Here is a 144,179-nt window from a genome sequence, read left to right on the forward strand (position 1 = left end):
GAAATCGTGTTTTTTTTAATTTTTAATGTGGATCCCATAGTTAATGGAATGGTTTAAAAGAAAAAAATTGTTGGATGAACCACTTTTTCTACGAAAAAAAATAATTGAAAATTCCAAATTTTCAATACATTTCAATGCGAAAACTCCCTATTATAACCTTCATAAAGAGTAAATACAAGGTTATGCACAGTGTTGCCATACTCACCTGTGTAAAATCGACGAAAACGTTCTAATTTTATATTCATTTTTTTACATTTAGTACGCACTTTAAGAACACGAAAAATTAAAAATATAATAACGAGTAAAACAAAAACACTATAAAAATAAATTGACACAAAATCACAGTATTTAGCAATAAATTGTTTAAAAATATGTTTTCCCCTGATTTGTCTAGTAAGACCTGGAAATCGATGTGATTTGCGTACTTCCAAACACTCCCCCACCAACCTAACTCTAACCAATGCATTAACACCCCCAAATAACTAAGCTAACCAATGCATTAACACCTCCAAATAACCAGACTAACCAATGCATTACCACCCTCCAAATAACCAGAATATCTAATCCTTAACCTAACCAATGCATTAACACCCCCAAATAACCAGGCTAACCAATGCATTAACACCCTCCAAATCACCAGGCTAACCAATGCATTAACACCCTCCAAATAATCAGGCTAACCAATGCATTACCACCCTCCAAATAACCAGCCTATCTAACCTAACCTAACCAATGCATTAACACCCCCAAATAACCAGGCTAACCAATGCATTAACACCCTCCAAATAACCATGCTAACCAATGCATTACCACCCTCCAAATAACCAGGCTAACCAATGCATTAACACCCCCAAATAACCAGGCTAACCAATGCATTAACACCCTCCAAATAACCAGGCTAACCAATGCATTACCACCCTCCAAATAACCAGGCTAACCATTGCATTAACACCCTCCAAATAACCAGGCTAACCAATGCATTACCACCTTCCAAATAACCAGGCTAACCTAATTGAGCCTAATGACAAAACTTCATTGATTACGCGTCGAAAAACAGTATATATTAAAAAAACTTATATTTTCGTAGAACCTGAAAAATCCGCAAATTTTATTTCAGAAATTGCTTTAAAATAATCCACACTAACGAATAAGCTACTAGACAGTTCAATTTTTGTTGCACTAAAGTGATAACTTACCGTTTTAAGTCCCTCCACAACAACTTTATTTCAGAAGAAAATCATATAAAGTAATTTTATTGACAACGTCGCAAATTCTATGCGAAGGCCATAGATGACATACCGATGATCGATTAACTGTCAATCGAAAAAGTCATAAAATTGCTAGCTTGAGCTGATGTAAATAAATATATTTTCTTAATTTTTATGCTTACAAAGAAGATTCGTTACATTTTTGTGCTTAAATTAGATCATTCCACGTCTATATAAGGTAATAAAGTACTAATATGTGATGTTTTTACTGAATCCGTTAGAAAATTTAACATATTCATACAGAAATACAATTTGGGCTTTTGGTTTTACCTTATTAAGTAATTGTTATCAGGTAGTAATTGTTAATTTTGAAGTTTAACTTAATATAATATCATTTTAACAGAACGTCAACGATTTCTTGTAGACGTATCTGTTTTAAAAAGTAAAGTGTTCTCGAATAGTTCAATTTAAATATTTTAAATAGTTTTTTTCTTGATTCTTTATATTTTTTTTTGCTTCCGACGACGGAAAGAGAAAACTTTCCGAAACGTTAAGCATTTTTTCTTTGTTAGGCAAATTTTTATTACTGTAGACACAACTTCGGACAAGCAGCGTCCGTTTAGGTTTAACGCCAGAAGTGTTTACAAAAAATAACTATTTTGTTTTGTAGATTTTTCTTGCAGTGCAGTGGCGAAATACCCATAAAGGATTTTTTTGGATAGATGAATCCGCCACATAGGTATATACATTTTTTATTATTTTATATATTATACTCATTGTAATGTTATTAGAAAAAAAAATCTGACAAAACCAAATAAAATACACTATAAAATTAGCAAGTTACAATATTTCGTAGAAAAATATACAAAACAAGTGTCCGATTTAAAAACGCCCCAATATCTAAAAGTTTCTAAACCTAATTAAAGTCTTATACATTTGTTTTTAAATGTGACACTTGCATAATACGTTTATTATAAAAGCTTTTTTTATGTTTTTCTAATCTTTAATGTTTATAACGTCAAGGTTTCTTTATCTTTTTGTTTTTTTTTCTTTAGACGTCTTATTTTTTTCAAATAAGATGCATTATATATTGTATACAATGTAGTTCTTGGATAAGATTATTTTTCATACAAATTAACTAAAACGAAACTTTAATAAGTAAATATATACCGGGTGTTTTCGAAAGGTGGCTCAGGTTTATAACTTTTGTATTTCTCCAGTTAAAAGAACGAGATTTGGTCTGTTAGTATATGATATAAATTAAGATTGATTGACGTATTCAATTGTTTTTGGTCACTTCCTGTTTCAGCGGAAATGACTACAACTTTTGATTTTTAAATGACACCCTCGGTATTTTTTTTACTTTATTCTATAGGCTTGGTGTATTCCCGCCGGTGCTGCCACCATCGGAGAATATCGTAAACAACCGACATATGCTAATACACGAATTTAAATAGCCAATATACGAAAAATTCATTATATAATTATTCTAAAAATATTAGGAAGTATAGTTTGAAAATTCTAAAAATAAAAATAAAAATTTTCACTTAATTTTTACTACTTGGAACGGCGTGAAATACAGAGCGAAAACTTCTAATTTTTGCCGTATCGAGCGCTGCGGTCGGACTTTTTAAAATCAACTAAAATGCACCAAGCCTCTAGAAAATTAACAATTTGTTGTGAAATTCAACATTATAGAATGTCTATCAATAACACGACAGTACAACGGTAACGATGCAATTAATGTGAATACTTCAATTTTATAAGGGGATTTCCCTATCACCGGATATTAAATACCAGGAATATACCACTATCAATCACGAATTAACACATATGGCCAAAATGATTACATATATTGTTTAAATACACACAACCAAACTTATATGGAACCACCTATTATCTTTCATAATTTTTGAGATGTATGAAAATTTTGTGTTTATGAATAAAACTCAGTCCTTACCAATGACTTTTAATGAAAAATAATCCATATAGCAATAACAAAATTTAATCAGTTCCCAAAAAAACAAAATGAATTTTTTTGGTTTCTGAAACGAAATTAAGATTTAAATTTTTAATGGCCAAAAAGCATAATCAAAAAGAAAATTGATAATTTTAATATTCCTTGTTGCCACCTCTAGCCCTTATGCAAGCTTCTATCCGCGCTGACACGCTTTTTATTAAATTATCCACGTTGTTTTGGGGTATGTTTTCCCACTCTTCTAATGCTGCATCAATAAGCTGTGCGAGATTTTCTGGATTGTTTCGACGAGCTCTAACCCTTCTTTTGAGCTAGTCCCACAAGTGTTCGATAGGGTTTAGATCTGATAAATAGGCAGGCCAGTCCAAAACTATGACACCTTCCGTTTCAAGACATTCTCTAGTCACTCTGCTGGTATGGGGAGGTACACTATCGTGTATGAAGTTAAAATGATCCCCAATTGCACCTCTCCAAAGACTAACGATTAGTTCTAGCACCAAATCAACATATCTCCGACCCGTTAAACTTTGTTGAAGCGTTAACAATGGAGTTTTTGCTCCCAGTATGATACCTCCCCAGAACATTACAGTTCCTCCTTTATATCTTGTGTACAGATTTGGCAGCTTGAAGTCTCTCTCGTCTTCCTGGAGCTCTGAGAACCCGAATTCGATGATTATCTGATCTTAGGCCAATACTGCTCTCATCCGAAAAAAGAACATTTTGCCATTTCTCAAGTTTTGATGTTGAAGGCGTCAATTTAGCCGGTCAATTTTATTTTGTCGAGATAACTGTGGGATCCGTAACTCTCTCCTACTGTAAAACCCTCGTGCACGAGGCCTTTTTCTTATGGTTTCAACTGAAACGTTCACATTTGTAGCTGCCAGAAGTTGTCTTTGTAGCTCTGGATGAGAAACATTGGGATTTATTCTAGCAATTTAGCATACAAGGCAGTCTTGTTGTTCAGTTGTGACTCTTTGACGACTTTGTCTGGGCCTATCCGTGTGTGTTCCTAATTCCAAGTACCTTCCATATGTTTTTGATACAACACCCTGGGTAACGCCTACTACGCCTCTGCTACGTCTCTCTGGAACATTCCTTGTTCGGTGAGAGCAATAATTCTTCCCCTCTGTACATCTGTTTATCCAACATAAGGCATTTTTTATTTTTTTTGGATTGAATAAAAATTACCGGACAATCGTGATTTTACATTACAAACACAAAATTCAAAACAAAATAAATCGCAGCAGTCTTTTATTCTTTATTATCATGTTTATTAACAACAAATAGCCTTATCTTAAAGTTGTATACCAATTTTTATCCTTGCAAGAAATTTAGTCAAAAATAAAGAGTGATTCCATATAAGTTTGGTTGTGTGTATATACGGAAAGGAATTTAAAGAATCTTTTTTTATACATAGCTTTGATAATCTGTAATATTTTTTTTTGTTAAAATGGATATGGTAAACAATGTTTATCGTTCAGACACAATATTATTACAAATTCTTGCACATTTCGATGTTGTGGTCTCTTGGGTTTCAGAAGAAATTTGACGATTGTTTTGGCCTTAAAATGTCTAGAAACATTATTTCACAGTTTAATAGAGTCAGAATAGTAACACTGTCTCAACAGGGCTACCGGCAAGTTGCAATAGCTGAAATTGTAGGAGTTAACCAAAGCGATGTTTCGCGAATATTTAAAAAAATCAGGGAGACAAACGAGGTTACAGACCGGCCTGGAAGAGATAGAAATAGAGTTACTACTGCTGTGCAAGACCGTCAAATATCCCTAATTGCACGACGCAATCCCCTGCTTTCTAGTACTGCTATTAAAAATGAGTTAACTCGCTTGAAGGAATAAATGATTCATGAAAGACCATAGCAAGAAAACTCCATGACAGAGGATTGCATTTAAGAAGGCCTCTACGTGTTCCGAAGTTTAATTTACAGATTTAAATTACGCGACTACAATGGACTGAGGAGATGAGAGAGCAAATGGACCTAATTGGAATGCTTAGTGACGAAATGTTTAGTCATGTTTAGTGACGAAACAAGAATAGGCCTAGTGTCGGACTTGCGACAAACTTTGGTCTGGAGAGCATTTGGAAGACGAGCACGCTTGAATGCAGCTCAACCCGTGACCCGTTTCAAGGTGGAAGCATTATGGTATGGGCAGGTATAATGCACAGAGCTCGAACTCTTCTTGTTTTTATTGATGGCACAATGACAGTTGCCTCATATCTTAGAGACGTTTTAGAGCCTATTGTGCGTCCATTTCGAGGGGCAGTGGGGGATGAATTTGTTTACATGGACGATAATGCTCCTCCCCATCGCACTTTAGCGGTTCGCGAATTTTGTGAAAAAGAGGGTAAAAGAAAACTGTGGTGGCCATCGGTGTCTCCAGTTATGAATGTGATCGTGGGTGAATGTGATCATGCTTGGGACATGCTAAAACGCCATATTGCCAAAAGGAATGATCCGCCCGTACCTTAAATGAATTGAAAATTGCTGCGCGCGAAACATGGGAAGCCATTCCTCAACATCTTCTGGACAACTTAATTGAGAGCATGCCACGTCGTATCACAGCTTGCATTGAGGCTCGAGGAGGCAATACAGACTATTAATTGTGAGAAATAATTAAAATTGTTTTCAATATTTTCTGTTTAAAATGAAATTTGTTTGTGTTGATTTTCACTCATTATGAAATAAAATTATAATAACAGCCTAGTTGCACTTGATTATTAATTTTATATTAGTTAGTCGTATAGTAAGCCATTATGTTCAAAAATATAAAAATAATCTTATCAGGTCCAAAATAAAATAAAAGTAACGTTATATGGCAATAATTTTGGCCATGTGTGTATCTACAATATTCTTCAGCGGCTATGTACCCTAGACCGTCTGGGTTTATACCCGAATTTTGGGTATATTACCAACCACCCATCACTGCTCTTGGCTATTTTTTTGTTTGCGACCACTCTACCACTACTAGTTGATTATTTCAAGAAATAGACCCAGCAGATTTCAATATATAGTTTGTAAAAAATACAGCATTAATAAATTTTGACTTTTCACGTCTTAAAACTTCTTTATTAATACGAAAAGAAAATTAGAAAATGTAGTTTATTTAATAAGTTATTTTGGCACAATGTTTAAAATAATATGATTAAAATCATATCAGTTATACGTATAAGGAAGAAAAATTGTGAGATATTTTTTTTAATATGTTGTGTAATTATTTTCATTCTTTTAGTTTCGTTATTCAAGTTTTATGAAAATTAAATTTTGTAAACATTTTGTTTCTGCATTATTTAACAATACGATTTGAGAAGAATCAGACGTCTATTTGAATGCAGTTAGCGCATTGGTCGTATTTTGGTTGAGTTTATTGGCAAATAGAAGGTTTTGGAGCGACAAAAACTAATCTACTACATTGAGCTTTGATCAATATTACTAAATACCTCTTAAGATAATATTGATAACGGAAGTACACATAATTTTGACCACAGCTTGTACAAGATTATGATATATAACTTGACAAATATAAAAACTGGCGTACTTGAGTAAAGTTTATAATTGATTCCTTTGAATAAAAATATTAAGGAAGGAGCATATCAAAAATCTTAGATCGACCGTGACGGGACTCTAAAATGGCCGACTTAAATTCCGGTTTATCTGTGCCGTTCTAATTTTATTCAAAACGTGAAAAAATATGATGTAGAGTAGATGTGGGGTAGACTCAATAATTTGTTGCTTTATTTTACGTTTAAGTGTTGGTAGTTATTAAAATTGTTATAAAAATATATAATTCTAAACAAAAAATAGATAAGTTATAATAATTATTTATTAATATAAACATCCGATACGCTACTTAAGCGGGTAAAGCTTGATTTTCATGCATCCGTTGTCTGACGATACGTTGATACGATATTAATTTCATTGGTTGTATTTAAAGGCTTCGATTGGTTAACCGTTTCTAACCAATCCAACTCTTTAAATTCAACCAATAAAATTAGTATCGTATCATCGTATCGTCGGACAACGGATGCATGAAAATCAAGCTTAAGTCAAATTGACGTAGGTATCTAAATTCTTTGACATCTAAAATCTTTGACAAGAAGTAAATAAAAGCAGAAATGCAAGAAAAAAATATATAATTAAAATTTTTAACATAAGTAAATTTAATGAAAGTTTTCCTTTCATTAAATTTACCTATGAAATTGAGATCAACGATAGATTACCTTTTCTAGATGTATTAGTTATTAGAAATATTAGTAATTGCCTGGAATTTGACATCTATAGAAAAAATACTGCATACAGCTATATTCCTAATGAGTCACATCATAGTGTTGAACATAAAATGGCTAGTTTAAATTTCTTAGTTCATAGGTTAGTTAGTTTTCCACTTACCAACGAATGATATGAAATAGAAAGATTACATTAGGAATGTAGCTGAGTATAATGGATATATTCATTAGTTGATAAAATAATTAGAAAACGTAGGTATAAGTTTGGGATTTCTGAAAATTCGACTTTTCAAGTGGAGATATACAAAATATTTTTCAATACCGTTTGATAGAGAGTTATCCCGTGGTTTAAAATCAATTTTTAAGAATTTCAATTATAAACTTGTCTATGGTGTTAATAATAAATTACAACAATTATTAGGTAATTCTAAAGATAAAACACCTCCATTGGAAAAGTCGGGTATTTATGAAATTTCTTGTAATGATTGTAATCAGAAATATGTTGGGCAAACTAGAAGATCAATATTAACTAGATTTAAAGAACATTTAGCTCAGATAAGATATGGTAGACCGGATAAATCTTGCGTTGCTGAACATATTGTTGATAAAGAACATTGTATAGATCTTAATAATTTAAAATTAATTAAACAAGTCTCAAATTACAGGCAATTAGATGCATATGAAAGCATCAGAATTAATAAATGTAAAGATAGTATGAACAGAGACAACTCTAGTGGCGGAAATCTAACTGTTACGCTCGGTGGGCTCTGACTCGGTTGGGTAGATCTTGCCACGTCCACTCGGTGCCCACTGAGCGAGTATATAAACGCTCAAATTGTAGATTATAGTTTAGTTTTAATCATCTGATGGATGCTAACATGGTTAGCGAAACGCGCGTCCAGTGTAAAAGTAAAATGTTTTGGTGTATTGTGGTGATTTAGTGTTTTATTTTGCTGTGTAACACCAAAGGTTCCAACCCCCAACTGTAAATTCATTTACTGGACTAAGAAAGAAAGCATATGTTGTTTTTTTGCTGCACCTTAATAAACTATACTCAAGAGTCAATCTCTCTTTGCCAAGTTATCACATTCACTTAAATAGAGACTTTCCATTTCTGAAAAAACGATGTATCGTTACAGATCAAATGTAATTTATCTAGAGGATGTGATAGAATTAGAAAAACTGTTTTCGAAAGTTGAGATTCGCGAACTAATTAATTATAACGTGGTTACGGTAAAGCCTGCATTAAATGAAGAAGCCCGTGTCGTCTATCCATTCATCGATGACGGGTCCGAAGGAGTCGTTGAAGAAGAGATCGATCTGTTTGAACATGTGCAGTCGCGCCTTTTGACTGAATTCATACGATTCGTCCGGGTATGTCTGAAACAACAAATCACTCAATATTTCGTATATTTTTATGCACAGGTTATTCCATTTTCATGTTTTTAAAAAGGTTTATGAGTAGAGATACAAAGATTTGGTTTTGACTTTGAGATGAGGGTCTTGGCTTAACCGTCTGGACCAAGAGGAGACAACCGCACTAAAAGCCTAAATACTACGATGGCGGGACCAGGTCAAAGGGATGTGTGGCTAGATAGAGATTACTGGCCTCAACTTTGGGGCATCAGGGGGCACCCCATTGTATTTACCCTTTACTTCTACATGCGGGGCTCTGTAGAAGTGGACCTACTATCCCTAGCGACTCGTGGGAACACTATGAGATCTAGCATTCAAAACACCACCGGTGAAGCTGCGAGGAAAACCCCTAGCGACACTGGGAACATTACAAATGAAAGTTCCAATGGACCAAATCCAAAGGAAACTACAAGAGGGGTGGCTGACACTTGCTTGGGATCATCCTCCACAAGTGGCACACGAGCTACCACCTTCTCCAGCGAGGGTCGGTCTCTAGCCTGCCTCTAGACCCGATAAGCGACACAAGCTATCGTTTCGTCTACCCGGCCTGGGTCAACCAGGCGGGCTAGACGATCCTCTGAGAGTAGGTCTTAGAGACATCAGAGAAGAACATCGGCGAAGATAAGGCGAATAGCCAAGCAATATAAAATTAAAACTTTTTATATCTAGGGCTACTCTGAGAAGTGTTCTAACAAAAACAAAATCGGAATCATCAAAACAAGAGATACAGTGCATCTACCAGGTACTTTGCGAGTGCGGTCAGTCGTATATTGGAAATACAAAACGTCCTCTACATGTACGACTCGACGAACATAAAAAACATACGCAAATAGGGTAAACTATGAAATCGGGCATTGCAGATCATGTGTGGTCCAAGCACCACAACAGAAAATGGTCGGAAGCCGGGGTTGTCCACAAAGAATCCCATTGGAAAAAGCGTAAATTTAAAGAGGCCGATTCATATCTAACGGTAATAAAAATCTTTGGAATTGATTATGTAGTCCTGTTTCTTTATTAACATATAAACTTACTAATTGTTGAAATAAGACGTCCTGTTCTATTAAAGCTTTGGAAAGCATGATAGAGTGCTGCGACGTGATCCGCGTATCTGCTGTGCCATATATCAATAAAAAGTTGCGGTTATTAATTTTGCCTGCCTTCATTGTTAAGTCTGCATTTTCGTACTCCAAGGGATGTTTAGACGGTAGCCCCAAATATTTTTCGGCAAAAAATGAATCTGGAAAAGAAATATCCTATAGTAATATATACTTCTTTATTTGCAGAGAATATTGCTATAGTATTAGCAAGAAATCTGCTATATGTATACGATAACCAAAAAAAGTGAAGTAGGTATGTAATACTATATAGTATGCATAGAATACACAGATAAGAATAATATAGAAGAAAAAGAAGATATACAAAAAGAAAACATTTAACTTTAAACGTACTTCATAAGTACGTTAATGCATATGACAGAGATAAATATATACGACCAGTTGACAGACAGAGAGACAAAATAAAAAGGGGCATACAATATTACCGGATGCGTTCTCAAAAGTGGCTCACCCCTATAACTTTTTTATTTTTTTCAGATAAAAAAAACGAAATTTGGTATTTAGTATTATTAGTATATCAAATAAATTAAGATTGATTAACGTATTCAATTGTTTTTGGTCATTTCCTGTTTCACCTGAAGTGACTACAACTTTTGGTATTTTTTACTTTATTCGATAGAAAATGACAATGAATAGAATGACATAGCATATGTCTACTTTTGACATTTTCGCATATGGTTTATTTGAAATTGTAACATGCGGTTCATAACGACAATTTGACTCGAAATACTAAGTGCGTGGTACCCAATTATTCGCAAAAAATGCCGTTTCCAAATATGCCAAGTACGATTTAGACATCTTCTAACCGACCAGGAAAAGACACGAAAAACATTATACGATCAAATCTATTTTTTCAAGACTCCTTGATTAAAAATTAATGGTTTTAACATCATCATTGCACTCTAGATTAAAATTTAAGTCACCATTTAAAAATAAAAAGTTGTAGTCATTTCCGGTAAAACAGGATAAGTGAACAAGTGATAGAAGCTAATTGTAATCTTCTAACATTCACAACTTATGTCATATACTAAGATACCGAATCTCGTTTGTTTATCTGAAAAAATTAAGAGTTATAGGGGTGAGCCAATTTTGCAAAACACCCTGCATTTAATACTTACTATAATACCTCCAATTAGTGATAGGCGATATGCTAACGGAACAGTTAATCACTTGATGGAAATCTTGCAGGAGCATCATGGCTGCCACGTAACCACCATACCCCCTCCCTACCGTACATATCTTCTCCCTGTCGATGAATTTGAACGTATCGCGTAGATAAGTAAGCACAGCCAGTTGATCTTGTATTTCGATCAGTCCTATCCTCCTCTGGATTTCTCGACGCATTTTGACTCCCTGGAAACCGGACCCCCTGGCGTCGATTTTGGCCACTATGTAGTTTCTGGTACTGGTCAAGTACCAGGGCCACGATACTTCCCATTTGGAGGAAACCGTCTGCGAGGATGGTGATGCGTCTCTGAAAAAATTGATGATTTGAAAAATAAAGTATCAAATTTGAAGAATTAAAAACAGGGCGCAGGAGCAAAGTTCGTTTTCGTGATATCCAAAAAACTGGAAAATTAAATGCTTCAGTATGGAAATAGAGGAAGGGTAATTTTAATCGATAGATCTCGTTGAGATCAGCGTAGAACACCCTATATACCGGACACTGATCAAGCATGGAGTACATATGGAAGAAACTCAATCATATTCAAATCTAGAGTGGCCACTTAAAGAAAAAAACATTCGACCAAAATGTACTATAGTAAACGCCACGAATGTTTGGGAGTGATTCATCGGTCGCTACCATGTGAACTAATCTGTTCAAGGTCACATAAAACTTAATTCCAGTGTCATGGTGTTTCAAATCATATAATAATCAATATATAATCTGTTGTAATTTGTTGTTTTAACTGTCAAAGTCTTGTCAAAACCTTTGAATAAGAAGACTAAGGAAGGAGCATAATGATATCCATGTATTCATGCATGGTGGGCGGAAAAAGGACTCTAGGGTGGGGATCCTTGACAGTTTTGTTTGACAATTCATTTGACACATTTGAATTTGATTTGAAATTTTGTGGATTTGTCAGTCTTTACGGAGCTTATTTTATGTTATTTATTATTTATTCTACTACTGATAGTTGTATAAAGGTAGTAAATCTAGATGGAAATTGTGTCAGAACTTAAATTAACAGTGACACTATTGCGATTTATCGAAAAAGACTGTAAAATAGTTATTTGTGTAGCATGCGATAGATCTCGGCGAAAATCGAGTGAAATAATGGAACATTTCGCTAGTAAGTGACTATATAATATACATACGTGTAGTAAACCGATCATTTATGAAATTCACTTAAATTAACTTATTATATATTTTTTCTTGCATTTTTGCTTTTATTTACTACTTGTCAAAGATTAGATGTCAAAGAATTTAGATACGTCAATTTGATTTACCAGCTTCAGTAGCGTATCGGATTTTTGTGTTAATAATAATTATTATAACTTATCTATTTTTATTAGAATTATATATTTTTGTAACAATTTTAATAACTACCAACATTTATTCACAACGTAAAATAAAACAACATATTATTGAGTCTACCCCACGTCTACCCTACATCATAGTTTTACATTTTTTAAATAAAATTAGAACGGCACTGATAAACCGGAATTTAAGTCGGCCATATTTGAGGCCCATCGCGGTGGACCTAAGATTTTTGATATGCTCCTTCCTTAGTCTTCTTATTCAAAGGTCAAAACATATATTTGGTTATAAATGTAAACTGGAATGCCCCATTGTTCGCACTGCAAGCACACCAATGGACTAACGCACAAAAACGAATCAATCAAAGAAACACTGTATAGTATCATCTTTGTCAATTGTAGGAGGAGCGCAGGCAGATGATCAGACCGGGCTTTTAAAAACCTACGTCTGCGGTAAAAATTTACGTTTTTAATGTAAAAATGATAGCGCGCGTGTCGATTCTAACTTCATCAAGCGATGAATCACTCCCAAACTTTCGTGGCGTTTACTATACCAATCATAACCTATGCATGCGAAGCCTGGACACTTAAAACGGACATTATAAGGAAACGGCAGGTCGCACAACTCTCAATGGAACGAGATGTGCTGGGAATAACCAAGAGAGACCGTAAAAGAATAGAGTGCATACGACAAAAGACACAGGTAATAGATGTCATCCACGGAATCAAATCTTTGAAGTTGCAATGGGCAGAACACCTGGTAAGAAGGACGAACCATAGACAACCATGGACCCAATCACAATTACAAAGAGAATTAAATATTTGAGGGAGGCTACACCATAATTGGAAATGGTTGAATAATCTGAAAATGATGATAATGATGCTTAAGTACAATTTCAATATAAATTTAAACAAATACTTTAACGAAACTTACACTAGCAAGACTAAAGGAAAGGTAGTATCCTCGTACTCCCTCAATATAGCTGGCAAATATAGTCTCACTTGCGCCTTATATCCGAACTCAATCTCCACCGAAATTGACTTCTCTTGAGGTGACGAAAACCTATTCACCCTCTTCCTCAACTTGTTACTCGTGTCCAAAACGGCCAGTCTTATGTTAGGAAGCGTCCTGGCCAACACAACTATAGGTATATCCGGTCCCAGACATTCTTGAATGAAGTAACTGGCGCCTTTACTTAATATGACGTTATTGTAGTCGCACTGGTAGTTGAGCCACATGTTCTGGTTGAGAATTGTTTCATTGAAAGGGTTTGACTCTGTGGTGTTCTGTTCGGTTTCGTTGAAACAAGTGAGACATGCTTGTTCTTCTTTCGAGTTGATTTTGCTGTTGATTCGGAGGAGATGGCGATGACCTGGGTTGTTCGGGCTTGTGCCTAAAGCGTATCTGTAAAAAAAAACATGAATTTTAATAGTGTAGAGCTTCATTAAGAACCTCGAAATTAGTGGAATAAATTAGTGGTTTCAGACGTATGTTATGGAAACAATGTATAATTTGACAACAAATAACTTTATTGTCATATTATTTCCATTGTGTAACGACGCTTGTTTTTTGCATTTTTTTATTTTAAAAATTGTATTAATTACTCTTTTATCGACAGCTTATATATAGCCAAGGATGCAAGTGTGCAATATTTCTATTTTTTTTTCGTTGGACTTTCTAAATACTCGTAAAAATGGCTAGAAAGTGTTTGGTGTGTGGAAGTTCTAATGTAAAGGTTCCCGAATAATCTTTTCATACTGAAGTATTCACTTGTTCTTTTATTTATATTAAGCCACATGCATACTTTCTGGTTAGATTTCCTAAGAATATTGATATTCGTGGACGGTTAAATGTATTTTTTAATATAATTTAATTTTTGTGCCAGTAAACATTCAATTTATTGTTCAAATATAAGCATTTTACAAATTAAGTTTTTAAAATTAATGTTCAAATTTGGCGCGCGGACCATGGGTCCTTGACAAGGATAGATAGAGTAGAAGCACCGCGTGTGCAACAAAAAAAAATAAGATAAATGGAAGTTGTTGATATGTTTGCGACAGTTTCCATAGTGATTTACTTATCCACGTAAGTATATATGATCATTGCCTGGAAACTTATATGGTGAAATTTTGATAAAATAATTTAGTACACACTAAAAACACAGTATGTCACTAGTGGTAGGAAAAATAATTTTTAGAGGTTACTAGTTTATTTGGTTGTCTGTGATATGCACATACAGGGTGTTTCCTAATTAATCTAAAAAATAAAAAAATCGTTAGAAAACGAATTAAGGCGGGCTCTTAATAAGTATATTTATTTTTTTCTCGGCAACCGTTTGATGAACAAGAAAAACTCAAAAGATCAATTTTGTTGAAAAAGGATGGCCAGTCAAGAAAAAAATATATTTTCTTTAAAAAAGCAGTGGTGTACCATTTATGTTAAGCAAAAAAATTGTAGATTTACACCCTGTAGATCAGAAAGGAAGTACTTTAGACCCAATGGTTATATAAAAATTGTTTTAAGAACACATGAGGAATCACACTGTAATTTTTTTACACTATTTCGAAAACACCCTGTATATTGTCAACTTGACAATGACTGCTGATAAATCAAAAAATACCTTTTCTGTGAAAAAAAGCCCGATTTTCGCAGGAAAAATTTTGGTTTTTATTGAATTTGGGCCTGCGTCTGCAAATACTGGTTTGTTTTTTAATTTTCTATCTATCTAAATTTTAAATATCATAGTCAGAAATAGTTTTATTATTTATTAACTGTAAAAATCGTGTTTTCTTGTTGTGTTGCATCTTGCAAAGAAACTAACAAAACTGCAAAAATGTACGTGTTTCGAAAATACGATAAGGCATGTATCTTAGATAAAAGAAAAATATATGGTATGTATTCGTTATTTGATTTTTTTTCGTTCCCTTTAAAATCTATAAATCTCGGTCTATTCATTAGACAGCCAGTCGACTTACGATCATTTACATGAAACTCTGTAAAATAAATAAAAAAATAAATTGTAAAATATACAGGGTGTTTCAAAACAAATGCGAAAAACTTTAGGGGGTGATTCCTTGTTCAAAATAAAGGGTAGTTTGCTTTATAAACGTTGGGTCAAAAGTCAACCATTAGGGATATATCGCGGTACAAAGATGGCGGAAAAATAATGTTTTTATTTTTTATCTTGAAAACGAAAAGAGATAGACTAATGAAATTTTATGGAAGCATTACTGTTATGAAAACACACTTTCAGGTAATTTTTTTACTTTTTTAAAATGAGTGGAAGGGGTTGAAATAAACTACCCCTATCATTCTTGTTAACGAAATTTAAAGAAAAATCTTATCAAACACATGCAAATGCCTTAATTTGGATAGTTTAGTTTGTTTAGAAACTTTTTTACCTCTTGTGTTTTTTTGATAAAACTCGCCGATTGGAAATTAAAAAATAAAATGTAAAGCATTACATGTCAGGACAAAAAACATTTTTAGATTAAGAATCTAGTGATAATAACGATAATAATAATCATCTAGATAATAACGTATTGCAGTAGAGTAATGTCAAATAAAATAATATTAGGAACATCCTAAAAAGTAACAGCGGCCGATTAGATTTTTTCCTAAAAAAATTACAGCAGCCCACTAGATTCTTTATCAGAAAATGTTTTTTGTCCTGACATGTAATGCTTTACATTTTATTTTTTAATTTCTAAACAAACTAAGCTATCCAAATTAATTTTTTTGCATGTGTTTGATAAGATTTTTCTTTAAATTTCGTTAACAAGAATGATAGGGCTAGTTTATTTCAACCCCTTCTACTTATTTTAAAGAAGTGAAAAAATTACCAGAAAGTGTGTTTTCATAACAGTAATGCTTCCATAAAATTTTATTAGTCTATCTCTTTTCGTTTTCAAGATAAAAAATAAAAACATTATTTTTCCGCCATCTTTGTACCGCAATATCTCCCTAATGGTTGACTTTTGACCCAACGTTTTTGAAGCAAACTACCCTTTATTTTGAACAAGGAATCACCCCCTGAAGTTTTTCGCATTTGTTTTGAAACACCCTGTATATATTCTTATGTTTTATTAAAGTTACTCTGATATACTAATATATCAGTGTAACTTTAAAAATAAATCCTTCGAATTCAAATATAAACATAAAAAACATTTACAGCAGAAAAGGCGAAGGCGCTGGGTTAAACGTAGTCTCCACTAAAAACACGGAGGGGCGCTTTGACCCAAAATTTTACTATTAAGTTTCGTATCTATCTTAATAGTAGATTATTTTCTTTTATCTATGTATACGATCTAGGTTCATTACAGCACAATAATTTATGATTATCTGCTACCTTCAAAAATATATTTCAACGTATTTTTATTTATCTGTTGTGGCTTTTATGTGTTTTGACTGAACTTTTATGATTACTCAGTAATGCTCTATATCATAAGGCCAGGTAATAAAGTTTGATATTAAAAACTCAAAACCATTTTCATCGTCACCAGCATAATAATGAGAATTCTTTGTTGCCCGGAGATCTCTGCCTGTCGTTAAAATGCAACGAGCACCAACTTTAATGCATTCCCATAGTAAAATAGGAGGTATGAATAATAAAAATTCAATTAAGTTTTTACTTCGAAAAGCTGGAATCGTTGTGATATTTCAAACTTTGTCCAAACTTTTAATTAAAAATATAAAATTATATCGACTGGTGAAAGTCTAATATTAATATGTTATGTTAGTATTAAGGTTTAGTTTGCAAGAACAAAATAAAAGACCATAAAGATCTTTTAGGAAAAATGGTCTATACAGGGTGGCGCCTCTCAGACGCCGCGGAGGCTCCAATGAGAACGACAGTTTGTATTGAAATGAAATTTTGTGAGCATATGTAGGTTAATTCAGAGCACTTTTTAAAAATATAGAGAGTTCTACAGGGTGTCCCCCAAAAAAGTGACATATCAAAGTTGTGTTTCTTGAAATGGAACACCCTATATATTAATTGATTTTCGGATTCTGGGAGAAAAATAAAGGTGAGTTTTATAAAAGAAGTATATGACTAAAATATAAGTTTTGAAAATGTAGTTTTTGACATATTTAACATTTTCTAGAAATAAAGAACAATTTTTAAAATACAATAAAAGCTACCTAAATTGGGATTTGCCCGGTATAGCCTAATATGTAGTTAAATTAACTATTGTACTTTAAACCAAATTAAAACTTGGTCCAAAAAGTTATACAGGGTGAGACAAAATTAATATAGAATATTGGTTACCGGGTTGTTTGAGGGTTGCCTACCCCTCAAACAAAGATTTTCCTAGATATTTTCATTTACATGATTTGATCTGAGTAGATCTTTATTATTTGATAAAATCTAGATGGCTGTGATATGTCTGACGTTACTTCAACATAGCTGACTAATTAGTCCAACTTTAATAACTAGTTATCATTTTGTGGCTCAAAAAAATTCTCAGAAATTTGCAGAAAATACATACTTATCCTACATCAGAGAGAATTATTGATATGATTCTGTTAGTTTGATTTGGTTGCACACTGCATTCGCCAATAATTAATAGAATTCTTAAATGCTCCTGAATTTAATTAGTCTAGGTTTTTTTTATGGGGATATGTTAAAGACAGTGTTTACAAAACTCGACTAACTATTGTTGATAACATGAGAGAAATTATTGTAGCTGCTTTTCGAGGTAGAACTCCACATAAATGTCTATTAAAATGAAAAGATCCTTTTGAAAAGACAATCATTTTATGAAGATAACAGGAAAGGAAGCATTTTGAGCATTTGATTTCATCTAGCTAATTTTTATCACGTAATTATAAACTATATCTAGTTTTAATTCTGTAATAATTAAAATAATATGTTTTAAACGTGTATCTTTTTATTACCGTTGAGTATTTTACTCTACAATCTTTAATTTTTGTTAAATTAACAAAAGGTATATCACTCAGCCACCTAGATTTTTTCAATTAATAAAGATCTACTGACGCAAAACCATAAAAATTAAGATACCTAGGAACATTTTTATCTGAGGGTTAGGCAACCTTAATAATATTTTGAAGATATATAAATTCCCCATTGAACACCGGAAAATATACTGGGTGTTCTGTTTAAAATAAAGGAGTAATTTGCTTTTAAAGTGACTAATGTTCCATATTAATTTTGTCTCATCCTGTGTAACTTTTCAGGTCAAATTTTAATATACAATGGTTACTGCAATTAAATGTCAGCCTATACAAGGTGAGCTAAAATTTAGGAAGCTGTTATCGAAATTTAAAATTTACTCTTCATTTTCACAAAATGTGAAATATGTCAAAATTCTTAGATTTTTGGTATATGCTTCTTTAATAAAACTCACCTTTATTTTTTTCCTAGAATGCGAAAATCAATTAATATATAGGGTGTTCCATTAGAAAAAACACAACTTTGATGTGTAACTTTTTTGGGGGACACCCTGTATAATTCTATATATTTTTATAAAATGCTTTCAGTTAACCTACATACGCTGCCAAAATTTCATTTCGATATAAACTACCGTTCTCCTTGGAGCTTCCGCGGCGTATGAGAGGCACAACCCTGTATATTATTATACAGCGTAGTCCGAACTATATTCCAGAAATTTCGGCAGCATATTCTGCAGATAAAAATAAATAAACAAGTTCGTAAAAATGTATGTTCTAAAATGCTTAGTTTCTGAGATACAGGATATAGAAGTTTCATTTTTATTTCGAGATTTTTTTCTATATATAATTTATGAAGTAACATCAATATTTGGATGAAAATTATTGTCCGGAAGTTTTTTGACATGAGAAATTTGAGTCAATATAATAGACTAATGTCACGTCAGAGATAGATTGGACACTTGTTTACTATAATTTATGTTTTATTAGATCATAAGTGTAACATATTCTAAACCTGTCTGTCTAATGACAAAATCCTTGACAGTGATAGATATGTCTGTCACTCTAATTTCAAAGTAGTTTATTTTATTTTACAAAGAAATAAGTTGGTACAATTGGAACGCAGGGCAGAAAATTATTATATTTAAAATTTGAGTGACAAGTGATTTTAACAACTTCCTTACTTATTCTTATCTGCAGCATATGCTGCCGAAGTTTCCGGAATACAGTTCAGACCACCCTGTATACTACACATAATAGAAAATAAATAATTCTTTTTCGCGAGCTGCAGATATAAGACAAACGTTTATATTCGCCGCAGACTTGCCGAATTTTTTATCTAACAAGCTTCATTATTTTTTTATGCGCTTCCGGTAAATTTTCCTTTCCCGAATACTTGTAACGAATTGATCTTCTCACGTTTTCAGACGTGGCAAACTTGTTATACACCGACTGAATTTTGTATAAGCAAGTGATTTGGTAATATCGTTATGGCGTATTTTTTATTTTCCACGCGAACCGAGTGAGGATTTACAAATAATATATTTACTTGGTAGGAACGTGTTCAGGGTGCGAATGGGAACAAGAATTATTGAAAACAATGGAAGTTTCTTTCATCGAAAAATATACACTTTTCGAAGCACGTCTTTTCAACGGAAAATATATCAAAAAGGGTTAAGAATATTGAAACTGAAGCCTTTGAATAATAGTGATGTAGGTTTTGAATAATGAGATTCTAATATTGAACGAGATTTGCCACATAAGAATTTTATATTGAATATACTTTAATATATTTTATTATTTAATAAAAATAATTCTTCGTTTATTTTTTTCTTAAAGTTCAATATAGTTCGTTCTAGTGGTCTGAATTTGATGATTCTTTAAAGCAATTTTTAACTAAATTATTTGGCTTAAGTCCACATCATGTATTATACGCGAGAAAAGAAAATGTTATTTTTTCGAAAGTTTGAAACACCCTGTCGAATGACTAACAAAGTAAGAAATTTAAAAGCCATTTTATAATCATTCATTTTTCATCTTTTCTCGATATTATTTCTTTTTTTTTCATCTCACTAGCTTACAATAGTATTAATATATTAGTCAATTACAAGAAATGCTGAACACATATAGCTGGGCATACGAGGCTTTGGGCCTTAGGCTAAACATCGATAAAACTAAAATCATGTGCACTTCACCAGAAAATCACAACAATGCTATAAAAATCGGAGAAGAACTATTGGAATATGTAGTGGAATTCAATTACCTCGGCAGTTTGATTTCAGAAAAGGTCAATATCGACTTTTAAAATTTAGCACAGAATTAGCAGCGCCTCAAGAGCATTCTGGAAATTAAAAGACAGAGCTGTTGTAATATATCAAAGGACGATGGATCTAACCATCAACTGTTACTTAGAATTGAACCCTTAACTTTTAATTTTATAATATTAGAACTTACATATAAAAATTTTCTTCGTCCCAAGCTAAAATTCGTATAACTTCAAACGGACCATGTGACAACGGCACCACTTTTCCGTTCTCCACAATGCACACGTGCAAGTAGTGCCCGTTAATGCCGTCCTTCACTGGAAGTTTTACAAGGGCCTTAGTGCCGTTCTCACTAAACACTGGGTGAAAGATCGCCTCAGTCCATCCAATATCGTCGTGTTCTTTTTCCACATGGAACTATAAGATAAAAGTAACAGGTTTAATAACAAATAGCTTTATTAACATTTCTTTAAAGAGGTTTAACAGTTATTTCAGGTTTTGTTCGATTAGTAAAATGGGAGTAATATGGAAACGAGAACATAATAAAATGTCGAAAGCTATACAGGGTGAGTCTTAAATCAGTGCAAATATTTTCAGGGCTGGTAGATCTCGATAAAAGATACATATTTTCTCTTTACCGTTGTTCAAATAAGTCCAAAATAACCGAGTTATTTTTCTTTAACCATTAAAAAAATATATTTTTTGTCTAAATTTTGAGAACCATTGAATCTTTTCTGGGTTTTCTTTGTTGTAAATTTAATCTACTACCTATGTTGTCATATTATGAAGAAATTATGTTTTGCTAACTAAAAACTACAAAAAAATCTAAAAAAGTAAAAAAACTCTAAATTTTCAACATTTTTTCTCTGGAAAAAACCTCATTGATGTATTACTGCCCCTAAAAATATTTGTAGTTATTTAAGACTCACCCTATGAAATTACAAAAAGGCTATCAGAGGCTAACGAATTGTGAAGAAAAATATTTTGTTTGCGTTAAGGGTGGTATGATTAGTTGTAAAAGAAATTGGGTATCCTAGCCGCAATAAATAAACAAATTTAATCTTTGTTTTTCCATATACTCATATATTTTTATTAGTTATATTAAGAAGCCACATTCTAACTAAACAAAGTCCGGCCTCAATGTCTATATAAAAAAGAGTTAAAATATACATAATATAGTTGTATTTCGGTATGTTAAATAGTTATTTCTTTTGATTCTGATTTTAGTGGTTTAACATTTAAACCAATAACTTTAGTTGAAATTCGGCGAATCGATAAAAAAAATAGTTTCTAGCCCACAGAGAAATATATATTCAGATTTAACCCGTAGGTAACCATGATATTCAGCCGTATGGAGATGTAAGATGGAATAAAACCTAATAAATTTAAAGACGCCAAAATGTTTATAATAAGCATCATTAAAAGTAGGTAAAGGTACATGTAAAATAGCCCTCCATACACGCAAGGGACTTTTAAGCGATCGGTCCCGCAGTCCAGATATGACATTCCGTATCCGCCGACCCGGTTGTTCCAGATATTTTGGTATCCTAGCCTAGATATTTTGGTATTCACAAACGCGCATATCTGATCGTTCATCAGGTTAGACTTCATAATAATCGGGACTGCCATATATCCAATATTTCTCCACGATAGGCCACTAATGCACAGATATTAATGAGAGGTAAAGACTGCGGCAGAACAAATCTGTTAAAAATCCCTTGCGTGTATGGTTTTCTTTGCCTAATTTGTTCAGCTTCTCTATGCATGCTTTGATCAACTTTGAATTGATTGATATTGACTTGATCGCTTTTAACTCTGCTTGACTATCAAATAAGATGGCTATTTTTTGTTTCCGATAGTCCCTATCTAAGATAAATTGTACGCATCTTTCGATAGCGTAGATTTCTGACTGTAGGATGCTAGGGTAAGTGCACATTGCTTCGAAGTATTTAATTCTCTGCCCAAACACTCCAATCGCTGTTACTGTATTGGTTTTGGCAGCATCAGTATACCAATAACGATACTGAGCAAACGTTTCTCTCTTCCAATTCTTTTTATTGATCAATACTACATTAAGGTCTTTCTCAAAGTTGTAGTACATTCTTGGCATGCTGTCCACTGGGTGTTGGAGGAGTGGTATTTCCTTTTTAAGGGTGTTCCAAGTCCCTGAGCTGATAATTCTCCCAGTACGGATTCCGTAAGAATTATAATATAAACGTACATTTATTATGAGAGGTGCTGTTTAAGTAAAGAATACGCAAATACTTACGTCTTCACAGATATAATTGATTTGGTTGCGGCACGTTATAAGAACAAACTTGTTCTGCTTCCGGTTCAACCAAACGAGGTCGACGCTATTCTCCCCGTGAAATTTGGCACTGGTGACATAACTACCGGATTCTACGCTATTTGTTGGCTTCAGTTCGAAAGGGAAGAGGTATTTTGGCATCGTCAGATTCACTATCCACGCAGTTACATTGGGATTAGGGGTTTCCACCTACAAAAGAAATTGAAAATTTTTAATAAAGCAGTATGTATGTAAAATTTGATGTCGCTCTCTTTATAGCTATGTTGCTGATTTTTTTGTACATGATCTTTCTTTTTATTTTATTTTATTTTTTCAATTTATTGAACTTGTTGGCTGTCACGTCATTTGCGATACCGCTGATTCCATATTTTCCGTTCGCCAACTACAGGAAAAAGTAAAAGAGCAGCAGTGTAAACTTTATGTTGCATTCATCGACCTAACAAAAAACTTCGAATTTGTAAACAGAGATGCACTTTGGGCAATTATGAGAAAGTTCGGAGTACCCTACAAATATTATCTTGCTGTGTGTAACAGCTTCCATAACAAGTCAAGAGTGTCATCTCATGAATCACTGAGGGATCCCTTCCTAACAAATGCAGGAGTTAGGCAAGGATGTGTCTAAGCGCCTTTCGTATTCAACATATTCATGGCAACGCTCTTCATTATAGTGGACAGCAAATTGCAGGAAAGAGGAATGGGCATTATATACAGATACGACGCACGGTGGGGTATTAGCATGAAAAAGGTGATCGAAATTCGAAAAAGCAAATGTGTTTAAGATTTCCCCAAAAAAGATAAATGATAAGTTAAATCATCTCTGCCATGAATGGCGTTGCTATGGGTGTGTTTAGTTGCATTTATTTGTTTCAACGAAACGTAAAAGTTGTTACTTCTCACAGATAAGAGGTAAATGGCTAAATTTTATGTTTAAAATTATAAATTGTTGTTGTTCTTGTGCTCTTTTTACGTTGATATTATTGTTTTGATTGAAAATGGCTCAGCAAGCTGCAGGTATGTGTTCTACAAAAACGTATTATTTATTTTGATATTCTCTATACTAACGATTTTTTTTGCAACTAAAAGTTAGGCGTTCAGAAAATTTGATTAAATTTGTGACATTTTTATTATACTTAGACATTTAGTTGCGCATTTCAAAGAATTCAGCATATTGTCTATATACGTTTTACTTAATAAACATTGGGCTTTCATACAGTAAAATAAAATACTGCGACTTTTTGCGACTTTGCTGATAAAATGAGAAAAACATTCTTGGTTTCCTCTAATTTGCCAATCAGTGATATACTAATGCGAGGTGTAAACCGCGATGGCATTGTTGTGTACAAAGCGATCGCATTAGTGTCATTAGCAGTATAGCACAATTTGGCATTAGTAGCGACTTTAGTGGTATGGGCATTGCTCGCGGATCAGTCGTAGCATTATTAGTAGTAGTTGCGATATTACTACTGGCACTGACCGTGGAAACACTGGAACAGTGATTTTTCTTTCTTTTTTTAGAATCGACGAATTATCCTTTATTTTGTTCATATTATTTTCTCTTTAATTGAAAATAGCAATAATTTATATAAGGTCTACATAAAAAAATTTCGATCAACTATCAGTGTCAAATACCCCACTGTGCGACGACGCGGCGCCGGCGGCGGCGGTCTGTTCAACATAAAAACACTCAGGGTAAAAGCATGTACAAAATTCATCACAGAACTTCAATAAGCTGATGACTACGCTCTAGTAGCAAAAACGTTACAGCAATTAAAAAAAATGTTTATTTGTACTTTGGGCCTTAAGCTGAACATCGATAAAACTAAAATCATGCGCACCGGAAAATCATAACAATGCTATTACAAATCGGAGAAGAACTATTGGAATGTGTAGCGGAATTTAATTACCTCGGCATGCGGCAGTTTGATTTGGAAAAAGGTCAATATCGGCTGTGAAATTCACTACAGAATTAGCAGCTCCTAAAGAGAATGCTGGAAATTAAAATACGGGGGTTTCTACAATCATAACTTGAGCACAAAAACGAAACTTGCAGTGTGCCTACCGAGCAATATGAAAGCGAAACCTGAGTGCCGTACAGCTGGGACACTAACGCAATAAACAAGTTGCAACAGAGACACCTTAGACAACTGTTAAGAATCAAATGGTACCACCATGTCTCGAAACGTATCGGTCCATGGAAAAGCTAGCTGCGAGAGCACTGAAGTCATGATTACTAAATCCCGCTTAAGATGGTCACGTATACAGTGCCGATTTTCATGCAACCAGTGTAATTTAGTTATTTTGAATTTGTGATATACCTATAGAATTTGGAATAGAAAAAAAATGTCAGTGCGTTTTGTAAAATAATTTCTACGTCATTAAAAATTTCAAGCCAGAATGCGGCAGGATCGAAGTTAAAGTACACTCCTTAAGTTCAGTTCATCAATCATACAGGCGGAACAACAACGCGTTTACAAACTCAATAATGAAGAAAGATTAATGCTTATTTTTACATCCCCTATCTTACTTCATCAATCTTACCTCTTCTCACTACTCATGTTTACTTAGGTAAATTACAAAAAAATACAATACCTAAAATGAAAGTTTATACACTCAGATGTACAAAAAAAACGCAACGGAGAATTTTTCCGTCAAGTTAAAGGTGTTATATTTTTTTACTTTTAGCCGTATTTTCATGAATTTTCTAGCAAACTGTATACAGTGTGTCCCAGAAATATGTGCAAGTATTTTAAGGGGTGATAGATCCCGATAAAAGAAACATACTTTCTCTTTATCGTTTTTTAAATAAATCCAAAATAACGGAGTTACTTTACTTTGAAAATTTCCAAAAAAATGATTTTTTGCTAAAATTTTGAGAACTACTGGATCTTTTTTGGATTTTCTTTCTTGTATATTTAATCTAATGCCTATGTTGCCATATTATCAAGGAATTATGTTTTAAAACTAAAAAAAATCAAAAAAAATTAGAATTTTCAAATTTTTTTTTCGCGAAAAAAACCTCATAGGCGTGTTGCACGTATTTCTGGGACACCCTGTATAACTCTATCAACTTCAATTCATAAACTCAGTTTTTTATAAATTTTAGTATTTAGCTTATTATGCAAGGTTAACTGAAGGGTTGTTTTTACCTTAAATTTAAAACAACCTGTACAATAATTTCTTGAGCAAGTTAACAAACATTATTTTTCAATCAGAACCATGTCTCCTGAGCATTTTATTTTTTGACTCATGTCAACACATGCCTTGGTTAATTTTTAGGTGCGAAATAAATTTGCCAGCAACAATTTGCATTTTTTTTAACTATACTCTATTTTTTTCTCAGTTAAGATTTCGACAGATGACGTCCATACCAATCCATTTATTTCACTGTTACGTATTTAACTAGTTTTATTGGTTTATTTCAAAAATGACAGATCATATTTCAGGATTTAACGGAACGATGAATGACAAACGGACGCCGAAACGTATGAACTCGACTTAAGATTTTTGAGAGTTGTCAAACTCTTGCCAAATTATAGGTTATAATTTTGTGTCAAACTATGTCAAATAGAAATGATAAATATTTTGTATTTTGGACTGTGTTGTTTGACTGTGTTGTTGACTTGTGTTTCCTGTTTTTTTTTTAAATTAAGTGGAGGGAAAATTAAGTGTTTACCTAGATCAGTTAATATTCGGTGCCTAGAGAGTGTCAGAGGGATGTATTCATATTGTATTAGCCACAAATAAAGTTTGTATACCATCTCGTATAGGTACCAAAAACTGGAGTATCTGTGAAATAACATCACACACGATAGGTAAATAATTGATAAATGTAATAATAAATGCAGGAAGTTGCTTGAGCTTGAAAGTAAGAAATATTTTTTATATATTTTTTTGGCATGTGGTGTTTTGTTTAAAATACACCCTTGCTTGTTTTGTATTAACACATACCGTAATTTTTTTTAATAAAATAACTCGATTAGATTTTTCAGTTTTATACATTTTTTTCACAACATTTGGAAGTAATCACTTGTCACTCAAATTTTAAATATATCAATTAGGTGTTCCAATTGTACCAACTTATTTCTTTGTAAAATAAAATAAACTACTTTGAAATTAAAATGACAGTCACATTTATGACTGTCAAGGATTTTGTCGTTGGACAGACTATATCATTACTTTATAAAAACTACTACGCGAGTAGCTGGTACCTCTTCTAGTTGTATAGACAATATTATAACAAATATAAATGAACTAGATTTCCAATCAGATGTAGACGATCCGGGTCTCTCAGATCATTATGGTCAATATATTAAAATACATGTAAAACCGGCTGAAAAATTACCTTTTAGCATTAAGACTCGACTCGTAGAGTAACATATACATCTTGTCAAAAAATTAACACAGATTTTTTAAACTTAAATTGGGATGTTTTCTGTGGTTCGAGGGATGTAGAATTCCTGTCCAGCTTTTTACTAAAAAACCTGAAATCGCTTGTTTAGTATATATAAGTTGGGATGTTTTCTATGGTTCGAGGGATATATATATATATGTCCAGCTTTATACTAAAAATATGAATATATTTATATATATATATATATATATATATATATATATATATATATATATATATATATATATATATATATATATATATATATATATATATATATATATATATATATTTAATTTTTTCTCTTAAAAATGAGATTTGTTCACTCCAGTGTTGTAAAATCCATTAAATGTGTATGTCTCTTTACAATTGTGACGACTTTATTGATATGTTTATGTTATGTGTGTGGAAACCAATGTTTGGATATTAGATTATTTTCTTCGCTAAGATTTCAGAATGGAAAATGATAAAATTGTAATAAGTAAACAATCTACGTTCAAGTAATAAATTTTGATAAAGACCCTACCAGGTCGAAACGTCAATGAAATATTTAATATAAAAAAACCGTTTTTCTCATTTTTACCTGACCTAAAGCCAAGAAAAAATTAAATAAAATATATATTGAGAGGTCAAAGAAAAGAATAAAAAAAAACATTTAAAAAAGAAACAAAAACAAAACTCTTAAAAAAGACTACAAAACTTGTATAAAAGATAGTAAAAGAAACGCATATAGTAATTATATTGACAGTTCAACGAATATAGCTAAAAATATTTGGAATATTATCAATCATGAAAGAAATCAAAATAAATTTTTAAAAAATAATTCCATTTTACAGGCCACAGATTTTAATAAATATTTTACAACAGTATATAGCGTCTGAGATAATTAATAAAATATCGGTTGACAATAGACTGCAAGAACAACTTATTGGAAAAATCTTACTAAGTTGTAAATCCTTTGTTTTTCTACCTGTTGTAGAACAAGAAGTTTTAAACGCAATATATAGCCTCAAGAATTCTACATCTTTTGACAATTATGATATAAACAGTTTTATAATAAAATCACTGTCGGGAAGTTTGGCTCAGCCGTTAACCTATCTTTTCAATGTCTGGCTGGACGAGGGTGTTTTGTAGTTGTTAGTAGTGCCAATTTTTAAGAAGGGCGATGTGGATTGCTTCGATAATTATAGACCAATCTCAATCGCACCTGTGGTTGGTAAAGTCTTTGAAATTATTATTATATCTTGCGTAAGTGACGACTTTGAATCTAATAAATTGTTAAATATAGCACAGTATGGCTTCAGAAAAGGAATGTCAACTGTCCAGGCAGTTACGAAAATAGTGCAACAAGTGCTTGATGGATTTGAAGGGGGTGAACATGTCGATATGGTCTTAGCAAGGCTTTTAATTGCATTTCCCATGAGCTTATGATAAAAAAGCTAGAGCGCTACGGTATTAGGGGGAAACCTCTGCGCCTTTTAGATTCTTATCTTTCACACAGAAATCAATGCGTTTCTTTAGACGGTACATTGTCAGAAGTTAGTCCGATTGAGAGCGGTGTCCCTCAGAGTCCATCCTTGGTCCAGTGCTTTTTATTATATATATGAATGACCTATTCTCTTTTCTATCTCCGTATGGATGTGTTCTATTTCCGTATGCTATGCGGATGATACCTCTTTATTGTGCTCTGGCAGCAGTATTCAGGATTTGCAACAGCATAGTAGCAACATGATAAACAAAGCATCCCTCTAGTTTACTCAAAATTATTTACAGTTAAAGATAAAACTCAAGAAATATTATTTTCAACGACTAGTAGCAATGTAGTACAAAAGGTTAAATTGTTGGGACTCACACTCGATAGTGCACTCACTTGGACTTTTCATGTTGAAACGGTATGTAAGAAACTATCAACAGCTTTATTTGTACTGAGAAAAATGAAACGAACACTTAACCATCAAACACATATAAATGTGTATTATTCGTTGCTTCATACACATACTTCTTACGGTATAATTTTGTGGGGTGGCTCGTCTGCGTCGGTGAGGATCTTTAGGATGCAGAAGACAGCTATCCGCGTATTATGTGGTGCTGGTTTTCGTGACCATTGTAAACCACTTTTCGTAAATTTGAAAATACATACATTAATGTCTTTATATATTCTTCAGCAACTGTTGGAGATACATAAAAATGAATCTTCTTTTACCCATAACTCGGACATTCATAACTATGGCACAAGATTAGCAAGTTCAATAAGATCTAATAAATTTCGATTGTGTAAATCAGATAAGAACTCTCTGAATGTAAAACTTTACAACATCTACCACCTCCAGTAAAAAATCTAAACAATAAAAAATTTAAAATTGTTATTAAAAAGTTTCTCTCAGAGCATGCGCTTTATAGTATGGATGAATATTTTGAGACTGTAAAATCCACTAACAACATTTCCTCATCAAGTAAATAGTTGTGATTGTTTGTATTTAAAATATTCGTATGTTTATACATTTTAATCTGGTTATGTTTGTTCTATTTGTTTCTTAGTGTTTTTCTTTACTCTAATGTAATTTCCGCTTGACTTGCTACAATTGTAATGTAATGTACAAAAAGTAGTCAATAAAGTATATTTATTTATTTATTTATGATGTTATTTTTTAATGTTACCAGGTGGTTTTGGTGACTATTGTCCTATTGTTATATGGACACTGATTAGAACTAACTTTATATTAAAATATATTTTTTTTTGCCTCTGAGTATACAAATGGCTTTCTTTAAATTTTGATGAATCTATTATCTGATTAATTTTCCCCACATCACCCTCCGTTTTTTGGGGGAGACCTCCTACCTATTTTTAAACTTTTACTGATTTACGTATTCTTACCCGTGGATATCGAAAACTTCTTATCTGAGGATATATAGCCTCCGAACTTCTGCTGTTATACCAAGGATACTTGTATTCCCCTACGTCCGTATCGTTAAATCTCAAATACAACAGGTAACTGTTGTCGGCCGAGAACCAGACGGTGTGATCCGTTTTCAGAATTTCGTTTTCGTACAGCCAGTCAGGTACTCCGTTGAACATAGTGTTTGAGGCCCCGTTATTCGTTATACGGCACACCAGATCCTTCTCCACCTTAGGCTTGTAGTAGATGTCGTTGTTGTGAACGAAAGCCAAAGCAGCGCCGTCTGATGACCACACGGCGTACTGTAAATACGGGGCCGTCTCGTCCAGTTCCTTTGGACTTAGAGGCTTCCTAATTCTAAAAATAAAAATGATAAATTATACAGGGTGTTTCAAAAAACATGTGCCATCTCTTGTGGGGAGATTCTTCACGTAAAAATAAGATTTATTTTTCGTATCAACATAGGTCCGATTCTGCTTTGTTTCGTAGCTACAGGGTGTTAAAGTCTTAATAATTTTTCGATTTATTATAATTTTCTTTCAAGTACTTTTAGTGATTCGAATGGAATATTGAGGGTAAAAGTTACGGTAAGTGCTACATGTATTAATGCTAAAAAAGTGTCGAAAAATTCATCAGGGACGTGCGTATGGGTTGTCAGTAAAATATTAAAAAAAAAACATGTGCGCCATTGACTTTTTTCTTTTGATATCAAAATTGTATAGGCCGTTTAATGCCAATTCAAAGTTATCTCTTGATATTTTGTGGAATTCGGCCTCCTTGATGAGATAAACGCAATTTTATTAATCACAATAAAATTAAATTAAAAATAAAATGAATAAATTATATATTTTATCTAATTTATTATTAAATATTATTACTATTAGTCCAACCTACAGCAATTTCAAATAAAAATAATGGTATTTAAGAGAATTACAAAAAAACTAATTTTAAAAAGTTTTAATATCGTGTAACTCTAAAACTATGCCTTTCCATACCCATGTAGGAACTTTTTTTAATATTCTTTGATGAGGAATCAATGAGTACTTATTTATAACTTTTACAAGTTAAAGATATTATTTTTTTAAGGTTGCTATTAGACTTGGATCAAGGCAAATTAATAAAATTGCGTTTATCTCATCCAGGAGGCAGAAATCGACAAAATATTAAGAGACACCTTTTAATCGGCATTAAACTGCTTACACTATTTCGTTAACAAGAGAAAAAAGTCAGAGGCGTACATTTTTTTTTAATATTCCAGTGATACCCCATATGCACGTCCCTGTCAACACTTTTTTAGCTTTAAAATTCGTCTCATTTATAGTAACTTTTACCCTCAAAATTTCATGCGAAACGCTAAAAGTACTTGAAAGAAAATTATAATAAATCGTAAAAATATTAAGAGTTTAACACCCTGTAGCTACGAAACAAAGCAGAATCGGACCTATGTTGATGTGAAAAATAAATCTTATTTTTACGTGAGGAATCTTCCCAAGAGAGATGGCACATGTTTTTGAAACACCCTGTATAAACTTATGTAATTAGGGAGATAAAATGTATAGAGGAATGGTATCACCTCGATATATGGAAGAATTATTGACGGTTCTATATTGATTCTACTATGATTTTATATTGTTCTACTAATCTAACAGCTAGCAACGTTTTCGAGAAAGTATTTTAAGACGTCTGGCTCTTTGATATATATTTTACTATGCTCTCAGGAACAGCATGCGGCCCGTCTGGCTGCCGATACCCGTTGCGTTCACTACTGCGCATCGGAAGAAGATCATATATTTTTTATTAATTTAGTCCTATAAATTCTAGTATTGAATATAAATCGAACATGTCTCCATAGCGCAGTGCGTAGAGTTTCCGACCACGAACCGATGATTCAGTGTTCAAATCCGGGTCAGGGCAAATACTTTTTTTTATTTTATTTTCGTTTATATTCTGATAGTAAAGTATTAAATAATTCTGATAATTCAAAAAAAATATATATATTTAATACTTTACAAAAGTAGCAGGTTAGTCGTGACTGACTAAGTTAAGAAAAAAACTTAAAATTTAAGTGAGGATGCAGTCAATAATCACCACATAGGCTAATAAAACTACTTTTTCAAATTTGTCAAGCTTTCGAGAATTTTATTCCCATCATCAGGACAGTTTCTAAAATGTATAAATAAAAAAGGCATTAACATTTTAAAATTGTATAACAGAAAAAACAACTTACGACTGAGTCAATTAGCAAAAAAACTTCCTCTGCACAAAAAGGCATTCAAATAATACTTTACCTTTTTAATACTTTACTATCAGAATATAAACGAAAATAAAATAAAAAAGTCTTTGCCCTGACCCGGATTCGAACTCTGAATCATCGGTTCGTGGTCGGAAACTCTACGCCCTGAGCCTCCTCCTTAAAGGACTAATATCTTCTTTCAATGCGCAGTAGGGAACGCAACGTTTACCGGCAGCCAGCTGTTCTAGAGAGCATAGTAAAAGATATATCAAAGAGCCAGACCTCTTAAAATACTTGTTTTCCGACGTTGCTAGCTCTCTTACTATTCGTAGTTTATTGTGGACTTACCTTGTAGAAATTTCATATATGTGATATTTGGCCAACGTGGAATATTCGTAGATCTTGACTATATCACTTATAAGCAGCACGAATCGTAAATCGTTAGAAACTTTAAAATCAACAACTTCATATTGTCTCTGAAAAAGAAAAATAATATTTAATAAGTTAAACAATATAACAGAAATTAAATTTTAGCTGATTTGCTGATTTTTATTTGTACAAACAATATTATGTTTACTCTTAAATTTCGTCCACATTTAAATTTGAGGTTTTGAATGAGTTAAATTTCTTTTTTAGGTGAAAAGAAAAGAAAGAAAGCGAAAACAAATTTAAAGTGAATAATGCAAGAGAAGTATTTTCGCGGCTTTAAAGGGCCCCATTGGGACTCGGGGGTGCTTACCCAGTTAATTTGGGACTATTTACCTTTTGAATTTTCACTCACAACCGAAATGTATTTTCCAGCGCTGTTTTATTTTAAGCACTGCGTAATTTTTTACCTTATACTAACATTGTTTATTGTAAAAATAGTTTGTTAAGGAAGTATGTAGTTAAGAAATGTATGATTAATAGATATTAAGCTAGCTTCGCATAAAAAATTAACGAATTAAACAATCAGTTTAATGACAGGTTTTAATGTGATTTATCTTCGAGGAGTTGAATCTCATCCAAATCCGATATGTTCAGTGGCGGATACAGAGGGGGGGCCATGGGGCTAAGGTCCCCCCTAAAATCTATAAATTGGGTTTTATATTAGGCTTTTGTTAGCTTCTGGCCATTTTCTTAGCTTCTGGCCATGACTTTGCTAGCTCTTCCATTACGGTTCTGCGCCATGTTTGTTTTGGACGTCCTCTTTTCCGTTGTCTCTGTGGTTTCCAGTCAAGGGCATTTCTCGCGATGTCGTTAGGTTGTCTTAGAGTATGCCCTATCCATCCCTACTTTCATATGATCACTTCTTTGCCTATCTCAGTTTGGCCAGTTAAATGCAATAGATCTTCGTTTCGGATTGTGTTAGGCCAAAATATGCAGAGAATTCGCCCCAGGCATCTATAAACAAATGTTTTTAGCTTTGATGTTAGGGTTTTTGTAATATAACTTCATGTAACAAAGCATATATTAAGCTACTTTTGTTGTATTTTAGGTAGGCGATTCCTACAAATTTTATCGCGATTCTAGGCGATTCCTACAAATTCAATCCACAGTAATTTTTTAATAGTGACCGGTATCCCTCAACATGGTTTGTGCGTACACCTGATGTTGGTTCCTTGAAGTATTTAGAATGGTTTACCGTTTTATGGATATATGGTGATACTGGTTCTAAAGAACTTAAAAATTTGTATGCAGTCCAGCAATCCATCCAAATCTCACTTCCTGGCTTTACATGTTCATTTCATATTAACTTCATAAGGGCTCTCGAATCACGACATTTTATGTAAACAATTACACCTGATTTTAAGGTCACATCATAAATACTAAAAATCCAAATTTGAGGTACAACATCGATATTCCCAATCCTATGAAGTTCGAGATTTTCTAATAGTTTCTATGAGCATAAATATGTCTCTTAAAAATCGATATTGTTGTTATATGCTTTTCACAATAATAGTTATAATTTGGGAGGCCACAAAGCTTCATATTTAAATCTGCTATATCACAATGTACTGCTAGTTCCCAGTATGACAATATTTTCTTGTGTTCTCTATGCATAATAAATATGTTTTCTAAAGCCGGGAAATATTGAGTGCTAAATACTTGTAGTTTGTCTTTTGAGTGTTATAACTAACGATTCTGATATACTTTTTTTGGTTTGCATGATGTCTATAAAACTATAAGTAATAATTTGCTATTTTTGTACTTACCAGTGTAATATTTGTCATAATAATACTCGTAGTGAGATTATCCGCATTAAACAACGATATACCTCCATAAAAATCTTTAAAAATAAATTCGGTATCTGAAAAAGAAGAGAAAAATATTCATTAATAAGACAAAGAAAAAATGAACCAAACCAAACAGAAAAGACTATAATATGTGCATTTAAAAATGCATCAAAATTTGCAAACAAATGCAAAAAATATGCAACTCTTAGTCAATTATTTTGGATATTATCATCGCGATCTTATAGATCTATTGTGTCCACCTTTCTTGAGTTATAACTCATCGTACAGTCTCAGAGCTTTGACAAAAGCCAGTATCTGAGACGGTTTTACAGAGGGTAATTCTCCAGGGTTGTCTTCTCGGCGCATTCAGTGATGGTGTTTCCCTATTTCTCCCCACAGAATCTGCATTCTACTGAGGAGACAGTGTCATGTTAAAAAACCTGCAAACCTTTTTCCGATATCTAACATATCTTTATATCTATATATCTAATTTCAGAAAATCTAAAGAAATATTTTTTGTTTTCCGAAATATTTAACAATGAATATCGCTGGAACAAAAAGTGCCAATCTCAAAAACGAAACGGTTTGAATTGTGGATTTTAGCATCACGTGTTTTTGTGCGTCCTGTGGTTTTTTGAATTCTATGGTTTTTTGCATTCTGTTGATTTTTGCATCGCTTGGATTTTTGCATCCTGTCTATTTTTGCATTACGTAGATTTTTGCATCCTGTCGATATTTGCATCACGTGGATTTTTGCACCACGTGGATTTTTGCACCACGTGGATTTTTGCATCACGTGGATTTTTGCATCCTGTGGTTATTTGCATCTCGTGAATTTTTGCATCTTGTGGATTTTTGCATTACGTGGATTTTTGCACCACGTGGTTTTTTGCATCCTGTGGTTATTTGCATCATGTGGATTTTTACATCACGTGAATTTTTTCGTCCTGTGTTTTTTTGCATCCAGTCTATTTTTGCATCGCGTGAATGTTTGCGCCACGTGTTTTTTTGCATCCTGTTAATTTTTGCATCACGTAGATTTTTGCATCCTGTCGATTTTTGCATCACGCGGATTTTTGTATCAAGCGGATTTTTGCATCCTGTGGATTTTTGCATCTCGTGTATGTTTGCATCAAGTGGATCTTTGCATCTTGTGGTTATTTGCATCACGTGGATTTTTGCGCCACGCAGATTTTTGCATCCTGTGGATTTTTGCATCACGTGGATTTTTGCACCCTGTTGTTTTTTGCAACCTGTGGATTTTTGCTTCACTCCAAGTCCAATCCTCCAATAACTCTAACTAATACTGATCTAACTTTATTGATCTCTAACTAATATTGAATCCATCCATATATAAAAGCTCAAAGGGTTTTTTTGTCTGGAGATGTGTCTGTTGAATTCGTTAGTTTTTATTTGTATTAGAGGACAGTATATACATATAAATCATGGCATTAGTTTATTAGCTGGACAAAGTGATTTTAGGAAATTCGACAGTAAAATTAAAGTATGAAACTCTGCACATCCGATACTTAAGTGAACACAGAAAAAAAATGTTTTTTGAGTACATTTTGAATACAAGCAAATAATTAAAATTGCAAAGGCGTAAACAGGCTAACAAAAAGTAATGTGTTAAAAATTCGTGACCTTAAAAGTTAGGGATAACAACGTTTGTCGCCAACGAAACTTTCTGATGGAATAGTCGTGTTTACAATATATCCTCTCATACGGATGTTAAGGAACATCCTAACTTTTAGGTCAAAGATATAATAGAGTTAGTTTTTTGCCTACTCCTTTTTACCATCGATCTATCTCCCGCATTTTCCGTTGTTGTCCACGCTGGACCTGAAATGTGGAAAAATTACGTTGGGGAAAATTTTCCCGTATAAGAAATACGTCTTCTTTATGGATTATTCGTGTCGTTGGAAAGTCTAGACGTGGTGTGGATATCAAAGTCAAATTTATTAAATGTTTTGTGCTTTATTGCTCGTTGTCTTGAGAGCAAGGATCGTTTGTTTTTTTAATTTAGTGCAAGATACGCATTTATTGCTTTTTTTAATGGAGTTAAACATCGAAAATTAAAGTCCTAGTAAAATTAAAAATAAATAAATAAAAACTTAAGACGAGTATAACTATTTATATTTATATAAATATAACTATTTATATTTATGTAAATAAATATAAATATTTTTATAAGCATAATTATTTCCGTCTAGAAAGTATCCGGAAAAAAGAAAGCAAAATAGAATTATCGATATATATTTTTAGGATTTGAGTTAAAAAAATTATAACAAATTATTAATTTTATTTACTGATACAACCTCCATTTAACTCCAACACCCGAAACTAGGTCCACACCATAATGTTCAGTGGCGGTAGTCCAGGCCTGTAAAACTGAGCGAATCAAATCTGCGTGGAGCTGCTCGTTCCACTTCAATCTTCATTAGTCCCCATATGATTTCAATGGGACTAAGGTCTGGTGAAGCTGCTGGCCATGGAATTGTGGCCAAATGGTGTTCTTGCATCCAAGCTTGAGTATAGGCATCTTGCATTATCCTGTTGGAAACGCCACCCCTCTGGATATAAAACATGAGCCGTTTCAAAAAGAAAACCATTTAAAATATCACAATATTTTGCTCTATTTTATATACAGTTCCATCAACAGTATTCTGTTAAAAGCTGCTGTTATATGAACAGTTCCATCAACTATACACAGAGGTGTAGCTCCACGCTGAGATATTGCTCCCCAAACTATTATTTTAATGGGAAATTTTGAAACTTGAACGGTAACAGTTTCTTTTGATAGGATTTTTAGGTGGTTTCCACCAAGCTGGAAACAACTTTCGTCAGAAATAAAAAATGATTAAAATTATCTTCTTGAAAACGTTGACAAAAATCCATTCTTCGCTGCCTTTGTAGAGGTGTTATTGCAGAGATTTTTTTTTGGCTTCCTTGATAATGTAGCGTTGTCTTTTCAGTGACATGCGGACGGTTTCTGGACACACTTTTAACTTTCGCTAACTTCCAAATCTGTTAGTCAATTTGCGAAACACTGGACGCGGATTCTGTCGTCCTAATACCACTAAGGCGTTTAAATTGTTTTTCCTTCTGTGCCATTTTTTTATCCCCTTTATTGTCTCATTCGAACACATTTTCTATACAAATATTCCACCATTTTTTTTACCTGCGAGATTATTTCTCAAATCTTAAGCCGGTTTACTATCAACAATATTTGACAGATGGTATTGCCATGCGATTTTGGTCATAGCCTACTATTGGCACAATCTATGTGATGGATTGCTGTTGTCTTAGAGTGTTACAGAAAAAAAATACATTAAAATTAGGATAAATATAAAATTCCGAATACTTTCTAGACGGACTACACTATGGCAACTAAAATAATTTTAGACATTCATTGTCTTTATTTATTTTGATTAACACAATCCAGTCAGTTCCAGTCAGATCACTGACCGTTATCAAGTGTACATTAAACTAATTCTCAAAAGTACTGAGCATTTATACTGCAGCCAGGCCAGGCTTTTCACCAGTGAAAAAGTTGGGTGCAGTCATCCATGAAGTTCCCAATTAGAATACCTGCTTTGGAGCGTTTTATCAGTGGTTACTATATCGTAGATATTTCGATACTAGGATTGCAAAAGATGTTATTATTGTTTGCTATAAAAATGGCTTCTTTAAATTACGCTTTTTCCAATGAGATTTCCTATGGACAACTCGATCTTCCGGCCATTTTATATTGTGCTGTTTTGACCAAACATTTTTGTACATGTTTTTTGTGCTCGCTGAGTCGTACATTTAGAGAGGACGTTTAGTCTCCCCAATATACGACTTCACAAAATATAAGGTAGATGCACTATTTCTGTTGTTTCAATATATGTGAACCAATGTGTCAGTTTTATAAGTTGATATAATTTTGCCTAGGGACTTCACAGAGTAACCATTCTGAAGCAAATCCGTTATGTTATTACCCTATATACAGAATTATTAACTATCATTATACTATAGTTATTTTTTTGCAACGGTCAGTGCAGATTCTATGGGAAAAATATTGAAACACCAGAACATACAAGTATTTTTGAAAGCAAATTTATGACAACCTTTTGTAGGTATCGCGATAAACCTAAAATGGAATATTTAAATTGAAATTGAAATGAATTGATTGAAAAAAAGAATTATTGATGTAATTTGGCATTTTTATCCGACTGAACATAGAGTAATAAGCAATTTAGTTGAGATATATTTTTTGTCATTCCAGACACTTAACATTTACCAGTGAATCGTGATTTGATTCTTTCCGATTCGATACATTTAACTTCTTTAACAGACGAGTTTCCAGATAATGATTTGACCTGCACAGCGGCATTAGCATATATTATAAATAAAATTTATATACGCGCATACCTATTTTTATCTGAAAGTAATAAAATATCGAAATCCAAATGAAAAATGGCACGATATGTGTAGAATATATTTTTTTTTCGTTGACGCAAGCGCAGTTCTAAAAGTATACAAATTTTCAATTAGTTCCTATCACTCCTCCTAGCGCACTTCCTATCACATCCCCATAACTATGTAAATATTAAAGCTTTATTTTTTAGTTTCTAATTTTCACATGAAATGGTTTTGTAAATATATATTTACAAAAAGCAACAAAGAAAGATTAAGTAAAATTAGTTATGTTGAACAGAAAAATTTACTTTGTTGATTGTTACGGTAATATAATATTGGTAGTTGGTTTAAGTGCTGTTATACGTAAATAGTATAAAAATTTTCAATGCGTTCCTATCACTTCTATCACACCTCCGTATCCACCTATCCTACCATTAGAACCACCCTGTATAATTTTCCGTTGATATAACATAATACAAATTTAAATCGTATTGAACTCTACATGCCTATTAGTTAATATAAGTTTTATATTTTGTACTAGCAAGTAAATATTAATTTATCGATAATTAAAGTAAGGAAAAATTAAATGTTTTTCTATATTTTCTTTTTATTATATAATATGAAATAAAAATTTGATATATAAAATTTTCTTTCTCTCAGAAAAAATATTTTGAAAGTAGAAAATCAGTTGTTACTTTTGTTGTCATAACCGGCTGTGTAACATAATTTATCCATCAAGAAATAATTTATGATCTTGTTCTTCTTTGTACGTATCACACTTCCTATCACACCTCCATAACCATCTAAATAGTAGAGCTTTATTTTTTAGATTCTAATTTTCACATGAAATGGTTTTGTAAATACGTATTTACAAACATCAACAAACAAAAGTTAAGTAAAATAAGTTCTGCTCAACAGAAAAATTTAGTTCGTTGATTGTTACAGCAATATAATTTAGGTAGTTGACGCAAATGTCGTTATAAAAGTAAACAAATTTTCAATTAATTCCTATCACTCTTCCTATCACACTTCCTATTACACCTCTATAACCATCTATCCTACCATAGTCACCACCCTGTATAATTATCCGTTGATATAACATAATAAAAACTTAAATCGTATTGAACTCTACATGCCTAGTAAATATAAGTTTTATATTTTTTGTACTAGCAAGTATTTTTTTTTCTTTTTATTAAATATAATATCAAATAAAAATTTGATATATAGAATTTTCTTTCTCTCAGAAAAAATATTTTGAAAGTAGAAAATCAGTTACTTTTGTTGTCATAAACGCCTATGTAATTTATCCATCAAGAAATAATTTATGATCATGTTCGTCTTTGTACGTATTACACTTTCTATCACACTTCCATAACCATCTAAATATTAAAGCTTTATTTTTTAGATTCTAATTTTCACATGAAATGGTTTTGTAACTATGTATTTACAAACATCAACAAAGAAAAGTTAAGAAAAATAAGTTATGCTCAACAGAAAAATCTACTTCGTTAATTGCTGCAGCAATATAGTTTAGGTAGTTGACGCAAGTGCCGTTATAAAAGTATATAAATTTCCAATAAGGTTCCTATCATTCCTCCTATCACACCCCCATAACCATCTAAATATTAAAGCTTTATTTTTTAGATTCTAATTTTCACATGAAATGGTAGTTAAAGCAAGTGCCGTTATAAAAGTAAATAACTTTTCAATGACTTACTATCATTCCTCATATCACACTTCCTATCACACCCCCATAACTATGTAAATATTAGAGCTTTATTTTTGTAGATTCTAATTTTCACATGAAATGGTAGTTAAAGCAAGTGCCGTTATAAAAGTATATAAAATTTCAATGACTTCCTGCAATTCTTCCTATCACATCCCAAAGCTATCTAAATATTAGAGGTTTATTTTTGTAGATTCTAATTTTCACATGAAATGGTAGTTAAAGCAAGTGCCGTTATAAAAGTATATAAATTTTCAATGACTTCCTGCCATTCTTCCTATCACACTTCCTATCACACCCCAAAGCTATCTAAATATTAGAGCTTTATTTTTGTAGATTCTAATTTTCACATGAAATGGTAGTTAAAGCAAGTGCCGTTATAAAAGTATATAAATTTTCAATGACTTCCTGTCATTCTTCCTATCACACTTCCTATCACACCCCAAAGCTATCTAAATATTAGAGCTTTATTTTTGTAGATTCTAATTTTCACATGAAATGGTAGTTAAAGCAAGTGCCGTTATAAAAGTATATAAATTTTCAATGACTTCGTGTCATTCTTCCTATCACACTTCCTATCACACCCCAAAGCTATCTAAATATTAGAGGTTTATTTTTGTAGATTCTAATTTTCACATGAAATGGTAGTTAAAGCAAGTGCCGTTATAAAAGTATACAAATTTTCAATGACTTCCTATCATTCCTCCTATGACACTTTCTATCACACCCCCATAATTATCTATATATTAGAGCTTTATTTTTGTAGATTCTAATTTTCACATGAAATGGTAGTTAAAGCAAGTGCCGTTATAAAAGTATATAAATTTTCAATGACTTCCTGTCATTCTTCCTATCACACTTCCTATCACACCCCAAAGCTATCTAAATATTAGAGGTTTATTTTTGTAGATTCTAGTTTTCACATGAAATGGTAGTTAAAGCAAGTGCCGTTATAAAAGTATATAAATTTTCAATGACTTCCTGTCATTCTTCCTATCACACTTCCTATCACACCCCAAAGCTATCTAAGATTCTAATTTTCACATGAAATGGTAATTAAAGCAAGTGTCGTTATAAAAGTATATAAATTTTCAATGACTTCCTGTCATTCTTCCTATCACACTTCCTATCACACCCCAAAGCTATCTAAATATTAGAGCTTTATTTTTGTACATTCTAATTTTCACATGAAATGGTAGTTAAAGCAAGTGCCGTTATAAAAGTAGACAAATTTCTTATCACATCTCCATAAACATCTATTCTACCATTGACCGGAAACCACCCTGTATAATTTTCCGCTGATAAAACCTAATAAATGGTTTTAAACTCTACATACCTATTATTTACAAAAGGTTTCATATTTTGTAATAGTAAGTAAATATTATTTTTCAATAATCGAAGTAGAGAAAAATTAAATGTTGAGTTAATTCGTTTGATTGAAATTTACGGGAATTTAATAAACCCCGTGTCAATCTTTATTAAAGATTATTACAAGGGTTAAATTTGTAACACGCTAAAATACACGACGTAAAATATCTAAAATTCCAATTAATATTTTATTAACCTAAATTAAATTTTCCTTCTGGTTAATTATACGTACATTATATGAAATTTAGTTAAATAATTTAGGTGCAAGATATTGGAAAAACTGGTATTTTTTGGTCTGTATTATTAAATTACCCCCCCCCCCTTTTTATTTTCTTTCTCCAAAAACAAACGTCGTCTTCGGCGTAAGTAATATTTGATTTGCACTGCGGATTACCGAACTCAAAACAATTTTCCTAGTGGAACGATAAAAATATATACCGGGTGGTCCGAACTGGATTCCGGAAACTTCGGCAGCATATTCTGCAGATAAATATAAGTAAAAAAGTTCGTATAAATGTACGTCCTAAAATGCTTAGTTTCAGAGATATAGGGTGTAGAAGTTTCATTTTTATTTGGATTTTTTCCAAATAATTTCTGAAGGGAGTTTTTTGACATGAGAAATTTGATTTTAATGTCAATATGTGACTCCTACATGTAGGGGGCGCCATCTACATATTATTTAACTGGTTTGAAGAGTAATAACTTTTCGTCGGTGTCTGTGTAACACTACTGAGTAAAAAAAATATACATTTACATTTTTTTTCGTAAAAAAAGGTCTCTTGGTAAAAATCGTTACGAGTAACGGTTCTCGAGATATTTGGAATCGAAATTATCAATACCTGTCATCATCGACATAAATTAAACATGTTGACTAAATAGTTATTAGACTGAAATCAAAAATAAATTTGAAATGTTTTTGTGCCAAAAGTTCAACAGAAAGTGTTTTTTCGTCAATTTTTACGAGGAAAAATTTATGATTAATTTAAAAAAATAAAAAGTTCCCAAATTTATCATTTCAGTCGAATAACTATCTACTCAACATGTTTATTTTTTTATCAATAATGACATTATTTACCAAGAGACATTTTTTACGTAAAAAATCACAGACATGTATATTTTTTCACTCAGTAGTTTTATACAGGTACGGACGAAAAGTGATTACTCTTCAAAACAGTTAAAACACATGTAGGTAGCACCCCTTACAAATAGGAGTCATATTGACATCAAAATCAAACTTCTCATGTCAAAAAACTCTCAAATACCAATTTTCATCCAAATATTGACTATGATACTTTAGAAATTATTTGGAAAAAGTCGAAATAAAAATGAAATTTCTACACCCTGTATCTTCGAAACTAAGCATTTTAAGACATACATTTATACGAACTTTTTTACTTATTTTTATCTGCAGAGTATGCTGCCAAACTTTCCGGAATACAGTTCGGACCACCCTGTAGAGTAAGTTCACTAACAGGGATCTATTTAATTTCATCTATTATTCATTATTGTGCAAATGAATCTGCATTCTCAAGCTATAGTAAACTGATCAATTTGTATACAGTTAACTCTCGATGGATGTCTTCTATGTAGGTTAGTCGATAACATCCGTACTGAACCTCAAATACTTTATATTCCGATGGTTTGCATATTATTGAATCTTCAACTAATCCACACGTATACTATAGCATCACCGAGTATATCTAATAGATATATAAAATTCTCGTGTCACAGTTTTAGTTACCATACTCCTCCGAAACGGCTTCAACGATTTTGATGAAATTTTATATGTCTAGTCACTAGGTCTGTGAATAGGTTGTAATCTATTTTTTACACCCCTAAGTGATAAGGGTGTAAAGTTAGCATGGAGTACTTATGGAAGAAAATCAATCATATTCAAGTCTAGAATGTCATTTTATCTAAAGAAGAAAACATTCGACCAGTGTGTACTCCCAGTCATGTATGTATATACAGGATGCTACAAATTCGAGGTACGAGCATTGGTATCTCGAAAACCGTAATAGATACGAAGATGGTTAAATTGGGGCAACCTTGCGCCTTGGGCTGTTCACCAAGATGCTATCAAAAAAGTTTTAAAAATTTCAAGGATTGCTGAGTTTTTTGGAAAAAACGGATTTTTTTGAAAACTAATTTTATTTTTTCCTGTCGTTACTTTTTAGAAAATCAAAAAACTAATTGCACATTCTCATAGCCACTTTATTAGGGCTATCTGATGGTATTTTTAGATTTTCAAATTAGCTGATAATTTGTGAGATACAGAGGCCAACTTAATTTTTTTAAATACGGACCTGCATTTTTTATTTCAGAATTTGAAATATCTCAGTCTCCTGAGAACAATGATATGCCACACTTTATATATTTTTTTTTGTTTTGGGTACCTTAACAGCAACAAAACTATTTAATTATTATTTAAAAAAATATCAAGTCCGACTCTGTTCTTTAAATTATTTAATCTGTTTATATTCATCGCAACAATATTGATCAGTGCTAATTAACATTGAATAAGGAAAATTGAGCCAACTGAAAGATTCAAATAAATAATATCCAGATCAGCAATTTAAAGATATTATTTTTAACTTTTCTTATTGTGTATTTGAAATTCTCAGTGTACGATCTAATAATTTGCATAATATTAATCGTAGTTATTATGAATAAATTAACTTCTACAAACTAGTTTCTAATGCTTTACATAGTCCACATGTTCGAAAGGGTTACCACCCTCCCTATTGCACAAATTTATTTTTCGTTCAATTTTATTTATAGCTCTGAACTATCTTCTTATACTTCCGAATGCATTTTGTACTCTTTATTGTAACTGCCCAGATGTGTTGATTTCACTTTTTTGTAAAATTTGGACCTGTTGAATTACTTTACCTCGCTGGCCATTATACTGCTCTACCATTTCCAATCCATCTTCCGGGGAAATTATTTGATTGTTTATATTACATTTTATTTATATTATTTTTTATTATTTTATTGCATTTGATTTTCCGTATTCAACCCACGTCACTGTTAAGTTTGAAAACTTATCAATATTGTAACCATGAATATATTAAATATTAAAAAAAACAGAGCCGGACTTTGGATTAAATAAATTGTATCCAAATTTCCAAAACAAAAAAAAACATTAAGTGTGGCATATCAATGTACTCAGGAGAGCGAGAGCAGGTCCGTATTTAAAAAAATTAAGTTGGCCTCCGTATCTCACAAATTATTAGCTGATTTGAAAATCTAAAAATCAGATAGCCCTAATACAGTGGCTATGAGAATGTGCAATTAGTTTTTTGATTTTCTAAAACGTATCGACAGGAAAAAATAAAATTGATTTTCAAAAATATCCGTTTTTTTCCAAAAAATTCGGCGATCCTTGAACTTTTTAAAACTTTTTTGATGGTATCTTGGTAAACATCTCAAAGCGCAACTTTGCCCCAATTTAACTATGTTCGTATCTATTACAGTTACCGAGTTACCAATGCTCGTACCTCGAATTTGTAGCACCCTGTATAACTTTATTTGTTCCAAATAACTTACATTTTACTATAAGCTCCAAAAGGTCGACTAGATCTATAGAACATGTGAAATAACAATATTTAAAAAACTAATATTACAAAGAAAATCTTAAAATTAATAAAAAAACACTAATATTAAAAAAGAAATTCTGAAAGCGAATAAAATGCTTTCTTCATCAAGTAGTTTTTCACGCAATTCTTAGCATCAGCGCACACACGGCAAAATGATATGTTTAGATTGTTTAGCTTGATAAAAATCGAAATTGCAAATATTTTTTTCGTATGTTCATCCACTGGTGGTGCCCGGTGACGTAGAGGTACAGGCTCTCGTCTACCAATCTCAACGTAGTGGGTTCGAATCCCACACCCGGCATCTCATCAGCCGACTTTTTTATTAAAATAAAAATAGTTTGGGTACCTAGGTCGACTCAGCCTTAAATGAGTACTTGGAATTCACAATCCTGAGGTAATAATAGGCGGTTAAAGCGTAGTGCTAGCCACATTACTTTCCTTGTATACCGAACGGCTCTAGTATGACAAGCTGTACCTTGCTACTCCCAAGGCGTCAAACGCTATATACGGGAGCTATTATAATATTATTATTATTATTATTCATCCACTCACTGTCGTTCTTATAAAATCTGTGGACCTAATTTTAAATGTTATAATTTTTCCGACCAGCTATAACGGTGCAAACGCTACCGAAAATTGATGGATTTTCTGGGAAGAGCGTTATATAGCCTTTCACAAACATTGAGCGTAAAAGAGTGGCATTTGCACCCAGCACAGCCATTTGAAAGTTAATTACCATTATGAACAATATAGGTACAGAGATGTAGCACAATTAAATAACACCAATATAGTAAATTTGAACTGTTTTGAATATAGATCAGATATATTTTAAACACACTATTTTGGATTTATTTTTTTTATAATTTTGTTTTAATAATGGGTTATAGTTATGAGTTCCACGGAGTTCCGCTTTTAATTTAATAAAATTAAAATCACTAATGTATGTTGATACAGGTATAATAAAAATCAACTTTCCCAAATCTGCCCTTTTTGGAAATAGCCTGTTATTTGCAAGGAGTCGCACTAATTTCTATAACAGTCCGGTAATATCAAGAGTTTTTTTTAGTTTTAAGAAGACACATTTTCTAGATTATGAATTTCTAAGTTTATTAGAAGCTTTTTTTCAAATATTATTGACAGTAGAAAAAAATTCAAATTGCTGTGCTGGGTGTAAATGACACTCTTTTGCGCTCCACGAAAGGTGCGAACTACATCAATTTTCGGTAACGCTTGGATTACTCTAGTTGAATGGAAAAATTTATATTTAAAATTAGCCCTACAAATGCAATAAGAAAAACAATATGTGGATAAACATACGAAAAAAAAATTAATCTGGATTTTTGTCAAGCTAAACATAGCATTTTGCCATGTGTGCAGCGGGAGACATATTCCGTACATTTAAGGAAAATGAATTATATATTTTAATTGCACTGAAAGAAACATTTTTGTAGATGAGTACAGTTATACTTATCAGTTACTAAGTCCAACTTATTTCGTATTATATAACTATGCGTGTTTATATTTTGCTCAAAAATAAACCTATTATTAACAAATAAAAATGTGTCCAACAAATATATACATGTAACTGTCAATATTTTCTGCTCAGCAAAAATATATCTGCAAGTCTCAATAAAATTGTTCTCATTCTATAAATTGCTCTGATGCACCTTTTTTGTAATATATTTATTCTTTCAATATCTGGAGAATTTCCCTAAAATATAATGCCATATCTTATTCTAGATTGAACATTTGTAAAATCGCTTATTTCTGGGGCCTACTCAACCGGGTCTCATAATGCAAATTCACCTCAAATATCCATTCAGTTGGTCATTGGCAAGCACTCTCTCATTGTACATGAAAATAACAAAACAAACATTTACTGATCTGGATAAAATTGATAGTTAAATAGTAAGACTGACCCGGGAGTACTCCACCCCCTAGCCACTGATATATTCTATTCAATATATCCCATTCCATATTTTCCATCTAATTCAAATATCATTCAGTTATATATTGGTTAATCATCTTCAACAACTAGCTAGTGTCACCTGAAATAGTATAGGGGCTTCCCCCGGACGCAATTCTGCCGCTAAACGGATTCGCATCCCAATCGAATAAGCTAATTGGGGTCATATCCCAATCGAATAAGCTAAAAGGAGAAGACAAGGGACACCTCAAACTCTCAAGACCAACCTCGAAGGCAAGACGTCACAAGAGGTTTTCTTCTGGTCAAACGACCCGTTGCCTTACAGTACTTGCAACCTTTATAGTCAAAAGACTCTCAACCCCCAAATATCAGCTCTATGACAAAACACAACACAACAGCCGGCTGGCCAGTCTACTACTGATCTACCTACCTAAAAATCTCAATCATGAACCAAACCTGGACACTTAAAACGGACATTTAAGGAAACTGTAGGTCGCACAACGATCAATGAAACGAAATATGCAGGGAATAGCCAAGAAAGACCGTAAAAGATTAGAGTGGATATACGACAAAAGACCCGGGTTATAGATGTCATCCACAGAATCAAATCCCTCAAGTGGCAATGGGCAGGACATCTGGCAAGAAGGACGGACAACAGATGTACCACGAAAATTACAGCATGATACCCACGAGGAATAGACCAAACCTGAGATGGGGCCATGATATTAGGAAATTAGCAGGGATAACTTGGGCCCGCATAGCCAAAAATAGACAACAATGGGCCCAACTGATGATATAATAATAAATGATGATGATATAATGTTTTTATTCATCCAATAGTATTTGTGTCATTTATTCATCCAAATTGAAACCCACCGATCCATATTTCAGTTTTATATTGAAGGGTACTAAAATATAATTATCTAAATTATATTAATCATAAAATTTGTACTTAATTAGATTAAAACACGTAATATATTTTTCTATTTTATTTGTATAAATATAATTTTGTATTGTGAAATAGGAAAAATATAAAATCGGGAAAAGGAAACGCCATTGAGTGGATTTCGTTTTGGTCACGAAAGGATTTTCCTTTATAAAATTTTCAATCAATTTAACTTTCGTCCTTTGCCAAGAAAAAGAGAAAAACACTTAAATTTTCTGAAGGGTGAAATATCTTTGTTCCTGATAAAATAAAATTTTTAAAACTACTTTTGGAATTGACTAACCGTAAAAGGGAATATTTGTTTCTAGATTTTTCTATTCCTAGAATTCCCTACTGTGTACTATTATAGAAACTTTTATTAGTTTCCCTGGACATAAATAACCCTGGACAGTAAACTCCTGTGGAACAGGCATATTAAGAACACTACCAGCAAAGCCATAAAGGCTCTCATGATATGCAGAAGACTGGCCGGAAATAGATGGGGCTGCTCCCCTAACATTTTGCGCTGGATGTATACAATGATAGTAAGACCCATGATTACTTATGGTTTGAAGTTGCCTGGTACACAAAACTAGAGCAACGGACGGCAAGGCTAAACCTATGCAAAGTCCAGAGACTAGCATGCGTTTGCATCACAGGAGCTATGAGAACCTGTCCAACAGCAGCAATGGAGGTCATTCTAGATCTAACACCACTGCACATTGTCATTGGTAGATATGCCAATGCGACAATAATTAGAATGGTCACTAACGGAATTAGTACTGGGAGAATTGTCAGATCAGGGGCTTGGAACACCCTCAAAAAGGAAATACCACTCCTGCAACTCCCAGTGGACGATATGCCAAGAACGTACAATTTTGAGAAACATCTTAATGTAGTATTGAGCAATAAAAAGGATTGGAAGAGCGAAACGTTTGCCCAGCAGTTAAAAGACCATACCATAACTTGGTATACTGATGCTTCCAAAACCAATACGGGAACAGGGATCGGAGTGTTTGGGCCGAGAGCTAAATACTCCGAACCAATGGGCACTTAACCTAGTATCCTACAGGCAGAAATCTACGCTATCGAAAGATGCGTACAACTTATCTTAGATAGGAACTATCGGAAACAAGAAATAGCCATCTTGTCTGATAGTCAAGCAGCGTTAAAAGCGATCAACTCAGTATTAATCAATTCGAAATTGGTCAAAGAATGCATAGAGAAGCTGAATAAATTAGGCAAAGAAAACAAAGTCCTCCTACTCTGGGTGCCTGCTCACCAAGGAATAGAAGGCAATGAAAAAGCAAATAGTCTAGCTAGGAAAGGAGCGAACACTCCACTAACTGGACCAGAACCGTTCTGCTTTCCAAGTGGTAACCAACTCAAGGCGGAACTCAAGAACTTGGAAGATTCCATCCGCAACCTGGAATGGAAATCTTGCAACGGTCTAAGACACTCGAAGAAGTTTCTGAGGGCTTATGATCAAGAAAAATCACAGATCTTCGTGGGTTTAAGTAAGAACAATCTTCGGATTGTCACGGGATTTTTAACAGGACACTGTCTCCTCAATGAACACCTCAGTAGATTGAAACTAAGAAGAAACGGCGAATGCAAGATTCTGTGGGGAAGATGGGGAAACACCAGTACACCTCATCACTGAGTGCGCCGAGACGACAACCATTCGTGCCATGAATTTCGGTACGACTGATATTGGAGATGGAGAACTACCCTCTATAAAACCGTCCCAGATACTGGCTTTTGTCAAAGCCCTGGGACTGTATGATGAGGTATGACTCAAGAAAGGGGGACACAATGGATCTGTGAGGTCGCAGTGATTAACCCCCCTCCCATTCATTCTAAATTCTAAATTCTAGTTTCCCTACTATAAAATAAATATTTTTTAGAAGGTTGAGTTGTATTTTTAATTATCTGAAATAATTAATTTGGTAAATTTTTATGTTTTTAAATTAATCATAAATTTTTCTGCGTAAAAATGATGATAAGTTTCTGTTGAACTTGACACAAAAATATTTCAAATTTATGACAGGGTGTATTCCGTTGCTTACCTTGGTTATGGTTTTATGTTCCGTTTCTATCGGTTTCCTGAAAGTTTTCTTATTACGGAACACGGTTCCTGAAAAATTCGGTTATAACTGTCACCAAACTAACCAGCGCAAGAAGGCTGGTTTTTCTGGTTTTGTTTGTCAATCAATGTCATTTATGTGAGAGAAATCAAGCAAATATTGGAAGTTCGAGTGAAATTCTCATTTAATTTCTAAAATTTGTAATAATATTTTGTATTTACATCCAAAAGCAATGGAGGTAGGCAGTAAAGGTAAATAAATTTCATTAACTAAATAGAATGACTTTTTAGGACCATTTAATCTTATCATGCAGCTATTGTTTCTTAAAGTCAGGAACATTTAAAGAAAACATGAACAACAAGACAACAAGTAATCGTGAATGTTTTGGAAGCTATAAAAATATAAATATTGATTAGATTTGTTTATTTATTATTGATCTATTTAAATATTGGACTTGCAAATCTTCACTTGAGCTGTCTAACGAGTTTAACAGTTTATTAGTAGTAAGTTGAAGTACTTTTCAATATTAAACTCCATTGAAAAGAAGAAGCAAACGTAAAAGCAGAGAACAGGTACATTAAAAATGCATAAAGATAAATTTTATAATAGAGGTATACATACATACATACTGCCATTACTCGCTGACGAGTATTCGACACGCATCAAAAGATGGTCACGCAAGGCGTTTTCTTTCATGAGCTTTCCTGTGACTGAAAGGTCCGATACGTGATGTTATTTGCCTACCGCACTCCGGACATAATGGTATTGAAATTTTGACGTTTCCAGTATTTTACCAAACCGTTCCGTATCAAACCGATATTTTTCAGGAACCGCTCTTTACCGTAGTTTACCGATCTGGTTCGCCTGGTTTTGCAACGGAATACAGCCTCAGTCTAATAACTATTTAATCAACATGTTCAATTTGTGTCAACGATGACAGGTATTGATAATTTCGATTCCAAATGTCTCGAGAACTATTACACGTAGCGATTTTTACCAAGAGACCTCTTTTACGTAAAAAAAGTCGTAAATGTATATTTTTTTATTCAGTAGTTTTATACAGGTACGAACGGAAAAGGTTTTACTCTTCAAACCAGTTAAAAAATATAAAGGTTGCTCCCTCTACAAGTAGGAGTCATATTGACATCAGAATCCCAAATTTCTAATGTCAAAAAACTCCTACATACCAATTTTCATCCAAATATTGACGTTACTTCAGAGATGATTTGGAAAAAATCGATATAAAAATGAAATTTCTACACCCTGTATCTCCGAAACTAAGCATTTTAGGACATATTTATCTGCAGAATATGCTGCCGAAGTTTCCGGAATACAGTTAGGACGGTCCTGTATAATAATAATTGTTTTATCTAAAGAAGCATACGGAACAAAATATAAATGTTAGGTACCCATGAATAACTTGGTTATGATATATGTATAGAGTGATGCTATTTTCTAAATGTATCATAATATTAAATACAAAATTCACAATAAATTAATCATATTTAATAAGATTACTTTTCAAAAATACATTGGCTAGAGATAGTCAATGTATTTTGAATAAATTTTAAAGATTTCAATTTGTTAAAGCTCAGAATAAAAAGCTCACAGGTAAAACTTGATTTATTCTAAAAGTAACTTGAAAACCAAAAATAGTGTAGTGGGGATCAATAGGAGACTAATTCCATCAGGATGTTGAAAAGGGAAAGAAACGTTACCATGGAACATATAAGTGTGATGACGCAAATCTCTTGGAAGGTTACTTTTGAAATATGAATATAAAATGATGCTCAATTTGAAGCTGTGCTAACAATACTGCTATTTTTCTTTAAATTTCTTTTACCAGTAGTAAAACTACGTGATGGCATAAATTACATTATACAGAGTGTAAATTGATAATTGAGGGGTTCAGAAGTGAACTGGATCAAGTCCTGGAAGATAATTATGGAGAAAATGAGAGTTAAAGTTTCTCTAAAAAAAAATCCAATATGGGTACCAAAAATCCAATATGGTTTCGCCACTGCACTGCAAGAAAATCTACAAAATAAAATAGTTATTTTTTGTAAACACTTCTGGCGTTAAACCTGAACGGAAAAAAAATAAAAAAAAATTACAAAAAAAATTCGTCATAAATAACTATTTTATTTTGTAGATTTTCTTGCAGTGCAGTGGCGAAATACCTTATTGGATTTTTTTTAAGTTTTTTAATGTTACTTAATTAAAATAAAACAAGCTGAAGAAGAAGACTTAACACAATGCTTTATTATATTTTAAATGGTATAATTGCAAACTAAAGTAACTCAAAATACAACTATGGTCATTTTTAAGAATGTTTGTTTACTTTTTTTTGGATTTGAACCATTTTATCTTTGAAAGTATTTGAAATTTTAGATATAATTGATTCATCGGTACATTCTTATTCGCCATTAAGGGATTTGTTGACTTTACATTGTCTATTAATAGTGTTTTCTTCGATTTTTATAAAAAATAATCAGGTTAAATGGTTCAGACTTTGTTTCAGTGTCTTCCATTTTATCAAAAATATATTTTTTTAGCTCTAAACTTTAGCACGTGTGTTAAAATCGCGCACAGTTCAATAAGTTCACTTGTGAAAGGAATCAACAGAATATTCAGAAACCAAACAGCAACAGGCTATAGCTGCTTAATGCGTGAAGTATGACTTTATTCATTTTTCTACTGGAAAAAACAATATTTTATAAACGTATAAATACGATTATCTTAATAATAGGAAATTGGACTTCATCCATTTTAATTCTGACCACTTCAATTTCAAAAAAATTAGTGTCATTGCTTTTTCAAAAATTAAGACTGTTTTTCAACAAAGAACTATGATTGTCTGCAAATGGAAATGAAATATTCTAAAAGGTCTTAGTTATAAAATTACACCGTACAGTGGAGGATCTAGTTTTTTTTAGGTTGGTGAGACAATGAGAACTTGCAACCGAGAAAAATCAAAGATTTTCCCTGATTTAACAATTGAACAATCTTCAAATTGTCACGGGGTTTATAACAGGACACTATCTCCTCAACGAACACCTCAGTAGATTGAGCCGAGACGACAACCGATCGTGGCATAAACTTTGGTACGGCTGTTGTCGGAGATGGAGAGCTGGCCTCGGTGTAGCCGTCTCAGATACTGGCCTTTGTCAAAGCCCTGAGACTGCATAATGAGTTATAACTCGTTATAACTCAAGAAAGGGGAACACACAATAGATCTGTAAGGTCGCAGTGATTAACTCCCCTCCTAAACATTCAATTAAATAATGTGCATGATTCACGTAAAATATAAAGGGTGTTTCATTTAAATTAAAGAAGTTATTACCGTTTAAAGCTAGTAAGTTAAAATAAATTTTTAGACACTCTGTATAAGGTAGTATTATTTTTATTATTGCAACATAAAATTTAAAATATAGAAAAACTTCAGTACAATATTTAGTTTTAAACCCATTAAATCGTAACCACCGTAATACAAGGCCGTAAAAATCTCGTGACGTCACCAACTGGAGGCCTAACTCTATTTAGCAGCGTTGATAATTACCCGATAAAAGTTCAAATTGTGGATCTTTTTTCACTCAGCAGATATATTTCGAAGTTTTAAAATGTCCTTTTCCGAGTTTTTAAAAATATTATAGTATATAAAAATAGTTTTAATAGAATACGGAAAAAATCATACCAGTCAATAAATGTTTATCTCTCACTTTTTGTCAATCAAATTTAATAAAGGAATATTTTAAGTTCACAATAGTGTATAGTATGAGAAAAAAACAATAAAAAAATATATATTTTTTATAGTATATATTATGTATTTCATCGATATTTTACGCCCCCTACTCAGGGGCGACGGTGCGTAGCGGAGTGGTATTGCCGCAGTTGACAGTCATCGATTTATCGGTAGGTGTGTGGACGTGGTAATTATAATCGATAATAGAAGGGTGAAAAAGTTCTATTTGAAGTTCTATTCAGAAAAAGTAGCTGGGAGTCAGTACAGTATTTGTGTTCGTCATTTATATGAAGGCAAAAAGGAACTTACGATTCAGTCCTTAATGTCCTTAAAATCTACTTGTTTTGGTTCTATAAAAAAAAATTATGATTTTATGATGACAATACTTTGTCTAAAGAAATACCACGCGATACAAGTACCATATTGAATCAGATTGGTTTAACATCGACATTACTATTTCTGAACAAGATATCGAAAGTGTGAAGGAAGAAAGGCCTGTTATTGCTTATTTAGAAGGATATTGCTGTTATATTGTTTTAAAGGAAATTAAATGCGATACATGTAAGAATAATTTAACATTTTCAGACAACACTGATATTCAACAAAATTCACTTATAAAAAAACTTACTAAAAGCAGTCTTGGGTTTCCAAATGATATAGTTTTATTTGAATATATAATTTTATATACCATCACCCAGATGCGACTATGGAGCCGACAGACAAACCGTACGCCACATAGTGGAGGAGTGCGGGATAAGAGCTTACGGTGGGAACTACTCCGATTTCCTGACTGCTGATGACGCTGCAATAGACTATATACGTAATCTTGACGTTTGTATTTAATCTCACTGTATTTATAAATGTATGATAAAGCCATGAGGAGTTTCTCAAAATTCACAATAAAGAAAATATTTTTTTCAAAAATATCTTTGGATTACATTAAAAGTAATAACACCATTATTAAAAGTTCCGCAATGTACTATTTATAATGCTAAGTTACTGTAAAAATTATCATAAATTCTATTAGAAATACACGTCTGAAAAACTACTGTTGGAAAAAAATGATAGACTTGGAAAAGGAAATAAAAGAAACTTAGACACCCTTACAGCATAAATAAATACAATGACGATGGATAATGTGAGATGGGATATCAATCTGATGTTTTTTAAATTTTATGTATAATTATTATTTATTAAAAATTCGGTGCAATTAAAGTTTATATCCATTATATACCTATAAAGTTTAGGCCTCCAGTTGATGACGTCACGAATAAGCTGCCCGGCCTTGTTATTACGGTGGTTACGATTAAATACGCCCAGAGAAATGAAGCATTAAAATTGTTACTGCATTTTCACAAAACAAATATTAAGTATTAAAATTACCTGATATCCAAGTTCCATTAAACCTTGCAGGAGATGGCAGTTTCAAGAAGATATCCTCTAGGTTAGGTTTAGTTCCTTTGCTTCTGGGACACTCTTCGGGTGGAGAAACCAGTACTATACTGAATACTATCAGCCCCAAAACGGCCGCTATCACCAGCAGCGCTATGAATATCCCCCTCCAGTTTCTTTCGCTAGGTGAGCTGACCACCAATTCCTGCAATTAAAAGAAAACATCTTATGTTGGAGGTCTCTAAAAATGTAATTATACAGTATGTCCCCGGATTGTCTTTACAAGAGGAAAAACTTTTAATATTGGCATTTTGAGAAAAGTGCATTCTTCTTAAAAAAATGTTGCTTGTTCTAAAATGGTCCCTTTATACTTTTAGTCTATTACGTCGGATGCGCTCGACAGAAGCAATATTATGGAAATTTGGGGAGAATAGGTTATGTAAATGAAACGGTAAATTTGTAAATAGCCCTACTTATTTTATTATATCAAATGAAAGGAGTATCGTACTCTGCCTGGAATTCACAAGTAAAAAAGCACGGCAGAGAAAACCTTCATGACTATTCCAAAGAATCCATCTATGCTGTTCTGAACTTTAATAAAAGAGAAATAATAATAATACAAATACTTTCTTTCATACCAAGGTCTAAGGTTACATTCAAAACATGTCACATTTATTACATTCAAAACAGAAAAGGTTTTTGTTAGTTTAGCAGGTCCCCACCGGCAGGTACTAAGGTCTCTTGTTGCGAGTCTCGAAGCTGAAGTTGAAGATTTGGTGAAAATATCTTTAGATTATGACATATTCTATTCTTTGGTTTTGATTGCTCATTTGTTTGCTAAGATATTCGCCCAGTCACGGTCGAAAAATGTTAGTACACTCAACAAGGCTCCTATTTTCACACTGAATAAAAACATCGGCATGAATGGACAGTAAACGAATGTATTGAGATTACTTTTAAACTGAAATTAGTCACAACATAAATCAATTCCATTAGATACATATACATGTTATAATTATTACGTTTGTCAGATCAAATAAATAAGGAAAATCTTAAACACAGAATATTACAACAAGAAAATAAAATATATTTTTAGTTAACATTAGTTAAATAATGAGTTACCTTTAGAAACTTTCTTTGTTACAAAACTTACAGACCAAAAAATATTAATGCGTCTCGAACGGTCTAAAAGCTATTACATTTATGTTACGTTACACCTATGATCTCTGTTCAATGTTTGATTTTCATGTCCCTAGTTTGCATACAGGGTTGTTCACCACATACGACGCGGAGTATTGTAGCTAAACTCTTAGATTTTCGCAAATTGTAAGTTTTGGGTTCGTTGAAGGACTATTATATATTTTTTTATGTATATTTTTTTAAACACCCTGTACTTTATTACATTTTTAGTTTCTACGATTAAAATAAAGGTATATTTGATTAAGGTTTACCGCATTTTAATCTTACCGTTTTTGAAATATTTAGGTTTTTGTCAAAATACAGTAATAATTTTAATACTGTATTTTTCCAGGCGTATTTAAGTTTTTAAAACCAAATATTGTACTGAAATATTTCTATTTCCTAAATTTTGTGTAGCAATAATAAAAATTATAATACCTTATACTGAGTGTCTAAAAATGTATTTTAAATAATAACTAGCTATAAACGTCAATAAATTCTTTAATTTAAATGGAACACCCTGTATATTTTATGAGAATCAGATGCACAAGTTAATTGTCTATCAATTTGTATGTATGTGTTATATCATTTTTTACCTACATATGTCTTTTATCATTTTCTTATAATTTTGACCTCAATTATCAATATAACCATGGAATATTGACATTTTTGATTATTTTTAAAGATGTAGCAAATTTTTAAAAGGTACAGATACTAATATTGTCGATATAGTTCGTTTACGTCATTAAAAATTAAAAAAATGGTTTCAATATTTGTAAAAGAAGACCTATTAATATGATTCCAGTATTCAAACTACATTAATTGACTGTTTACGTTGATTAATAATAATTGTTCGAAATACTAAAAAACTTAATTTTGTATGTGTATTAGAATTAGACAGTGTGGTAAAAAGTAACACCTTAAAAATTTTATTTCATTTTTTGACGGCTGCTTATTTATAACAACAGAGACGTTTATTTTCATAACTTATTATTATATTGATTTCTGATTCCAAATCCACATTTATTTAGAATAATTTATTAACTAACACAATTAAATATGTAATTAATTAATATTTTGGCGGAAAAAATGGTGGTATATTTAATTAATGGTATACTCTTTTATAATGATTTAAGTTTTATTTTTGTATACCATTAGGCTGGTAATATTATCGTTTTTAGCACCTGTATATTTGATGCTTTAAAAACAATCTAAAATGAGGCCTAAATTATAAGAAAATGCATTTTCTACGAAAACTTGAAGGGATAGTTAAAAATGGTATTTGTAACACAATTTGATGGACAATTAAATTGTGTATCTGATTCGCCTAAAATATACAGGGTGTTCTATTTAAATTAAAGAAGTTATTGCCGTTTAAGGCTAGAAATTATTTAAAATAGATTTTTAGACACTCTGTATGAGGTAGTATTATTTTTATTATTGCAAGACAATAACTGATCAATAATTTCAAATCAAAACTTCAGTAAATATTTAGTATTAAAAACTTTGATACCCTTCGAGAAATGAAGCCTTAAAATTTTTACTGCAATTTCACAAAATTAAAAATATTTTAAAAACGGTAAGGTTTAAGGGTGATAAACCTTAATGAAATTTACCTTTATTTTAATCATAGAAACTAAAAATGTAATATACAGGGTGTTCCATTTAAAAAAATACAACTTTGATATTTTTTATTTATTTGGGACACTCTATATCTTGTAAAAATATTTTTAAATTGTAGCTCTAATAGTCCTTCAACGAACCCAAAACTTACAATTTGTAAAAATCTAATCGTTTAGCTACAATACACCGTGTCGTATGTGGTGAACAACCCTGTATACATAAATATTTTAAAAATCTCAATAAATAAAAATAATACTTTTACCTGTTCTTTACCAGCTATATTCAAAACAAATTATAATACGAATGCAACTAGGTGTAACGATTATATTCGCTCGTTAGTTAATTGGGAAGTTAATATCTAAGTTTATAATTTGTAGAGGCTAAGCTTTTCAAGTGAAAAGATATATTTCCAATTATATTTACTGCCGCTTGAACAATATTTTGGCTAGAAGTAGGTATAATTATATCAATAATTTTGAATATATTTATGTTATTATATGCATTTAAAAAAAATGAGGTATAGTCCTAGATCATAGGGTATAGTATTCATAATATTGCGATGTTGGCGACGATATTGTTGTTGGCGACGCCATAAAAATATAATCTGTATAAGATAAAATAAATTTTTCCTCGCGGGCTTATTCTGTTATCCTTGATGTTTAAGAAAATCTAGCTAAGCCTTAATTATGTTGAATTCACTCTAGATTTTAACCACTTTTGTGATATAGTGCTTTTAACTAAAGTTTCAGTAAATATGAAATAGAATGGCAACACCGCATAGTGCTGGAAAATTGGAGGAATTTAATTTAAAAATAGATGCAGTTTTCCTTAAATTATTTAAAATCGGCTTGTCCAAAATTATTCAAATTTGGTATGGGTATTTAGCATAGGCAGACCTCTAAAAACCTATTTACAAGTTAGCTGTAAATAGGTTCATACAGTTCAAAATTGGCATGGGATTTCCTGTTTCCAACGACGCACAGTGGGGTATTTGACACAGATAGTTGATCGAAATTTTTTTATGCAAGCAAAACAATTTTCTTTTTACTTTTTTTTTTTTTTTTAATTTTTTCTCTACTTTCGATTTTTCGAAATTAGAAAAAATACACAGCTAAAGGCAAGAAAATATTATTTATTAATATACACTAAAGCTGTAAGAATTTTGTTCATTTCATATATTTGAGCGGGCCGAAAAACGCTCTTTACCATCTTTTGACGGGAGATGCACTAATATCTCACCGACACTCTACGACATCGTCTGTGGATATAGAAGAAGTTTTGCTTGCCGTATCGGTGAGAACCAGCCCCTGGACAGCCCACCTGATGAAGGGTAGGCCCAGAAACCGGTTGTGGGAGTGGAGCTTGGTTCCCCCCTTTACGACAAGTAAAACAATTTTCTTTTTACTTTTTTTTTTTTTAATTTTTTCTCTACTTTCGATTTTTCGAAATTAGAAAAAATACACAGCTAAAGGCAAGAAAATATTATTTATTAAATTTTTTTATATTGACCTTATATAAATTATTGCTATTTTCAATTAAAGAGGAAATAATATGAAGAAAATAAAGAATAATTCGTCGATTCTAAAAAAAAGAAAGAAAAACCTCGCATTAGTATATCACTGATTGGCAAATTAGAAGAAACCAAGAATGTTTTTCTCATTTTATCAGCAAAGTCGCAAAAAGTCGCAGTATTTTATTTTACTGTATGAAAGCCCAATGTTTACTAAGTAAAACGTATATAGACAATATGCTGAATTCTTCGAAATGCGCAACTAAACCTCTAAGTATAATAAAAATGTCACAAATTTAATCAAATTTTCTGAACGCCTAACTTTTAGTTGCAAAAAAAATCGTTAGTATAGAGAATATCAAAATAAATTATACGTTTTTGTAGAATACATACCTGCAGCTTGCTGAGCCATTTTCAATCAAAACATAATATAAACGTAAAAAGAGCACAAGAACAACAACAATTTATAATTTTAAACATACAATTTAGCCATTTACCTCTTATCTGTGAGAAGTAACAACTTTGACGTTTCGTTGAAACGAATGAATGCAACTAAACACACCCATTGCAACGACATTCATGGCAGACATGATTTAACTTATCATTCATCTTTTTTTGGGAAATCTTAAACACATTTGCTTTTTCGAATTTCGATCACTTTTTTCATGCTAATACCCTACCGTGCGACCATGCACCACCCGGTATATCCCCAAAGTTTTAAAAAAAATATCATCAATGTATTGAACATTTTCCAGAATCTAGCACATCATTCGAAGCGAGAATCCAATTAGAACCATATTTCTATTGTCCAGCAAAGTAAACCCATTAAACTTGTATGCCGGAATAGCATAAAGAGCAGATGCTATTGTTTTGTGAAATTGGATTTTTGATGCGTTTTTAAACGCTTTTTTACTGCGATTTCGTATAATATTTCAGTGACGGCAAACTCTTTTTATTCTTTTAATAAAATTATTTTTCCAGGGTTGGCATGATTTAAATCAAATGATTTAAATCGTGATTTAAATCAAGTGATTTTTTTAATTTTAATCATGTGATTTAAACCAAAAAATTAATTTTATTGAAACTTTATAATAAATCAAAAAATAACTGTAAAAGTTATAAAAATCTATCCTAGAAAACTATCAAAAATATTTCTATAACAGATAATAAATGGAAAAATAAGTGTAAATTTTATAAAACTATACAGGGTCCGGCAATAGTGCGTCGGGCATCTGTAGCTCCTAGAATATAAAATTTGAGAATTTTGTTTTAGTGCAAACCTAAAGTATGTACCAGGATGTATTTCAGGAAAATATTTTAACTTCTATAGGGTGGCTCAAAAAAGTGTGAGCGGACCTGGATGATTTTTTTTAAATGGAACACCCTGTATATTATTGCATTTTTGGCTTCCTTTCAGGTCACTTTACATAACCCTAAGATATGAATAAATATATTTCCATAATTTCAGAGGTATCAAAAAATAAATTAAAAATATATATTTTTCAGCCCTTCTTAAAAAGATTATTAAAAATACAAGAACTGTTCTGAAATCAAAACGATATTAGGTATTTATTTTAGATAGTCTGTTCTTACTTTGCTATAAATATGGTAATCGTAATTCATACAGGATGTTCAATATTCTATGCCAAACTATCTAAAATATAAAATATTTTTTCTTTGTTTTTTTAAATGGAACACCTTGTATATTATTTTTTTATTAGATGGAGAGTTTAAAAATGAACATTTATTGTATTTAGAGTATTTCAAAATTTTTAACGGTTTCGCAGATACACGCAGTATTATTTCATATGGCGCTTTCAATGGTAAAATACGAGAGAAAAATTACTGGGTGGCTTTGATAAAAATTTACTGTGGAAAATGCCATATGAAATATAAAACCGCAAATATCTGCGAAACCGTTAAACATTTTGAAATACTCTAAATATAAAAAATGTTCATTTTTTAATTCTCCGTCTATTGAAAAAATAATATACATGGTGTTCCATTTAAAAAAACGAAGAAAAATTATTTTATATTTTAGAAAGTTTGGCTTAGAATTTTGAACATCCTGTATAATTTACGATTTTCTTATTTATAGCAAAGTAAGTACAGACCATCTAAAGTAAATACCTCATATAGTTTTGTTTTCAGAACAGTTTTTGGTTATATATATACAGGGTGTTCCATTTAAAAAAAATCATCCAGGTCCACTCACACTTTTTTGAGCCACTCTATAGAAGTTAAAATATTTTCCTGACATACATCCTGGTACATACTTCAGGTATGCACTTAAAACAAAATTCTCAAGTTGTTTATTCTAGGAGCTACAGATGCCCGACGCACTATTGCCGGACCCTGTATAACAATATCTATTCATCAATTTAAATGTTGAACCGATTTTTGAAGTAATTTCGTGTGAATCCATAAGACCGCTATACGCAGGAATTTATTTTAAAATTTATTTATAAGTGACAAAAATTCGCTTTTCGAATACATATCATTTGGCAACTAGTGCAGAACTAGGTTCTTCTGATATTGAGACTATATCTTCGTTCCCGAAAATCTATAATCGTTGTCAGAAAATATGTTGTTTTATTTATTTTTTTTTGAAACGTTGGTATGTTTTCAAATTCTTACCGACATTTTGATTTGCAGTAAGTACTTTACACTTTGACATTAGGAAATACATACTAATTTCATTCTCGACTTAAGACTATTTCCGAACAATAGTGTATTGTTTTATTAAGAGTAGAAATTATACTTTTTTTGACGATGCTGTACATTTGAAGGACCATCGTAAAGCTATACCATCGTAAGCTTTTCCGACGTTACAAGGAGGCACAAAAAACACATTTTTACTCCAAATAAAACACTATTTTTTAAAAAAATTACAAATAAATTTTTAATCAATTTCAAACATTGCAAATAATACAAACAGTAATCGAGAAACGATTTGTACACTCGTTGAATTTGACACCTAATATCAGTTTAATAATATATTTTAGTACTTTTGTGCTTAGGCGTAACAGTGCTTTATGCCTATAGCCGTTAAAATGACAAAAATTAATACTTTTGAGACGTATGAAAAAAATCCTTTTGATCTGGAGCGAGCGACTTTTTTGCGGAATATATTGGTGACCGATGTGGAAAAATGACACGCCCCGTAGAATTTCTTAATGTTATCGGTATCGCTCAGAGTTATTAAGATTTAGCCATTTAGGATAGGACTTTAATTGGAAATAAGTCCTAGTCATTTGTAAATACGATTTAAATATTGTTTTGAATTAAAGTCAAAAAAATCCGATTTAAATAAAAAAAATCTGATTTTTTTGATTTTTTTAAAAGAATCATGATTTTTTCCAACCCTGTTTTTTTCCATGGCAACTGTTAAAATTGCCTTATATCTATCAAAAATAGTAGATAAAATAGTACTTTAACCACAAGGGTAGATTAAATAAAACTTTAACAGCGAGGATAGGTTAAATCTTTATTTCTTCTCACACGTTTTTTAATTGCTTCCATTTTTGAAAATTTTTGTATTCCTTTTCATAAGTTATTCGGGATTTAAATGAAAGTAGTTTGGACATGGCGTTTGTCGCCTCAGCCTGAATATCTGTTGATAATTTATTTATTTCGTTTTGAACCATATCTGGCTCCAATTCCATCAGCAATCGACATGAAAGAGAATTAAAAAATATTGACTCAAAACTGACAACTAAAGAGACAAGTTTATTTATTTGTCAAATTAGATAGAAACCAACGCCAACCCAGCACAATATTTTTTCTACTCGTAATAAATTCCTTGAAATAATAATTTCTGAATATTTTTTAAAACGTAACTCGCTATGGAAAAAAATATTGTTTTATACACGACGATAAAATTAGCATTGTCGTTTCATAAAATACCATTTTATCGTCTTGTATAAAAAATAACTAAAAATCACCTAGTTATAATGATAATAATGATAGTACATTTACAGATTCAAAGAGTAACCTTAGCAAAAGCCAATAAATCTGTCTGTATTTATGAGCTAAAAATTGAGCCAAAACGAGCAAGTGTTTAATTGGTCTTGGGCATGTGACTGTAACTTCTTGAACATCGATATTAAAATCATGTGCACTTCCCACAACAATGCTATAAAAATCGGAGAAGAACTATTAGAATATGTGGCAGAATTCAATTACCTCGGCAGTGTGATTTCGGAAAAGGCCAATATCGACTCCGAATTCAGCATAAGATTAGCAGCGCCTCAAGAGCATTCCGGAAATTTAAAGACAGGGTTTTCTACAACCATGACTTGAGCACAAAAACGAAACTTGCAGTGTACCGAGCAATAATAATCACCACCATGTTATATGGAAGCGAAACCTGGGTGCCGTACCGCCGACACATGAATGCATTAAACAACTTGCAACAGAGACACTTTAGACAACTCTTTAGAATCAAACGGTTCCACCATGTCTCAAATGTATCGGTCCTTGAAAAAGCTAACTGCCAGAGCGTTCAAGTCATGATTACAAAATTCGGCTTAAGATGGGCTGGTCATGTAACCAGAATTGAAGAAAACCGCCTACCAAAATATCTGCTTTACGGTGAGCTTGTAGACGGTAAGAGGAAACCGGGTGGACGAAAACTTAAAGGGGATAATATAACTGATAAAACTGTTTGTAGACTTCCGTTAAAAAAAATTCAGTTCAAACTTACTATTTATTTCTGGCATTATACTCTCAGTAGACTATTAGCAAAAACATATGTTTTTTAAATATATCTTACAGTCTTATATTATAGAAACATTTATTGGAAGGAACAACGACATACATATATAAAATATTTTCTAAAATATATCTATCTAAACGTTTACGACACAGTTACATTTAACTTTTAAGACGTATTTTGTTGGTTATTTTGATTACATTCGAAGCAGGAATATTTAATTTAAGGTTTACTCGGTTTTAAGTAATTTAACATCGAATCTACAGTAGTTTTTATGGGTAACTAATAAAACTGTCAATTTTAAAAGCATTTTTACCGATGAATAGATGCAGGTCCACGAGTTTTTCGTTTTTATTTACAAGAAGATCGGATGAAAGGATCGCGAGAGATGTGCGCACCAGCGCACAGTGCTTCGAACATATAGCTCTAGAGGACAAAAATGCAAAACTTCTCTTTTATTGTAGGCAATTTATTCAAACTAGGTTTATTTGACACAAATGATGAGTACTCTCATTGTACTAAATGATGATGTTCTTAGTCCCACGTTTATGAAAAAAAGTCTTATAAATAATAAAAATGTTGGAGCTGTGTTCCATCTAAGGAAATAATAATTTATAGTATGAAAATGGTGTAAGTATTAAATAAATCCCTGTGATAAAAAAGAATTGAAATAAGAACATGATTCCTACAATATAATAAGATAAAAATGTTTTTCTTTGAAAAACAAACAATGAAATAATGAAAAAGAAACATTAATGTTATATTTAATTAAAAAAAAACTTAAGATACTATAAATTTACTTTAGGACACCAAAATGCATAAATCGTAACTACTCTGATGATTCAGAAGAATCACTGCTGACAGAATCTTGCAAATTTATAGTATCCAAATCACAGGTAGATGAAGTATCCTCACATGTAAGATATTTCTGTACATCATTTTCTAATATGTTACTTTTTCGCGTTGTTACTGTTCTTTTTGTTGGTATGAGGGGTTCGGATGTTAATAGTTACCTCTTTAATAGACCATATCCATATAATATTTTTTCCTTTTCTTGGGTATGAGGTTTTATAATAAATTAAAGATGGAAACTTTTTTTATGCGACGTTTCGCTCCAACATAGTGGGCTTTTTCAGGCACAAGTGATGTCTCATTTGACTGGAAGGTTCATCAATATCTAATAAAGAACACATTTTTTGAAATACAAATAATTTTGAGTTCTTGTTCCTATGATCAAGCCAAGTATTAACCAGATCGGCATTGCTTATCAATTTTACTCCATCTGAAAAGTATTATAAAATAAACTTCGTCGCAAGCAGACGCAGGTGAACTATACAAAAATTGAAACTGTATGAATATGGCAACAAAAATATTCAATAAATACGATATGTTTTGATATGTTTTTTTTTCAATGCCTTTTTGAAGTTTGAAAACGTAAAATTTTTATACCCATTTAAGAATCATCTTAAAAAATAAATAAAAACTAAACAATCACGAACTTGTTTAGAAATAAATTTAAAGTACATTCCTTGTTTAACAATATCCATAGTGGCTTTCAATTAAGTACGTACCGCTTAACTCCATAATATACAGAACTACTATGAATGTTATTCTTTTCACTGATAAGATAATGATCGCAAAATTTATTTTTAGTGAAAATATTTGCTAACAAAAAACGCTGTTTATGAAAAATAATATACAGGATGGTGAACATTTCTATAAGTATAAAATTACATATTCAGATATTAGTAAATTTTAACTTTTATTTTCGATTTTTGTCCATGGGACGAAGCACTGTGCAGCGGAGAGAAACATTTTTTTTAATTATATTTTTATCTATAAGTAGAAAATTACCCAAACCCGACCGCAATATAGTCCAAAACTTTTAAAACCCTATCCATTTAACATATATTAGTAAATGACTAAAATTCAGGATTTAATAATTTGCTGGTAGTTCTGACATGGTATGCGTCCAGGCTGTCGAAAAGTGTTTTGGTTGTATATTATAGTTGATTTTCTGTTGCATTACTAATGTTTCTGAATTAAAATAATCTTCTAATTACAAGTAGTAAAACGATTTAGTAGTTCATAATAAATATATCTTTACACTCACCTCAACATATGCGTATGGAGCATTTATTTTAACTCTGTTAACCGGACTTTTAAGATTCTTCTGACCACCATCCGGAGACTTCACTTTCTTCTCAGAGGTAGACTTCCGTTTAAAAAATTTCAGTTCGAACTTACTATTTATTTCTGGCATTATACTCTCAGTAGACTATTAGCAAAAATATATGTTTTTTTTAAATATATCTTACAGTCTTATATTATAGAAACATTTATTGGAAGGAACAACGACATACATATAAAATATTTTCTAAAATATATATCTATCTAAACATTTACGACACAGTTACATTTAACATTTAAGACACGTATTTTGCTTATTATTTTGATTACATCCGAAGCAGGAACATTTAATTTAAGGTTTACGCGGTTTTAAGTAATTTAACATCGAATCTACGATAGTTTTTTATGGGAACTAATAAAACTGTCTATTTTATAAGCATTTTTTACCAAGTCCACGAGTTTTTCCGTGTTTATTTACAAGAAAATCGGATGAAAGGATCGCGAGAGATGTGCGCGCAAGCCGACAGGAACACCCAAACTGGCGCTGGCAGGACGAAAAAGCCAATAAAAGTCTGGCTCACGCAGCTCAATTGTCGGCGAGGCAGAGGCAGCGCTTCGGAAGATGCCCATCGGAAATGCGCCCAATTTTAACTGGAGCCCTTAAAATTGATTGGTCTTGGGCTGCATATTAATAGGAAGTTCGACGAAGCAGAGGAAACGTCAGCGATGTAATGAAGGACTTGATTATTCGGGTTTCTAATGGACTAAAGATATGCTTTAAAAAACATGTTTTGCAATAGAAAAACAGTTTATAAGAAGGTTTCAGAAGTGAACTGGATCAAGTCCTAGAAGATATTATCGAGAAAATGAGAGTTAAAATTTTTTATTGATAGTTAATTAAAATAAAACAAGCTAGAGAAGAAAACTTGACACAATGCTTTATTATACAGGGTGGCGCCTCTCATACGCCGCGGAAGCTCCAAACAGAACGGTAGTTTATATCGAAATGAAATTTTGGCAGCATATATGTAGGTTAACTGAAGGCATTATACCGGGTGTTGCATCGTCGGACGGGACATAGGAAATCCCATGTAAATTTTAATGGGGTCAATTATTGGCTTCCCTAATTATTTTAGTATTTCGTCCCCATCTCGTAGCTCTTGGTGCTTTTCATATTTAAAGGAATAGTATTTATGTCGTTTTAAAATTCGAAACGCTATAGTGTGATCTATTCCTATTTCATCCTCAAGTTTCCTTGTGCTGATCTTTCCCATCGTTCTCTTCCACGCACAATAAAACTTCCAAGTCGGTATCATTTCTTGCATCTTCTCTTTGTTCCTGCCTTGCTTCACATCTGCAATTATTTATTAGGGTACCATTGTTCTCAAATCTCTGGATATTCCTTGCGATTGTAGATTTTCCAGGTATCGGTCTATTCGGATACAAAGCAGCAAACATGTCCGAGACCTTTTGATAACTATTTCCTTGATAATACCATTTAATCATCAATACTTTTTCTTCGGTAGTGTAATTCATGGCTAATATTTTCGATGTAGGTATGAGTTTTTAATAATAATAATAAAGCACTAAATTGATAAATATCTGAAATGACAACTTCACTTGACAGTTATCTTTTACCTTGACTGGGGCTCATAAGTAAATACAGGGCCATAAGAAAGAAGAAATATTTAAAAAGAAATCGGCGATAACTCGTAAACGGGCTAATCAAAAATATCTAAAGTTATTCTTTTTAATGTGGGTTTAGTGCTCTTCAATAAACCTAAATAGAATTATTCTCTAAAATAATTAGGGAAGCCAATAATTGACCCCATTAAAATTTACATGGGATTTCCTATGTCCCGCTCGACGATGCAACACCCGGTATACATGTTACACGTCAAGGTTGTGTTTTTTTTCTAATGGAACACCCTATATATTAATTGATTTTCGGATTCTAGGAAAAAATAAAGGTGAGTTTTATTAAAGAACATATACTTTAAATCTAAGGATTTTGACATATTTCACATTTTGTGAGAATGAAGAGTAAATTTTAAATTTTGATAACAGCTACCTAAATTTTAGTTGACCTTGTATAGCCCCATATTTAATTAAAGTAACCATTGTATGTTAAACCAAATTAAAATTTGACCCGAAAGTTACACAGGGTGAGACAACATTAATATGGAATATTAGTCGCTTTTTAAAGGAAATTACTCCTTTATTTTAAATGGAACATCCAGTATATTATTCCGGTATTCAATGGGGAATTTATATATCTTCAAAGTATTATTAAGGTTGCCTACCCCTCAGACAAAGATTTTCCTAGATATTTTAATTTTTATGATTTTGCGTCAGTAGATCTTTATTATTTGAAAAAATCTAGGGGGGTGGCTGTGATATACCTTTTAACCAAATACCAAAACCAACGGTAATAAAAAGATACACGTTTAAAACATTTTAATTATTACAGAATTAAAACTAGATATAAACCTATAATTATTATTGTCACATAATTATTTTTTAAATTAGCTGGATGAAATCAAATGCTCAAAATGCTTCGTTTCGTGTTAACTGCATAAAATGATTGTCTTTTCAAAAGGATCATTTTATTTAAAAAGGCATATTATGTGGAGTTCTACCTCGAAAAGCAGCTACAATAATTTCTCTCATGTTGTCGACAATAGTTGATCAAGTTTTGTAAACACTGTCTTTAACATATCCCCATAAAAAACAGACTAGATAAAATCAGGAGCATTTAAGTATTCATTAATTGGCGAATGCACACTGCATTCAAATGTCAAATATGTCAAAAACCTTACATTTTAGTTATATACTTCTCTTATAAAACTCACCTTTATTTTTCACCCAGAATCGTATTTTAAATCATATTTCATTTTTTTCAAATGGAACAAGGGTGGCTCATTATCATATTTGGAAAAGCATTTTTTTACGAATAATTTGGTACCACATATTTGGTATTTTGAGTCAAGTTGTCGTTATGAACCGCATGTTACAATTTCAAATAAACCATATGCGAAAATGTCAAATGTTGACATATGATATGTCATTCTATTCACAGTGTGTTATTCATTTTTCATCGATAAATTAAATAAATACGGAAGATACCATTTAAAAATCAAAAGTCGTAGTCATTTCCGGTGAAACAGGAAGTGACCAAAAACAATTGAATACGTCAGTCATATACTAACATACCAAATCTCGTTTTTTTATCTGAAAAAATAAGAAAGTTATAGGGTTGAGCCGTTTTTGAGACGCACCCGGCATTTGCAGTATTTTAAAATTAAACAGAAAAATAATACATTATATTTAGTATAGTACGTAAAGTCGTAAAATGTTTATATTACTTTGTACGTTTTATTATCCTCAGCCATACGTTTTACGATATGCTTTTATTACCGGGATATTTATTTGGAAAAAGTTCGCCCTGCAGATACGAAATTGATTGCCTTTGTACTGCACATTAATGAAAGTAAACGGGAAACTCTCCGATGGAAGATTAATTTCACCGCATAGCTGCGTTTAATGGACTTGCCGATGGGCCGAAAGCAAAATTAATTGCATAAAAGCGATGGATCTCTCGAGAATGACATATCGTACAATGGGCAAATTTTACAAGATTCCGGTACAAAAGCTTTTAGACCAATTCCACGATTCAGACATCAAATGTTCAGGATGGTAATTTTCTGAGAATCAGGCTACAAGGTATGCCTCTGGAGAAGAGTACGTTAAACCAAATTAAAATTTGACCCGAAAAATTATATAGGGTGAGACAAAGTTACTCCTTAATTTAATAAAATGGAACATCCACTAAATTATTCCGGTGAATTTATATATCTTCAAAATATTACTAAAGTTGCCTACCCCTCAGACGAAAATTTTCCTAGATATTTTAATTTTTATGATTTTGCATCAGTGGATCTTTATTATTTGAAAAATCTAGGGTGGCTGTGATAATACCTTTTGTTAATTTAAGAAAAATTAAAGATTGTAGAGTAAAATACTCAGCAGTAATAAAAAGATACACGTTTAAAACATATTTTAATTATTACAGAATTAAACTAGATATAAACCTATAATTATGTGACAAAAATTAGCTAGATGAAATCAAATGCTTAAAATGCTTCCTTTCCTGTTAACTGCATAAGATGCTTGTCTTTTCAAAAGGATATTTTCATTTTAAAAGGCATATGTGGAGTTCTACCTCGAAAAGCAGCTATTTCATTTCTCTCATGTTGTCGACAATAATTGGTCGAGTTTTATAAACGCTGTCTTTAACATATCCCCATAAAAAACCCAGGCTAGATAAAATCGGGAGCATCTAAGTATTCTATTAATTGATGAAAATTTTAATTAATTGCACACTACATTCACCAACTAATAGAATCATGTCAATTCTTTCTGATGTAGGATAAGTTTGCATTTTCGACAAATTTCTGAGAATTTTTTTTTGTTTTAACTGACACAAAATTATAACTAGTTGTTAAAGTTGGACTAGTTGACAGCTATGTTGAAGTAACGTCAGACATATCACAGTGACCTAAATTTTACCAAATAATAAAGATCTACTCAGATCAAATCATGTAAATGAAAATATCTAGAAAAATATTTGTTTTTACCTTAATAGTATTTTGAAGAGACATACATTCTCCATTGAATATCGGAATAATATACTGGGCGTTCGAATTAAAATAAAAGAGTAAAATACTTTTGAAGGTGACCAATGTTCAATATTAATTTTGTCTCACCCTGTATAACTTTTTGATCAAGTTATAATTTGATTTAAAGTACAATAGTTATTTTAACTTTATATTAGGTTATACCGGGTAAATTCCAATTTAGGTAGCTTTTATTGTAATTTAAAAATTCTTTTTTTGATTTCTTGATTTCTAGAAAATGTTAAATATGTCAAAAACCTTACATTTTAGTAATATACTCCTCTTATAAAACTCACCTTTAATTTTCTCCTAGAATCCGAAAATCAATTAATATATAGGGTGTTCCATTACAAAAAACACAACTTTGATATGTAACTTTTTTTGCAGACACCCTGTAGAACTCTCTATATTTTTAAAAAGTGCTCTGAATTAACCTACATTTGCTCACAAAATTTCATTTCAATACAAACTGTCGTTCTCCTTGGAGCCTCCGCGTCGTATGAGAGGCGCCACCCTGTACTATACTAACTTAATTCTTGTTTTAATATATATATATGTATATATATATATATATATATATATATATATATATATATATATATATATATATATATATATATATATATATATACTTCACACCTCTACTTTTCAACCAATAACATGCTTTAATGTTGACTAGTTACCATGGCAACTGAAAAAATTTCCGGAAATTTTTTCGAGGCGCCACGAAACTTTAGTGGAAATTTTTTGACAGTTGAAAAGCTAAACATCTACAATCATAATGTGAATGAACTACAATGTCTATATATTGAAATATTACCCATTTGAGTTTTAGCATTTGATGTAACTAAGGTTGGTAATATTTTTTATTTAAGGAAATATGTTAGATATACCTACATATGAATTTCTTCGAAATTGCCATGTTCTAAAAAATATAGTTCTGCCGCCTTTATTTAACTAAAGCTGGTATTTTTCTATTTAACGAAATATGATGGATATATCTATATGATTTTTTTAGAATTTATTTCATGTTGAATTATCTTCAATGCCAAATCTTTAATGATATCGACTAATATAGCAAAATAATAACGAAACACATTTAGTAATTATAGGTTTTATTAATATTAAAAACACAATTATTGTAAATGTTTGTAGGCTGGCTTGAATTGGTGGTTTGAATCTGGGTATTTTCTGTTTTATTTTGCATTGTGCTCTGATCATGATTGAACTGGCTAGTACTTGATGAAATGCTCCTCATGGATTCAATCATCTGTTGATGATGTTCAGCGTCCAACTGTAAGTAAGGTTTGATCGACTGACTATTACTATGTCCAGTAATTTTAATGAGCTGTTGTTCACCAACTCCTTTCTTGGCCAAATTCGAAACAGCTGTTGCTCTTGCAGAATGATTGGTTATTTTAACTTTTTTAGTGTCAATTCCTATATCTGAAGCTGCTGATTTAAACCATGAAGATACAATGTTCTTACCAACTGGGCTATTCTTGTACCATCCTTTCGAATTGGGTTGATTCCAGTATGGGTTTGGTGTTAAGAATAGTCTGTCGGTTTGAATAAGATTTCCCCTTTTTTCCATCAACTTTCTAAACAAGCGAACCGGACACATTTGTGGATTTTCGAAATTTCTAATCAACCATTTACTATCCGACAGTTTTTTAGAACCACCTTGTGTGGTTTTAGAGAAAATTGGATTATATTCTATCCGACCTTTTGGGTTTCCGAAATTATCAGTTTCTTCTTTGAAGTATTGGATACAAGCAGAATGTCCTTCCCCTCCTCTCCATGCCAGCTCATGTGAAACTATGTGAAAAAATTTACGCTGCAACCCATCTGGAGTATTTTCATCCCACATTTCAATAATTTTTTTGTATTCGTCACTGGTTAAGGCTGAAGCACTCACTTTTCTTTTTGCTGAATCTCTCTGTAGTATTTTGCGCTTAGCATCGCGTGCAGCTCTGGCGGTCACAAATTCCACATCAGAAAACGGATTAAATTTTATTTTATATTTTTCGTAATAAATTTCTTGCAACTGCTTAGCAGTAGAGTTCCACATCACTTTGACCACACTTTCCTTATAATCTTCAAAATTTTTCTTTTTCATATTAAATGCGTAGTCCTCCAGTATAGTAGCCAGCTGTACTACACTCATACACTCATGAATATTATACGACTTTTCATCACAAAATTCAACAAACTGTTTCCATACACTTGATTTTGATTTTCGGGTGTTATCTGGTTTTATATTTTCAATTTCTTCTTTAATGACTTGTTGGTTTACTTTTCCAAATCGCGACATTTCGCTATACACTTCTTACTCTACGTACAGACGTTTTAAAACTAGTAATAGCTTAATGACAGAATCGCAAACAAAAATGACAAAACACATATATGTCAAAAACATCAATACCTTGGCCAACTTAACAAATTGAAATTATTTTAAAATGTCATGTTGGATTAATATTTTTTTTTCAAATTTAGGTGTGAAATTTTCTTACCGAATACCACGCAAGCTTAAATTATTCCTGGAAATTTTCTTTCGGGCACGAATATTTTAGGAAAATTATAATTTTCAAAATATTCGTGCCCTCAAAAAAATTTCCGAAAATAATTTAAGCTCTTGTGATATTATAAGTGAAAATTTTATTTCATAGACGTGTTGCTGGGGTCGAAATATACTTATATATTTCTTGCAGTTTTTAGGTATATAATAAAATTATATAAGAGTTTCTTGCCTTGAACTGCTAATATAGGAATTAATTCCACGCTGTGTTCGACATAATGTGGATCAACCTGCTCTCACTACCGGTTTCGGGGCCCTACCCCACGGGACTTAATATCTTACCGCTACTTTACGACAAGTCGTGTATATATACTCTGCGATGTGCTCGACATATTGTGGAAATACCCAAGCTCACCTGATGATGGGGTAGGGCCCCGAAACCACCGGTAGTGAGAGCAGGTTGATCCACATTATGTCGAACACAGCGTGGAATTAATTCCTATATTAGCAGTTCAAGGCAAGAAACTCTTATATAATTTTATTATATACCTAAAAACTGCAAGAAATTTATTTTCCATTATATATATATATATATATATATATATATATATATATATATATATATATATATATATATATATATATATATATATATTTAGTGCATTTATTTTTATGGATAGTATATTTCGACCCCAGCAACACGTCTATGAAATAAAATTTTCAAAGTAAAACATCTCGGTTATTTTGGACTTATTTGAAAAACGACAAAGAGAAAATATCGCCGCCGTCCACATAAAGTGTCGTAACTGACATTTTGAAAATTGTACACTAGATATATTTAAAACATTCATTTTATGGATAGTATCTTTCAGACCCACAGCAACACGTCTATGAAATAAAAATTTATGCTGTTAAAACATATCGGTTATTTTGAAAAACGACAAAGAGAAAATATCGCCGCCGTCCACATAAAGTGTCGTAACTGACATTTTGAAAATTGTACACTAGAGCGAAAAAAACGTCATTTAATGTGATCTAACAGACCCCACAGTGTCCTAACTGTAACACAAAAGGCTCTATACCGTTAAAGACAAAATAAACACATATACAGGCTCCGCCAATAGTGCGTCGGGCATCTGTAGCTGCTAGAATAAAAAATTGGGAATTTTATTTAAGTGCAAGCCTAAGGTATGTTCTAGGATGTATTTCAGGAAAATATTTTAACTTCTATAGAGTGGCTCAAAAAAGTGTGAGTGAATCGGGATGATTTTTTTTAAATTGAACACCCTATATATTATTGCATTTTTGACTTTCTTTCATTTCACTTTACATAATCCTAAGATATGAATAAATATATTTTAATAGTTAGAGAGTTTAATAGTTAGAATTAGTCAGAGATATTCACAAATAAATAAAAATATATATTTTTCAGCCTATCTTAAAAAAATTATTAAAAATACAAGACCTGTCCTGAAATCAAAACAGTATTAGGTATTTACTTTAGATGGACTACACTTAACTTTGGTATAAATATGGTTGTTGTTAAATAAAGTTGTTTTTAATCGTAAATCATACAGGATGTTCAAAATTCTACGGCAAACTTCCTAAAATATAAAATAATTTTTCTCCGTTTTGTCAAATGGAACACCCTGTATGTTTTTTAATAGATGTTTTTTAATAGATGGAGAATTAAAAAATGAACATTTTTTGTATTTAGAGTATTTCAAAATTTTTAACGGTTTCGCAGATATTCGCGGTTTTATATTTCCTATGGCATTTTTCATAGTAAATTTTTATCAAAGCCACCCAATGATTTTTCTCTCGTATTTTACCGTTGAGAGGGCCATATGAAATAATACATGCGTGTATCTGCGAAACCATTAAAAATTTTGATATACTTTAAATACAAAAAAGCTCACTTTTTAATTCTATATCTAATAAAAAAATAATATATAGGGTGTTCCATTTGAAAAAACAGAGAAAAATCATTTCATAATTTAGAAAGTTTGGCGTCGAATTTTGAACATCCTGTATGATTTAAGATTACGATATCGATAGCAAAGTAAGTATAGACTATATAAAGTAAATACCTAATATAGTTTAGATTTTAGAACAGTTCTTGTATTTATAATATTTTTTTAGTGAAGATTGAAAAATATATATGTTTTATTTATTTATTAATATCTCTGAAACTATCGAAATATATTTACTCATATCTTAGGCTTATGTAAAATGATCTGAAAGGAAGCCAAAAATGCAATAATATACAGGGTGTTCCATTTAAAAAAAATCATCTTGATCCACTCACACTTTTTTGAGCCACCCTATAGAAGTTAAAATATTTTCTTGAAATACATCCTCATACATACTTTAGATTTACACTTAAATTAAATTCCCAATTTTTTTATTCTAGGAGCTACAGATGCCCGACGCACTATTGCCGGACCCTGTATATAATAAGCATATCTAACAAAAGTTAATCTTTAGATCACACTAAAAAATGTTTTTTTTCGCTCTAATGCAAAATTTTCAAAATGTCAGTTACGACACTTTGTATGGAAGTCGACGATGTGTTTCTTTTATCGAGATCTAGCAGCTCTAAGAATATTTACTATTTAACTTATACTTACTTAAGACTACTTACTTATACTTATTTAAGTATCACCCTGTATATGGACGGCAACTCTTTACGGCAACAAACATTAATAATTTTGTTATCTTGGAGTGTAAGAGTGTCTACTATGCTTATTTGTATTTAATTTTCGAATTCCAGGATTACCTTTAGATTATAATTTGTTATTTATCGTAATTTTATCTTATTTCATCATTTGTATTATTTCATTTTGTGACAATGATTTTGAATTTAACTTTCCACCATATGTCTTTGTGTTTTTGTTCAAAATATATCATTGTTAATAAAGCTTATAGAAATATCTACTCCAATTCCGTGTTAGCATCAATAATATTATTTTAATTTTTAGTATTTGGGGTTTATTAATACCAACTTTTAAAGAAGTTTCATTAAATATATCAACCAAAGGAAGAACTTTCGTCATAAAAATGTTCTATCTAATTATTGGTTTTTTAGTTATTTTTTATCATCGCTATAAACAATAAATATATATTTTTTCATTGTTTTCATCTGCCTTTTAGGGCAGTTTTGTATAATCCAATTTAAATTATAGTCGATATGAGTTCCTTCATAATTTTATTTTCTAATTTTCCGTCGTTGAGTTTATGAAGTTCCTGGGGCTGTAAATACAGAGAAGCTTTTATAAAGTTACCGGGATACTTCAGTTGTTGCTAAATTTAAAATATGGCAGGGCAATTTTCCTAAAGAATACTTGGAGTACAATTTATAAGAGATTTATAATTTCACTGCCAAGTTTAACTACTAATTTTGTAGGTATACAGGGTGGTCCGAATTGTATTCCGTAAAAAAGTTCGTATAAATTATGTCCTAAAATGCTTAGTTTTGGAGATACAGGGTGTAGAAGTCTCATTTTTATTTCGATTTTTTCCAAATAATCTCTAAAGTAACGTCGATATTTCGATGAAAATTGGTGGATGGGTGTTGACATGAGAAATTTGATTTTGATGTCAACATGACTCCCATTTGTAGGTGGCGCCACCTACATGAGTTTTAACTGTTTTGAAAAGTAATAACTTTTCGTCGGTACCTGTATAAAACTACTGAGTAAAAAAATATACATTTGCGACTTTTTTAGCACCATACCAATAGGTAAAGTAGACTATTAAGGCAAAATTCGGCAAAAAAAAGTTTTTTTAATTTAACGCAAAATGAGTTATTTGGGTCATAAATGACCTAAATACAAAATATTTTCATGGTGTCTGTCTGTCTGTCTGTCCGTCTGCTTGTCTGTCCGTCTGTAAGACGATAACTCAAAAACCGCTAAACCGATTTTAACCAGATTTGGCACAACAATACTGTGGCACCCGAGAATCTGGCCATTAGTTTTTGGTGGGGGTGGGGTGTTGGTAAGGGGGTTAAAAATTTTAAAAAATCGTAACGCCAAAATTACAGTAGCTAGCGAATCGCGGTTTTCAATTTAAGATTAGGAATAATATTTGCAACAAAATTTGTAATAACATCAAAATCTGTCAAAGTCGCGGTTATTGAGATAAAAAAAATTGGAAAAATTCCTTTACTTTGAAACTAAAAGAGCTGCCTACCAACTTTTTATTAACATATTTTAGTATGGGCGGCTATACGTGTCTCCCGGCGCCAATTTTTTAAATACGATTTTGCCTTAGATACTAATATGTCTCTATAAAACGGCCTGCTATAGGCTCTTTCCTTGGAGTCTAACTAAGAAGTCTAAGATACTACCCTGTTAAACGTATAGATTGTGTTAAAAACGTTTTTACTAAAATTATGGTTTTGTTATTGAATTATTAATGTTAAAAAAAGAGAAATAATTATTAATATTATTCAAAACTGAATTGAAACTGTTATTTAAAACAATTCCAGAGTAATATTGTTATATTAAACATGCACTGCAGAATTTGTCGTAATTAAAATAAATCCAGTTAAATTTAAATATCTGTACTGCTAACAATTAAATTATTTGGACCGGATAAAAATATACTGATCAACAACATAACGGGTGAAATGTTCTATAGTTTATAACAGATGTATACAAAAATAAAATGAACACGAATAGCGTGGACAGCAGTTACAACATCTTCTAGAAAAATTGTCCGGAAACATTAACTGAAAGAGAATTACTAGAAATCTACTGACGGAAAAAAAAATTACCCGAAAAAAATATCACCGAATTATAATTGACAGAAACAAAAATTCCCCGAAATGTTGATTTTACGTAAAATATTGCTCTAATATTTTGTGTATATTGTGTGCAAAAACACTATATTTTCTGTGAAAGTTGCTTTTAAAATATAAATATTAATTTTCTTTAGAAAACTGAGTATGCAAGATAACCCTATACAATATCGTATACTAGGAGATTAAAGCTTAAAATTAATCGCATTAGGGAGGGCTATGGTTTCTCAGAATTACTAAACTCCCAAAGGAGATAGAAGGTATTAAAAATAGCGAAAAACTGTAGCTAAACGAGGTGTGTATAATTAACAACTCGACGTTAATCAACACGAAGGTTTATATTGCTGTTAAACTTTCAGCTATTTGCTATTTTTATTTTCTTTTTACTTGAGTAATGTAAATAAATTTTAATTATATATTTTTAATTATAGCTATCTGACGTTATATAGCGTATTTGAAGTTGAAACTTATCTTAGATAGGAACTATCAGAAACAAGAAATAGCCATCTTATCAGCCTTTGAATGATCAAGTCAGAAATCATCAATTCGAAGTTGGTTAAAGAATGCCTAGATAAGCTAAACAAATTAGAAAAAGAAGATAAAGTCCTCCTACTCTGGGTGCCAGCTCACAAAAAATATATTTATAGCAAAATATCTAGCCAGAAAAGGAGCGAACACTCCACTAACTGGACCAGAACCGTTCTGCTTCCCAAGTGGAAATCAATTAAAGCGGAACTCAAGAACCTGGAAGACTCCATCTGTAACCTGGAATTGGTTTCTACAAAAGCCTAAAACACTCGAAGAAATTTCTAAGGACTTACAAACGAGAAACATCAAAGATTATTCTTGATTTAAGTGAGAAGAATCTTCGAATTGTCACGGGGGTTTTAACAGGACATTCTCTTCAATGAACATCTCAGTAGATTGAAGCTAAGGAACAACGGCAAATGTAGATTCTGTGGAAAAATGGGGAAATACCAAAACACCTCATCACTGATTGCGCCGAGACGACAGCCATTCGTGCAGTAAACTTTGATACGACTGGTATCGGAGATGGTGAACTAACTCCTATAAAACCGCGTCAGATACTGGCTTTTGTCAAAGTCCTGAAACTCTTTGTCAAAGTCCTGAGACTGGTGATAAGTATACAATCTAATAGGTAATCACTATTCAATTATAAGTTTAATTTAATTGTAGGTTCAAGATATCCCGATTCTTTATGTGAATAACGGTGACGATTTTTTGTTTTGAAAAATAGCTTCGTAGGAAATATTTCTATTGCGGAAAATGTTATGTTTAGCAACTAGGTCGAAAAATATTTGTATACTACGAAAAACGGACATAAAAGGATTTGGCAGGGCGTAAAATAAATTCCGGTTGTTTACTCTTTATTACCCTTTCCATATTCCGCGGTCATAATAACCCGCACAAATAGAACGCATGTTTTTCCAAGCTATTTTGATGGAGATTATTAATGACTGAAAGTTTCGTAGAATTTTTCTACGTCATAATTTATGGGGATATGAAAGTCGTTTTATGATATTTTTTGTTTTGCTACTCTAAAATCAAAAGGTATTCTAAATCTAGGTAAAAATACAGGTAATATTCAGCTTATAGATAAATATTTGTTGCTATTTTCAAATACACCTTTTTATTGTACAGGGTGTCCCATTTTCGTGTGTTTTTTTTTACAGGGTTTCGCATTTATGAGTGGAGGTAAAAAGATGCGATTTTTACATTACTATGCTACTTTTTTATGAAACTAGAAATGCCGCATTGAAATACAGGGCGAATGTGAAATTGTTGTATTTTTCGACTGCCCTTATGAGTATAAGAAACTGAATACCATAGAGTTTTTTACATAGAATACAGTGGTGCAACTGGTTTTTTGCTGGGACCTGTTTTTTTGAAATATGACCCAAACGTTTTGTTTAATGGCACACCCTGTGTATTATTTCTTTTTTTGTACCTACGTTAAACTTTTCATTTTAACGTAGGTGGTTAGTTTAAATTAGGTAATCAAAATGATCGAATAATTAAATTAAATAAAATTAATTTTTAATCTTGGTTTATTTACAGTATCGGACAAAATTAGAGCAACTTTATGATTTTTTTCCACTTAAGGTAAATTATTTTGTAATATGAATTTGAAACTACTACCCTAAAACACGATTTACAAATGAAACAAGAAAATACTGATCTTTATTTCCTATTGTTTCTTTAAAGAAATAATAAATTCCAATAATAATCAACTTTTATTTTTTTCCATGCTATTAAGAATACAAACTAAATTTAAGTATCAAAAAGGCAGCATTATCAATATTTGGTCCAATACCCCTTATTTGCTATTACAGCTTCACACCTCTTGCGCATTGAATCAATTAAATTTGAAATGACGTCAGACTATCACAATTTGAGATATTTTTTGAACGAATCTTCTTTTCTACTATTTCCCACAAAATTTCAATGGGGTTGAGGTCAGGTGATTGTGGGGGCCACTTTAAAACTCGAACATTATTATCATTAAACCACTGGTTAACAATTTTCGCTGTGTGTTTTGGATCATTGTCATGTTGGTATATGAATTTAAGTGGCATTTCCCATTCTGCATAAGACCACATAACATTTTCAAGAATATTGCGGTACACAAATCGGTCCATTTTTCCACATATTTTGTATAATGGGCCCATACCGTAGGAAGAGAAACAACCCGAAACCATTATATTTCATCCTCCATGTTTAACCGAGGGATTTACGTATTTTGGGTGTAGCCTTTTGCCTTCTGGACGACGTACCCATCTAGCACCATCACTCCCAAAGATGCAAAATTTGTCGTCTGATTCGTCTGAGAACAGCACTTTTTTCCACTCTTGGGCGGTCCACTGACGATGAAAGGTAGCGAATAGTAGTCTCGCATCCCGGTTTTGCTTTGACAATAACGGTTTCTTAGCAGGTCTTCTAGCCTTGAGACCAGCTTCAACTAGGCGTCGCTGAATGATCCTGGAAGAAACCTCTGATTCCCCCAAATTGGCCAATACTTGTTGAGCTGACATTTTCGGCTCCCTTTGAACTAACCGTTTAATGCGACGATCAAAATGTTTGTTGGTTTTTCTGTGTCGGCCACCTCGTTTTAAATTAACTACACGACCGCGATTCCGGAAATTTTTAATTGTCTTCGAAACAACTTTTTTGACCAAAAACCTTGTTGATATGTCTGCCTGCGACATGCCACATTTGTAGGCGTCAACGATGCATTGTTTCAAGTCAATTGAATAATGTATACCCCGAGGCATTCTACAGAGCAAAATGGTTACTTGTATCAACACTCTCAGAAAACTAACACTGCCTAAAGATCAAGTTGCTCTAATTTTGTCCAAGAATTTCCTCAAAATATTTGAAAAAATGCAAAAAATTACCGGTAAAGAATACATTTAAGGCAACAAATAATCAAAATGTTTTGGTTGAAAGAAACATTCCATTGCAAAAATAAATAAACCGATTCAAATAAATGATGGGAGTTAAATTCACATTTTTCGATAGCTCTAATTTTGTCCGATACTGTATGTTAAAGTTAAAAGTAAAAAATGGATTTTTTACCTTGTTTATGAAAATAAGTATAGAGTAATAAAAAAGCCTATAGAAAAATAATATACAGGGTGTCTAATTTAGCAGAAAACCTTAAGTTGAGTGATATTTTGAAAATGACGGCTCCTAGAGAAAAACTAGCTACGCCACTGGATACTACGTATAATACTCTACGGGATTCAGTTTTCCCATTTTCGATAAGTTATAAGATAACCAAGATCCGAAGGGGGTCAATAAATGCACAATTCACTCTGTATTCCCGGAACTACGAAGACTAGGACAAATTTGTGTGTAGCATCTTTAGATTCATCAAAAGTAGCATAGTGATGTGAAAACCGCATCTTTTTATCTCTACTCATTAACGAGAAACTCCATAAAACACACAAAAATGAGACACTCCGTACTAAAAAAAATTGAAAAAGAATGCTTTTAAAATACAAAAATATTAGAAAATTATATAAAATTCAAGATAGACTAATATTTTGGTATTTTTTACAGCTTTTAGTAACCATTTAGGATCTTTTTTCATTCTATAATAGCTATTTCTGCTAAAAATAGAGCGTATCGAAGCTAAAAGAGATACAAAAAATATAGACGTTTTTTTATGCTTGTGTGTTTATAACATCTGTCGAAAGAAAAGATCGATATGAAAGTTTCTTCTTGTGTCACATTATCTTGACTTTGAGAAATATGTTCACACTATTTTCAGCGAATAGTCTATTTGATATAGCATTTATTCTATTCGTTTAAACATATTTTTCTTATTTATACAGGGTGGTCCGAATTGTTTTAGGGAAACTTCGGCAACATATTCTGCAGATAAAAATGAGTAAAAAGTATGTATAAATGTATGTCCTAAAAAGCTTCGTTTCGGAGAGACAGGGTGGGGAAGTTTCATTTTTATTTCGATTTTTTTCCAAATAATTTCTAAACTAACGTCGATATTTGGATGGAAATTAGTGTCTGGATGTTCTCCGAAAGGAAAGATTTTAAGATATACATTTAGAAGAACGTTTTTAATTAATTTTATCTACAGAATATATTGCCGAAGTTTCCCGAATACAATTCGGACCACTCTGTATACAGGGTGCTACAAATTCGATGTACGAGCATTGGTATCTCGGAAACCGTAATAGCGTAATACATAGGAAGATGGTTAAATTGGGGCAAAGTTGCGACTTGGGATGTTCACCAAGATGTCATCAAAAATGTTTCAAAAATTTCAAGGTTTGCTAAGTTTTTTGGAAAAAACTGATTTTTTTGAAAATCTATTTTATTTTTTCCTGTCGTTACTTTTTAGAAAATCAAAAAACTAATTACACTAATTACACAATCAAAAAACTAATTACACATTCTCATAGTCACTTTATTAGGGCTATCTGATAGTATTTTTAGATTTTTAAATTAGCTAATAATTTGTGAGACACAGAGGTCAACCTAATTTTTTTAAATACGGACCTGCATTTTTTATTTCAGATTTTGAAAGAACTCGGTATCCTGAGTACAATGATATGCCACACTTAATATTTTTTTTTGTTTTGACATTTGAACACAATTTATTTAAACTAATTTCAGTTTAAAAGTCCGGCTCTGTTTTTTTTAAATATTCAATCTATTCATCGTTACAGCATTGATAAGCTTTCAAACTTAACAATGTGGGGTAAAACATTGTATACGGAAAATCAAATGCAATCAAATAATATGAAATAATTAATATAAATATAATATAATATAAAGAATCAAATCATTTTTCCGGAAGATGGATTGGAAATGGTGGAGCAGTATATAATGACCAGCGAGGTACCTGGACCTATCGCCAAGGGACTACATTACTTGACGTCATTTGTAAAAGTGAAATCAATTCATCTCAACATTTACAATAAAGGGTAGGTACAAAATGCATTCGGAAGTATAAGAAACAAGTTCAAAGAGCTACAAATAAAATTGAACGAAAAATAAGTTTGTGCAATAGGGAGGGCGGTAACCCTTTCGGGCATGTTAAACATTAGAAACTAGTTTGTAGAAGTTGATTAATTTATAATAACTACGTTTAATATTATGCATATTATAAGATAGCACACTGAGCTTTCATATTCACAATAAAAAAAGTTAAAAATAATATCTTTAAAATTTCTGACCTCGATATTATTTATTTCAATCTTCAAATTGGCTCGATTTTCCTTATTCAATGTTAATTAGCGCTGATCAATATTGCTCGGATGAATATAATTAGATTAAATAATTTAAGAAACCAGAGTCGGACTTGAAATTATTTTAAATAATAATTAAAGAGTTTTGTTGCTGTTAAGGCACCCAAAACAAAAAAAAAGTATAAAGTGTGGCATATCATTGTATTCAGGAGACCCAGTTCTTTCAAAACCTGAAATAAAAAATTCAGGTCCGTATTTAAAAAAAAGGAGTTGGCCTCTGTATCTCACATATGATCAGCTAATTTGAAAATCAAAAAATACTATCAGATAGCCCTAATAAAGTGGCTATGAGAATGTGTAATTAGTTTTTTGATTTTCTAAAAAGTAACGACAGGAAAAATTAAAATTGATTTTCAAAAAAATCAGTTTTTTCCAAAAGACTCAGCAATCCTTGAAAGTTTTAAAACTTTTTTGATGGCATCTTGGTGAATATCCCAATACGGCATCTTTGCCCCAATTTAACCATGTTCGTATCTATTACGGTTACCGAGATACCAATGCTCGTACCTCGAATTTGTAGCACCCTGTATAGTCTGTAATAATTTATTCTTTTTTAAAACGGTCATCATATTTTCACTAAATTCAGGCGTGCCAACAGCTTGTGAGGAAAAAATGACATATAAAGTAAGTCTACTGGATCTGTGTCTATGAAAGGAATGCGGACAAAAAACATTTAAATAAAGAGCAATATATTTTATAAATAGAAGCGGGAGAGGGTCCACGTGGACTTGACAAGTATGTCGTCACAAAACACTCCGCCCACTCATTTTTTTGGCTGCTTGCACAATTTTTATTCGCTTGTTGAATTTTTATTGCGAAGCATTATTGAGAGAATATCGTTTCCCCCTTACGGATGCCTCGTAACTGCAGAACGGATAGACGTACTGTACAGGAAGAGTCTTCAATAAGTGGAAATATTTTCAGGGCTGATAGATCTGGATAAAAGAAACATATTTTCTCTTTACCGTTTTCCAAATAAATCCTAAAAACCGAATTATTTTACTTTGAAAATTAAAAAAATATATACACTCAGATGCCAAAAAAACACAACCGAGAAATTTTTGGTCAAATTTAAAGTGTCATATTTTTGTTATTTTTAGCTCTATTTTCATGATTTTTTTAGCAAACTGGGTATAATTATATCAACTTTAATTCGTAAACTAAGTTTAGTATTTGGCATATTATACAGGGTTAATAGAGGGGTTGTTTTTTTACCTAAACTTGAAAACATTCTGTGCAATAATTTCGTGTGTGAATTTTCCGAAAATATAAGTTTACTATCAGAACCATGAATCCTGAGCATTTTGTTTTTTGACTCATACCAATACATCCTTGGGTTAATTTTTAAGAGCGAAATGAACTGATCACGATCAATTTGCAATGTTTTCTATTATACTCTGTTTTTTTCTCAGGTAAGATTTCGACAGACAAATGACAGAAGAAAAGCAGATGACGTCCCATACCAATCTATTTATTTTACTAAAAAAAGTTTCTAATAATTTTTAAGTTAACGATGGATGGGTTTAAATATAAATTCGTCATGCGTCGTCACTTGTTGTTTTTAACCAGTTCTATTGGTTTATTTCAAAAATGACAGATCGTATTTCAATTTTATTGGTTTGACGGAACGATGAACGACAAACGGACGCCGATGCGTATGAACTCGCCTTTAGATTTTTAACGTTTGTCAAAGTCTTGCCAAATTATAGGTTATAATTTTGTGACAACTTTTGTCAAATACCCTGCGTTTTGGAAGATGATGCATTTTGATTCGTGTTATTACGTGTGTTTTGTGTCTTTTGAAGTCAAGTGGAGGAAAAATCGAGTGAAAATTAACTGTAGAACCCAGAGCACAGTTTATGGTTAATACCCGCTGCCCAGGCAGAAAGTCTTATACAGATACACCAATAAAGTTACTATCAATAAAGTTCGTATACCATCTCGTCGTAGATAAGTGCATCTCGATGGTAGAAGGACCATACTAAACACATACTAAAAACTGGAGTAGCTGTAAAATATCGACACACGATAGGTAAATAATGGATTTTAGTACTGCAGAAAAATAATGTCAAAAGGTACTGGTTTAAAAAAATTAAGATTAAAGTTAATTAATCAACCTGTGAGGTATAAAACTTGGTAAGTGTTATTATTAATAAAATAGTTGTTTTATTTATTCCTGCGGTTATAAGTTATATTGATAAATATAATCATAAATGCGGGAAGTTTCATAAAGCTTGAAAGTAAGAAATAGTTCTTTTTTATATTTTTTGGTATGTGGTGTCTTGTTTTTGTTTGTTTTGTATTAACACATACCGTTTTTTATTAAATAAAATAACTCGATTACATTTTTTCAGTTTTATACAGTTTTTTTCACAATATTTTGAAGTTAGTTGTCAGTCAAATTTTAAATATATATATTAATTTCCTGCTATGCGTTCCAGTTGTACCAACTTATTTCTTTGTAAAATAAAATAAACTACTTTGAAATTAAAATGACAGACACATCTATCACTGTCAAGGATCTTCTCGTTGGACAGACTATATCATTACTTTTTGATGTAATTTTTAATATGACGAGATGGTTTTGGTTACTATTGTCGTAATGTCATATCACGTTGCATTGGATACTTTATACTAAATAAAAAAAACGTTAAAGACTAACGATACAGTCCTGGCTTTAATAAACATTAATAACGATAACAGAATACTTAAGTATGCAAACAGAAAAAAAAATTGTAAAAAGTACCCCAATACTTTGCATTGCTTCCCTTGACTGCTCTGATTGCTTGTATACGTCCGTTCATATTGTCATTGAGGCTGCATATATCATATTGTATTAGACTTTCCTATTCTTCTTTAAGAACCAAGCGAAGGTTCGTTTAATGAAGCTGGTACCGCTTCGCGACCTCTAACCTTTCTGCCAAGCATGGCCCAAACATCGAACATGATGGGCAGTTCATAGTAGCATACAGTGCACAATAATCACCAAAACCGGCTTGTCATATTGAAAAATAACTTCAAAAAGAGATGATAATTGAAACAATTGCAAATTGTTGGTGTCAAGTTCATTTCGCTCTTAAAAATTAACCAAAGCATATTTTGACATGATCCAGAAAAACAAAATGCTTAAGAGACATGGTTCTGACCGTAAAATTATATTTCAGGAAAATTTCCACACGAAATTATTGCACAGGGTGTTTTAAAGTTAGGGTAAAAAAAACAACCCCTCGATTAACCCTATATAATATGCCAAATACTAGAGTTTATAAAAAACTGCATTTACGAATTAAAGTTGATGTAATTATATACAGGTTGCTAAAAAATTCATGAAAATAGGGCTAAAAATAACAAAAATATGTCACTGTAAATTTGACCCAAAATTTTTCCGTTGCGTTTTTTTTGCATCTGAGTGTATATTTTTTACTTAAATTTTGAGAACCACTGGATCTTTTCTGGGTTTTCTTTCTTGTAAATTTAATCCACTACTTTCGTATTTCCACTACTTTTGTATCATCAAGAAATTGTGTTTTTTAACTAAGAACTCAAAACATTCAAAAACATTATAAATTTTCATTTTTTTTTCGCGAAAAAAAACTCATAGACGTGTTTCTGGAGTCGAAATATACAGGGTTGTTCACCACATACGACACAGAGTATTGTAGCTAAACGATTAGATTTTTACAAATTGTAAGTTTTGGGTTCGTTGAAGGACTATTAGGGCTACAATTTAGAAATATTTTTACAAGATACAGAGTGTCCCAAATAAGTAAAAAATATTATAGTTGTATTTTTTTAAATGGAACACCCTGTTTTGGATTCTACGATTGAAATAAAGGTAAATTTGATTAAGGTTTATCGCACTTAAACCTTACCGTTTTTGAAATATTTTCAATTTTATGAAATTGCAGTAAAAATTTTAAGGCTTCATTTCTCCAAGGGTAAAGTTTTTAATACATTAATAGTATTTACGGAAGATTATTTATTGATCAGATATTGTGTTGCAATAATAAAAAATTTACTATCTTATACAGAGTGTCCAAAAATTTATATTAAATAATTACTAGCTTTAAACGGCAATAACTTGTAACACCCTATATATATATTTAAGTGAATCAGATGCACAATGTAATTGTCTATTAAATTGTATTTCATCATTTTTTACCCATCTCTTCAAGTTTTCAATGTATTTTCTTATAATTTAGACCTTATTTATCACTATACCCATGGAATATTGACATTTCAGATTTTTTTATAGCACCATATATGTACAAAATGGTAAATATTGCAAGCAGGTGGTAACTATTGCAGCCCATTGCCATACAAAAAAAACTATTTAAATCTTTGTAAAAGAGTATACCAATTAAATATACCACCATTATTTCGGACCAAAAATTAGTTAATTACATACTTTAAAATTGTTTTAATTAATAAAGTATTCTACATAAATAAGGATTTGGCTCAGAAATCAATATAATAATAAGTTATGAAAATAAACGTTTCTGTTTTTATAAATAAGCATTCGTCAAAAAATGAAATAAAATTGGGACTTTTACCACACCGTCTAATACACACACAAAATTCAGTTTTTTAGTATTTGGAGCAATTATTATTATACGTTGATTAATAATAACAGTCAATTAATGTGGTTTGAATACTGGGATCATATTAATTGGTCCTCTTTAATAAAAAATATTTAAACAGTTTTTTTATTATTTTTTAATTAAATGAGCGAACTATATCGACAATATTGTATCTGTACCCCTTGAAAATTTGTTATAACTTTAAAAATAAGCTAAAATGTTAATATTCCACGGGTATAGCGATAAATGAGGTCTAAATTATAAGAAAATGCATTTTCTACGAAAACTTGAAGAGATGGGTAAAAAATGATGAAATACAATTTGATAGACAATTACATTGTGCATCTGATTCACTTAAAATATATGGGGTGTTCCATTTAAATTAAACAAGTTATTGCCGTTTAAACCAAGTAATTATTTAATATAAATTTGTGGACACTCTGTATAAGGTAGTAAATTTTTTATTATTGCAACACAATATCTGATGAATAAATAAACTTCAGTAAATATTTAGTATTAAAAACTTTGATACCCTTGGTGAAATGAAGCCTTAAAATTTTTACTGCAATTTCATAAAATTGAAAATATTTCAAAAACGGTAAGGTTTAAGTCTGATAAACCTTAATCAAATTTACCTTTATTTCAATCGTAGAATCCAAAATTAGAATAATATACAGGGTGTTCCATTTAAAAAAAAGCAACTATAATATTTTCTACTTATTTGGGACACTCATCTTGTAAAAATATTTTTAAATTGTAGCTCTTATAGTCCTTCAGCGAACCCAAAACTTACAATTTGTAAAAATCTAATCGTTTAACTACAATACTCCGTGTCGTATGTGGTGAACAACCCCGTATATAAAAACCAGAATTTGTTGATGATATGACAACGTAGGTGGTAGATTAATTTTACAAGAAAGAAAACCCAGAAAGATCCAGTGGTTGTCAAAATTTAGGCAAAAATGTATTTTTTAATTTTCAAAGTAAAATTACTCGGTTATTTTGGAGTCATAAATAACTACAAATATTTTCAGGGCTGGTAGATCTCGATAAAATAATCATATTTTCTCTTTAGTGTTTTTCAAATAAGTCCAAAATAACCGAGTTATTCAAGTTTGAAATTAAAAAAAAATATTCATTTAAAAAAAATTAAGTAGCCATAGAGCAAAGCAGTAACCATGGTAATATCAGAGATTAAGGAATTATACCGTGGAAAAATTTGCGGCAAACAGTCAGTTCTAAAAAGTTTTCTAAGATATACAGGAAAATTTAAAAGAAAATGTCCTGGAAATGTTTGCACTTATTTAAGACTCACCCTGTATTATTATTAAAATAGTATACAATTGTTAGGCATTTTACGTGCGTCAGAAACAGCTTTTTAATATCATCTTTTTAGATGCTTAACACCTTCCTGCTAAAAATAGGACGGACTTGAGCAAAAAAGGGAGCAAAAAATATAAAGGCTTTTAAACAAGTGTTTTTAACATCTGTTCGGTAGAAAAGGCCTTCAAGTCGAAGTTTCGTTTTATGTCGTATTATTGCCGCATTTTTTGAAGACGATGCTTGTTTAACAAAATGTTTTTTAGGAAATATTCTCATTTAAAGGATGTGTTTACAGTGTCCTTTAATTTGGTTAAATTTACCTCCTTCGGTATTTTTTTTTTATTGTCCGTCTTCGTTCTACTTACAGTTATTTTAAATTCAGGTCTAAAAATAATTCAAAGTATAAATATAAGTATGCGGTCATTTATATTGTCAAGACTTAAATAGATGTCAACTTGGGTTTAGATCAAATTGGGAAAAAAGCACAAATAATATAATTCTAGTAAATATAATATAAGCCGGGTGAATGTAATTAGATGAAAACAGATTGAACGACGTAACCGACGATGACCACGAGGGATAGAAAATATAAAAATGTATGCTGGAGAGAGTCAGGGGATTTGTCCGTCGATGTTAGTGGCATTGTTAGTTAGTCGGGTTGGTTGCGAGAGAATCAGCAGAAGACAGTAGAAGACGTTGAAGATGTTCCTGTAAGTACTTCTTTAAATAAGCCCTTAAGTCTTGGCATTTCCTGAAATCGTCCCAATAATTTTATCCACACTGTAAACCTTATGCTAAATAAAGGTGTTTGTTCTTCATGGTTGTTTTGATTAAGAGATAGAACCTGGTATAGCGTCCCTAGCAAGCAACCCCCCAGCTAGGTCGCGACAATATATTCATTTATTTTGAGTAAAAAATATAAATTTAATTCAAATGAGAATTATGATGTACCGGGCGTTTCACTAAGAATAGCTCCAAACCATCTACAAGCTCACCGTAAAGCAGAGATTTAGGTAGGTGGTTTTCTTGCTTATTACATACGTGACCAGCCCATCTTAAGCGGGATTTAGTAATCATGACTTCAGCGCTCTCCCCAAACCAAAAGAGTAAACTCAAGTAATAAAGTAAACTCAGATTTTCTAGAATAAATTTCAATCAAATAAATAATCTTCAGTATTAAATATCCAAATAATCATATTTCGGATATTTTCCATCCAATTCCATCTAGGAAAAAAATTAAAATACACTTCTAAATATGTTCAAGTATTGTATTTTTTACTTCACTGGATATCTCAGGTATATTAAATTTCACAAGTTCAATAAATTAAAGCGCATAATTTGTTTTGCAAACTTTACCGATATGATTAAAAGTTGTTTAAACTTCGTGAATATCTAAGTAAAATTACCAATTTCATTTTAACGAAAGTTTTAACCAGAAATATTTAGATATTCTTCTAATTAAAACCATTCTTAGCGACCTTAAAATACCCAAAGAGTATGTCTTTTGTTCCATTAGATACCGAGTACAATGCGCCCTCTATGGCTGAAAGGGGCGAGTCTTGAATAGAGAAGTGTATCGGTTATTGATTGGCTATACCCAAGCTTAGTGATGAGAATGTATGCTAGATGGCGCAGCCAGTTAAGGCATAAAGAGGAAACTACAATTTTCAGAATGTCGAAAGTTTTGCTGGGTAATAACAGATGATCTTATGTTATTACTGTTTAAATACTAAAGTTCTTATTAAATATTTTGATTTAAAATAAATACAAAAAATCAACATTTAGGGCCATTCTTTAGCTCGTGTTTTATAAATATTCATTATAAAGATTTATTTCATTGCTGTGAAGCAGAAACTTATAATCTTTATGCAATTTAAGTGTAAGAAAATTGAAATTGATAAAAAACACATTTTTAATAGTGAGATATTAACATGCAAATATTTTGAAACTTTCAATATAGTTTGTCCTACAAAACGATATGTCAGTTATCTGACATTTTAACTCAATGGTAGATTTTTTAGTATTTTCTGTCATTTGTAGATCTCGACTGTCAAAATCGTCAGATCCCACCCAAAAATACTTACATACTACTTAGTAAGTATCTTAAAATGAAAAAGTGAAACTGATTATGTATGTCTAGATAGAGGATAGCGCCTTCTATAGAGTTTTTGATTTTTCTTGTTTATATAGGATATTATAGAAATCTTAAAAAAGAATAATCTCGAAAATAATATAGCAGGTGCATCTCAAAAGTCGCTCATCCCTGTAACTTTTTTTTCTGATAAAAAAAACGCGATTCGGTTGTTGAGTATATGACAGAAATTAGGATTGATTGACGTATTCAATTGATTTTCATCACTTCCTGTTTCACCAGAAATCACTGCAACTTTTGATTTTTAAATGACACCCTCGATGTATTTCCACTTTATTCGATAGAAAATGACACCCTGAATAGAATGACATATCATATGTCACCTTTTGATATTTTTGCATATGTTTTATTTGAAATTGTAACATGGCGTTTCATAACGACAATTTGTCTCGAAACACCAACGGTGTGATACCAAATTATTCGTAAAAAATGCTTTTTCCAAATATGCTAATGAGCCACCCTTGTTCCATTTGAAAAAATTGAGATATGATTAAAAATACGATTTGAGCATTTTCTGACTGGCCAGGACAAGACACTAAAAACATTAAAGGATCAAATCTATTTTTCCAAGGCTCCTTGGTTTAAAAATAGTGTTTTAAAAATACCATTTTTTAAGCGAAAATGTCAAAAGTTGACAAATATGTCATTGTATTTAGAGTGTCATTTTCTATGGAATAAAGTAAAAATATACCGAGAATGGCATTTAAAAATCAAAAGTTGTAGTCAGTTCCGGTGAAACAGGAAGTGACCAAAAGACACAAAAAGTTATAGGGGTCGGTTACTTTTGAGACGCACCCGGTATAAATGGATTCATAAAATACACCAAAAATGGATACTACACCTTCTTAATTAACTAAATAATTCATATTATTCATTTGTACCTATGAAATCAAACTTTCTTAATTAAAAGCTAGAAAACAAAAACGAAAAGGGAATATAGTACATTTACCTCATCCTGTTGTGCCTTTTTCGTTGTATGCCCTCCGGTCCCAGTGCTCTGGACAGTGTTCATTCTCGAGCTTTAATTACTGCCGGATGTTTATTTTGAATTAACTCGCGAGCCACTAACAAGAATATATTCGCATGGCGGTTGAACTTTCGCTATTAAAAGCATAACTAAAAAGAACGCGTGTTTATCATAATTTGTTGGGGTATGGTGTTTAGCTTCTTTATTGCGCTATTAATATGCGCTACTGCTTCTCTTGCATGACTGGCTAAGGATATAACTTTGCTCTTCTTATTATTTTTGTTTCTTTTAAAGAAGTTTTAATGAACTTTGAATAATATAATGTTCAGCAAAATATAAGCAAAATGTTTTGTTCTTTTAAATCATCTACAGTCTGTTTCATAGCAGACATAGCAAATCACATGTAAATTTTAAAAATGATGAATAAGTTTTCCCCATTTTTTTACAGCATAATTTATCCCTAGAACCCCTTAAAATAAAGCAAATTGTTGATTTTCAATAGTTTCTACCAATTTCTTTTAGGTTATGCAAGATGAAAAAATACTAAAAAAATTAATTGAAAACATAATCTGGTCCTGAAGGGAAAAGCAAACATGCCACCTTCAAATTCAATTTTTTAATGTCAAATTGATGTTGTAGTTGCATGATGGTTGGTAAAAATAATTTGTAAATATGAATTATACAACGGAAGAAAAAAAAAGTACTGAAACTAAAATTTCGGACTTCGGACTGTTTTTGAGAAAAAAAATATTTAAAATTTTTGGACGATAAAAAACTACATGTCAAAAACATTTGTATAGCCTAAAAGTCAAATGTAATGATTACCAAGCTACTGTGACCTAAAAAGAAAACATGTAGCTATCTATTTCAAAAATTGTGTCGTTCAAATGCCATATAATAATGGCGGTAGCTGTCATGGCATTGAGCGATTAAAACATCATTTGTTTCTATTTTATTTTTTACTTAATATATAAATACAGTAATTGTAATTTAGATAGAGTAGATGTCTCTATATTCTTGGATCACCCTATATAAAAATTCAAAGACAGCCTATAAGGGTCTTTTCTTCTTTTATTATAACATTATACCGTATGATCGAGAAAAAACGGCGTCAAAGGCGGCTGGGGAATGACTATCGATGCTATTTTTGACGAGGTCGAACTCTGCTCAAAGTTAATTAACTTTATTTTGATTTTTTTAGTTAATTAAAATTCTTCTTCTTTTCACTTTAAAGATCTTCAAAAAAATTAAATTTTAATTAAAATTAATACTAAATGTAGAAAATCTAGAAGATAATAGTAAGTTTCCGGATACAGAAATCTATATCCAAAAAATATTTTTTTCTGATAATTTGAACTATACCAGTTCTAATTAATAAAAAATCTATATTAGGTAAATCCTGTAAATCGTAATTAATACAGAATGAGTCTTTAAAAGTAACGAAGAGAAAGTCCCAGTCCCAGGCATTTTGATAAGTATACATAGAGTTAACAAAAATTGGATTATTCTACTGTTAAAATGTATGGATTATCCTTTTGTAATTGTCTAATACAGACTAGGCCCTTCAGATTTACTAATACTGTAGCTGTAAACCAATATGTGTGTTCAATTACTAGTAATAACCCGTTAATTCATGGAAGAAGTATCGTGTTTATCAACAAAGTTAATTGTAGGCCTTTAAATTTTGCTTAATATGGTCATATTTTGTAATATTCAACTCATAATTGTTGATACTTCTGGTGGATGATGTTCAATTTTATACATGTATAAAATAGAAACACACTAAATTGAAGTAGTACTAGAAACGGTAAGGTGATATATTTTTAAGAATCTGTATTATTACTTATACATTACTTTTTTACTTATAGAATATCTACCCCTGTGTATAACCTCTAAGAAACAAATTAAATGAACAAAACGATGTCAAAGAAATAGTCTATTGTATAGAGGATTTAAAGAAAACCAAATAGGTGATGCTGTAATCAAAGCTTTGTCGATATTGACTTACCGAAATGTATAGTCATACGTTATGTTTGTACAATTTGTTTTTGAATTCCTTCTAGGTTTCTGCATCTTCAGTCAGTAAAAGTAGTTCATCATCAGCAGTTTTCTCAGTCCATAAGATTCAACATTTAAAAATACAGGGATACTTAATCATTAATTAATCTAATTTTTTTTTTGAGATATAGGCACTATAAGCAGCAAAATATTAGCCTTATAATCCCGGAAGATGTGGGCAATAAATTAAATGATAAAGAATTGCAAATTGTTTATACATATATGTATAAATCACTAGTTTTAAAATAAAAAAAATTGGCATTTTAAATTTTATATTGTATTTATTTATTAAATGATAAAATTAAAATACTTATATACTACATGATCTAACACTGTAAGTCTTAATAGATTCTATTCTTATGATTGACATATGCATATTAATTGTTTTCTTAAGTTATGTTACAATGAAACTCACTTTATAAACAGTATAATATAGGTCTGTATTTTCTTTCGAATGGTATTACAACATATTTTTGTACTGTGGACCCTACTAATCAATATACTATGTCTGGTTCAAGAGTCTAAATCTGTACTTATTACATTTAATTTAATAACAAACCTAAATTACTTATCTCTCTAAGTTCTGCGACTTACTAAAAAAAACAATTATGATGTTCGAAAGTGATCAGCTTTTTCCAAAATTATACATTACTTCTTGATGTATGTATTATATTAATTCATTTATTTACTGCAATTGTTCCAAAGTGTATATTATTTCCTACAATCTACCAGTAGTTACGTTAAAAGTTAGGTATGTAAATAAATGACTTACCAGCCTAAAATTATTGAGATTAAATAACGTAATATATAAGTAAATAAAATTGACAATACACCAATAACATATTTTAGCAATAACCATTGATTCCTGCATGGAACTTTGTGATTACAGCATCAGCAATTTTGTTTTCATTAAATCCTCTATGCAATAGATTATTTCTTGGACACAGTTTTGTTCATTTAATTAATATGCTTCTTGGAAAACAGAAACTTGGGCATACACAGGAACAGATACTCTATAAGTAAAGAAGTAATAATACAGGGATTTCGTAAAAATTACTATCTCACCTTATTGTCTCTCACCTTATTGTTTCAATTTGGTTTGTTTATAATTTATATATGTATAAATTGAACATCGTCCACCAGAAGTATCAACAATTATGAGTTGAATATTGTAAAATATGACCATATTAAGCAAAATTTAAAAGCCTACAATTAATTTTGTCGATAAACACGAATTTTGTCGATTACTTCTTTCATCAACTAACGGATTATTTACTGGTATTAAACACACATTTTTATTTACGGCTACAATCAATGCAATATTAGTAAATCTGAACGGTCTAGTGTGTATGAAACAATAATAAAAGGCTAATCCGTACATTTTAACAGCACAATAATCAAAAATTTTGACGAAACGTCTCTGTTGGAGGGGTCGGAGGCTTTCGGACGACGAGATTTATTTAGGTTAGAGTCTTACTGGCCTTACTCTTCTTTATTTGAAAAAAGGCGTTTACTGCATTAAGGATGATTTAATATCGATTTTTATTGAGTAGAATTTGGTGCAGATCGAAACATTTGAAAAAACAATTTTTTGGAAATAGATATGTGTATCTGGAAACTTTCTATTCTTTTCTGGTTTTTCTATATAAGGTATTAATTTTTGACAAATTTTATGTCAATTCTCAGTAACTGACGTCTAGAGTTCTATCTCGTCAAAAATAGCATCGATAGTCATTCCTAAGCCGCCTTTGACGCCGTTTTTTCTCGATCATACGGTATTAACGTTCTATTATTTTTTATAAGGACTGTAAAGCAAATTTTTGGCACGTCTACTTTACCTAAAAATCCAGTGCTATTTTGTTGACAAAAATATATTGGGCTTTAGAAAATCAAGTTTATGCTGAAAACGCCAGATCCATTTACAGGATTGTTGGCTTTTACGCCACCGTGTTACATGACAGGCAATACGTCTGTGAATAAGGTCAATTTTGTGCGATGTATATACTATATTTCAAAAGGGTCTAAAAAACCCTCGAATATATTTCAAATAGTACTTCTAGTGGCGATATATTCCAAATATATGAATTTGAATAATTGCTTTCTTTAATTTTATGATATTGTAATATACACTCACCGGCAAAAAAAACCAGCCACTAAAAACTAGTCCCAATTTCAAAGTTGGATTTCTCGCGAACCACTCATTAGATTTTGATGTTTTTTTTAAAATTGTAAATTAATTCCTTCTTAACGGATGCTAGGTCAGCAATTTTTATTCCGAATTTATTTTGAGCATATACAGGGCACAACAATAAGACAAAGTTTTTTGCCCAAATTCTGTAACACCCTGTAGGGTGCAGCAGCTGTAGTAGCTATTGCTAAATTAAATCACATTGTAGCCTCATTTTTTGTGAGCATTTTATTTTTTTAATAACCACATCATCTCTGTTTGTATTGGAGATACGCTACTTTAAGACAAACGCCTCGAAAAAAGCTTTAAAAACAAATCAAACAACAGAACGTAGGTAAGTTTAACCTGAAAACTAACTAAAAGATGAAAATTAAAAATAAAAAGGTAAAAAAATTTGGTGAAATTTCCCGTTTCCATATACCGATTCCAGGCATCCTGGACTGTTGTTCGAAATATACCCAGAGTATCGGAGGCATAACGTTGACTTCGGCCATCCTCAATTAAAGCCACAGTACGAGCAACATCTGTTACAGATGGCATTTTTTAATTTGACAACCGTTTTTTTCATAATGCAAATACTCAAATCCGTTTTAGCCTATGTCGCCTTGATTATTTACACATAAAACTTTCTGCTTGCGAAGCATTTTTCCGAGACTTTCGTTTTAAAACAGCATATCTCCAATACAAAAAGAGATGATGTGGTGATTAAAAAAACAAAATGCTCACAAAAAATGAGGCTACAATGTGATTTAATTTAGCAATAGCTACTACCGCTGCTGCACCCTACAGGGTATTACAAAGTTCGGGCAAAAAACTTCGTCTTATTGTTGTGCCCTGTATATGCTCAAAATAAATTCGGAATAAAAATTTCTGACGTAGCATCCGTTAAAAAGGAATTAATTTACAATTTAAAAAAAATCATCAAAATCTAATGACTGGTTCGCGAGAAATCCAACTTTGAAATTGGGTCTAGTTGGCCGGTTTTTTTTGCCGGTGTGTTACAAACTTTGATATTTTCTCTTTATTTGGGCCACTCTGTACCTCATAAAAATAATTTAAATTGTAGCTTTAGTAGTCCTCCAACGATCCCATCACTCATAATTTCTAAAAATCCAACCATTTGGGTAGAATACTCCGTTTCGAATGAGGTGAATAACCCTGGGCTGTATACTTTATTGTAAAAATTAATAAAATTGAACGAGTTATCACAAATAACATCAATACCGTTTCAATACAGCAAAAAAATAGATTTACTCCTAATACATTGTACCTGCTTGTCTTGGCAGTTCCACAAATCAATGCATTAAAGTCTTATTTGTTGTCAGATGCATTTTATCCACTTGGTAAAACTTTGTAGGAGTTCGATTTATTTTCCGTCGTTGGATTCGAGATTACAAATAAGAAAACGGATTTCTATAGAATCAATTGAAAGTTCTTTAAAACCTAGTTAGTCATATGATCTTTGGTGTCAGAAGACGGCTTCTAGATAACTAAAAAATCAAATATATTTCGTAGACATGTAAATACATTGCTTCAAAAATAGTTATTTTTTATACAATAAGATAAAATGGTATTTTATTATCGAGCGAAAAGATTAATTCACGAGCGATGAAATCGATTTTCACGAGCGATGAATTAATTTCGGGAGACGATAATGCAATTTTATCGTCGCGTTTAAAACAATATCTTTTCCATAGCGAATTATGTTTTAAAAAATATTCAGAAATTATTATTTCAAGGAATTTATTACGAGTAGAAAAAATATTGTACTGGGTTGGCGTTGGTTTCTATGAAATTTGACAAATAAATAAAGCTGTCTCTTTAGTTGTCAGTTTTGAATCAATATTTTTTAATTATCTTTCGTGTCGATTGCTGATTGAATCCGAGCCAGAAATGACTCAAAACGAAATAAGTAAATTACCAACAGATATTCAGGCTGAGGCGACAAACGCCATATCCAAACTACTTCCATTTAAATCCCGATTAACTTATGAAAAGGAATAAAACATTTTTCAAAAATGGAAGCAATTAAAAAACGTGCGAGAAGAAATAAAGTTTTTAACCTATCCTCGCTGTTAAAGTACCATTTTATCTACTATTTTTGATAGATATATTAGGCAATTTTAACAGTTGCTATGGAAAAAAGAACATTTAGTGTTGGGTACATTTAATTACTCCGTAGGTGTGGGGTACATTTAAGTGAAAACAGATCTAGCCTTCCTAATTTAAAATTCGAAGTTTGCTTAAGATTATGACGCTATTATGTTTATAGTACCCCTTATCTTTAATTTTTTTTAATTTTGTAAAAAATCCATTTTCTTATTTGCCATAGCAATTGCGTCCTCTCGCGGCCATTCTACAAACTTGAAAAAATAATTTCCAGCAATTTTTCATGGCCTCTTCAGTCACCAATGTTTTTTTTCCACGGCTAAAGGATGCTTCACGCTACACCGTAACGGGTCCGAGCCGTGCGTCGGTGAAGACACGGCCAAACATTGTCAAGTGTTCTCTACACATATATGTACATTCATGCCAGGCCGAGCACGATTCGAGCTTCGCCGGAACTTGTCCGTGCCCCGTCCCAGAAATGTCGGCGTACATTTTTTTCTCGGATCCGCTTCGTTCCCGCCACGTTGCGGAAAGCATATATGTACTTTTCCTGGTGCCCCGACTGCAATCTGCAGTTATGGTATAAACAAAGTACACTTTTTATCATGTCTGTAGTAGATAGTGAATCTTACAGCAGTATTTAATGACAGGGAATGCATAAAACTGGACAGTGAAAGGATGTAATGAAAAAGATAGGTCCTTCATCTTGCCCTTTGAGCAGGTGTTGTTCTTTCTTCATCAACTGTAATTGGTACCAATTCCACTTGCAGAACTTTGGCATTGTTCGTATTAAATCTTCGTGTGTCTATGGGGCTGTGTTTTATAATATACTCAGAACTAATACGAGCCCCGTTATCAACTCGGTGTAGCATAAACAGAAGGCCCGGGCGTGGCTCGGTGTCTACTTCACGAAACGTGCCCGGCTCGGGTACGGTCCGGTGTACCGTGAATCATCCTTAATACTTTCCGAGATACAACCGGGAGCTATTCTTAGTGGGACACCTTGTACAGGATGGGCCAAATTGGACACTTTTAAAAGAAAACACCCTTTTCTATAGGAACAGACGAAAACGAATATCGGTATGTAATATGATGGTAAAAACCGCACATCGATATCTGTTACCGTTTAGGAGTTAGGGCGTGTTTTTCAAAAATGTGCATTTTTAACAAATTGTTGTTAACTTTTTTGCCACGGAGAATTTTGTATATTTATGAAAACATTTCCAAAGCACCCTTTTACGTAGAATTTAATGGTTTAAGTTTTTTTTTTAAATTAATAAGAAACTATTAACTGAAAAATTGATTTTTTACTCGAAGAGGAATCGAGCAAAATTAAGTGTGCTATATTTTTTGAAAGGTAATTTTAAATTCTTTTCAATGAGTTAAAAATATACGCATGTTTATGAAAAAAAAATGTCAGAAAGGGAAAAGGCAAAGAAATCATCTCCCCGATTACACCACAAAAATGGGAATGAATATAGAGTGAAGAATATATGGAAAAATTTTGAGAAATAGGATCGAAAACGAATACCAAGAAATAGAAGCCGAAGAACAAGCAGGATTTAGAGCCGGAAGATCGACGGTGGACCACTTATTTACAGTCACTCAAGTAATAAGTAAAAAGAGCAATATAAACCAAGAGCTACATCTTGTGTTCGTGGACCTGCAGAAGGCATACGACAGTGTTCCCCTTGTAAGACTTTGGGAAGCTATGGAAAAAACCAATATAAATGTAGAGCTAATAAAAGCAGTGAAATCATTATATAAATAAACAAAAACTAGAATAAAAGTCGGCAAAAAGTTAACAACAGGATTTAATGGAACCAAAGGTCTGAAACCAGGGTGCTGTATTTCACCAACACTGTTCAAGATATATCTCGAACAAGTTCTCAAAGGTTGGAAGCAAAATGTAGAAATATGGGAGTACCCATAGGGGATAACATGCTCTACACACTTTGCTTCGCGGACGATCAGATCACCTGATCGTCCACAAGATTATATATTACATCGATAGCACAAGATTACGATGACATAAATTATATGACACGTAAGCTTATAGAAGAATATCAGAAATGGGGACTCGAGATCAATACTAACAAAACAGAATATATGTGTATCGGAGGAGAACAACAAGATCTAATACTAGAAGGGAAGAAAATTAAGTGCTGCACAAAATACAAATATTTGGGTATGCAAATCACAAATGATGGACTGTTGGATACAGCAATTAAAGAACGAAACCAACTTGGAAGGAATGCTATCACGGTATTGAATGGGATACTGTGGGACAGAAGCATAAACAACAAGAACAAAACTCTAATATACAATACCATCATAAAGAGTATAACCACGTACAGCTGTGAAGTCTGGCCAATTAAGGAAACAACAAAACGAATGCTGGAAGCTACAGAGATGGATTTTTGGAGAAGATCAGCAGGCAAATCAAGACTCGAGCGAATAACTAATGAACGCATAAGAGAGATTATGGAAGTTAAACATACGATAGTGGACGACATAAAGAACAGTCAACTCATATGGTACGGGCATGTCCAAAGAATGGCAGAAATAAGAATCCCAAAGCAAATTATAAACTGGAAACCTGCAGGAAGAAGAAAACCGGGTAGACCGAGAAGAAGTTGGCAGGAAGGGATTGACACGTTTATGGAGGAAAGATCTCTGGGAGACGGTGCATGGAGAGACAGACGAGGCATGGAGAGAGATGGCATCGGAAGACGTAGAACGTTTTAAACCGAGGATTATAGATATATATATATATATATATATATATATATATATATATATATATATATATATATATATATATATATATATGCCTATAATATGTATATATATAGAGTGAAGTAGCAGACCATATAGCATTTAATCAATATGCTGTAATAATCTTGACCGGTCAATTATAATAAATAATAAGCTGGAATAATTTTCGTTAAATATGCCGAGATGTAACGCCAGGTAAAAATTAATGTATTTATGTACAGACGCCGATATCAATATATATTTCTTTTAATATGTAATAACATAGCAAGTTGTCATCTGCTTATAATATGGCATTATATAGACACTTACGTGATAATCGGTTTAAACGTTCACCGCATCTCTACACCTGTCTGTCTCACCATCTCCAGCGATACGTGAACAGACAAAAAATTTAAAGAATAAAAAGTAAAAAGAAAATTGTTTTGCTTGTCGTAAGGGAACCAACCCACTCCCACAACTGGTTTCTGGGCCTACCGCTTCATCAGGTGGGCTGTCCAGGGGCTGGTTCTCACCGATACGACGAACCAGCCCCTGGAAGCCCTATGACTCGCTGAGTAAGCACTGATAAGCAATATTACACTGACTAACACAATTTTTTCGATTTTTCGAAATTAGAGAAAAAATACACAGCTAAGGCAGAAAATATTATTCATTAATATACACACTAAAGCTGTAGAATTTTCATATATTTGAGCAGACGAAAAAGCAACTCTTTACCATCTTTTGACGGGAGATGCACTAATATCTCACCGACACTTTACACGACATCGTCTGTTGATATAAGAAGAAGTTTTTGCTTGCCGTATCGGTGAGAACCAGCCCCTGGACAGCTCACCTGATGAAGGTAGGCCAGAAACCGATTTGTGGGAGTGGGCTTGGTTCCCCCCTTTTACGACAAGCAAAACAATTTTCTTTTTACTTTTTATTCTTTTAAATTTTTTTTTTTTTTACTTTCGTTTTTTCGAAATTAGAAAAAATACACAGCTAAAGGCAAGAAAATATTATTTATTAATATACACTAAAGCTGTAAGAATTTTGTTCATTTTATATATATATACAGGGTGTCTCATATAAAAAATCAAATATTCTGTTGATAACTCTTAAATTATTGGTTTTAAAAAAATTACACTTAAACCAGTAAATTCTATGTAAGAAGGTACTTTGGAAATATTTACAAAAAAATAAAAAATTTCCATAGCAAAAAAGTTACAGCGATTTGGTAAAAATGCACATTTTTAAAAAACACCCCGTAAGTCCGAAACGGTAACAGATATCGATGTGCGGTTTTTACCATAATGTTTTAGATAAAAATTGAGCTCAAACACCGATATTAGTTTTCGACTATCTCCTATAAAAATGGTGTTTCCCTTTTAAAGTGTACAATTTGGCCCACTCTGTGCAGAGTTAAAAGTAAAGCGTTTTGGGGGGGGGGGTATTGTATTAGTAGAACCAGTGTTTTATTTTTATTTTGCTGGATCCCTTAAATCCTAGTATAATTAGTACTATAATAATTAACTTAATTAACGAGTTGCATGCAAGAATGATGGCTATTTAAAGCTGACAGTGAACAAGCCTAGAAACGTATTAATATTTATAAACTACGAAACAAATTTACGAATACGTAATTAAGGCAACTATTTTTATAACTTGGAAGGGTACAGATTGGTATACGTAATTACTGCGCCATTTTATTTTAGTATCCTTTGTTTCAAACCGGTCTGCATTAATACCGGTTGTCCAAGGTTTGGAAATTATGAAATGTACGATTTTTAAACATGCGCAAGAACAGGACGCACACCTTAAAAATATTACAACGTTGAAATTATTACACTAGAAATATTTTTTTTTCAAACGACACAAAATTATTAATTTTTGCAACGTGATTCACAATATATACCGGGTGTGTCTCAAAAGTGGCTCACCCCTATAACTTTTTTATTTCTTCAGATAAAAAAATTTTGTATGTTAGTATATGACATAAATTAGTATTGATTGACGTATTCAGTTGTTTTCGGTCACTTCCTGTTTCACCGGAAATGGCTACAACTTTTGATTTTTAAATGGCACACTCGATATTTTTTTACTTTATTCGATAGAAAATGACATTCTGAATAGAATGATATATCATAACTTTTGACATTCTCGCTTAATAAAAAATTATATTTTAAAATTCAATCTAGAGTGCCGTGGTTATGTTAAAAACACTAATTTTCAATCAAGGAGCCTTGGAAAATAGATTTGATCGTCTAATGTTTTAAGTGTCTTGTCCTGGCCAATTAGAAAATGCTCAAATCGTATTTTTAATCGTACCTTAATTTTTTCAAATGGAACGAGGGTGGCTCGTTAGCATATTTGGAAAAAGCTTTTTTTTGCGAATAATTTGATACCACACACTTGGTATTTCGAATCAAATTTTTTAGTTACGAACCGCAAGTAATAATTTCAAATAAACCATATGCGAAAATGTCAAAAGTTGTAGAGGTTATATATAGGTTATATACCGAGGGTGCCATTTAAAAATCAAAAATTGTAGTCATTTCCGGTGAAACAGGAAGTGACCGAAAACAATTCAATACGTCAATCAATCCTAATTTATGTCATATACTAACATACCAAATCTCGTTTTTTTAACTGAAAAAATAGTATTCCGGTATAGTATTCTTATCTAATGACGGTCTCCCAAAATGTCAACTGTTAAATAGATGTTTCCTGAGAAATATTTCAAACACCTTGTAGTTATTTTAAGCAATTTTTAACTTTCTAAAAGAAAGCAAGTAAAAAAGTTTCGAGTAAAGAAGCTGCTAAATTTGAACAGATTATATTGGTTTGTAAAAATATTGATTATACATTTAAATAATATCGAAATAAACCATTTAATTAAAGAAAAGTATAACTAAATACTGACTTATAAGAATTGAACTTAAAAATAAAGATTCATTATTAATTGCAGTTCTAATAATAAGAAATTTAATATCATGAAAAACTTTATAGAACTTTATAGCAATTTGTTGCATTTTTAAATCAGCTATAAAAAATATATATATAGGTTTCTGTAAACTTCTACGAATAATGTTTATAAGTTATTCAGGATGTTTTCTCCAACTTTGCTTAAAGTACATGTTTGTTTGTTTATATTATAGCAAAATAAAGTTTAATTCAAAAAGTTCATTAAAATCCTCTATTGGCATATTGAACGCCGAAATTTGGTTTATAGGTTAAGGAGTCACATATTCGATCTGTCTAAATCAACCGATTGGATATCAAATAGGGAGATCAAGTAAAAAAAATATTTCCGTTTGTTATCCCTCAAATCATTATTATTTTTTTTTGTATGGAACGTTGTTCTTTAACGTTAAATATAAATATTGCCTTTGGACTAAACATATTTCGAGTTTCTTTAGATTTTCCCTGTATTTCTTACGGTTTAAAAGTGCCTAAAATATTATCAATTTTATATTTATCAGGTGATATAGACGGGCGTATTTTTAGGCTTCTTTTTGGCATTGATTCATTTTTCATTACCAACGAATGGTTTAACCTAATGATGATAAATGGCACTTGAAAAAATAGAAGATTTGATACATTAAATTGTATAATAAATAGCTTTTTCTCGCCATATAAATGTCTTGTGCACTATGTCTCTATTTTATTTTTTTCTAGCAGTTAAATGGTTTCGCCGGTTAAGAAAAAAGTTGCTTAATAGAGTTATTTTTTTTTTGTAGCAATATGTTTTGCCGGCAAAATTAATGATACTTTCGCCTAAATTACGTTCGCGTAAAAACATTTACTCGACCTAGATGTTTTAGACAAAACTTTGAAAAGTTCATTAAATAAAAATATTGTTATACAAGAAAATCTTTGAAACCTAAATATTCCTTTAATATACTATTGAAAAAAATGTTTTAAATAAAATCTTTTGTGTTTCACTTCTTCTGTTTTTTTTTTTGTTTCTTTAAAATTTTATATTGTCGTTAATATTATAACCGTCAATTAACCGAGCTAATGCTGGATAGCAAAGAAACAGCAATTTGTGCCTTCTTGACATTGCGGGGGGCTCTTTGACAATACACCTCACAAGGTGGCCGATCTCTAGAAACAAGGGGGTGAACAGAACTATTATTCGCTGGTTTTGGGAAATGCTGTCAAGACGAACAGCAGAGGCTCAGATGGGCACCAAAACTGTAGCTGTTAAAACAACGCAAGGAACTCCACAAAGTGGAGTAACCTCCCCTTTGCTGTGGAGCTTGGTAGTGGATGAACTAGTAGACGAATTAACTCTAGCGGGAATACACTGTATTGGGTATGCAGATGACATAGTCAAGATCGCTCGGGGGAAACATGAAGGCACCCTGTGTGATATTATCCAAAGAGGACTCCGTATCACTGAGAGATGGTGCAGGACTGTCGCGCTGAACATCAACTCAGACAAAACCGCGGTAGTGCCATTCACCAGAAAGCGAAGTCTGAAAAACTTGAAAAGAGTCCATCTAGATGGAAAGGAAATACAGCCTTAACAAGAAGTCAAATATCTGGGAATAACTCTGGACAGTAAACTTCTCTGAAACAGGCATATTGAGAACATTACCAGCAAAGCTACAAACGCCCTCATGGTATACAGAAGACTGGAAATAGATGAGTAAGATATCTAATCTCTGATCTCTGAATAGATGAGTAAGATTTTTGATCTCGCAGAAAAATTTCTCAGAAATTTGCCGAAAATGCAAACTTATTCTACACCAGAGAGAATTGATATGATTCTATTAGTTGGTGAATGCAGTGTGCATTCACCAATTAATAGAATACTTAAATGCTCCTGATTTTATCTAGTCTGTTTTTTTATGGGGATATGTTAAAGACAGTGTTTACCAAACCTCGACCAACTAGTGTCGACAACATGAGAGAAATTATTGTAACTGATTTTCGTGGTAGAACTCCACATATGCTTTTTAAAATGAAAGGATCATTTTGAAAAGACAATCATTTTATGCAGTTAACAGGAAAGGAAGCATTTTGAGCATTTGATTTCATCTAGCTAATTTTTGTCACATAATTATAAGTGTTGTAGCGTTTTTTAAACCACCACCACTGCGAACGGCAGCTTTTCATCGGAGAGCAGTCGTGGATAAGGTATTTCACTGGAAAGAAAACTAATTAATAACAATAAACAAAAAAATAGATATTGGGCGCCAGGCATGTACAGAGAAAGAAAACACAGTTGTATATTACTTAAAACTAATGACTATATTTATTCATGATGTTCGTTGCTGATACATGACATTGTAGAGTTCTAGTGAATATGTAGTGGTTATATGTCAAAGAAAGTGGTGGTAAGAGTTGTACTAAATATCTATGAAAACAACTATGATAAAATACAAGACATGTAAAGTTTAAGAGAATATATGAAATGTAGCATTACTTTAATTAATTTGATATATTTTATATGATGTGAGTGCAATAATAATATCTATAAAAAAGTAATACTATTACAAGACATAATGCAATAAAACCTAAGATCTAAATTATATTTTAACTACTAAATCGACATGAATGTTCTTAACAATCTAACCACTCAACATAGTCTATACGATATTATTTAAGATGTACATTATTGTTTAAGACTGCAAATGTTTCAAATGTCAAACGCAAAACTATAACTTAAATCTACACTTAGCTGTTCCTTATGCAATCCTGCTTAAAACAGTAACATCGTGAGGTGGTCTCGCATTTCTCTGTACTCCGCCATCCAACACAACCAAAGGGGCCAGAATGAGGACACCATAACTTGATACACCCGTAACTAACTAGCTTATAGCTGGGAACGAAGCAGCATGGGACTCAAGCTACATCCACGCTGTGGCACTTGGACACAGTCCGTATCTTGGAAATAGTCCGTACCTTGGAAATAGTCCGTACCTTGGAAATAGTCCGTACCTTGGACACAGTCCGTATCTTGGACCCTAAAAATATGAAACTCTTGTTTAAAACCAGTCCGTACTTGGACCCTAAAAATATGAAACTCTTGTTTAAAAACCAAACAAGGTCTAATAAACAAAATAAAACCTTACCTCGAAATACCTGAGGGCTCAATAAATGTAATAAACAACATGTCCTTTCTTCCATGTGACATTCTGGAGGACAAAAGAAAAGGGACGCCAACGTGTCAGCAAAACACAAATACAAGTTGGGACATCCGTAACTCTACCCTAAAAATATTCAATAATAATATCGAATCTAAAAGGATAATATCTCATCTTTACCTGTTGCTTTGAAATAGCAGCTGATTCAGATTATACAGCAACATTTAAATAATCACCATTTCTAAAAGCTGGGATAAAACAGAGCGTCAAAACAAAGTGAGGTTAAGCACGGAGAGTTGACAGAAGCGATGTTGACAGCGCGCGCCTTCACAGAATAGTAACAGGGTTGTGTCGAACGATCACAGAGTTGGCGACCAGGGAACGTAAAAATTACGCGTCAAATAATCTATCCGGCCCGAACGATACGGAATCGGGTGACGATATGCCAGACATCATATATTATATATAAAAAAGACATGTAACGAACTAAAAACGTTACAGTGTATAAATATTGTCACATAATTATAGGTGTTCCATTAGAATAAACACAACTTTGATGTCTAACTTTTTTTGGGGACACCCTGTATAATTCTATATATTTTTATAAAATGCTTTCAGTTAACCTATATATGCTGCCAAAATTTCATTTCGACATAAACTACCGTTAATAAATATTAAATTAAAAGACTCTCTTAATGATGTTGCAATAACACTTGTTAATTGATTCTTTAATAATTTGTAGGGACTTTTTTGTAATTATCTTTTATTCTAATTATCTGTGTTTAAACTCGTCCCTAACTAGCTTCTTTCTTTTTCTTTTTGCGAACTTAATTAACTAATTAATTAGGTATTTACATTCTGCGCTTCTTAGGGCTTTGTAATTAGGTGTTTGTTTTTATTTTACACTTATTACCGGTGTAAAAAATACATAATCTACATATATAAAATGCTAATGTTTATCTGTGTCGTCTCTACTGAAGTAACGACTTGCCTTAGAGTTGCTTTTTTTACTAAAAGATAGCTAATTGGCTCTTCTAAAAACTGTCGTCGCCGGATTTTTTGTTTTTCATTTAATTAAAAAAAAATAAAAAGTATTTTTTTTCCTCATGTCGAGGCGGATGCGTCAGGCTTCAACTAGTATTGTTATATTTTTTTAAATGTCTAGGTACTACGAAAAAATAGACATATATCCTAAAAAGTGTTCCTGAATAGTTGTATTTAGATATTTTTAATTGTCTTTTTATTCAAGTGAAACTTTTTTATCCGTGCCGAGAGGAAAAATTCAGAGCCGTGACGTGTCACGCGACACGACAAACAAAGAAAAAATGATGAGAAAAACTATATTTATACTTAAAGAAACTTGGGCAACGGCCCAGCTCCGTCGAAACACCGGTTCCCATTAGAACACCGAAGTTAAGCGACGTAAGGCGATACTAGTGGATGGACGAGTGACCGGTTCGAAACTCTGTATCGTGCTGTTGTCCAAAAAAAGGCAAAAGTGTAAAATCTATTGACACACACTGCTGACTCACACCGGTTCGAGGCCGGATGAGATCGGTTATCTCGTGAGTAAGAGTCGATTTAGACACTTGCCAAGGCGGTAGGCCATTGACTATATGGCCGAGGATTCCGCGTAAGCAAAGTAGGCCCCGTCCAGATTAGCCCTGGCAGCAAAAAGGAGACGTTAACTGAAATCTTTACTCTTTAAAGAAACTTAATATTAACTAGAATTGGGGCCTTGCCTTGCATACCTCTTGTTTTTAAATTAGTTAATGTTTTAAAATCGCGAAATTTCTAGAAAACTTACATTTAGGTAAATGTAAGTTTTCTAGAAAACTACCTACCGCCTTGACAAGTGTCTAAATCGACTCTTACTCACGAGATAACCGATCTCATCCGGCCTCGAACCGGCGTGAGTCAGCAGTGTGTGTCAATAGATTTTACAAATAAAAAGTAAAACCTTTTAAAACAGCTTCATATGTCTCGAAAATTATTAGTTCAGTCAGATATCTTTCTAATGAAAATCTTTAATTTTTGTCATTGATGTCATGTATCGATTATTACGAATAAAATATTTTTCACTCAGTAGTATAATACAGGGACGAACGAAAAGTTATTACCCTTCAAAGCAGTTAAAAAAGATCTAGGTAGCATCCCCTACAAGTAGGAGTCATATTGACCTCGAAATCAAATTTATCATGTTAAAAAAACTAGTGATGGGTTGTTATTTAACTATCTGTTATTTTATAACAATTATTTATAAATAACATAACGCAACCATTACTACTTCTAAAAAATAACAAATATAAAATAACGACACGTAGAGATCGGCCGCTCGTGAAACAAAAAACGAAGTCGGCGCTCTGCACCACCAAGAAATTCTATGCTGCTCGAAGCAATTCCAAAAAAGAACTACTATGGATGGAAAACATGTTATTTCGTTAACCATCGATACAGGCGGCGAGACAGCGGACAACGGAGTGGAGAATGCGCTATGGCGAACGTAGCTGCTTTGGTCGATGCCGTCGATGGTCGTATTGGGCTTGCAACAGCTTAAAAATAATAGGATATAAAAGAAGCAGGTTTTTTGAAACAGTTGCGGGCATAACGCCTGGCGGTCGAGATAACAGGAGTGGGAAAGGAACGCTACTGCATCGGTCGATTGTCGATGGAGACTCGCAACGGGTTGGAGAAGCAGTCATTTTAGATACGTTGTTTTTCAACCTGTTACGAGCTTAACAGGGCGGCGGTCGTGATAATCGGAGTGGGAGTAAATCAAAGTGGATTATTTTATTTTGTTGTTTTACATATTTTAAGATTTTTTAAAAATTTATACAGGGTGTTTTATAAAATATGACCATTGAGTAATCACTATTCTGCTTAAACTGCTTGACGTTTAAAGCTGATTTTTGGTAAACGGATTGACTGTGGGGTTGAGGTTCGATAAGGAGGGGTTTCTGGAATCTCAAATTCCAACAGGGTTAAAACGCCCCTCAAATATTACAATATTTGTTATTTAAAAAACGGTTAGTCTTTCGGGAAAACGCCTGGACACGCATAATTTATTTTATTTTTTTACATATTTCGAAATTTTTTAAAAAATCATACAGGGTGTTCCAAAAAGTTGAGTAATTGATTAACCACGATTCTGCTTAAACTGTTTAAAACTTATTTTTAAAAACGTTTAAAACTTATTTTTAAAAACGTTTAAAACTTATTTTTGGCAAATGTGAGAAAATTTTATCCAGTTTGTATGTTAATGGAAATTCTTGTTTTGCTTTATCATCACCATTAGAAATTATTAATTCGACGCGAACGAAGTCGCGGGTACACGCTAGTTTAAGTGTAAAATTAATTCGAACTCTAGTGTGTAGTTGGTTTACTTATGAAGAATATACTACACATTTTCTTATATTGCTATTTTTTGACCACAAATGGTAAAATCATAACTAAGAGCTTCTCACCCGTCGAGTGAGATGCACCCTGTACACTGCTACACAATTCAGGATCTACGCGGATCGAGGGGCAGGGCGTAGGTAGATCGGAATGTATAGGTATAGACAAGTGACGGAATTTTAGCTTTTTTATATCGCAATTTGCAAACAGCGCTTATTTGTAAACAACCACCGTTTTTAGAGAGGTATTTTAGATAACAATCGATATTTAGAAATGTTTTGACACCCTGGAAATACTACCACCAAGCACGTCGTTGTTGCAACTTGCAACTGCGTTAATACGCCTGGCGGTGACCGCAGTAAAATAAAGAAACCTGTTATTTTTAAGATGTTATTTTAAGCTGTTTTTTATAAATAACTATAACAGTTTCAACTGTTATCTAAAAATAACAGTTTTGCCCATCACTAAAAAAAACAGATATTAATTTTCGTTCAAATACCAAATTTAGTTCAGAAATTAGTAGGAAAAAAATCGAAATAAAAATGAAACTTCTACATCCTGTACCTTCGAAACGAAGCATTTTAGGACATTATTTTTATATGCAGAATATGCTGCCGAAGTTTCCGGAATACAGTTCGGACCACCCCGTATATTCTGTATATACCACTCTGATTTGGCCATAAAATTCAATAGTCTAATATTGGAAAATTCTGATTGAAAGAAGTTTTCTGAAATGGTATAGCTAAGGGAATATCAGGTAGGCCCCACCATAGAATATTGCCACAGTAAAGTAGACATAAAGAATTTATAGCTGAAGGAAAACCATTAAGCGTAATGCATATTACCTTTTTTATTGCTTTCCGATATACGCATCAATCTATTCTTGATATTATTTTGTCCCTCGTCTAAATAGATACCTAGCCCAGCTTAGATAGAAAAATAAGGTAGGAGAAATCGTAATTTGAAGATTTCAGAGATTGAGAATCTGCGAGCCGAGTAAGAAATAATAAACTCACCAGCAAAAAAACCGGCCACTAAAAACTAGACCCAATTTCAAACTTGGATTTCTCGCGAACCACTCATTAGATTTTGATGATTTTTTTTAATTGTAAATTAATTCCTTTTTAACGGACGCTACATCAGAAATTTTTATTCCGAATTTATTTTGAGCATATACAGGGCACAACAATAAGACGAAGTTTTTTGCCCGAACTTTGTAACACCCTGTAGGGTGCAGCAGCGGCAGTAGCTATTTCTAAATTAAATTACATTGTAGCCTCATATTTTGTGATCATTCTGTTTTTTTAATCACCACATTATCTCTTTTCGTTTTGGAGATATGCTGTTTTAAAACGAACGTCTCGGAAAAATGCTTCGCAGGCAGAAAGTTTTATGTGTGAATATTCAAGGCGACATAGGCGAAAACGGATTTATGAGTATTTGCAATATGAGAAAAACGGTTGCCAAATTAAAAAATGCCTTTATCGGTAATGGATGTTGCTCGTATCGTGCGGCTTTAATTGAGGATGGCCGAAGTCAACGTTATGTCTCCGATACCCTGGGTCTGGGTATATTTCGAACAACAGACCAGGATGCCTGGAAACGGGAAATTTCACCACGCGAGTGGACACTAGGAATTAGTCCCTTAAAATGCCTTTACCTTTTTTTTAATTTTCATGTTTTAGTTAGTTTTCAGGTTAAACTTACCTACGTTCTCATGTTTGATTTGTTTTTAAAGCTTTTTTGGAGGCATTTGTTTTAAAGCAGCGTATCTCCAATGCAGAGATAATGTCGTGATTAAAAAAACAAAATGCTCACAAAAAATGAAGCTACAATGTGATTTGATTTAGCAATAGCTACTATAGCTGCTGCACCCTACAGAGTGTTAGAAAGTTTGGGCAAAAACTTCGTCTTATTGTTGTGCTCTATACAGGGTGTCCCAGAAATAAGTGCAAATATTTTAACTGGTAGTATAGTTCAACCCCAGAAACACGCCTATGAGGTTTTTTTTGCGAAAAAAAAATGTTGAAAATTTAAAATTTTTCTTGACATTTTCCAAGAAATTTGAAAAAACTTTTTAGTGCCACTTGTTTATTCACCTGAGATTTCCCTACGGTGTATCTAAACCTTGCAGTGTTGCAACCTCCTATGTTATCCACATTCTACATAATTCGGCGGAACAGACATTTATTTCGGCGGAACTACATTTATAAATTCATAGACAAATTTCTACTCAAAAAATTAGGAATGTTCAATTTAATCTTTTATCAGTGCTCCTTATTAATAATTATAGAAAAAAAAACACATTAATTATTTTTAGTACTTACCCTTTCAATGAAAACTTAACAAAAACCACCGAAAATTAACTAAAACATTACGTTTATGACGTTTACGAAAATCTTTGTTATGCTGCAAAATAACTTTATTTTGGAATAAATTTAATAAAATGTAATATTAAAAAATTCAAATATTTTGAAGTAATCACTTGTCAGTCAAATTTTAAATATATTAATTTCCTGATATGCGTTCCAATTGTACCAACTTATTTCTTTGTAAAATAAAATAAACTACTTTGAAATTAAAATGACAGACACACCTATCACTGTCAAGGATCTTGTCGTTGGACAGACTATACTGAACCATGAAGATGTCCAGAAGAAAAATTTGATGCTATATTCCTTTTTCCATTGCTAGACCTGTTAACACTATCTCTCTACCCACAAAATCCGTGCAGTGATTCTTCGAGTTAAGAGTGACGACTCAATAGAATTAATAAAAAAATGACATTTGGCTCTCGTCTCCAAACAAAATTAAGAACCACTTTCGTTTTTATACATTTTTAATTCCTTGCCTATGTATAAAGAAAGCTATTCTGATACGTAATTTGGATTATTTTTGTTAAAGATAATTTTTCATGCTTTAAAATAAAAACTTAAGTCCCTTTCACACTTACTTGATTTTCGTCATATTTATGAAAACAGAATTTAGATTTTCATTACGCTTGAAAATACTCGGATGTTTTTAAAATTATTTATTCGTTTTTTTCGCTCTCACGTTTAAATGTCAACAAGGGCGATGTTTAAAATCCATTAGTTAAGTAAACAAAGGTAAATAAGTGTACTTCAAAAAAGTATGAGTAGTCCTAATTATAGATTTTATATGCTGAGTATAATTTTAATTTCTTTAGAAATAATAAATATGTACCTACCGGGTGTTTTTCAACAGTGGCCCACCCCTATAAGTTTTTTATTTTTTTAGATAAAAAACGAGATTTGGAGATATGACATAAATGAGGATTTAATACATTTCCTTCACACCCTGTTTTACCTAAAATGACTACAACCTTTTTTTATTTCATAGAAAATTGCATTCCAAATAGAATGACATATCATATGTCAACTTTTTCACTCAGAAAAAATAGTATTACAAATTTCAGTCTAGAGTGCCACGGCCGTGTATAAAAATGTAACGACAGTCTGTAGGTTGCCTTTTAAGTTTTTACAATAAGTGAAACAGAAACGAACAAGTTCGAAACAAAGTGTTTTATTGCTTTTCGAAATATTCGCCCTTAACGCTCAAACCAGTTCTGAAAACTTTTTTTTCCACTCTGAAGCTGATATAGTAGAAATATGGGTTTGAAAGTCTTCCGCTGTCCGCGCATCTTTTGTTTGACAGTGGGGAACAAGAAAAGTCATTAGGAGATACATCGGGTGAATACGGTGTAACAAAAATTTTTCTTATATTGAAAATTTAAGTCAAAATGTTGCAGACGGCTACTCTTATATTGGAGGCGTGAGAACAAGCTTTTGCTTCTGCACTTGGCTAAAAATATGATACCCACCTATACCTTACATTGCATACCAAAAGGCGCCACTTATTTAAAAAAAATGCTGATACTTTGCAAAGGATAGTACAAACTAAAATATGAAAATTTGTACAAGTGTATTAATTGAATGGAAACTAAAATTAGTACAGCTAGTAAATATTTTGAGAAAGTGGATCAACCATTGAAATAACTCAAATACACACACCGGAAAAGTCTAGGGATATTACAATTTTATCCAGCCATCGTCAGTAATTTTATTATTTGCATTTCTGATATAATAAAATTAAAATAAACAAATAGTTTACAGGACGTATTGGAAATAAAAATGCGGAATTTACCGAATTTTTCAAATTTACCTTGATTTTTATTGAACTCAAAAAAATACACACATTTTTTTTATTCTAAACTGTGAATTAAAAAAAAAGATAAAACCATTTTTACTTAATAAAGGATATGGCCTCCTCTACTGTTCATTACAGCCCTACATCGTCTCTCCATGCTCCTGATCAGGTTGTCGATCTCTTCTTGAGGTACAGCCTGCCACGCTGCATTCACGGCCCGAACCAGATCCCTACGAGTTTCATGAGGCATACCTATTCTCAAAATTCTTCTTTGGACCGCGTCCCATACGTGCTCGATGGAGTTGAGGTCAGGAGATTGTGCCGGCCAGGGTAAGATGTTTAATTGATGAGCATTGATAAACACATTTACCACTCTGGCTGTATGAGGCCGTGCATTGTCATGCATGAGAATGAAGTTTCTCCCAAAATCATTGGCATATGGTAACACGACAGGCTCTAGAATTAAATCACGATATGTGGTTCCTGTTAGAAACCTTTCAAGAAAAACGAGATCGGTTTTTCGGCCTAACTGGACTCCTCCCCAGACCATAACTGTTCCACCTTGATAAGGTTGTACTTCCTGAACATGATCCAACCGAATAAGATTTCCCGGTTCTCTCCATACCCTAAGCCTTCTCGAATCCGGATGAATTCCAAAGCGTGACTCATCCGTGAAGAGAACATTGGCCCATTGTTCATTCGACCACTGAACATGACTTGAGCCCACAAATATCGTACCTCTCGATTTCCTCTCGTTAAGAGTTGAGCTCTCCAGGGGCGTCTGCTTCTTAAGTTGACCTCTCTTAATCTATTGCGAACAGTGTCAGGACTAACGGTTACATTATGTGTTTCCTGGAGAATTAAACTAAGCTCTGGTGCTCTAAGAGTCGGTCGACGTCGAGCATTTAATTGTAAAAAATGATCTTGCTGAGGGGTAGTAATGCGATGTCGCCCTGTGTGCCTTTCAGCAACATCACCACTTTCACGGTAGCGTGCACTTAATCGCGATATTACACTTTGCGTTGTATTTAATGCTCTAGCTACGTCGATTTGGCGCATTCCAGCTTCGAGCATACCCATGGCCCTTAACATTTCGTCTTTGTTAAGATGTCTACGCTCCATAATGTCGTTTAATACTAAACAGAGTTATTTGAATGAATTCTGGCCAGTTATCATAAAAACATAGCCAGTACAGGTTAAACTCGAACAATTGATGCTAGGTGCTTTTTATACATTTGACAAAAAATGCACAAACACTTCTGCAAATACACAAATTTAGAAATAACTAGTGTGACTAGTTCGTTTCAATCGAAGTAGAAAGAATCGGCCTACAAATATGTGGTTGTTTATTCATAACATTTATTTTTAACTTTAATAAAATGATATCCCTAGATTTTTCCGGTCTGTGTACCTAGAAAATAAGATTTATTTCTTGTTAGAAATTATTTGGTACCTATTCGGCACCGCAGTTATAGACATTAATATACAAGAATTATATTTCAGAAACTCTATCTTTGCTTAAAATCAAATTATGTCTTTTCAAATATTAATGAAACAATTATAATATAAAAGGAATACTTTTAGAGACGGTCTTGGTTATATTTAAATAATAAATATTTAAATTTTAATTGATGTATTTCGAAGATTCATGAACCGTTTTGCTTATATATATTTTGGGGAAAAAGTTTAAAATCTGTACCCAAGATTGCCCTTACAGGTCAAAGATTGTAACATTATAAAAAGTTTACATAAATAGATGTTAAATCCGAATAATCAATTAATATAACAAGATTATATTAATAATCAAATACAAGTAAAATTTATGCAATGCTGAAGGCAAATACTTAAAAGTGTTAAAAAAAATATAAAATGTAACAAAATGTTAAATTTAATAAATTAAAGGTTGTAATGCTGAAGGCAAGTACTTAACCGGTTAAATGTGAAATGTTAAGAACAGTTAATTTCTTAACACACTAATGATTATTTAAAATCAGATTAATGAAACTTTAGTTTACAAAAAAAATATACTGGCCTTGTATACCAAATTATACTAAAAAAGGATCTTCTTAATGATAAAAAACATCACAGCATCCAACTTTTCCTCAGAGGGGGGCAGGGCTGAAATCTAACCAAACAGGCTGCTACTGATTACCTCGGTGACTGAAGACGTATTGAAAAATGCAATGGAACTCTGTACACACAGCTTAAAAACTGCAAGGAAAATTTGGAGAAAAAACTTCTAGAAAAATGTGAAGAAAAACCTGGAAAGAAATGCACGGTATAAGTTAACCATACGTGTTACATATCATTTCACATATGGGTTGGACACTTCTCATCATTAAAAAAACTGGAATCTAAAAGAAAGGCATGTAAAGGTTTTTTCTAACGAATGCAATCGTTACGAATGTCAAAGAAAAAACGAATGTCAAAGAAAATCTTATCAAAACTACAGATCCTTTAAAATCTAAACAATCAAAAGCTATATGGGACCTTCATCCATCTATGGGATAACAAAATTACAATATTTTCCCCATATAGTGAAAAATACCAACCAAATAAATTTTACTGAAAATGGCACAGTGACCTCGGAAACGGCCGAATCCTCTAATGGAATTGTTGCGACGTGTTCAGTACAACCGAAGAAACAAGCGATTGTAAAAACTTAAAAGGTAACCTACATATGTGGTACCAAATTATTAGTATAATTTTTTTTCCAAATATGCTAATAAGCCACCCTCGTTCCATTTATAAAAATTGAGTTATGATTAAATATACGATTTGGGCATCTTTTAGCCGGTCAGAAAATGCCACTAAAAATATGAGATGATTAAATTTCCAATTTTTCCAAAGCTCCTTGATTAAAAATTAATGGTTTAACACAGCCATGACACTCTGAATTGAAATTTAACCTTATTAGAATATTTTCAGCGGGAAAGCGGTAGTAATGTCTCTTTATGTCTTTTAAGTACTGTTAAGGAGGTGAGTTTTATTGATGTAAATAATTACTGGTTATATATTTATAATTAATTAATTTTTATTACCTAAAATATTTTGATTAAAAAAAAGTATGTAAAAGTGGGCAATGCTGTGCCGGTCAAGCTTAATCACGTGATTATAACTAGTTGAAGCCAGGCGCATCCGCCACGAAATCAGGAAAAAAATACTTTTAATTTTTTGTTTAATTAAATGAAAAACAAAAAATCCGGCGACGACAGTTTTTACAAGAGCCAATTAGCTCTTTTAGAGAAATAATCAACTTTCTAGAGCAGGTCGTGACTTCAGTAGAGACGACACAGATAAACATTAGCATTTTATATATGTAGATTATTTTACACAAATAAAATTTCATCGCATTGAATTTTAAAAGATAAAATTTTATTATAAAACATTATCTACTTAATTTTCTTATTTTATCTTCAGACAGTCGGAGAAAACAACTTTTAAAAAGTTGTAAATGTAACTGTTGGTTTTTAATCTAATTAGATGGAAGCTTGTATTTGAGAGTATTTGAGAAGTTTTAAAGCAGCGTGCTGCTGGATGTTTAGTTTGTTTATCGTAGTTTTAATAGTATTAAGTAAAATTCGTTTATTTGCAGATAACCAGACGGGATCGTAAACTTGACCAGTTGTTTTCAAATTATCTTGTGTGTACTGTGAATTTTTTATTTGATTTTTTTCGATGATATGTGCTATTACGTGATAAAAATAAAAGTTACATGCCGAATAATTAATTTTTACAATTTTTTTCAGAACAATGTTTAATTAATTAGAAATTACAATATACAGAATGTGTAAATAATATATTAATACGCCACTGACCACTGACTAGAATATTTTTTTTGTAAAATTATATCTAAAAACGTGTTTTTCTTTGTGTTGCTAATGAAATATTAAAATTACTTATTTTAATTATAATTAGGTTAGGTTGCTGGGGTTTGGGAACCTGTTTTATCTCTCACTCAGAGAGCTTGGGCCCATTACGATACTCCTGTGTAAAACTTGGAAAATAAGTTCGTCATAATAATGCTTTTATTTATTCACTATTCTAATAAACAATATGCATTCCTTCGGAAACTCTATTTATTTATCTAGTAATGCTAAAACACTCTATTTTAAAGTCGATTAGAGAAAATAGTATGATTCATTGGCAAGCGATGTAAATATTTGTGCTCAGGTAAAATTGTGATGTAAGAGAAGGCTTAGCTTGCCTGCGGCAGATCAGTAGTTGTTAGGCCGGCAGGCTGTTGTGTTGTGTTTTGTCATAGAGCTGATATTTGGGGGTTGAGAGTCTTTTGACTATAAACGTTGCAAGTACTCTAAGGCAACGGGTCGTTTGACCAGAAGAAAACCTCTTGTGACGTCTTGCCTTCGAGGTTGGTCTTGAGAGTTTGAGGTCTCCCTTGTCTTCTCGATTGACACGATGCGGCGTTGGGGTAGAGAGACTAGTGAGGTACTAGTGAGGTAGAGAGACTAGTGAAGCCCCTATACTATTTCAGGTGACACTAGCTAGTTGTTGAAGATTATTAACCAATAGATCCGAATAATATTTGAATTAGATGGAAGATATGAAATATGATATATTGAATAGAATGTCAGTGATGTCAGTGGTTAGGGGGCGGAGTACCTCCGGGTGGGTCTTACTATTTAATTATCAATTTTATCCAGATCAGTAAATGTTTGTTTTGTTATTTTCATGTACAATGAGAGAGTGCTTGCCAATGACCAACTAAATGGATATTTGAGGTGAATTTGCATTGTGAGACCCGGTTGAGTAAGCCCCAGAAATAAGCGATTTTACACCTGTGTTATTGTACTAAATCTTCCTCTCATTCTTTCTTTGCGTTAGTCCCTCCAAAAAACCGTACCTTAAAGTGTTAAAGCGTCGATATTTCAGTGCCGAACAGTGGCTCAGCAGGTGCTCTATGGTTTCTTCTTCTCCTCTGCAGTAGTCGTCGTTGGAAATCTTCCACATCACGAAGTTTACTCCTGTGGGGCAGTTTCCAGTGACTTCAACTACAATTATGCGTACTTTTATGTTTTTCTATAAGTTCTTTTTGTGCTCTAGTAGTTGTTTTGTCTTTTTGCTAGTCTTCAGGATGTTGCCACCATCTCTTGCTGCTTGGCCTTCATGGTAGTTCCTATAGCTTCCTTCAGTGTGTTGATCGTCGCAAGTGGTGGGGCCTCTTCCCTGGCCCCCTCTTTCGCGAGTGTCCGCTTCTTGGTTGCTCACTACATTGCTGTGGCCTGTCACCCATAATTATAATTAAATAATTAAGAAATGTATTTTTTATTTAAAGTTATACTCTTGAAAAATATTTTATTTCAAAGTTATATTTACTTTTAGCAAGAAGTGTGTATCGTAGTTTTCAGCATTATGAACAATAATTAATTAATTTAAAATATTAAAAGTGAGAACTTAGAAGTATTATAAATCGCTTAATTGGGTTAAATTTCAACTAAAACTCTCTCAGTAAATTTTTCATTTGTTGAAACAAAAAATAGGATTTCATGCGCCAGATTTTCCAGCATGTCTATAGCTACAATTCATCAAGTAAGCGAGTTTTGTTCTTCTAAATATTCACTGTACAATGACATAAGCTGTTTGAATATTCATTTTTTAACACTGACAGTGCAATTATATTTTGTCTTGTTAGCAAAATTTTTAATTACTGTAAATTTTGATTAAAGTACATATATTATTTAAAGGTACTGTTCTTAATACTACTGCAAAATATGCTACCCAACGTTTCTTAAATTCCTATCGTTCCTAATTAAATAGATGAAATATTTACCTTTACCGTTATATATTATGATTTTTTGACCTCATCAAATTCTTAAAGAATTCTCCTTTCAAATTATACAGAGTTGCTGTTAGGTATGGAAACGGTCGATTATTAGGTAAAATATAGGAGGTACCGCAAAAAGTTAAATATAAAAGTTATAGGGTTTATAAATATTTATATATTAGCGGGTAATAAACTTAAATATACAGGGTCGGTCATAAAGTCGTGGCACATTAAAATTCATTTTTTTAAATGGAACCTCCTGTATATTATTTTATATTTCGGTTAGGTTAGGTTATGTTATTACTACCTGATAACAATTACTTAATAAGGTAAAACCAAAAAGCCCCAAACTTTCTGTATGATTATTTTTAATTTGTTTTTAATTTTTACTTATGTTTATTTATATTGTTAATTAAAATCAAAATTGCGATAGCTATACATTAGTAACCTCTACAGATGCCTGAGCATACATTTATTTTTATTAGACTGTATGAAAAAAGCCTCTTTTATTTTTCGTTTTGAGGCTCTCTTCTTTCATAATAATTTTTCCATTGTTAAAATCTACTCTGTGCCCTGTGTCCCACGAATACTGACAAATCTTAGATTTGTGAAAACCGTCCTTTCTTAAACAATCTTTATGTCCTTTAATTCGAACATTTAAAGGTCTAGGTCTAGGTCTTTAAAGGTCTATACCTTTTTAACCCACACTAAACCAATGAACACTGGACAACAAACAAAAAATGTAATATACAAAGTACCATGTGAATGTGATAAATGTTATATTGGTGAAACATCAATATAATTTCGTTCTATATTACAATAAACTAAATTAAATGTATAAGAAATATTGCAGCAGTAGGGTTTCCCATAGTAATTGAGATATAATTAAGAACGCTGTAATGAGGAGTGCAGAGAGTGTGAAGTGTAAATACATATTTGCTCCAGCTTTCTACATCCTTCCAACGTGTGCTATAGAACGGATAATTGTTTAGAATAGCGCAATACACCTTTAAAATAATATTTTCATGTAACTTGCTCCAATAATTGCAAATTCTAAAACTTATTTTGAGAATCATTCTCGTGTAAAAATCTGTAAAAATGTTCAAAATTTGTTATGCTGTCGAAAAAATGTGAAATTTTTGAACATATTTTTTTTTTCATTTTAGTGATATTTTTAATATAATATTTAAATACAATAGTTTGTTATAAAAAATTATCTTTAATAAGGCTTAGGTTTAATTAATTTTTTATTTTCTTTTTGTAAAAAAGTAATTTCTTTGAGATTTTAAGTCTATTTAATCTAATCGTTTAATGTCTTAATTAAACATAAACAAACTGTTTATTTTTCGGGTTTGTCCGGATACTGAAACTGACTAAATTCGTGGCTTTTAAATTGAAATTTTCAGTTTTAATTGGATTCCTCTAAAAATGTTTGTGTTTAGTAATATATTTTAGGAATATTAAATACATACTGACACTTTTTTTTGATAGATTTATAAATCGGTGGTATAAACGTCCTAAAAAAATTATTAAAAATGCAAAAAATGTTTGATATATGTAACTGGTGCGCCTCAAAAGTTATAATCGCCCCTATTATAACTTTTTCATTTTTTCAGATAAAAAAAACGAGATTTAGTATGTTAATATATGACATAAATTAGGATTGATTGACGGATTCAATTTTTTTCTGTCACTTCCTGTTTCACCGAAAATGACTACAACTTATGATTTTTAAATGGCACCCTCGGAATTTTTTTACTTTATTCGATAGAAAATCACACTCTGAATATAATGACATATCATATGTCAACTTTTGACACTTTCGCTTAAAACATATTTTAAATTTGAATATAGAATGCAATGGCTGTGCTAAAAACCCTAATTTAATCAAGGTGCCTTGAAAAAATAGACTTGAGTGTTTAATGTTTTAGTGCCTTGCCCTGGCCGGTTAAAAGATGCCCAAATCGTATTTTTAAATCATATCTCAATTTTTTCATTCAAGTCATTTCCGGTGAAACAGGAAGTGACCGAAAACAATTGAATACGTCAATCAATCCTAATTTATGTCATATACTAACATACAAAATCTCGTTTTTTTTAACTGAACAAATAAATAAGTTATAGAGGTGAGTCACTTTTGAGACGCACCCGGTATATATCATAGTATGTGGATGTTTTTGACACGACTTCGAAATACTCTTCCAGACATTTTTCAAATTACATTTCATCCAGGTAAGCAGGTCAAATAAATACTATGCAAAATAGGTAACCTACCGTTTCTGAATGTATGGTATATTTTCTATGCGTTCGTTCGGTTATTCTATCCTTGAAATTGACTGCTTCTATTTTACATCACAAATATTATTATAACTTATATAGATAGCATAGGAGAACTGCTTATACTAGAATATCAAGATGAAATATCATAAATTTTATGTCTTCTTATTTTTTCGAAGAAAAATTTATGACTAATTTAAGAAACTAATAGTCTAAGAGCTAGCAACGTTTTCGAGAAAGTATTTTTAGACGTCTGGCTCTTTGATATGCTCTCTGGAACAGCATGCTGGCTGCCGATACCCGTTGCGTTTACTACTGCGCATTTTAAGATCCTATATTTTTTATTAATTTTTTATCATTTCAATCAAATAACTATCTACTCAACATGTTAATTTTATGGTGATGTATTGACTATTTTCATTCTAAATATCTTGTTGCTTATCAGTAAAAAAAGATAGAAATGTATATTTTTTCACTCAGTAGTTTTATACTAAGGGCTGGCAAAGGTTAGTCTTGGGTCGAGATTTCCGTATGTAAGAAGAGTACAATGCGTTTAAAATGTACTAAACAAAGAGAGGACAGTAAACACGTTGCCAAACGTATGAAATAAACCGAGAAACTGTGCACATCGCTAAGATACGTGGAAAGGGATATAGCAGATTTATCGCAGTTGACCGGTCGACCCAATATATAATAATACAATACCTCTGTCAGTACTTAAAGTTTTAGGGAAAGGTGTACGTCATGCGTTCAGCTTCACGATTTAATTACGTCTCGTGATATTTAATTTGTTTATTTATTAACGAATCGTTGTAATTTTCCCTATAACTTGAATTTTTTTTTAAGTGCAAGCTAGAAACACTTCCATTTTTGGTAAAGATAAATGGAATTGAGTGGGTGTTCGATAGTGGTCGCGCTATTAGAACTCTGAATTCAAAAATCGATCTCTCGAAATCTATTAGAAATAATAGATTGTAGTTTTTTCAAGAACTTTGTTAATATTTCTGCTGTATTTTCTTTGTAGACAGTATGTGAAAATCTTTATCAAAAAAAAATACACGATTGCTGAAAATTGCTATGCTCTAAAAGTAAATGGATGGATTGTTTACAGTTTTTGAATGGAAAAAACAACCTTATCGAATTTTTCTTATGTAAACATATTGTAAAATATCCGATCTTGAAAATAAAAAAAAGTTTCAATATCTAAAGTGGTTCTTGAGTTATGGTAAGAAATATGTAGGTGATGTCCCCTATAAGTAGGAGTCGTATTGACATGGAAATTAAATTTCTCACTTAAAAGAACACCCAGACGCCAATTTTTATTCAAAGATCGACTATAGTTCAGAAATTATTTGGAAAAACAAAAATGAAACTTCTGCACCCTGTATCTCCGAAACGAAACATTTTAGGACACAATTTCCGAATACAATTCGGTCCGCCCTGTATATTAGATAAAGTGTTGAGCCAATCGCGCTGCCTTGCGGCATGAATTTCATAACATTACATTTTTAAGGGTTAATTTTATATTTTAATCTTATTTTTACAATTTATAATTCGCACGTAGGTATACTTGTTCTTTGTAATGTGTATCGAGGTGGAAGTGAGAAAATTGTTATTTAATTGTATATTTCTTCTTAATATTTGCAGAATACACAGTAATACACAAGTAAAATCAATAATTTTCATTACATTCCAAAACCTACTCAAACAATAAAATCCAGTTTTAATTTCGTATTTTCCCATTCATTTCGCGGAAGTTTAATATTCGTAGAATGCAATTGCAGTCTAGACATTTCGGTAGCTACATATATTGCGTTTATTGGATCGCTTCATAAAAGTTTAAATATTTTTATTAACTACTAAATTTGCTGATAACTATACAATACAGCTCTCCGATTATAGTCTATTTTCTTTTTTGTAAATAAAAGAATATAATATTTTTTTTATTCGAAGTAAATATAATACTGTTTGTGGCGAATCTGTATATTTGACGAGACGTCACAAATATTTTTTAACAATCTCAAACGTCGCATAATACCTTGTAACTATACAGGGTGCTACAAATTCGAAGTACGAGCAATGGTATCTCGGTAACCGTAATAGATACGAAGATAGTTAAATTGGGATAAAGTTGCCGCCTTGGGATGTTTGCCAAGATGCCATCAAAAAAGTTCTAAAAATTTCGAGGATTGCTGAGTTTTTTGAAAATCAATTTTAATTTTTCCTGTCGTTACTTTTTAAAAAATCAAAAAACTAATTGCACATTCTCATAGCCACTTTATTAGGGCTATCTGGCAGTATTTTTTAGATTTTCAAATTAGCTGATAATTTGTGAGATACAAACTTAATTTTTTTAAATACGGACCTGCATTTTTTGTTTCAGTTTTTGAAAGAACTCGTTCTCCTGAGTACAATACATTTGAACACAATTTATTTAAACTAATTTCAAATCCGGCTCTGTCTTTTTTATTAAATCTATTCATCATTGCAATATTGATAAGCTTCCAGATTTACTTGACGTGGGGTAAAACATTGAATACGGAAAATCAAATGCAATAATTAAAAATAATATAAAGTAAATAATATAAATATAATATAATATAAACGAGTAGAGTAGTATAATGGCCAGCGAGGTTTATATTACTTGACGTCGTTTGTAAAAGTGAAATCAATATTTTTCAATATTTACAATAAAGAGTTCAAAATGCATTCGGAAGTATAAGAAGTTATGTTGAAAGAGCTATAAATAAAATTTATCGAAATCAGATAGTCCTAATAAAGTGGCTATGAGAATGTGCAATTAGTTTTTTGATTTTCTAAAAAGTAACGACAGGAAAAAATAAAATTTATTTTCAAAAAAGCTGTTTTTTTTTCAAAAAAAACTCAGCAATCCTCGAAATTTTAAAAACTTTTTTGATGGCATCTTTTTAATCATCTTCGTATCTATTACGGTTTCCGAGATACCAATGCTCGTACCTCGAATTTGTAGCATCCTGTATATTGTTATCATAAAATATCTTTATGACTATCTATGTATTAAAAATACTGATCTGTTTTTTTTAGTTGAAATTGATTCCTAATTGAGGCTTCACAACCTGAAAACTCCATCGTCTATGTTTAAATAACCAACTCGAACATACTTTATTTAAATATATTTGAAATTTGAACGTCGTCGAAGTCCACGAGTGTCGGTCGCATAAAATTTGCAAAATATGGTGATCGGCGCATCGATGAAAATTACATCGAGACTCGGTTCGCGTCAACGTAGGATAGCGATAAAATATACAGTCGTGGCTAGGGCAAAAAGTCGGCAAATTTTGAATTCAAAATTACCTTACTCTTCAACCGCAGATATTAAACCTCGGGATCGGTATAAAAAGAGTGGCGTTGAAGATGGAATTGTGCCGTTTACTACAGAAGACAAAAAGATACGAAATCGCATTTAGATTTGGGTCTAGATTTTACTTTGATATACCGGGTGCATCCCAAAAGTGGCACATCCCTATAACTTTTTTATTTTTTTTTGGGATACAAAAACGAGATTTGGTGTGTTAGTATATGACGTAAATTAAGATTGACTGACATATTTAATTGTTTTTGGTCACTTCCTGTTTCACCGGAACTGATTACAAGTTTTGATTTTTAAATGGCACGCTCGATATATTTTTGCTTTATTTTTTTTTTGTTTTCACTCTTGGCTTTAGGTTGTCGGGGTTGCAAAGATGTTTCTAGATTTTGTTCATTATTTTTTTATTTTGTGACGACGTTTCGACAGTATATGTCTTTTTCAAGCCTCTTTAAGTACATAAAAACAGTTAGTTAAAATCAATAAGATAAAATGTCAAACTAAAAGGTCTTACCTTGAACGTAGATTCTTACAGAGTTAAAATTTGTTAAACTGGACAACACAATAACACATATTAACTATTGTTTTTAATTGTTTTTGGACATTACACTTTACTATAGAGCACGTACGTATTTATCGTTTCAATACCCGATGTCTACTGTTCTTAGTGCGTTAGAGGATCGACAGATATATTTTGCTTAGATTTTTAGGTCTTTTTTCATTTACCGCGTTTTTGTTTTTTTGTATCTCCACCATTTCATAAAATTCTCTCTTTTTTTGGTGATTTTCTGTTTTTAAAATTTTAGTTTTATTAAAATCGAATGTATGATTTTCTGTTGACACATGATTTGTGAGGGCGGTTACATTTTTTTATAATACTTGTGCCCTTTCAGTCTATTTTCTAACCATTGAGAAGTTTGTCCTATGTAAACTTGGGCGCAGTTCGAACATGGAATTTCATATATAACATTGCTTCGTTTGTTTAACGGTGTTACAGATTTTAGTTTAGAGAAATTATTAGCTAACAAGTTATGTGCTTTATAACAAATCGTTATATTATACTTTTTATGTAACCCTTGTAATTGTTGAGACAACCCATTTACGAAGGGAGCGCAATATATCGTGTATCTTTTTTAATGTTTTTATTTTCTATTTGATTTTGATTGTTTTTTGTGTTTAAGAATTTTTGGAGTCTATCTTTGAATATTTTGTTTATTAGTTTTTGTGGATGGTTATTTTCTTTTAATGCATTTTTTGCTTTTTTTATTGCAGCATCTCTATATTCTGGGTCGGATAGACGAATTGATCTGTCCGCCAAGCCAATTTTTGCTTTATTCGATAAAAAATGACACACTGAATAGAATGACATATCATAATATGTAAAGTTTTGATATTTTCACTTTAAAAAAATCGTATTTTAAATTTCAATCTAGAGTGCCTTGACAGTGTTAAAACACTAATTTTTAACCAAGGAGCCTTGGAAAAATGTCTTGTCCTGGCCGGTTAAATGATGCTCAAATCGTATTTTTAATCATATCTCATTTTTTTTCAAATGGAACAAGAATGGTTCATTAGCATATTTAGAAAAAGCAATGTTTTATGAATAATTTGGTACCACACACTTGGTACTTCGAGCCAAATTGTCGTTATGAACCGCATGTTACAATTTTAAATAAAATATATATTTGCAAAAATGTCAAAAGTTGACATATGATATATCATTCTATTCAGAGTGTCATTTTCTATCGAATATAGTAGAAATATACCGAGGGTGCCATTTAAAAATCAAAAGTTGTAGTCATTTCATTTGTGAAACAGGAAGTGACCAAAAACAATTGAATACGTCAATCACTCCTGCTAAGTAAAAAATGATAAGGACCACACCAACTCAAACCAAACCAAATTTCGTTTTTCAAGCCGACATACTAGCCCTGATCACCTTATTTCTGTAGTCTGTACTTTAAAGCATACGACAGAGATAAATATATACGACCAGTCAACAGACAGAGAGACAAGATAAAAAGCTGCATATAGTGTTGCCGGTTGGTACAGCTCTTATATTAATAGGTAATTATGTCATATTACTAATATGCCAAATTTGGTTTTTTTATCTGAAATAAAAAAGTTATTGAGGTAAGCCACCTTTGAAACGCATCCGGTATAATAAGATGATTTCTGATTTGGAGACTCGTATGTGCAATACAAGTGACAAAGTAAAAAAGTTAATTATTTACTCTTATTTATTATTCAATGGGAATAACCAAGAGAGACCATAAAAGAATAGAGTTGATACGACAAAAGGCCCAGATAATAGATGCCATCAACAGAGTCAAATCCCTCAAGTGGCAATGGGCAGGACACCTGGCAAGAAAAACGGACAACAGAGGGACCACAAAAATTACAGCGTACAAATTACAAAGACTATAATCTAAGGTTAATACACGCTACCCAGGCTGAAAGTCAAAGGTCCCGGAGACGATCAATAATATTGTCAATGGTACTCATTGATGCACCTAATTGATCGTGTAGGAAGCGATTGACGCCATTGTCAATCGATTGACGGAGATTGATAGCATTTTTGATTGAAGCACATTGACGGAGATCATTGACACATCGCAATTGAACGTGTAATTGGGATCGTGTAATCCTTGGCTTTTTTAACTTTACTTGTTAACTTTTTTACAGCTACAGTTAAGGCCAGAAAGGCCATATCTATATTTGACATCATTATATAAATAATAAACCACCCGATTGGTAAGAAATTCATTTAACAACTAAGTATTCATGTATTCATTGAACCTCCATCAATCACAATTGCAATTAAAATCATCAATTTTATTGACAATATTATTGACCGTCTCCGGGCCACTTTATACACCGATAAAGTTGTAACCATCAATAAAGTTTGTACACCATCTCGTCGTTGATAAGTGCATCTCGTATATGCTACAAGGATCGTACTAAACATATACTAGGTACTGGAGTAGCTGTAAAATATCGACATCACACGATAAGCAAACACGATTTTAATACAACAGAAAAATAATGTCAAAAGGTACTGGTTTAAAAAAATTAAGATTAAAGTTAATTAATCAACCTTTAAGGTATAAAATTTGGTAAGTGTTATTATTAATTATTAACACATACCTTTTTTTTAAATAAAATAACTCGATTATATTTTTGCAGTTTTATACGGTTTTTTCACAATATTTTGAAGTAGTCACTTATCAGTCAAATTTTAACTGTATTAATTTCCTGCTATGTCTTCCAGTTGTACCAACTTATTTCTTTGTCAAATAAAATAAACTGCTTTGAAATTAAATTGACAGACACATCTATCACTGTCAAGGATCTTGTCGTTGGGCCGACTATACATAGAGAGTATCTTAGGGAGGCTACACAATAATTTGAATTTGTTGAATAAGCTGAAAATGATGATAATTATTCACTTAATATTAATCGTAGTTTTTTGATATAGTATGCGATATCAAAATAAAAATTTAATTAATATTTCAACTTTTTCAAATATTCAGGGTGTTTTTATCAGTGCATCAATTAATACTAATTGGCGTTAAAATGTCCGAAAAATTTATGTGAATCGCATTGACCAGTAATTACTTTTTTATTCTGTTTTCCCATTTAAACGCCATTAGCGTTTTGTTTCCAGATTTTTCTATTTGTGCATGCATATCTCTCGCTTGAAAACACACTCAACATGAAGCAATTTAATTATATCAGCTAAATCGTGAATTTGGAGAGAAAAACAGATTTTTCTGTTATACATATGGACAGAAATAAAATGAATAATTTATTTTTATTTATGAATTGTTATTTACCTACCTGAACGTTTATTAATACTCAGTTTGTAATAACACTGCGTAATAATCACCAATTTTATACTGGGGTTATAAATTATTTCAGAAAAATAAAACTATTTTATCTATTATGACGTTATCTATTTGACGTTATCGATATTCTTTTAATAAATGATAACCGTATTTTTTACTGAATGTTTTTAAAAAGCGTGTAATATTAAACTTTTACCAGATTTTGCTTATTCTTGGCCGTTTCCAAGATATGACAAACAAAAAATAATTTGAACAATAAGAAAACAACCTTATTGAATGGACCATCTAAGTTTTACAACGACTGTTTTGTCATATTTATACTATCAAATAATAATTTCAATATTGTATAAAATATCTACGAAAACTCTAAACCAAGTTATGTCTTCCAAAAAATTCTAATAACCAGACCCGACAAATTGCAATAGAAAATGAAATTAGTAAATCCTCAGTAATACGAATACTTAAACACATTTACATTCCTATAAGCTATACAGGATTCTACGGGAGTTGACTGAATATAATCCCGATCGTAAGTTTAAGTTAAGAATAAAAACGGCGTCAGCGATGGCTATAAAATGAAGATCGCTGTCATTTTATACAGGGTGTCCCACTTAAGATGGATACAAGCCAATATCTTGATTGTTTGTTGAGCGATTTTTTTCATTTTTGGCAGGAGGCTGTATGGCTATAAGACGTACATTTTGCCCAGGGTAAGAAATGCGATACTTCATAGACGTACGTTTTAATGGGGTTTGATATTTTTCACGAGTAAACTACCCTTAGGACGGTATTTATTTCAAATCTGATAAATTATATTGAATCCTCCTTACCCAAGATACTGAAGTTCTAATTTTGATAAATATTGATGCAGGGTGTGTAATTAAAATAAGAAATTGTTATTTTTATTGTTATTATTTTTTTAAGTACCTACTTACGGCGCCACTGGATAAACAACTGGTTTATTATCAATAACCAATTATAACCAATAATTATCAATTAATAATCGATTTAAGTTTACAGATAGCTTCCATAATAATTAAGATACGATACAAAAAAATAAATATTTTCAATTTGTTTTGTTTACTTTAAAAAATTGTTTTTTAAGTTTGCTAATATAAATGAATAAAATGAGTTACAAAATAATTCAAAAACCCAGTTTTCAATGCAATCTGAAATATGGTTTTTATTCGTTTTATTGAGGAATATTTAAAAAAATACAAATAGTTATTTAAAACAATCACTATTAACTTTGAAAAATATGCTCTAAACAAAGATTTATAAAACTATAACGAACTTAAAGTCAACATCTTCGACCAAACCACCATAATTTCTAATGCGTGTTTAAATGCAACAATCAGGAACAGATTATAAATATTTATAAACTGAGATGGCCATGGAAACAAAATAATACTATTTTTGGGTCCCGCGTCGAAATTGTTGATATATAAAATAAAAATGTCTTATTTTAATGACACACCCTGCATCAATATTTATCAAAATTAGAACTTAAGTATCTTGAGTAAGGAGGATTCAATATAATTTATCAGATTTGAAATAAATACTGTCCTAAGGGTAGTTTACTGTTGACTCGAAAAATATCAAACCCTATTAAAACTGGGCAAAATGTACGTCTTATAGCCATACAGCCTCCTGCCAAAAATTAAAAAGATCGCTCAACAAACCACCAAGATATTGGCTTGTATCCATCTTAAGTGGGATACCCTATATATAAAATTATATGGGAAATGTTATCGATCGACATTTCATAGCCATCGCTGACGCCGTTTTTATTCGATCATAGGGTATATTACAGTTTTGTGAGCAAATAATGCTCACAAATGAATTAATATTTTTTTGTATAGACTGATCACCCCCCATAACACAATTTATATAATATTTCTATAAGAAAAATATAACATATTTAATATATTGTTAAAAATGGAGGAGGATAATGTCCTGAATAATTCATAAACAATTTGTTTCATGGACTAAATCTGAAACTTATCATTTTCAGTATCAATTCAGACATACTTTAGCGCAAAATTAGTTATAATATATTCATTTCTGGCAAGCGGAACTTTGCAAGATTTGTATAAGGACGATAATAGAGTGCTAACACGTTCGATTAGCACTCCTAGCTGAAAATAGGCCTATTTTCTATTTATTTTTGTGGTAGCTCATATGAATAAATTATTTATACTATACAGGGTGCTACAAATTCGAGGTACGAGCATTGGTATCTCGGAAACCGTAATAGATACGAAGATAAATTGGGGCAAAGTTGCGCCTTGACATGTTCACAAAGATGCCATCAAAAAAGTTTTAAAAATTTCAAGGATTGCTGAGTTTTTTTGGAAAAACAGAGTTTTTTGAAAATAAATTTTATTTTTTCCTGTCATTACTTTTAAGAAAATCAAAAAATTAATATTGCACATTCTCATAGCCACTCTATAAGGGATATCTGATAGTATTTTTAGATTTTCAAATTAGCTGATAATTTGTGAGATACAGAGGCCAACTTAATTGTTTTAAATACGGATACCTGCATTTTTTATTTCAGATTTTGACAGAACTCGGTTTCCTGAGTACAATGTTTTGGGTACCTTAACAACAAAACTATTTAATTATTATTTAAAATAATTTCAAGTACGACTCTGCTTTTTTAAATTATTTAATCTGATTATATTCATCGCAACAATACTGATCAGCGTTAATTAACATTGAATAAGGAAAATCGAGCCATTCAAAAATTCAAATAAATAATATCCAGGTCAGAAATTTAAAGATATTATTTTTAACTTTTTTTATTGTGAATTTGGGATCTCAGTGTACGATCTAATAATATTCATAATATTAATCGTAGTTATTATAAATAAATCAACTTTTATAAACTAGTTTCTAATACTCTATATGTTCGAAAGGGTTACCACCCTCCCTAATGCATAAACTTATTTTTTGTTCGATCTTATTTATAGCTGTTTGAATATAACTTCTTGTTATAGTTCCGAATGCATTATGTACTCTTTATTGTAAATGTTGAAATGTATTGATTTCACTTTTACAAATCACGCCAATTAAGGCCCCTTTAGTTATTGCATTTGATTTTCCGTATTCAATGTTTTACCCCACGTCATTGTTAAGTTTGAAAGTTTATCAATATTGTAACGATGAATAGATTAAATCTAAAAAAACAAAGCCGGACTTGAAATTAGTTTAAATAAATTATGTTCAAATGTCCGAAACAAAAAAAAATTAAGTGTGGCATATTATTGTACTCACGAGACCGAGTTCTTTCAAAATCTGAAATAAAAAATGCAGGTCCGTATTTAAAAAAATTAAGATGGCCACTGTATCTCATAAATTATCAGCTAATATGAAAATCTAAAAATACTATCAGATAGCCCTAATAAAGTGGCAATGAGAATGTGCAATTAGTTTTTTGATTTCCTAAAAAGTAACGTCAGGAAAAAATAAAAATGATTTTCAAAAAAATACGTTTTTTTTCCAAAAAACTCAGCAATCCTTGAAATTTAAAAAAAAATTGATGGCATCTTGGTGAACATCCTAAAGCGTAACTTTGCCCCAATTTAACCATGTTCGTATCTATTACGGTTACCGAGATACCAGTGCTCGTACCTCGAATTTGTAGCACCCTGTATACACGCGTGGCCAAGGACCAAAGTTAGAGATAACTTTAGAATACATTCTAAACCAAACCAAACCAAACCAAAGTTAGAGATAACTTTAGAATACGTTCTAAACTACGTATCTGTCTATTCCCGAATATAAATGCTCTAGAACATAACATATCAAATAAAATTTAATTTATATTTGTTCCAACACCTGTATTCTTTAAATCTTTGATGCATAAGCTTTAAAAAGAAACGGACGAAAATAATTCTTTCTCTCTTTAGGTCTTTAGGTTAATTAAGCTTAATGTTATCCAAAACTGATAAACGCACTTGAATAAACTTGTCAGTAATTATAGCTCAGTTCACTTATTTTGTAAACATCATTCCAGATACGCAATTGTAAATGCCAACACATTATTTACGTAAAATTACCCCTTTTTGATACAGTAACCGAATATACCTATCAACCGTAAATAATTTCAAATCAAATGGATATTGGACATTTTTATCATTATGCCTTATTACACGTCGCTGAAAAAAATGAAACAGTATATTATACAGTATTATACCAAATATAGTAAATATGTAATATAGTTTTAATTTCAGGACATTTCTTGTATTTTTAATAGAAATTTAAAAAGGCTGCAAAAAAATATTATTTTTATTTATTTATTAATATTTCTGAAACTATCAAAACATATTTAATAATACTTTAAGTCAAAAATGCAGTAATGTACAGGATGTTCCATTAAAAAAATCATCTCGATCCACTTACACTTTTTTGAGCCACCCTGTAGAAATTAAAATATTTTCCTGACAACCATCTAAGATTCGCTGATGATATAGTCCTAATTGCCAATAGTCCTGAAGAACTACAAACACAAATTAATGAAATAAATAAAGCCAGCAATAAAGTGGGTCTCAAAATGAATTTAGCAAAAACTAAAGTAATGTACAACGAACTAGTGGAAAGAAAAGACTTAAAAAGTTACTTTAAAGAATTTAATAAATAACACACTACTGGAAATAGTAGATAGTAGAAGAATATATATATTTGGGACAACTAATACACAGCTCGGGTTTTCTACTACCCGAAATCAACAGAAGAATTAAGTTAGCATGGAGGACTTGTGGAACAAACTCAATCATATTCAAATCTAGAATGCCACGCTATCTAAAGAAGAAAACATTCGACCAATGTGTACTACCAGTCATGGCCTAAGCATCCGAACCCTGGACATTTAAAACGGATTGATATCCTGGAAACTGCATGTCGCACAAACCTCAATGGAACGAAATATGCTGGGAATAACGAAGAAAGACCGTAAAAGAATAGAGTGGATATGACAAAAGACCCAGGTATAATGTAATCTACAGAGTCAAATCCCTCAGATGGTAATGGGCAGGACACCTGGCAAAAAGGACAGACAACAGACTACAAAAATTACAGCATGGTACCCATATGAGGAATTAAGACACCTAGAAGAAGACCGAACCTGAGATGGGACCATGATATTAGGAAATTAGCAGGGATGCTACTATCAACAACGAGGGTTTGGGCAAAGAAGAAATACAAACCCGAATTCAGAAGAGTAAACAAGTTATTGGTTGTCTTAATAGCCTCTGGTGGGACCGAAACTTGTCTGCAACAACTAAAAAGAGACTTGGACGAACATTGGTGGAGTCAGTTCTTTGCTATGGTTCAGAGCTATGGACTTTGAGTGCAGATACGAAGCGCAAAATCCAAGTTGTTGAAATGGACTATCTTAGAAGGAGCGCAGGTATATCTAGGATGGAAAAAAAGACAAACATCGAGGTCAGGCGTATCATGAATGCATCGGAGGAGACAGTGCTAGATCGAATTGAAAAATCCAGCTTAAAGTGGTTTGGACATGTTCTACGTATGTCGGAGAACAGGTGGCCAAGAAAAGTTTTTCAATGGACTCCCCAGGGTAGAAGAAAGAGAGGCAAGCCTAGAAAATCCTGGAACGGAACGGTTAAGGAAGCAATGGAAGCTCGTAACCTAGAAGCTGATGACGCACTAAATCGAGACGTGTGGCGTAGGGTAACGGGAATGCAGCAATAGGCTGTAGTTGGAAAAAAGTATCAAATACTTATACCAAATCCCGTTTATATATAGCAGGGATAACTTGGGCCCGCATAGCCAACAATATACAAAAATGGGCCCAACTACAAAGATAGTATGTGAGGAAGGCTACATCATAATTGGAAATGGTTGAATAAGCTGAAAATGATGATGATGACATACTTTAGATTTGCACTTATACAAAATTCCTATAACAAAAAAGTTTTTTGTTATAGGACCTACCAATACCCAACGCACTACTGCCGGACTCTGTACAGTGGTTATTTTATGAATATTTTTTCATAATGTATTCTCTGTTATATTCATTGTATCGAATAACACGTTATTAATTTCCTTTTTAACGCCAGTGAAAATATAAAAGCTACTTTATGTCTACGTTCTCTTAATAAAGTCTTTTATGGGCGCATTTTATGGTTTATTTTTCCATAAAATTGTTACCCCGCATGCGATCGGCAATTAAATTAAAAACTATGACGTTTTTGCAACATTATGCTTGAGCAAAATGAGATTTTCTGTGACAAAGCAAAACAACCCAATGCTTTATATGGCGAAATCTATAAATAGTGGAAGGAACGGCAGTTTTGATTAATAGTTTGATGAAATAAAACGATATATAAGCGATAATGGTGGTTATTTTTATGTGTTTTGTTCGTTTAATTATGCAACGGATAATTGGACGCTTATTTTACGAGAACAATGAATTAAAGTGTGTTAATTATTCTCTTTTCATTGGCATAATGAAATTATGTTAATTTGTTTACTAGTAAGAACCACTGAGTAGCTGCCAGATTTTTTATTTGGATTCTAATCCACTGACATTTTGCAAAAATATTTTTATAATACCCCTAATAATAAATTAAACAGAGATATGACTTATTTCAAATACAAGTATTTGAAATACAGATATAAGATACAAAATACGCATTTTTATCTTATATTTGAAATACTTTTTTTAACTTCATCTCGTATCGTGTATTTAGATACTTTTTCTAGTATCTTAGTATTTTATAAAAACTTAGTTTGCCAAAATACTTTTACTAATTATTACTTATGCATATTTTTTACTTCACGATATTCAGTCATAATATGAACGAAATATAATATCCGTAGTAGGTATGATAAAATATCCGCAGATGAATAAAAAAATCAGTATTATTTGACATTTTTTATTAACATTAAACCTAAAATAGGACAAAGTAAACATTATAACAATTACAACATTTTTATTCTTCTGTATCTATCTAGTATTAAGTGCCACGGTGCCCGGTGGCGTAGAGGTACATCTCTCGTCTACCAATTCAAAGGTTGTGGGTTCGAATCCCACAGCCGGCATTTCAGCAGCCGACTTAAATGAGTACTTGGGATTCACAATCCTGAGATAATAGTAGGCGGTTGAAGCGTAGTGCTAGCCACATTACCATCCTTGTATACCGAACGGCTCTAGTATGGCAAGCTGTACCTTGCTACTCCCAAGGCGTTAAACGCTATATACGGGAGCTATTATTATTATAGTAAAATAAAGCGCCCATTTTATTCCTTAATATGAAATGGGTGCCAAAAATATTTAAAGAACATGTCAAAGAACTTGTCCTGACTGAAACACGTAAAATTAATCGATATGAAAAACAAAAATTGGACACTTTAAACAACAATGGGGAATTTTTAAAAAGAAAGACAAAAGACTACACTGTTGCAAGTAGCGACAGCACGGGATCTACTAGCAGCACCGCTAGTTGTAGAGACACTGCAATATTTAAGTATATAATAAAGGTTTTCTCAGTTTTACACGATTGTAATAATTATTAATGTAATAGGCTAAATAACTTTAAAATGCCTTCTTTCAAAAAATATTTTTTTAATAAAACTATTTAGAAAATACGTATTTTATATCTAACATTTCAAATACCTTTTTCAAAAGTAATTTGTAACTGATATCTCAAATACTTTGCATAGAAGTATCTTGTAAATTGTATTTTTTTTTAGGTACTTTTTATGAGGTACCTATCTTGTACATCTCTGAAATAAAGGGACTATCTGCTATTCTAGTTCCCATGTATCTTTGTTGTTTTTTAAAAAGCCCAACATATTTTGTTATATTATCCAGATATTAAGTTTTTTAACTAAACGTTAAAAAATCATTTTTTTAACAAATTCGCGAAAAGATAGTCATAGATGTGTTTCTGGGGTCGAAATATACCACTCCAAAAAATATTTCGGCTTATTTAAGACTCATCCTGTATAATATTCATAGTTAGAAAATTCACAGGCATTTACTTGATTAAGAAAATAAAATAAATATGTAATGTTGACATAACCATAATGAAAAATAAATTCCGAGCAAAGAGAATCAATCGAAGATTGAGAATTGAAGATAATGTGTAATGAAATTAGTGCCTTGAAAAATAGACAAAATAGATGAAAGAATATAGACGATTTGTTAACTTTAATTTAAATTTCTTGTCTTTTTCTGTTCACTCTCTATTTGCTAGATTCGACTGCTCTATTTAAGTAAATCAAGTGAAGTTAGTTTATATTTTTATCTCCATCTTTTAATCTCCAAATTTTTAATAAAAAATTGTCACTAGCTCATAATATTTAACCCAGCATATCTATTATTTTAGACTGTTTATGAGTATAAGACACACTTTTATATATACTGACGAGACAATGATTTTTTCAAAACTAAAAGTTTTGAAAAATTCTTAGTTTTGCACAACTTGACTCTATATTTTTGGATCCATACTCATTGCCTAAAACCAGGTATAATATAAGTAAGAAATAAAAATTATATATTTATTCTTATACAGAGTGAATCTTTAATAAGTGCAAATATTAAGGACGCTTAAGACAAACAATAACCATCCTTATATAATAACCATCTTTAAGGTAAACAAATTATTTTTCTGCACAATTCGTTAGCATCTCATTGTCATTTTGTAATTATACTTGGTGGCTGTTGTATAAGTGCAAATATTTATACCTCTAGTATATTTTGACTCTAGAAACACGTCTATCAGATTTTTTTCGCAAAAAAAACTTTTTTGGAAAATTTGTAATTTTTTGAAAAAAAAAAGTTTTTTTTAGCTTTTAATTAAAAAACCTAAATTGTTGATAATATGGTAATATAGGTAGACTAAATTCACAAGAAAGGAAACCCAGAAAAGATCCGGTGGTTCTTAAAATTTAAGTAAAATATTATTTTTTTAATTTTCAAAGTAAAATAACTCGATTATTTTGGACATATTTGAAAAACGATAAAGAAAAAATATGTTTCTTTTATCGAGATCAACCAGCCCTAAAAATATATGTACTTATTTAAGATTCACCCTATATAAACCTGAAGCCAATTTTTAATCTTCAAAATGTTTAATCAAAATAAATATTTTATTTTGATTAAAAAACTTGTTGTAACTCTGTCGCATTTACCGCTCGTAAATATTACCAAAATAATGAGAAACTTTACTTTATTTCAAAAGATATATAAATATCCAATATCCTCAAAGTAAATTGACAGCATTTCCATACGTAAATTTGTATTTTACTACTGATGTTTATTTTATATATTCCTTTCGACTTGAAGTAGAGTATAGTGGGCTATAGCTATATGCACTGATATAAAAATATTCTTATGTAATATGTACGTGATATGTTCAAATAGAAAGTCTTCAAAGTGATGCTTTTTATATTTCTTCGATTCTGTATATAATAAGTGTCTTCAATAAGTTATTGAAGACTAATATATGACAATTTGTCATATATACATTTGTCTTATTTTAATATTATACGCCAAAGTTTCTAAAATATAAAATAATTTTTCTTCGTTTTTTTTAATGGGATACCCTGTATATTATTTGTTCATAGTAGATGGAGAATTAAAAAATGAACATTTTTTGTATTTAGAGCGTTTCAAAATTTTTATCAAAGCCACCCAATGATTTTTCTCCCGTATTTTACCCTTGGAAGAGCTACAAATGCCCGACGCACTATTGCCAGACCCTGTATGAACAAAAACTATTAAGCAAATTTAATTTGAAATTCAGTAACGATACGAAGTTGATATAATGCAGCTGCAATTAATCAAAACAAAGTTTATTGATATAATAAAACAGTATAATTGCTGGCAATTTAGAGAGGGAAAATTTGCATTTTGTATAAAAGGATTGAAATTCTATTTAATAAATTTATTATAAATCGTAAAATATGTGTTGAATAATATTTCCAATTTGTTTATTTATGTTTTTTTTGCTTGAATATCACTAATAAAAAACAATGATATAATTTCTCGTCTTTTTATTATTAACAAATTTATATATTTCGGCGTCCGGTTGAAATGGAAAACATCGATGACATTCCCCATATAATTTTACATATAAAATGACAGCGATCTTCATTTCATAGCCATTGCTGATGCCGTTTTTTTTTCGAGCCTACTTCGACCGGTATTTAGATCATTGATGAAAATCAACAAAAAATTGTCAAGAATTATTTCTATTTATTCTAATTTTGTTATCACCGATGTTGATATCCTTATAAGGAATTTATTTATCGTTATCTCACATCAATCTTTAATTTACTAGTTTTTTTATAAAAATGTGTTTTAGTGTGTGTGTTAATATGTGTTTTTATAATATTATTTATACACATTATTGGTTGATTGACATATTTAGCTTGTTGAAGTGAAACTTCTTCGGGACATCGCCATGTCATCGACTGTAATTCTCGAGCCGTCTGTGACGCCGTTTTTTTTAACCGTATGGTCTTTAAAAAGAAATCAATTGATTTAACTATAACTATTTATTTTTATTTTTTTTATTATGCATAATTGCAAAATATGTGATTTACGTTTTATTATATTTTTTTCATAATACTCTGCATTAAATATTATGCTATATATTATACAGGGTGAGTCTTAAATAAGTGCAAATATTTTTGGGGGTAGTATATTTCGACCTTAGAAACACGTCTATGAGATTTTTTGAGAAAATAAAATCTGAAAACTTTTTATTTTTAGATTTTTTTTAAATTTTTGGCCAAAAAGCATTTTGATAATATGACAGCATAGGTAGTAGATTAAATTTACAAGAAAGAAAACCCAGAAAAGATCCAGTGGTTCTCAAAATTTAAACAATTTTTTTTGAAATTTGTAAAGTAAAATAACTCAGTTAATCTGGGCTTATCTGAAAAACGATAAAGAGAAAATCTGTTTCTTTTATCGAGATCTACCAGCCCTGAAAATATTTGCACTTATTTAACACTCACCCTGTAATTTTTGATACTTAAATAAATACTATTTTATTTACCTCAATTATTAATTTAATTTTTTTTATAGATTCTATAATTATTCTATATTTAATATATTAAATAAAATTTTTAAAATATTTATATTATTTTACTTTTTTATAATTTTTCACTCACTTTTGACTCACCCGTACCTTTATTAATAGCGAAGTCAACTCATTATTTAATTTTGCATTTGTTTGTCGTATAACATTTTTTATTTATGGTTTTTACTATTTTTTTCTTCAAAAATTTTGTGAAAACTTTGCGAAATATAAAGAAGCTAAACACCAACTTTATAACCCCCGATTCTTAACAAGTAAAAATTATAATTAAAAAAGTTACCAGGGAAAATCTTCGTCTAATTCAAAACATTGAAATTTATTATTTTCCTTCACATCAGGCCTACTTTCCATAAAAAAATAAATCCAATACTTATTATTGACAACTCACAAATCTAAATCTATTGTGCCCACCGATCAATTTCCAGCGTGTCTAAAATTGCTAAATTTGTCAATTCCCATCGAGAGCGCACATTTCTTTTCGAAGAAGAATTCGCGTAATCTTCGAACGCACTCCGTCACGCCGATCACGCACCGGCTCCCCGTTCCGGTTCCTGTGTCGCTGCAGCTTATACTGCGGTCTGTTCCTGCTGCCGCCGTTGCCGTAGCAGGCCGGAGGAGTAGGCGTGGTGTACATGCAGAAGTTGCTGCTGCTGGAAGAAGGAACAGAGGTGCGAAGTACGCCCGAACAACGTTTGATGGTAACAACAATATTTGAACAATAAACATATGCTGCTGTTCTGTTTGGAGTCGTGTTTTGAATTCGCAAACAAGTTGTCGAGGTCCGTGATTTAGTATTATGTAAAATAATATCTGAAGATTGATCTAAAGTTTATAATTGACGTTCTTGAATATTCTTTTTAAACCACAGGATAAATCTATCAAACGGTATTGAAATATAATTTGACGTAACTGTCTCCATCTTAAAAAGTTTAAGAAATTACATTAATCTGGGGGCACGGCATCGACATTGCCCCCGCCATGTCGAGCACAGCCGTACCATCCTTTTCTCGAAGGCATTAGCGACAGTTTTCACCACCCTGTAACTTTGTTGTGGATAAAGCAAGAATATTCATTTTCCCTACACATGAGGACGTATAGCTGGCCAGATTACCAAAATATCTAGTAATTATACCTCATAGTTTATGAATTATCGTTTCAAAATTCTAAGGTACTTCTAGAAAAGTTACAAACTTCAAATTTTTAATTTTAGGTAGCTTTAAACTTATAACCAAAAGAAAAAATTAAAAATCTCGAATATCCTAATGGATG

General features: G+C 31.8%; 1 protein-coding gene across 1 annotated transcript; it reads right to left on the reverse strand.

The window, feature by feature from the left end:
• Positions 1–8,365: 8,365 nt before the first annotated feature.
• Positions 8,366–67,843, reverse strand: LOC115881242 (inactive dipeptidyl peptidase 10). Its single transcript, XM_030898660.1, has 11 exons — positions 66,969–67,843; positions 55,821–56,034; positions 34,639–34,733; positions 32,792–32,919; positions 30,189–30,567; positions 22,885–23,112; positions 20,806–21,032; positions 13,375–13,845; positions 11,078–11,433; positions 9,876–10,081; positions 8,366–8,808 (listed from the first exon to the last, which is right to left on the reverse strand). The coding sequence occupies exons 1-11, from the start codon at positions 67,116–67,118 to the stop codon at positions 8,674–8,676; spliced, it is 2,589 nt and encodes an 862-aa protein (XP_030754520.1). The 5' UTR covers positions 67,119–67,843; the 3' UTR covers positions 8,366–8,673.
• Positions 67,844–144,179: the final 76,336 nt, after the last annotated feature.

Source organism: Sitophilus oryzae, unplaced genomic scaffold (assembly GCF_002938485.1).
Source record: "Sitophilus oryzae breed Bouriz unplaced genomic scaffold, Soryzae_2.0 scaffold_170_pilon_pilon, whole genome shotgun sequence".
NCBI classification, from domain to species: domain Eukaryota; kingdom Metazoa; phylum Arthropoda; class Insecta; order Coleoptera; family Curculionidae; genus Sitophilus; species Sitophilus oryzae.

Coding starts and splice junctions, on each gene's coding strand:
- LOC115881242 (XM_030898660.1), bottom strand. CDS start 67,118: ATGCCAGAAATAAATAGTAAGTTCGAACTGAAATTTTTTAAACGGAAG. Junction 32,920..34,638: donor TTATGACAAATATTACACTG/GTAAGTACAAAA, acceptor TTTCTTTTTCAG/AGACAATATGAAGTTGTTGA. Junction 23,113..30,188: donor GAAGTTTTCGATATCCACGG/GTAAGAATACGT, acceptor TTTCTTTTGTAG/GTGGAAACCCCTAATCCCAA.